This window comes from Astatotilapia calliptera, chromosome 20, assembly GCF_964374335.1.
Source record: "Astatotilapia calliptera chromosome 20, fAstCal68.1, whole genome shotgun sequence".
Taxonomy (NCBI): domain Eukaryota; kingdom Metazoa; phylum Chordata; class Actinopteri; order Cichliformes; family Cichlidae; genus Astatotilapia; species Astatotilapia calliptera.
Window position 1 is genome coordinate 16,999,346 of NC_137441.1, and position 144,179 is coordinate 17,143,524.

General features: G+C 40.4%; 3 protein-coding genes and 1 long non-coding RNA gene across 6 annotated transcripts; 2 read left to right on the forward strand and 2 right to left on the reverse strand.

Moving 5' to 3' along the window:
* Positions 1–11,310: 11,310 nt before the first annotated feature.
* LOC113013204 (glutamate receptor U1) lies at positions 11,311–37,622 on the reverse strand. 2 transcript variants are annotated; one of them, XM_026153926.2, is made up of 10 exons: positions 37,404–37,622; positions 37,168–37,240; positions 35,164–35,195; positions 28,074–28,253; positions 22,638–22,861; positions 17,147–17,244; positions 15,890–16,107; positions 15,565–15,784; positions 11,829–12,079; positions 11,311–11,753 (listed from the first exon to the last, which is right to left on the reverse strand). In XM_026153926.2, exons 2-10 carry the CDS (start codon positions 37,229–37,231, stop codon positions 11,655–11,657), a joined length of 1,386 nt encoding a protein of 461 aa, XP_026009711.2. In that variant the 5' UTR covers positions 37,232–37,240; positions 37,404–37,622; the 3' UTR covers positions 11,311–11,654. The 2 variants fall into 2 exon arrangements, with proteins under 2 accessions (XP_026009711.2, XP_026009713.2); XM_026153928.2 differs by having other exon boundaries at positions 37,416–37,567.
* A 4,065-nt stretch (positions 37,623–41,687) lies between these two features.
* On the reverse strand, positions 41,688–108,437 carry plch2a (phospholipase C, eta 2a). Its single transcript, XM_080295474.1, has 23 exons — positions 107,121–108,437; positions 102,043–102,189; positions 96,364–96,609; positions 96,020–96,147; positions 89,560–89,730; positions 87,823–87,916; positions 71,634–71,837; positions 70,875–70,995; positions 66,235–66,406; positions 63,720–63,827; positions 61,221–61,376; positions 59,129–59,227; positions 58,574–58,674; positions 56,465–56,553; positions 55,337–55,519; positions 55,034–55,141; positions 54,443–54,567; positions 53,186–53,270; positions 51,179–51,325; positions 50,795–50,874; positions 47,134–48,608; positions 44,918–44,946; positions 41,688–41,795 (listed from the first exon to the last, which is right to left on the reverse strand). Exons 1-21 carry the CDS (start codon positions 107,362–107,364, stop codon positions 47,382–47,384), a joined length of 4,035 nt encoding a protein of 1,344 aa, XP_080151600.1. The 5' UTR covers positions 107,365–108,437; the 3' UTR covers positions 41,688–41,795; positions 44,918–44,946; positions 47,134–47,381.
* Positions 108,438–122,104: 13,667 nt separating this feature from the next.
* On the forward strand, positions 122,105–127,860 carry LOC145423231 (uncharacterized). Its single transcript, XR_013904330.1, has 4 exons — positions 122,105–122,353; positions 123,297–123,328; positions 124,371–124,397; positions 127,125–127,860. It is a non-coding gene; the product is annotated as an uncharacterized LOC145423231 (long non-coding RNA).
* Positions 127,861–131,077: 3,217 nt separating this feature from the next.
* Positions 131,078–141,765, forward strand: LOC113024243 (uncharacterized). 2 transcript variants are annotated; one of them, XR_013904084.1, is made up of 6 exons: positions 131,078–136,980; positions 137,166–137,302; positions 137,392–137,614; positions 137,733–138,915; positions 139,105–139,241; positions 139,328–141,765. XR_013904084.1 is itself a non-coding variant. In XM_080294886.1 (2 exons), the coding sequence occupies exons 1-2, from the start codon at positions 131,124–131,126 to the stop codon at positions 135,301–135,303; spliced, it is 4,020 nt and encodes a 1,339-aa protein (XP_080151012.1). In that variant the 5' UTR covers positions 131,078–131,123; the 3' UTR covers positions 135,304–135,450. The 2 variants fall into 2 exon arrangements, 1 of the variants encoding a protein (XP_080151012.1); XM_080294886.1 differs by lacking the exons at positions 137,166–137,302; positions 137,392–137,614; positions 137,733–138,915; positions 139,105–139,241; positions 139,328–141,765 and having other exon boundaries at positions 131,078–135,032; positions 135,193–135,450.
* Positions 141,766–144,179: the final 2,414 nt, after the last annotated feature.

Here is a 144,179-nt window from a genome sequence, read left to right on the forward strand (position 1 = left end):
GCGCACCTCCTGCTCTTTGTGAGGGCAGGATGAGCGTTTATGGCCAACATCACCACACACAAAGCACTTCATGCTATCTGCACTGGCGTAAACAGTATATAAGCCGTTTTCATATCTTACTTTAAACGACACTTCCAGTGTCTGCGAAGGATCGTTCAGGTACATGAAGGCCTGCCTTCTTAGTGACTGAACGTGCTGCAGTCTGGCGTCTTTGCAGCCAAGACAAACAACCCTGAACCCACTAACAAACTTTCCAAAGCAGGTCAGTTCCTTTTCAAGTAGCTCATTTGGGATGAACGGCGGGACACCGGACATGGAACCTCTGGAACAAACGGAAACGCTTTTTCTTCTTTTTCAGGCTCTTTTCCATGAGTGCTTTTTACCCCAGGATGAGGGCTCTCAAATCATCGATTGTTTCTGCATTTTGTTTCTTGAGTTTCCGGCATATTTGCTCCACTTCTTTTAATGTTGCTTGTTTTTCTGCAAGCTTTTCTTTCAGTTCTTTGGATGTTGCCTCCTTGTGCATCTCTTTTAACTGCTCATTTCTTCTCTGGATTTCTTGAAGCGTACGCTGCAGGTCTTCATGCATTTTCTCTTGTTGTTGCTTTTGCACATGCATTTCAGTGTGTTCACACCTCAAGTTGTTGAAGTTCAACAACATCCCATTAATGAGCTCTTAGTTGTTTCTCGCCATTCCATTGATCCTACGCTGCATCTCTGAGCATCGTTTTTCCAGTTTTTCCTTCCCTCCTTCCAGTTCAGTTGTTTTGTCCTTCATTTCATTACAAAATTCTTGCAGTTTTACATTTTTCCTCTCAGAGTTCTGGAGAAGAAGTTTCTCTTCTTTCTGTCTTTCTTGCGGTTCTTTTTTTTCCTTGAAGAAACTCTTTATTTTGGTGCAGTGTTTCATTAAGCTTTACTTTCAGCGCTCTGTGGCTTTCCTCCATGACATTGAGTTTGCCCTGCCTCTCGGAGGATTTCTTTATTTTTTTCCTTGGAGCGCCTGATTTCTTTGATCCATGTATTGGAGATCACAATCTATCTTCTCAACAGTAGCTTTCCTGTCTTGAAGCTGGTTGGACATTTCTTGTAATTCAGCGCTCTTTTCCTTGTTCTCTTTAAACAGGAGCATAATCTGTTCTTGTGCTTGACCAAACATTATATCCCACCCCTCATTAATAACTTGAATTCCAGGCTGGCTTTGTTGTCTTTCTTCCAGGTGTTTATTTTGTGCTTCCATTTGTCTGTGCTTCTCCTCTAGTTTCTTGTCTTTACTTTGTATAATTTTGTTCTGTAGGTGGTAGTTTTCCATGCTACTTTCCTGTAATACACTTGAATAGATAAGACGCCATCTGGGGAAATTGTCCGGCCACACCAGGCAGGAGAGGTGGCGTAATCTTTTTGTCTTTGTTGGCGTTTTCTTGGATACATGTTGGAGTCTGTACACGGTGACTCTGAAAAGGTTTCAGAATGTTTCTCTCGTGAGCGTTTGAAGGCTTCGAACACAACTGCTGCGAACAAATCGACTAAAAACGTTGACATACTATAGAACTATAGAAAATAGAGACGCAGGCTGTCCAGGTGGAAGCCGTGGCCGAATATAGTACTGAAGCAACAGGAATGTAATCGCTAAAAGCTCTGTGCTCATCTGAGCCTCACAGCTAACTGAATTAAATGTACAGTGGAGGCATGCAGTGCTCACCACTTTTATGTATTCAGTATGAGGGTCGGGGTGAATGTGGAGAGACAAAACATACTATGACTTGTGATATATTTAAGTTAAGCACCAAAGACAAATGATCAGACATGACATTCTTTTAATAAATCAGATAAAACACTACAAATAATTACTTCAGCATTTTCCGCATTTGTGCCACTGAAATGAATTGAAAATGTATATGCAATTAAAGTGTTTTAAAGATGTGGCCTTTTGGACAGAATAATCCTAAACATGATGACCTAACTAGTGACACACACACACACGTATGAATTGCTGGTTTCAGCTGAAATCATTTCAAAAACCAAAACAAATGAAAACAACAAATGAAATAATCACACCATGTAATCACTTTAATCAGATTTATCTAATCAACCTACTCTATGCTAATGCTGATTTTGAGAGGAAAGGAGGGGAGTGGGCATGCCTTGGCCATGGCACATTTATCTCTGTTCTGTGCAGATATAGTCTAACAGGAAAGCAGCAAACCAGGAAAGCTCCAATCCCCCAGGAATACAGTTGAAATCAAAATCTTCTTAAAGATAAATAACAAATAACACAAGAAAAATGAGCAGAAAAAAGCAAAAAAAAAAAAAAAAGAAGAAGAAGAAGGCATATCTGCTGAAATTTCACAGAGTACAATAATCTCAGTTTGATCTGAATTAAGGAGCAGAAAGTTAGAGGCCATCCAGGTCTTTATGTCTTTAAGACAGGGGTCCCCAATCCCAGTCCACGAGGGCCGCTGTCCCTGCAGGTTTTAGATCTCACCCTGGGTCAACACACCTGAATCACATGATTAGTTCATTACCAGGACTCTGGCGAACTTCAAGACATGTTGAGGAGGTCATTTAGCCATTTAAATCAGCTGTGATGGATCAGGGACACATCTAAAACCTGCAGGGATACCGGCCTTTGTGGACTGGGATTGGGGACACCTGCTTTAAGACGTTCCTGCAGTTTAACTAATTAGTGTGTGTTATCTAACTCAATGGATGCTGAGATGCATAACACACAGAGATTGCCAACTTTCTGCAGAGACAGTCACTACACACCTCCAAACTTCAGGTGGCCTTCAGATTAGCTCAAGAACAGTGCACAGAGAGCTTCATGACATGGGTTTACTTTGCTGAGCAGCTGCATCTATGCCTCAATCTGGCACTAAAATGTTATCAACAAATCCTGTGTGTTGCAAGGTGGCGCCTTCATGGATTGGACATCCCACAAATGCTCGATTAGATTGAAATATGGAGGCCAAGTCAACAACTCAAACCATTCCTGAAACTTTTTGGCTTCGTGGCAAGGTACATTATTCCTGCTGAAAAAGGCAATAGCCATTAGAAGAAAGGGTGTATGTGGTCTGCAGCAATGCTTAGGTACGTGATACATGTCAAAGTAACATTCACATGGATGGCATGCCTCCCCATGTAAAATGTTGAGTCTTGGCTTCCCGTAGTTGGTTCACCATTGTTCCTACTTTGTAAAACTTTTGAAAGATACTGACCCCTGCAGACCGGAAGCACCCCACAAGAGCTGCAGTTTTGGAGATGCTCTGACCCAGTCACATCAATTTAGTCCCTACTGCACACATTTATTTTTCCTATTCATTCATGTTCATGGTACAGATATCAGTAAAGCTGCGCTCCAGACATGTCAGTATCTATCTGAAATGAAAAAGGGAGTAAGCATTGCATAAACAGGAAAACAATTACATCACAAGAGTGACATAATTCAAATACGTTTCATCAATATCCCAAACTATTTTTTATAGTTTGAATCGCAGCTCACCTTGCAAGCTAAACGTTGTAGTTATATTTAAATTCTGCTATGCCTGTGGTTACCATTATATATCACAACTAAATCACTGTGCAAGATATGTTTTAATGAAAAAGTGTTTTGAGATTTACAAAAGATTAAATCAGATATGACAGCTGTAATTAGGTAAAAACAGTTTATAATTTGGTAAACCAATGATTGAGTTTGAAGGATAGTGAATCAGTCAGAGACAATATAGAACCACTGTACTGTTGGTGCTCCCAGCCATGAAACAACATGTTCTTATATAGTGCTTTTCTACTCCACCTGAGCTCTCAGAGTGCTTTATACGTGTCTCATTCACACAAGTACTTTTTTTTCTATCCAATAGATTTATTGGAGAGCAATGTGGGCTTAGTCTCTTGCTGAAGGACATTGATTTGCATGCAGACTGGAGCAGCCAGGGATTGAACCTTATTAGATTTTGTCAGTCTATCTCATTAATACAAATAAAAAGAGGATATTTAGCTATGAACTCCTTTTAAATAATATGTCTACAGTATGCTTGAATTCGGGTCTCATTTAAAACAGTATAGTATGTAGACTTTTGAAGAAATAAAAAGAACATAAATCTATCTCTCTTGTTCTCTACTGTGGCCAACATTCCACTGAACTTGGTCTGTCAGCCGTAGACCTGTCGATGCAATCTAAATTAGAAATTCTAATGCACATATCACCTCTTTGAACTTCAAGCTTGAAGAAGTTTGAGTTTGGCACTCCCTTGGATATGCAGGCACAGTCTGTGCATTGATCCCTCTGAATTTGTTTGACTTTGACAGGCTAGTTCTTTTCACTTTCTTCCTTGCTCCCTTCATTTGCTCACTGACTGGCTCATTCTCTTTCTTCTCTTCTTTTTGCAGAACACTTGACTATTCCTGTTTAACATGAGCAGAAGTCAAAGATGTGAACACACACACACACACACACACACACACACACACACACACACACACACACACACACACACACACACACACACACACACACACACACACACAGAGCAAAAGATACAGACTTCAGTAGTTTTACTGAAGTTGATAATGGAAGGGTGTGCATGATAACACGTTTACGCCAACACAAGTCAACAAGGTGCGAAACAAATCTTTTCTACTGGTATTTCTAGATAATACGAAATAAGTCTCTAGTGCCAGGAGATGGCATGATACCAGAACTGGGTCATTAACAGGTAATTAGACTTGGATACATATTTGGATACATTTTTATAGTACCAGGTATACTGAGGTAAAATGCACATTTTTTTCTCAGTCATTACTTTGTTGTTTTGTGAAACAGTATGATGGTCAGAAAATAAAATGTGAACATCACACCACAGTGATTCTGTCATTTAGTACAACATTATCCAGTAGTGCAATACCATCCTGTCTCTAAGACTCTAGCACCTGCTGCTACACCCCACTTAGGTGTTTTTGTTTGATGACATCATCCAGGCAAGTAGCAGCATATGCAGCATTGGGATGCAGCACCTGATTCGTGAGGAGCTGAAAGGTGGTTGAGTTACCAAACAAGCTGTGTGGTGCTGTATGTGGCTAGTGCAGCCTGGCAGTCAAGAGAACACATCTTATGGGCAACCCTGCAATTTGGCAATATCTGCCCTGAGATGGACATCAAAAAAGAACATGGAATGACCAGCTGAACGATTGTTTCACCATGCTCACCAGAGAGAAAACCTCTGCCTCCTTCCACAGTTTTCAGAGGTTGAGGTTGGTAAATCTGTGTTGCCTCTGTCAGTCCACACAATTTCATAGATGACATACCTCGCTCTCCAACCTCTTGACCAGACAGGGATCACCAACCAAGTAGATGACCTGCTCTCCCACCTGAGCTACAGCCACTCCCAAATGGTTTACAGTCCTACAAAACTGAACTGAAAAACTTATTCTGAACAGAAACTTACACTGGGAAAAAAAACACAGGGAAACACAAGCCCTCAAACTTCAACAATGCAAGGCAATGGTGACACGCCAAGAACAGGAACACAACTGATGCTCTGATTATGAAAGAAAGGGAAGACAGCAACTATATATACACAGGAGGGTGATTGGGGGAGTGGAGACAGCTGGGGAGAACATGACACAGGAAGCAGATGACAGCAGACAGAACAAAGGAAGTAAAACTAAAAGCCAAGCACCAGAAACTCTCAAAGCAAAAGAGGAAGTGGTAACTAAATGAGAAGACACAGATGCAGGAATGAACTTATAGGATACTTGACACAGGAGTGGGGAGCACTAAGGCAGGAATGTAGAACGAGTCTACCAAGAGAATTAATACAAGAAATAATATAAACATGTCAACCCTCATATAATCAAATAAACCAAACTAGAAAGTCAAAAGTCAAACACTCAGATATAAAATGAAGATAAAGAAGAAAATATTAGACATTAATAGAAATAATATTAAAAGAATGTGGGCTTGGTAAACAGTGTTAGAGGAGCTGGGGCTAGAAAAAGAGCCTATCTCATCTTAACAGCTGTATTTTATTGAGAGTGACCTTGAGGAATATAATATTTAATAAATTATTTGTAACTGTTCAACCAGATTTAGCATGGAAAACTGATCCTGGGACAACAGGGAAAAATCCACTTTGATAGAGAGAAACCAATATTCACCAATATTCCTCACAGCTTTAGACAAAAAACTAGAATGTTTTTCAAATTGTTAAGATATGTCATAAGAAATCTTTGGACTGTAATATCAATAAGAAAGTGGTTGAAAATTGTTAAGGGTATTTTAAAACCCTTGTTGCACTTCTGCATAAATCAACAATAAAAACTCTTTAGAAAATGCAGACCTCTCTCTTTAGTACCTCAATTCTAAAAAATGAGGTACTAAAGGTACTAAAAACAGTTTTATAACCAACTGTAAAAATTCACAGAGATACATAAAACTACTTATAAACATTCAGTACAAGTTAAAGTACCCCAGCATCACTGCATTATTAAACTTAATAGAAAAAATCATAGCATCCACCGATGATAAGACAGATGGTGTATTAATAAAAAACTGGAATGTTATGGCATCAGTGGGTAACTGGGAGTTATTAAAGAAAAAGAAAGCAATAGTTTGTGAAGTTAAATGATTATTGTCCCTTATTTACAGCATGTCTTTATCCTGTCTTCCTTCTCTCACCCCAACCGGTCACAGCAGATGGCCCCCTCCCTGAGCCTGGTTCTGGTTCTGTCGGAGGTTTCTTCCTGTTAAAAGGGAGTTTTTCCTTCCCACTGTCATCAAAGTGATAGAGTGTTATTGTGATTTGACGCTGTACAAATAAAACTTAATTTAATTGAATCAAACATAATGAAATGGGGAGAAAGCAAAACTGAAAACACTAACATAGCACACAAGACTTTCAAAGTAGAACAGACATTCACAAAGATACAGACTAGACACTGAGACATAGAGACATGACTGACTGGGGAGACAGGGAGAACATGGAGACAAGAGTGACTAGACGTGGAAAGTGGGACACAGGAAAAGTACAGAGTAGACATGGGAACAGACAAAAAACAGAGGCTAACATAAATACTAAGGAACGAAGGACTCTAATTACTAAGAACATAAGAAATAAAGATAACCAAAACCAGGAATAACAGTAGTCATGGAATATTAAATCAGAATCTGAAACCCAAATACTGGCTCGCAGACCCAGTACAGTGACAGCAAGACACAGAATAGATTTGTTTGAGCCACGAAATACAGAAAATGGGCATTAGATGAGTCTAATCTGAGAATCCTAATTTGAGACCTTCGGTTCCACCCGCCGTGCATTTGTCCGTTGCAGAAAAAGTGAACTGATGGTCTCTACATGCATGGTTCCCACAGTGAAGATTGTGAGAGGAGGTGTGATGGTGTGGGGGTGCTTTGCTGATGACACTGTTGGGGATTTATTCAAAATTGTAGGCAAACTAAACCAGCATGGCTACCACAGTATCCTGCAGCTCACGCCACCCCATCGATCACTAATTTTGAAGCAGCTGGATAATGTAGTGGTAAAACTACACATCTTTGGATTGGGAATCATAAGTTCGATTCCTATCCAGTAAGGGTCCTGGCTAGACCCACCCATGCTAAAAACCTAGCCCTAGAATGGTGTGGCCAGATCTGCATCCTGTCTGCAGCTCAGACACAAAACATTTCAGTGCATGTTGTACTCTGTATGATTGTGCATGTGAGGACTAAAGCTTGATTCTTCTTCATCTGGTTTGTGTTTATTTGGACCATCACTTATTTTCCAACAGCACAATGACCCCAAACACACCTCCAGGTTGTGTCAGGGCTATCTGACCAAGAAGGAGAGGGATGGAGCGCTGCACCAGATAGCCTGGCCTCCACAGTCACCTGACCTAAACTGGAGATGGTTTTGGATGAGATGGAGCGCAGAGTGAAGGCAAAAGGACCAACAAGTGCTCAGCATCTCTGGGAACTCCCTCAAGACTGTTGGAAACCATTTCAGGAGATGACCTCATGAAGCTCATGGAGAGAATGCCAAGAGTGTGCAAAGCAGGAATCAAAGGAAAGGGGTATTCGGCAGAATCTGAAATATAAAACATATTTTGAGTTATATTACACTTTTTTTGTTTATTTACCTTGCAAAATGTAAAGAAATTAGGGGTCACTCAAGACATTTGTACCTGTCTACAATACCTGACAACTATTTGGCATTTTCGCTCCATTGCAGTCTTTTTATTGAGCTTGTTTGTTCACTTGTTTTACCACTGATCTAACAAGAGGATAACAAGAAGGAAAAAAATGTTACATGCAAGGATTCAATCTGATCAACTAGAGCAAAAGATCCAATCCATTTTCCTGTCTTTGATACTGTCTTTACATACTGAGTTGCAGTTCTTTACTCCACCTCACAAAAGCATTGGATTGCATGAGTCGAATCCTGCTGAGCTTCACAGCAAAAACAACCTTGTAGCACCTCCAAGTGGTCATATCAGCCCATATCAGTTTGTGTACAAAAGAGTGAGGTGTGGGGAAACCAATTTAAATTGTTTTACCTATGCTCAGTATGTGCAGACATTTCATAAAAGGTCAGGGATCCACAGGCTGCTCTATGTTTACAGCACTTCTGTTTAACATTTCGAAGTTTCAACCTGTCAGTGTCCAAGTAACAAAACCTTTATTTTTGTCTGCTTCTGCAAATTCCGTAATTCACATTTAACATAACTGGCAAATCTGAAAAAGTAAAAAGGTACTTAATTATACTATTAATACTTAACTTTCAGTGCTGAAAGTTAGTTTTGTAACTTTTTTCTACAGCAGTCTTTCACACACGTATGTACAGTCAGGCAAACTCAGTCCAGACTTTTCTTTTACAGATTTATGTTTAATGTGATGTTGATAGATTTTACTTCTTTTTTCTTTGCTTTTCCGGCTCCATCAGTAAACAAACAGGATCTTAATGTTCAATTAAAGTGTAATTTGGGTTCACAGACTTCCCTACTCAGTAAAAAAAATTAAAATAAAGATTAAAAAAATGTACATTAAAGTCAATGTCATTTCTTAATTAAGGGAGAATGTTTTTTGAAGAAATCTTTTTTTTGTCAGTTAATTTTTGTTAATTTTTGTTAATTTTGTTTAATAAGTTTATTATTTACTTCTTTTTCTTTTTTTAACTTTAAGCAGGTTCTGTAGCCGTTTAATGCTCACTATGACTTTTCTAATGATTGGTACTGAGCAGGTAGTATCCAGTGTATTTAGAATATATTAAAGGGGGAGCTTCCCCCTTGGATTATTAATTAGATAAAAGCCAGGACAGAATTTGGGCAAAGTTTTAAATAAATAGAAAATACTTTGTTATCTTACTTTAGGTTTTTTGTTTAACTATAACAACAAAAGCAGAGCAGTAGGTAGAATAACTGTTCAGATAATGCAATACAAATATAAAAAAAATGTTCTCCCTTTCACTAAGCTATTTGTTTTGGCTTTAAAAAAAATACTTCAAACAAAACACCAAATAGTGAAGAACAGAGGTTTTGTTTAGAGGATTTTGTTCAGGAACAGTATCATGTTCACATTTTTCCTTTTTATTGCACGTCAGCTATGACTTAGTAACTGTCCTGCTTCTGAGAAAAAAAATGTCTCAGTCAGTCAGTCAGTGTTGCTCAGAGAGGGAAGTGTTGCTGCGTTGTTTTTTCACCAAAGTAGTGCATCGTGATCCTGAGGAATTAGTTTCTCTTCTCAGAAGCTGTACGATTCAGTTAGGAAATAGAATTTATTCTGACGTGTCACTTCTCATTCTGGTCGGGAGCCCGCAGTGCCTCTGACTGGAAATCACTGCAGGCAGGGGTGAGGACAACAGCATAAATTATCGGTACTTCACTCTCTCCGATTAAGGACATTGCAATAAAGCACTACCTTACCAAGGCTCACAACATCATTAGGGTTAGATTTCTAACACTGCCACCCTTTGCTTTGTTGACAGCGATGCAAACCTTTGGCCACACAGTTCCAGTAGCAGACACATCTCTACATCAGCTGTTCAGACAAGACTGTGTGAATCAGGCCTTTATGGTCAAATAGCTGCTAAGAAACCACGACTAAGGAAAAGCAACAAGCAGAAGAGATTTGTTTCGGCCAAGAAACAAACACAAGAAATGGAGATTAGACCAGTGGAAATCTGTGCTTTGGTCTGATGAGTCCAAATCTCAGATGTTTGGTTCCACAAAGGTGAACTGATGGTCTCTACATGCATGGTTCCCACTGTGAAGCACGGAGGAGATGGTGTGTGTGTGTGTGTGTGTGTGTGTGTGGGGGGGGGGGGGGGGGGGGTTGCTGGTGAGACTGTTGGGGATTTATTCCAAACTGAAGGCACAATGAAACCAGCATGGCTACCGCAGCATCCTTCAGCGACATGCCATCCCATGATTGATTTTCCAACAATGACCCCAAACACACCTCCAGGTTGTGTCAGGGCTTTCTGACCAAGAAGGAGAGGGATGGAGTGCTGCACCAGATGGCCTGGCCTCCACAGTCACCTGACGTAAACCCAGTGGAGATGGTTTGGGATGAGATGGAGCGCGCAGAGTGAAGGCAAAAGGACCAACAAGTGCTCATCATCTCTGGGAACTCCTTCAAGACTGTTGGAAACCATTTCAGGTGATGATTATTTCACACTGCAATCTATTAGTATTTTATTATTTAATTTACTTTAGTAGTTGCTGATCTTACAGTCTTGGAGCAACTATGACCACATATCATCCTCTGGCAGTCAAGGTTACAAAGAAGTCTAAAATTTTACTTTTTGAGTAAGCTACAGTAACAAATGAGCCATTGTACTTATATGAACTAAAGTGAAAGACAAAATATCACTTTCACCACTCTTATCGTCTTGGATGTCATCTGCTGTACTCTAAGGCCTCTGCCAGTGACTTCTGCCTCTGGGTCAGGTGTCGGGGTCTGTGGGGGTTTCTCTCCTCCTCTCTCTCTGTTTTTGCAACTTGATGTTTTTGTGTTTGTACTAGTGGTGTGATGGTGTCCCAGGGTTTTATTTGTGGTGCCAGCCAACAGAAAAAATAAAATGCTCAGACTTTTTCCCCTTCTAGCTTCCCAAGCCTTATCATGGTGATCTGTTTGTATCATTTTCTTTCAGTATTGCCTCTCATGTGCTGGATGAAGATGAGGAAAGGCTGGATGTCCTGGGTATGTTGAACTTGGTTGTTAGTACAGGCCCTAGGTGGTGTTAATGTTTGCTCTAATAAATGAAACTCCTCTCTACAATGAACAATAAAGTTGTATACACTGAAAAACAGAGCAGGCAGGATATTGGAGTATTTATTTGGAATATACAAGCAAATAGTAAGACCAGGTTACAACTGTGACAGAAGAACTTCAGGTGTTAGAAGTGAGATGTAAATATGTGATAATAAAACAACGCTAAACAGCTAACAAGACAGACTGATTATAATATTAAGTCTGAAATATACCTGTGGGTTTGGTGCTTAATATACTGCTGCTGGTAGTTGTTCAAACTGGGCACCAAAGTATAAAACCCACTGAAATACAACACAATATGCGACTGTTACTACGGAAATACAGAAAGCTCTCAGCTTGTTCACTTCTCTAACACTATCTTATCGAATGACAACGTGGTGCTTCTTCTTTAGGCTTTGCTTTTGTCTGAGGTGTCGTGCTCTGTGCTCTCCCCTCCACTGCCAAACCTCCGGTTCAGCTCTGATGTCAACACCAAGCAGCAGGATTTCTGCCAAAGAACAGAAGAAATGTTACAGGATAAAAACATTCCATGCCATGATTACATTGTGATATTCTTTCCTACCTTGCCATCCTTAGCTTGGTTGTGGGCCCTTGATAAGAGCTCCAGCAGGGCTAGCAGGAGCCCGATGCCCAGACCCAGTCCCAGGAGGAGGAACAGGCCCCGTAAGTCATAGGGTTGCAGGGCCTCGGAGATGTGGGCTCCACCAGTGCCAACACAGCTGCTGGCCCACCACTTCTCACGCAGGTATGTTAGCTCACCAGACTCACTGAGCTGGAGGATGGCAACAGTTAGATTCTTCACCAGCGGGGATCCTAGCAGGAAATAAACATGCGATTTGAGTGAAGAAAGAGGTTTCTGAATGTCTCACCCCATTACCATAAGTGTTTACCATTTTCCACAGTGGCACAACTCACCACCTTTACAATTTAGTTTTTCTACTTATGACAGGAACTACTTTTTGGAGTGGCACAAATAATTTGGGTGGAATCTTATTGTGACACCTGATTGTTTTGTAAATAGTTATTTAAAAAATGCCATTGCCCAGTCTTTGTCTCTGCTGCAGGGGATAGGTGGTACAGCGGACTCGAGGTAATCAGGCAGATGAACTTTTTTCCCTTTTTTAGTGACGCCAGGGACGGGAGAGGAGCGTGGAGGCAGCTGGAAAGCTGATCACGGCAGAAACACTGGTGCCAAATCGAGCTGCATTGTACATGTGGATATATATGTATGTAAGTAAACGTGTCTCAACAGTTACCAGAGCACTGTGTCAGGTAACAATGCAATTATGGTATGAATTACAAAATCCTGTCCATTTAATGGCTGAAGGGAAAACTGATTTGTTAAACATGTTTGTGGTTTTCATAGTAAGAAATCTATCTTTTTCTTTCATTTTTGTGTGATTTTAGGGTAATACACTATGTCAAAACTAAAAAATACCTATAAAGTCAGTCAGTTTTTTAAGGTGAATTAATTTTAAAGGTATATCTATGACCGAGAGGGTTAAACTCTGTAAATGCTAATGGACTCAAGCATAGAAAAAGTGCTTGTATAAGTGCTTTCTAAGAATCCACACATTCACATTGATCTTACCTGAGGATATCTGGCCTGCAGACCTGAGCAGCCAGCAATCAAACCACCAACCTTCCGATTAGCAGATGACCTGATCTACCTCAGCCACCTCTTTGTCAATACTGATTTTATTCAATCAGATAAAATTGTCTCATTTTGTTTTTTGGGGGTTTTGTTTCAAAGTGAAAACAAAGTGAAACTTTCAAGCATACACACTGACAATAAAACCTGCCATAAATGTTGCCATAAGACAGATGCAAGTAGGTTGCTGTCCTATTTTTACTTGTGTGACTGAACCAGTAGCTCCGTCTGAACTAGGAGGTAGCTTTGTAACGCTAAGTGTGTCCAATGTTTTGTCAGTTCAGTCAATTTAATGTGAATCTGCTCTGCTAAGATTGTCTAAGGAGGGAAGTAGTGATATGAACTCTCTTGTTTGTAGTATTCCCAGAGTATTTTAATGTATTTCATAAAATATGAACTTTTGGTGTCCCTGTATTGATACAATATCACCAAGCCAAATATTGCACTATGCAATCTTACAGAGATTGTGATGATTTTGTGGATAATTAAAGTCAGTCATATATCCACAAACACAAGCTGAAAGTCAGTGATGCTGCTCGGTTTGCAATCCTGAATATCACGGCACAAGCAGGATTCACTGCACTGTTAATTTTAGCTATGTTATATTGCTGCCTCTGTTTGGTGGTGTCGAGCCAAATGGACTTTAATGTTTGTTTGAACGAGCTGACGGTTCACTCGTTAAGCTGAAAGAAAGATGCCTTAATCACAGGAATCACACATGTGTCCACTGTACCATCTGGGAACTCTTCTTGTTTCGTAATAACACAAACACTAAATCCTCCTTCTCTTGTGCTGTTTTGTAGCAGTGTATACACCTGAGACTGTCACCTGTCTATCTGTCCTGCACTCTCTCTCTTTGTCTTTCTCTCTGATTGTGTAATAAAAGTATGAACATGTGTTTATAAGTTACACTTGTGTTTGAATCCTGTAGCTTATCACACATTTGATTTCCATGTGTGACAACTGCAAGTGTCCAGAGTGAGGACAGACTGAGGGACCCACTGCTGCACATCATCTGTGAGGCTTTGCACCCCTGATGATCCACCGGGACAAACTCAACAGTGTGTGAGGAAGAGGAGGAGGAAGAGCCAGCAGCAGCTGACAGATGGAGAGAATAGACAGACTGTTCCCTGTTTGTGAAGGACTGCTAGAAAAGTTTAAAATAACTAATTGTCTGTCCTGAATCAGTCTTATTAGGTAATGTTCAAATAATTATATCATTCCAGTGTTTTCAGTGTGGGAGAAAGTACTCAGGGCCTTCAAGTTACACACTATGAAAGGCAGCAACAAGTGTAATATTCAGAAACCTAAAGTATGTATCAGCAGCAGAATGGACCTAAAATAAATGTTTGTTTCAGTTCTATGAAGCTTTGAGTATTTTGGATTAGTACTGCTGTGTTTGTTGCATCATAATCGTTTATATGCTTTATATATTCTCTGAGGTAAGTTGGTCTATAGTGTTACATCATATTCTATAAAGATGATATGATATATACTTTCGGTATACTTTCTGCCCAGTTTGACCCATTTAGCAGAAGTCAGCCTTTTTAAGGCTCTGATATCTATTCTGTATGACTTAAAGAAGCTATGACATGGTATGATTTTCTCACCCAATAAAGGAATATTCAATATATCAGTCTACTCTTCATTCTATCAGAAACAGTTATCACAGCTCGTACATTTTCTTTTTACACATATATGTAAGCATTGAGCCAAATTTAGTAATGCCATCTTAATAAAATAACAGCATTTGCCTATTATATTTAATATATCTATATACACACTGTCAAAGATGCTTGTCTTTGAGTGAAGATTTAAGGTGATAGGAAATATAAATAACTGCAACTTGAATCTTTACTGAAGCTCAGTATTTGACACAGAGTTTAAGTTCACTGCTGTAATAACTAATAATGGTTAATATAATAATAACTTTGATATTGGCCATATTACATTTACATTACCAAAGTAAGATGACTTTAGTCTCATGAACAACATTAGCTAATTGTTATTAACTAGCTAATCTTAAAATGAGTGTTCAGTACAGAAATGAAGCCCAACAATCATGTTTTTACAGTCCTGTGGTCTCAGCCTCAGATACTTATCAAATCAAAGTGATGTGATAAACAAAATGAACTAACAGAAAAACTTTTCTCCTTCATTTCTGTCAAACGATGCTGTATGAAACGTTTCCAGCTGTTAGTATCATAGTTGCTAGGCAACCTGGGCAGCGAGACAGGAGCTAGACCGTCCCATTTCACAAAACTCACACTTCCGGCCTTAGCAGTCTTTGAGTGTGCGGCCCTTGTGGACCGTTAAGGCTGTGTACTTTAAGGCTTGCAGAACCTGAATTGGGATACAGCCAGTGTGTCAATGTGGCATGTTGTATAGAGCACTCTGAGTAATCTGGGAGACTAGAAAAGGGCTATATAAGAATCAGTTGATTCAGTGTCTGAACAGAGTTTCATCATGTTAGTTTTGCACTATTATGTTCCGGCACATGTTGTTATTACATGGCTTGATTAAGGTACACATTAAGCTGACATCTGGGGCCAGAGCTGAAACTGTTCTGGGCCAGCACAGGGCCAGCAGTGTGTCTGCAACTGGAGAAAGCTAGAAAGCAGCATCCTGACAGATCCAAGCAACTCACCTAGAGGTGCTGCTATGGCGTAGGACCGCATAGAGATGACCTCTGGTGAACGGGTCAGTTTACAGTACCGAGCCACTGCCAAGTCCAAGGACACTGCTTCACCAATAAATGCAAAGTTTCCTTCCTGTGTGCGGCGTATACCTTCTTCTGCGTTGGACACATAGCTTTTTTTACGCTCCATGTGCTGGTAGATACGCCGGTACACAGGATTGTTGGAATTCTAGGAAAGTAAAGTAAAATATTTATCATGTTTATTGAACCTTTCCCATATGTTATGTAGCAGCAGTAATGACTATGAATGCTAACTAGGAGTAACTGATCATGCCTTAAAGAAGAGCATAGTAGATCCAGATTCAATTGTGCCGTAATTGATTACATCCTGGTTAGCCAGGTCTGCAAAGCTCTTAATGGAGATGTGTTTGCTGTTGGAGTTCAACGCAGACTTTAAGTTGCAGAGGTAGCAGGCAAGCAGCAATACAGAAAACAGCCACCAGATGGCACTGACTACACGTCCAGACAATGCCTTGGGGTGAGGACCGGCTCCTGAGAGGACAAAGAAAGTGGTCAAGCAGTCAGCAGGTGACAAACAATCAACCAAGAAACAGAGTTGCAGTTTCAACGGAAAATAATGTATTTATATTATTCAAACAGAGCCTACTCTTGATGTTCAGCTACTTGAAATATATATTTTCTACTGATATTTTTATGCTGTTTCACTCTGCACAATTCTCTCATATTTACAGCAGGGTTATTTTAAAAAGCATAGATTTTTCCTTTTGTCTTTACAGTAGTCAGTGTATATACACAGATTAGTCATTTGCACTCTTCACTATTCATTACATAGCCAATCAAATCATTACTGAGAGCAACATGAAGAGTGAGAAAAGAAGTGTTAAAGCTACTGTGAAGTTTTTACATGTCAAATAAACTTGAGGGAAAAAAAGAGGGAATCCTAACTACTCCTGTTAGTTATTAGTAAGCAGTTTATTTAAAAACAGCTTTATTTTTCAATGCAAACTTTATTTGCAGTTTCTTATTAATAAAATACCCCCAGCTCATTGTGAAAATGAAAAGTAGATGCTGAATTGACTGATTTTTAGAGAGCACTTTTATACTCAACTTATGCATCCAAAGCACTTCAAACAACTTGCGTCATTCACTCATTCATACAAGCACATTTTTCTATCTAACCTGCCCAAGGACACTTTGGCATTCTGACTGGAGTAGCCAGGAATTAAACCACCAACCTTCTGATTAGCTGATGAAGTGGTCTACCTCCTGCACTACAGCCATCACACGTTTACACATAATACTAGCGAATTGTAACTTCTTTATTTTACTTGACATTCAGTTGTTGACTATATGCAGACATTGATACAAGTCTCAATATACTACATTGAATTGTTATGCATGTGGAACTTGTCATTTTCATTTTCCTTATTTGATCTCTTTCTATAGGTATTACAAAATGATCCGTGTACCGTAAAACATGTTACTACATATTTGTCTTAAGGCATGTAGAAAGTGGCAAGCAGCAGAAGAGTGCATTTCTGTGCTTTAATTTAGTGGACTGCTGCAATACCTTGCAGGGTGAGAGCTCCTGTAATGTACCAGAAGCTGTGCAGCAAAGTGAAACTGTGTTCTTCTGTGTCTGGCTCAGCCCATTCACTGGGACTGATCCTGCAGGATAAAACAAATGAAAGCTTTCATAACATAATTCAAGATTCAATTGTATATACAACATTCAACCTCAACAACAAAATCATTGAGATGAACAAAATAACATGGATGATCCTGTTACAATGCAACATTGCAATGTTCTGCTAGGATGTTCTGCTGGTATTCATGTAGATCACTTTTTTTTTTTTTTTTTTACATATTTTACAGTTTGCTTTGCTGGTAACTGGATGTTTTTGGTTTTGTTCAATTCCTCATAGGGACAATAGTTGTCAAATTCAGGTTTGTAAAACAGGTACTTGTGAGTTGGCTATGTGGTAGCTCTCTTATAGGAGTGTAATCATCCATGCATATTTTTGCTTAACCAACCATCATCATGATAACAGCAACACCTGACAATGGTGGCCTTCCCCAGCACCCCCAAGCACTCTGCCATATTAAAAACTGCCCAGGAATGGCCTAAGACAGCAGTCCCCAACCTTTTTGCGCCATGGACCGGTTTATGCCCGACAATATTTTCATGGACCGGCCTTTAAGGTGTCGCGGATAAATACAACAAATTAAAACTAGTACCGGTACCGAAAAAAAGAAGATTTATTCATAACACAAGTGAAAAGACCCAGGAAAACCGAGTTAACGATAAAAACGATAACAAAATAACGCTGAAAACCGATAAAAACCCTGAAAATCATACATTTCACACCTGAGCCTCAACTATTGCGGCCCGGTACCAAACGACTCACGGACCGGTACTTGTCTGAGGTCCGGGGGTTGGGGACCGCTGGCCTAAGAAACATGATAAAGAGTCCAGGGCATTGTCAAGCTTCTAAATTTGGGTTCGCAATCATAGTGGGATGTATCAAGAGAAGCCTGATCCACAAAGGATGCCCTTTTAACCCACCACAGGATCTAAAGCTAATGTGCCAATGCAGAGTCAGAAGGTATCTATGCCCAAAGAGCAACATGAGCAAGACCTACACATTATCAGGAAGGTAATGTTGTGGCTGATCCATGTTGCCTTTAATTATAAGTCAGTCTACATGTGTTTTGTGGACTTGGAGAAGGCATTCAACCGTGTCCCTCAGAGTGTCCTGTGAGAGGTGCTCCGAGATTATGGGGTGTTTGGCCCATTGCTACGGGCCATTCGATTCTTATACAACCGTTACAAGAGCCTGGTCCGCACAGCCGACAATAAGTTGGACTCGTTCCTAGTGGGTGATGGGCTCCGCCAGGGCTGCCTCTGTCACAGATTCTGTTCATAATCTTTATGGCCAAGTGGAGAAAAGCTTTCACTTGGGTGGTCTCAGAATCTCTGCTTTTCGTGGATGATGTGGTTCTGTTGTACCGGTCTGTTGTGGTGAAGAGGACGCTCAAACTCCCAGGCCTCTGATAGAGGACCCGAGCTTGAATTTTTTTTTTATATAGATAAAAAAATATATATATATAAAAAAAATAAAAAATTCCCCACTCCTTCAAGCTCCTCTACCAGAGGCCTGGGAGCTTAAGGGTCCTGCGCAGTATCTTAGCTGTTCCTAGGACTGCACTCTTCTGGACAAAGATCTCAGCTGTTGTTCCCGGGATCTGCTGGAGCCACTCGCCTAGCTTGGGAGTCACTGCACCTAGTGCTCCGATTACCACTGGGACCACCATCACCTTCACCCTCCACATCTTCTCGAGCTCTTCTCTGAGCCCTTGGTATTTCTCCAGCTTCTCGTGTTCCTTCTTACTGATGTTGCTGTCATTCAGAACCGCTACATCGATCACTACGGCCGTCTTCTTCTGTTTGTCTACCACCACTATGCCCGGTTGGTTAGCCACCACCATTTTGTCCGTCTGTATCTGGAAGTCCCACAGGATCTTAGCTCGGTCATTCTCCATCACCCTTGGGGGCATCTCCCATTTTGACATCGGGACTTCCAGGTTATACTCGGCACAGATGTTCCTGTACACTATGCCCGCCACTTGATTATGGCGTTCCATGTATGCCTTGCCTGCTAGCATCTTGCACCCTGCTGTTATGTGCTGGATTGTCTCAGGGGCGTCTTGCCTGGTGTGATAGACCCCATCCTCTATGGATCTTGTGCTCAGAGCTTGTTCTTGTGCTGCCTTGATTAGTGCCTCTGTGCTGTCTTTCAGTCCAGCTTTGTCCAGCCACTGGTAGGATTTCTGGATATCAGCCACCTCCTCTATCTGCCGGTGGTACATACCGTGCAGGGGCTTGTCCTTCCATGATGGTTCCTCGCCTTGCTCCTCTTTCTTGGGTTTCTGCTGCCTGAGGTATTCACTCAGCACTCGGTCAGTTGGGGCCATCTTCCCAATGTATTCTTGGATGTTCCTTGTCTCATCCTGGACTGTGGTGCTGACACTCACCAGTCCCCGACCTCCTTCCTTCCACTTAGCGTACAGCCTCAGGATGCTGGACTTGGGGTGAAACCCTCCATGCATGGTAAGGAGTTTTCTTGTCTTTATGTCAGTGGCGTTTATCTCCTCCTTTGGCCAGCCTATTACCCCAGCAGGGTACCTGATCAAGGGCAGGGCGTAGGTGTTGATAGCCCGGATCTTGTTCTTACCATTCAGCTGACTCCTCAGGACTTGCCTGACCCTCTGCAGATACTTGGTGGTTGCAGCTTTCCTAGCGGCCTCTTCAGTGGTTCCCATTCGCCTGCGGGAACCCCAGGTACTTGTAACTGTCCTCTATGTCTGCAATGTTGCCTCCTGATAGTTCGATCCCCTCAGTTCTGACGACCTTCCCTCTCTTTGTTACCATCCGACTACACTTCTCCAGTCCGAACAACATTCCGATGTCATTGCTGTATATCCTGGTGGTGTGGATCAGTGAATCGATGTCTCGTTCACTCTTGGCATACAGCTTGATGTCATCCATGTACAGGAGGTGGCTGACAACTGCTCCATTCCGTAGTCGGTATCCGTAGCCAGTCTTGTCAATGATCACACTGAGGGGGTTAAGGCCTATGCAGAACAGCAGTGGGGACAGAGCATCTCCTTGGTAGATCACACACTTGATGGTGACTTGTGCTATGGGTTTGGAGTTGGCCTCTAGTGTTGTATGCCACATCCCCATTGAGTTCCTGATGAAGGCTCTTAGGGTCCCATTGATCTTGTACAATTCTAGGCATTCCAGTATCCAGCTGTGGGGCATTGAGTCATAGGCCTTCTTGTAATCAATCCAGGCAGTGCACAGGTTGGTCAGTCTGGTCTTGCAGTCTCGGCTGATTGTTCTGTCTACCAGTAGCTGGTGTTTTGCGCCTCTGGTATTCTTGCCAATTCCTTTCTGTGTCCCGCTCATGTATTGACCCATGTGCCTGTTCATCTTAGCTGATATGATGCCTGACAGGAGCTTCCATGTAGTACTGAGGCAGGTTATTGGTCGGTAGTTGGAGGGGACCGGTCCCTTCTTGGGGTCCTTGGGGATCAGGACCGTCCGGCCTTCAGTTAGCCATTCCGGGTGTCTCTCGTTAACTAGCAGCTGGTTCATTTGTGCTGCCAGACGCTCGTGGAGTGCAGTCAGCTTCTTCAGCCAGTAGGCGTGAACCATGTCGGGCCCTGGTGCTGTCCAACTCTTCATACTGGAGACCCTTTCTTGGATATCTGCCACTGTGATGGTTACTGGACCCTGTTCAGGGAGGTCGCTGTGGTCTGCCCTCAGATCCTCTAGCCACTGAGCATTGCCGTTATGGGTTGCGTCCTTCTCCCATATGCTCTTCCAGTATTGCTCCGTCTCCAGCCTTGGTGGTGCTGTTCTCTTATTGTTCCCTTGCCACTGAGAGTACACCTTTGCTGGTTCTGTGGAGAACAGCTGGTTTATTCTCCTGCCTTCTATCTCTCTGGTGTGCCTCCTCAAGCGGCTGGCCAAGGCTGTGAGTCTACACTGGAGAAGTGTAGTCGGATGGTAACAAAGAGAGGGAAGGTAGTCAGAACTGAGGGGATTGAACTACCAGAAGGCAACATTGCAGACATAGAGGACAGTTACAAGTACCTGGGGATCCCGCAGGCGAATGGGAAGCATGAAGAGGCCGCTAGAAAAGCTGCAACCACCAAGTACCTGCAGAGGGTCAGGCAAGTCCTGAGGAGTCAGCTGAATGGTAAGAACAAGATCCGGGCCATCAACACGTACGCCCTGCCCGTGATCAGGTACCCTGCTGGGGTAATAGGCTGGCCAAAGGAGGAGATAAACGCCACTGACATAAAGACAAGAAAGCTCCTTACCATGCATGCATGGAGGGTTTCACCCCAAGTCCAGCACCCTGAGGCTGTACGCTAAGAGGAAGGAAGAGGGCCGGGGACTGGTGAGTGTCAGCACCACAGTCCAGGATGAGACAACGAACATCCAAGAATACATTGGGAAGATGGCCCCAACTGACCGAGTGCTCAGTGAATACCTCAGGCAGCAGAAACCCAAGAAAGAGGAGGGAGACGAGGAACCATCATGGAAGGACAGGCCCCTGCACGGTATGTACCACCGGCAGATAGAGGAGGTGGCTGATATCCAGAAATCCTACCAGTGGCTGGACAAAGCTGGACTGAAAGACAGCACAGAGGCACCAATCGTGGCAGCACAAGAACAAGCTCTGAGCACAAGATCCATAGAGGCTGGGGTCTATCACACCAGGCAAGACCCAAGGTGCAGGCTGTGTAAAGATGCCCCAGAGACAATCCAGCACATAACAGCAGGGTGCAAGATGCTAGCAGGCAGGGCATACATGGAACGCCATAACCAAGTGGCCGGCATAGTGTACAGGAACATCTGTGCCGAGTATAACCTGGAAGTCCCGAGGTCAAAATGGGAGATGCCCCAAGGGTGGTGGAGAATGACCGAGCTAAGATCCTGTGGGACTTCCAGATACAGACGGACAAAATGGTGGTGGCTAACCAACCGGACATAGTGGTGGTAGACAAACAGAAGAAGACGGCCGTAGTGATCGATGTAGCGGTTCCGAATGACAGCAATATCAGGAAGAAGGAACACGAGAAGCTGGAGAAATACCAAGGGCTTAGAGAAGAGCTCGAGAGGATTTGGAGGGTGAAGGTAACGGTGGTCCCCGTGGTAATCGGAGCACTAGGTGCGGTGACTCCCAAGCTAGGCGAGTGGCTCCAGCAGATCCTGGGAACAACATCGGAGATCTTTGTCCAGAAGAGCGCAGTCCTGGGAACAGCTAAGATACTGCGCAGGACCCTCAAGCTCCCAGGCCTCTGGTAGAGGACCCGAGCTTGAAGGATAAACCGCCCGCAGGGGCGTGCTGGGTGTTTTTGTTATACATATATACATATACATATATATATTTTTTTATTTTATTTAATTTTATTTAATTCTATTTTTATTTATACACATATATGTATACATCCCTAGTGTTTTAGGGATGTTTTGTTGCACTGACCTGCCCACCAGGAATATGCAGAAACCTGTTAGCAGGAAGGCAATGATAATGCCAATCCACATGTCAGTGGAGAAGGGTGCCAGCAGGCTGAACGTGCTGTCTTCAGGGTCTGTTGCTTCGCGCAAAATGAAGCTGAGGCCAGTTTGAATGAAGGGGGTGGTCATGTCCACAAACCTCTCTCTGACGGCAGTGACAGTCAGCGGGGCCACAGCCAGGTCAGCCTCCTGAAGCAAGGTATAGCAACACATATGAAAAACCAGGGACACAATCAATGAAAAAAAGAAAAGAAAAGTTAAAACTCTGTACAATGTGAGTACAGATAGAAAGGAGTACAGATAGAAAGGAGTAACAATTTTAAATAATTTATGGTCAGCATTTGTTTTGTAAGTAGCACAAAACATCATAACAAATGTTGAAATATATATAACCCTATGCTCACTGCTACACAGATAGGGTAAGAGCTTATGCTATCAAAAATGTGTTTTTTGTTCATCAAATGGTCTGAAAATAACAGACGTTATGCATTACTATGCTATGCATGATTGGAATAAGTTTTAAGTAATTTGATTTATTTATGGGGTTTTTATTGGATTTTATAACACCTGTGGTCCTCGTGGACAAAAATGACCCCAAAGTAGAAAAGTGTTGCAAAGGGCCATATTTTCACACCATACTGCTTTCAAACATCTTTGATCTTGGATCACTGATTTGTGGGGTCAAGCAATGGTCATAACAACCACAACAACAACAACAACAACAACAACAACAACAGGCAGCACAATGAGGAGACAGGTGCTCTATATTCAATTCAATTTTATTTATACAGCGCCAAATCACAACAACAGTCACATCAAGGTGCTTCATATTGTAAGGTAGACTCTACAATAATACATACACAGAAAGTATGCTCACAAGCCTCCATTGCACTAGAGATTTGTGAGCATACTTTTTTTTTTTTTACCATGTTGTGCAAAGCAATGACCAGTAGAACAAAGCACATATTGTCCTCTAGTATAATGAGGAGGGAGAATCAATGTTCAGGAAGGTCCAGGGTTAGAAGATAAAGAAAATATTGTCAATATTTAGATCACATGCTACCCTTTCTCTGAAAAAGCACATCACCCACCTGCAGAAGTGGAAGAAGGCTATGAAGTGAAGGAAAATGATGAAGAATCTGAACTATGTTCAAGTAAGTTCTCAGGCATCCAGGACATGGTAGTCTGAGGAGCTTGGAAAGAAAGTGACTGGGCTTCTTGAAGTTTCTTGAATTTTCAGAATGTGAAACTGAAATAGAAGATGTGTCAGAGGACTACACATCTTCCATTTCAATTATGATGAAGACAAAGAATCAAACAAGAAAGAGGAGTCAGCTGAGACAGAGGAATATTTGCAGAAATGTGAGGAAACATTGATCTGGTCTTCTATCCTTCCCAGTGACAGACGATGCATGATTCTCTCATGTGCCACAGAGAAAGACAATCTACCACGGTCCAAGCACATATGCCAGGTCCCATACTCCTTCAGTTGCTTTTCTGCTCGAGTACTGAAAGCATTATACACAGTGTATTCTGCTTGTATTATGCTTTTTAACGTTCACATGCCAATGGATTCAATTCAATTTTATTTATATATCGCCAAATCACAACAAAAGTCGCCTCAAGGCGCTTCATAGAGACGGAGAAAAACCCAATAATCATATGACCCCCTATGAGCAAGCACTTTGGCGACAGTGGGAAGGAAAAACTCCCTTTTAACAGGAAGAAACCTCTGGCAGAACCAGGCTCAGGGAGGGGTGGGGCCATCTGCTGCGACCGGTTGGGGTGAGAGAAGGAAGACAGGATAAAGACATGCTGTGGAAAAGAGACTGAGGTTAATAACAGGTATGACTCAATGCATAGAGGTCTATTAACACATAGTGAGTGAGAAACGTGACTGGAAAGGAAAAACTCAATGCATCATGGGAATCCCCGGCAGCCTATGTCTATTGCAGCATAACTAAGGGAGGATCCAGGGTCACCTGGTCCAGCCCTAACTATATGCTTTAGCAAAAAGGAAAGTTTTAAGCCTAATCTTGAAAGTAGAGATAGTGTCTGTCTCCCGAATCCAAACTGGAAGCTGATTCCACAGAAGAGGGGCCTGAAAACTGAAGGCTCTCCCTCCCATTCTACTTTTAAATACTCTAGGAACAACAAGTAGGCCTGCAGTGCAAGAGCGAAGTACTCTAATAGGGTGATATGGTACTACAAGGTCATTAAGATAAGATGGGGCCTGATTATTTAAGACCTTGTATGTGAGGAGCAGGATTTTGAATTCAATTCTGGATTTAACAGGAAGCCAATGAAGGGAAGCCAAAACAGGAGAAATATGCTCTCTCTTTCTACTCTTGCTGCAGCATTTTGGATTAGCTGATGGCTTTTCAGCAAGTTTTTAGGACATCCTGATAATAATGAATTACAGTAGTCCAGCCTTGAAGTAATAAATGCATGAACTAGTTTTTCAGCGTCACTCTGAGACAAGATATTTCTAACTTTAGAGATGTTGCACAAATGGAAGAAAGCAGTCTTACATATTTGTTTAATATGTGCATTGAAGGACATGTCCTGGTCAAAAATGACTCCAAGGTTCCTCACAGTGTTACTGGAGGCCAAGGTAATGCCATCCAGAGTAAGAGTCTGGTTAGATACCATATTTCTAAGATTTTCAGGGCCGAGTACAATAACCTCGGTTTTATCTGAATTAAGAAGCAGAAAGTTAGCGGCCATCCAGGTCTTTATGTCTTTAAGACACTCCTGCAGTGTAACTAATTGATGTGTGTTATCTGGCTTCATGAACAGATAGAGCTGGGTGTCATCTGCATAGCAGTGAAAATTTATGCAATGTCTTCTAATGATGCTGCCTAGGGGAAGCATGTATAGTGTAAACAGAATTGGTCCTAGCACTGAACCCTGTGGAACTCCATAATTAACCTCAGTGTGTGAAGAGGACTCTCCATTTACATGTACAAATTGGAGTCTATTAGATAGATATGGTACAAACCACTGCAGTGCAGTACCTGTAATACCTACAGCAATATATGACACACTATGTGAGTTACGGCCGGCAATGATCATCAATGTTCAAAAATTTTGGTCTGTTAGAAGCATGTTCTAATTGCTCTAATAGGATATTATGGTCAACAGTATCGAATGCTGCACTAAGGTCTACCAGGCCGATTATTAGAGATAGGTAGATCATATTTAAGATCGAAGAATTAATTAATGGCAGGACTTCTTTGAGCAGTTTTGTCGGAATGGGGTTTAAAAGACACGTTGATGGTTTGGAGGAAGTAATTATTGAAGTTAACTCAGAAAGATCAATTGGAGAAAAAGAGTCTAACTTAACATCAATGGTACTAAAAGTAGCTTGGTCTCTGGATGCATCAGAGACCAAGTTGGGGTTCAGTAACTTGCCAAAGGACACCTTGGTAAGAATTCCAGATTAGAGCACACAGAGATTGAACCAACAACCATCCAATTAGCAGATGACCTGCTCTACAGCCAACTCAATGACAAAAGAGGAGGGACAACGAGAGAGGAAGAAAAATGGATCGAATGCAGCTGTAGACATATGTGGGCATATTGATTCTTACTGCCGTGCATCTAGTAAAGTCGCTACGGCCAGTTTATGACATCCTGAGTCTGGTAGAGAAGTTTTAAAGGTGACACAAGATTAATCATAGAAGCGCAAAAAGGTTATAATTTCTTGATAAAGACACAATAGATGATCGTTGTTCATGACACAAACGTGCTCCCATTTGAGGTGTATGGAACAAGTGGATGTTTCTCCTGCTGTTGATGTAAGATCCTGGTACTGATGTGACTGTGTATGAGCAGCAAGTCCCCTTCAGAGGACTCTGTCCATTCCAACAGAACATCCCAAGTAAACCGGGGAACTATGAGATAAAAACATGGGAAGTATGTGATGCCAGGTCCAGCTGTACATGGAACATGCTAGTGTACGATGGCAAACAGTCTATCCTGCAGTCAGGACACGCGAGTTGTCCCTAACATTGCAGAAGGTTTCCAAAAGAAAACAATCACCAGTAACAACTTGTTTACTGTATATGACCCTTGGCCTGCAACTGCAGAAAAGAAAGCTGTCCATGATGGGACCAGTGCAGAGGAATAAACCTGAGCTTCCTCCTGCACTTGTGTCAAATATGGACACGCCTTTGTCCTCATGAAAGTTTACCTTCACTCAGATCCATGCCCTGGTGTCCTACCATGCCAAAATATAGAAAAATGTCAGGTAATGAGTTGGAATAAAGATGAATAAAACCTTTAAACACAGAGATGGATGATATTTTATACTTATTGCTTTATAAACAGTCAAAGCAAGCGGGGTCATCTTTGAGCCCAGAGGACAACAGATGTGATGATTTGTTGCCATTAAAAAACTTGAATTAGTTTAAGAACCGCTTTCTAAATTAACTTTGACATATACCCGTCATATACCAATATATACGTATACGTCATATACCAATCACAATAACTGATGATTTAATTAATTTTTTTTACCCAAAAACAAAGAAAAAATTCATTTTTATGAGGTTTTTATCAGACTTAAATTTGAATTGGAATAAAAAAAATTGTGTCAAAATATTTGAATTAAGTTTTAATTAAAAGTGGGGGAAAATCCACTTCATATTAATTAAGTATCATTCAAACCAGATGGGGACATTTTTGACCTCTGTGGACCACAGGAGGTCAAAAATGGAGGTCACATGTGCTGCCATTTAAAAATTTTAAATGCTTCAAATGCTTCAAAAACTTTCTTACTGAAGTTCAACATACAGGACTCTGTAGTTAGACAAATAGTCAAAATTATCTAAACAATTAAATATTTTATTGTCTCGTTTTATTTTCGCTCAAAAACAGAGTGTACTTTATGTAAACAAGGTCTGGTGGCCCTAAAATGTATAATGTACGGTAAATTTTGTGTTGATGTATTGGTCTTAAGTAAAACTAAGGTGTAACACTGAATTGATTGACAACTTATATTTTATATTTTAAAAAACACTCAAATGAAGTGGGGACATTTATGACCCCTGAGGACCACAGGTGTATGGAAATCGGGAGGACATTATGAGGGATAAATTAAATTAATTTGACAATTTAAGAGTAATCTTGCCAATTAATGTAATTAATGTAAAATTGCAAAGAGCGTTGTGGCTCGGATAATCTATAATGCATAATATTAGGAGGGCTCAGACATTGGTGGCATTAAATTTAAAGTGTACATTCATCAAAGCAAGGTCTGAGGTTGAACAGGAGGGTATCAAACTTAATTTAACAAGAGCAACGAAACACATTACACTAAAGACACATACTACAGTGTTCACATACTGTAACACACTGAGGTAGAGTTGTTTCAGTGCTCTATTACTCTATGACTCACCCCTCTGATGACTTCACCAATCATGCCATTCCAGTTGCCGCTGGAGTCCATGGCGCCATAGCGGTTGTCTTTGACCAGATGCAAGTTGTACTTGAAGCCTAGCTTCTTGGAGAGCTCTGAGATCAGATCAATGCAGTAGCCTTCTAGCTCAGAGCCCTTGCTCATGGCATATGGTTCATCCTGACAAAACACAAGGCAGCAAGCAAGGCATACTTTAAATTTAAAGGAAATCAACATGCTCTTACAACTTGAAGTTTGTGTAAAGTTCCATCTATCCATTCACTTCCGCTCATCCTTTTTCAGGGTCGCAGGGGGTGCTGGAGCCTATCCCAGCTGTCATAGGGCGAGAGGCGGGGTACACCCTGGACAGGTCGCCAGTCTGTCGCATAGTTTTAAGTTCTGAATCCTAAAATTGTAGTATGTAAATGACTGTTTAAAGAAAAAAGTGCTATGTGTAAGGCAGTCTCACTTTTTGCACCGAAATACTTGAGGAACTTTTCACTCTGAGTTTTTAACAGTCAGGTTCAAGAAGGTCAATCTGACATGTTCCACTCCTTTATGAACTTTGTGGAGTCAAGCACATCCTCAGTTTCCCTTAACTTCACCCTTAACCTTTTCTTTGACTTTAAGTATTTTATCACAATTGACGTGATGCCTTTGTGCATTTAAAGTTTTTAAATAACTAGATTTAGGAACCAGAACTAAAAAAGCATCCATCCAAACAATAGATACATCCTGACAAGCTGACAAGCAATGACTCAGAGCTTTGGCCAGCCGCTTGAAGAGGTACACCAGGGAGATTGAAGGCAGGAGAATAAAGCAACTGTTCTCCATACAACCATCCAAGCGTCTGGGAGCACAAATGAACCAGCTGCTAGTCGATGGGAGACACCCGGAATAGCTAACACAAAGCCGGAAAGTTCTGATCCCCAAGGACCCCCAGAAGGGACCAGTCCCATCCAACTACTGGCCAATAACCTGCTGGAAGCTCCCGTCAGGCATCTGGTGGCTAAGATGAACAGGCACATGGCTCAATACATGAGCGGGGCACAGAAAGGAATTGGCAAGAATACCAGAGGAGCAAAAGACCAGCTACTGGTAGACCGAGCAGTCAGCCGAGACTGCAAGACCAGACTGACCAACCTGGTCTGTACCTGGATTGATTACAAGAAGGCATATGACTTGATGCCCCACACCTGGATCGTGGAATGCCCAGACAAGATCAACAGGACCCTAAGAGCCTTTATCAGGAACTAAATATGGATGTGGCAAACCACTCTAGAGGCCAACTTCAAGACCATAGCACAAGTCACCATCAAGTGCGGGATCTACCAAGGAGATGCCCTGTCCCCACTGCTGTTCTGCATAGGCCTTAACCCCCTCAGTGTGATCATTGACAAGACTGGCTACGGATACTGGCTACGGATACTGACTATGGAACGAAGCAATTGTCAGCCACCTCCTGTACATGGATGACATCAAGCTGTATGCCAAGAGTGAACGAGACATTGATCCATGTCACCAGGATATACAGCAATGACATAGGAATGCTGTTTAGACTGGAGAAATGTAGCTGGATGATATCAAAGAGAGGGAAGGTAGTCAGAACTGAGGTGATCGAACTACCAGAAGGTAACATTGTAGACATAGAAGACAGCTACAAGTACCTGGGGATTACACAGGCTAATGGGAACCATGATGAGGTTGGGCAAGTCATGAGGAGCCTGCTGAACAGTAAGAACAAGATCCGGGCTATCAACACCTGCACCTTGCCCTTGATCAGGTACCCTGCTGGGATAATAACCTGGCCAAAGGAGGAGATAGAAGCCACTGACATAAAGTCCAGGAAGCTCCTTACCATGCATGGAGAGTTTCACTCCAAGTCCAGCACCCTGAGGCTGTACGCCAAGCGGAATGAATACATCTGGATGCGACCGCATGCTCAGTGAATACCTCAGACAGCAGAAACCCAAGATAGAGGAGGGAGACGAGGAACCATCATGGAAGGACAGGCCCCTGCACGGTACGTACCACCGGAAGATAGCGGAGGTGGCTGATATCCAGAAATCCTACCAGTGGCTGGACAAAGCTAGACTGAAGACAGCAAAGAGGCACTAATCATGGCAGCACAGGAACAAGCTTTGAGCACAAGATCCATAGAGGTTGGGGTGTATCACACTAGGCAAGACTCAAGGTGAAGGCTATGTAAAAATGTCCCCGAGACAATCCAGCACATAACAACAGGGTGCAAGATGCTAGCAGGCAGGCATAGGATACAGGAACATCTGTGCCGATTATGGCCTGTTTGTGGTAGACAAACACAAACAGAAGGTAGACAAACAGAAGAAGACAGCTGTAGTGATAGATGTAGCGGTTCCCAATGACATCAGGAAGAAGGAACATGAGAAAGGGCTCAGAGAAGAGTTGGAGAAGATGTGAAGGGTGAAGGTAACAGTGGTAGATGCTAGGTGCAATGACTCCCAAGCTAGGCGAGTGGCTTCAACAGATCTCAGGAACAACATCTGAGATCTCTGTTATTACCAGGAAATCAGGCATTACCTACTAACAGTACCACTCATTCGACTGCTTTCCCTGTTCAACTCAGCTTGTCTGGAAATACTCATTACATTCCCATTACATCATAGCGCACTCGGTGCTTGCTTGGAAGTTTAGGGGTTTTTTTTCGCTGTAAAAAGAAGTTTTCCCACGCACAACGGACACTAATGTTTTTGTCACTTTTTATGGAATCAAACTTAAAGTAAGGTCAGTACTTCCATGCTTTAAACGCTGCACGCTCATACTCTCTCCCGCACTTGATATATTATCCACTGTTGATCTGCAGACAGCTGTTGTCAAGAACGTCGCACTTGCTTACGTCACTGTCATGATTGATTGATTGGTAATTTATTTCAACATGTGAACAATATACAAGTACATTTAGAAAAGAAATGAGAGAAAAAAAATATACTATACAAATTACATACAAAAAAACATTCTGATTAATTTACATGTTGAAAGGGAGTGGGAAGAAGTATACACTTATTTAATCCCACCCCTGTCCCATAAATTATCAGTGAATATTTAGTCAGCTTCCTTACTGATATAATTTGTAATAAAAATAGTGAACAGATTTCTGATATACTTTATACTATAATATCACATCATGAATTTTTTGTTTGTTTGTTTTTAAATAGAGACATTCACTTAATTTAAATATTTTCCTTTTCTTTATAGATCGAGAAGATCATATTTTTATAACTCTTTTTGAACAGTTTTATGTTTGGACATTGCTTTAATTCCATATTCAGTTTGTTCCATAGTTTCACTCCTTGAACAGAAACACAAAAGCCTTTTCTTGTAGTACGTACCTTCATTGTTTTGAAGTTACAAAAACCCCTTAAATTATAACTTCCTTCTTTCAAAAAAAACATACTCTGAATATTACCTGGCAGTTCTTTATTTTTTGCTTTGAATAGAATTTGTGCTGTTTGGAATTTCACTATATCGTCAATTTTCAATATTTCAGACTGCAAAAATAGTGAGTTTGTATGTTCCCTATAACCTGCATTGTGGATGATTCGAATTGCTTTCTTTTGAAGAGTAAAAAGTGAATGTAATGTGGTTTTATAGTTATTGCCCCAGACCTCTGCACAATAGCTTAAGTATGGTGAAACCAGTGAACAGTAGAGAATATGAAGTGATGTTCTGTCGAATACCTGTTTTGCCTTGTTTAGTACTGCAATGCTTCATGATACTTTGGAATGAATATATCTTACGTGAGCTCTCCAGTTAAGTTTTTCATCTATTATTACCCCCAGAAATTTATTTTCACTGACTCTTTCAATATCAACACCATTTATTTGAATCTTTGCATTTGTATTTAAACTACTATTTCCAAATAACATCAGTTTAGATTTATTCAAATTTAATGATAATTTGTTTTTATCAAGCCAGAACTTCACTTTACTTATTTCATTAGTCATATCCTCCAATAAATTCTGCAGATCATCACCAGAGCAAAAAATGTTTGTATCGTCAGCAAAGAGAACCATTTTTAATACTTTGGACACTTTACAGAAGTTCTGGAGAAAATTGTCCCTCCGCAGCTCCAGACCTTTTTAGACCAACACGACATTGGTGAACCACCACCGTTTTGACACAGTAGATCACAGGATTCTTATCTCTTGACTGAAACAATGTGCTGGAATTACAGGGCTTGCTTTGGAATGGTTTAAATCCTACTTATCTAATCGTATTTTCTCTGTTAGATTCAGAGACACATAGCCTCCAAAGATGACCCTTTTTTGCGGGGTCCCCCAGGGCTCTATCCTTGGTCCAGGCCTTTTTTCAATTTATATGCTCCCGTTGGGATCTATTTTTAAAAAATATGGAATTTTGTTTCACTGTTATGCAGATGATTCTAAGATTTACCTTCCACTAAAATGAAAATCTGTGAATCCTCTGAAGGGACCATTTGATTGTCTAGAACAGGGGTGTCAAACTCCCGGCCTCGAGGGCCAGTGTCCTGCAGGTTTTAGATATTACCCTGGGTCAACACACCAGAAACAAATGATTATTTCATTACCAGGCCTCAGGAGAACTTCAAAACATGTTGAGGAGGTAATTTAGCAATTTAAATCAGCTGTGTTGGATCAAGGACACATCTAAAACCTGCAGGACACCGGCCCTTGAGGCCTGGAGTTCGACACCTGTGGTCTAGAAGATGTCAAGGCATGGATGGCTCTAAATTTTCTAAATCTAAATGAACAGAAAACTGAGGTCATTGTCTTTGGTCCTTCTGACCATTACGACCTTGGCCCCTTAGAAAATTATATAAAAAAAAACCTTTTGCAAGAAATTTACGAGTGATTTTTGGCAGCACTTGACAGATAAATAATGTAGTCAAAACCAGTTTCTTTCATCTTCGCCTAATTACAAAAGTTAAGCCCTTTCTCCGTTTCAGAGATTTTGAGAAAGCGATCCATGCCTATATCTCATCTCGCCTCGACTTCTGTAATAGTCTCTACTCTGGCGTCACCTCTTCATCAATTGGCCAACTGCAGCTAGTTCAAAACGCTGCAGCACGGTTTCTAACTAGCACACGCAAGCGAGATCATACATCTCCAATGCTTGCATCACTACACTGGCTGCCAGTCAGCTTTCCAATTGACTTTAAGATCTTAACACTTGTTTTTAAGTCATTGCATGGACTAGCCCCTACATATCTTGCTGCTCTCCTAACCTGGTATTCTCCCCCAAGATCCTTGAGGTTTGCAGACCAAATGCTTTTGGTTGTCCCTAGGTCCAGATTAAAACACAGAGGAAACCGGGCATTTGCTGTGACTGCCCCCAAACCTTGGAATATATTGCTTTTGCATATCAGACCCTCCCCAACACTGGATACTTTTAAAAGTAATCTAAAGACCCATTTTTATTCTCTGGCTTTTGATTCATCATGAGTTTGTTACTATTATTCTTTTTTATGATTTTATTCTATTTTTTATGATTTTATTCTCTTTTTTATGATTTTATTCTCTTCTAAAACACTATTCTGTTTTTTTGTTATGTTTATTGCCTTGTCCATTTTATTGTACAGTACTTTGGTCAACACCTGTTGTTTTAGAAGTGCTATATAAATAAATTTGAACTTGAACTCTGTCCAGAAGAGCACAGCGCTAGCAATGGCTAAGATACTGCGCAGGACCCCCAAGCTCCCAGGCCTCTGGTAGAGGAGCTTGAAGGATAGATGGCAGGGGCGAGCGGGGAATTATATCCTCCATCTATTATATCACTCTCTTGTTGGGACCGTTGTCCCTCTTCCTGCACTTCTTGTTGGTGCTATTAACAGCAGCCTCCTGTGGCTGTGAGAGCTTGGAAAAGTTGTTGTTGGCAATACTGCTGATGGTGCAGCAGCAGCCCCAACAGCTAACATGTCGGTTAATTTGACACATTTTGCTGCATTTATTTTTAGTTTATTTTTATCTGTCTTAGCAGCTCCACAGCTTTTCTCCACTTCTTTCTCACTAAACTCTGTTCTACATGTTGTGTGAAGTACAGCAAAGGCAAGTGGAGCGCCTGGTTGTGTAGAGAGATTTGATTGGGCAATACAGTATCAGTAGTGAAAATTAATGAATGGGCTTATGTCAGTGCATGCAGCACTGGTGCACGGCCATCGGCCCAAAAGTGCATCAGCCCACTGGGCAAATGCCAGGTATGCCAGATTACCAGTCCAGCCCTGGCTAAAGAACATCCCAGAAACAACATCCAAGATCTCTGTCCAGAAAAGCGCAGTCCCAGGAACAGCAAAGCTACTGCGCAGGACCCTTGTTTGATGGATAAAGACTGCCTGCAAGGAATTGTTGAATTTTTTATTTTGTTTTAATTTTTTGAAAGGTGGCAGGCACTGTGCTATGTTGTTTTTTGTTTGTTTGTGTTTGCTTAATAAAAAAAAATCTGTTTACTCATATTTTAATCAGATAGACTGTACAATACCTTATGTTAAGAGTGTATATATATATATATATAATATATATATATAAGCTAACTTTGAAAATGTAAAGATAGACTTTAAAGCTTCCTTCGATATGAAAATGGTGAAGATGGCATATGGACTGTGTTTATTTGGTTTATTTTATACTTGACAGTGAAGTGTAAAGTGGGTCAGTAAGAATTATGGCGACTAGGACAGAAAACCCAACTTTGCCGATATAAAGGACAAGTGTTTATGTCTGTTTTTGAAACCAGAACACAATGTTTTAAACTATTAAAGAGACACTGTGCAACTAGTGATAATTAGCTTGCTTGTTCAAGTTCAACAAGGGTAAGATCAATTCCCAGTCTTCCAAAATAATGTATTACATGATTTAACGCATTCACTGCCAGCCATTGGCAGTGAATGAGTTAAACCCATTGACTCATTCACTGCAATTGACGGCTATAGACGTCAATGGCAGTGAATGAGTTAAGAGCTATTCTGAACATACAATGAAGTTGTATATAAGAGGCATAAATTCTTATATTGTTGACTTGACTTTGTATCACAGCTGGACTTTGGCATTCTAGTCAGGAACAAGAGACAAAGAAAGAATACCTTTATGGTTGTGATGAATAACTCCTTGGCATCTAGAACAGAAAAAAGAAAAAGAAAAACAGAATTGAACTTTTGGGAAAAAAGTAATTAAGCATCAGATCAAAATAATAGGATTCAGTCTGATTTGTGGTTTGGTTTCAAGTCTACAGGCTTATGGAAAGTATGGCTTCAAAAAGCCTAATGAAGCATATTGTTCTGCTGAGTTCCCTTCATGTGTTTTTTCTCTGAACCATAGCAAATAAATCAGCCAAACAGCCAGTGAAGGACAATGACAGTCTTGTTTTCGGTTGTTTTTTAGTAGAGCTGAGAAATTGGCTCCATGGTGAGGGGAGGTTGCGAGATACAATAGGTGGGGGGGACAAGGCTCATTTGATGGGATCAAAGTGAGGTCTTAAAGGATGTGTTTTCCTGTTCTAATCTAACCATCCCCTCCCACCACCACTGACCAACTCCTTTTCACCATGTAATCAGGGGATAAAACCCCCCAGCCAATCCCATCATTACTCATGACACTCACAGTTGTTTTCTTCTTGCTCTAACTGTGAGCAGTGGCATGCCAGGACTTAACATGCCCTGCCAAGGTCTGTCAGAGAAGAGAAAATGATGGGAGGGTAGGGGTCGGGGATGTGGGGCATGCAGAGGTGCTAGGGGTGCAAGTTTTTCATAATTGCGTACCACAACAAAAGCAGCTCTGGTTGGGTAATATAAAGCTGATGACACGATGCCAGTCTCCTCTAGTGATGATGGCAGGACCTACAATCTGCGGAGATGCTTGTCACTTCACTGCCTGCCTGCTGAGTCCTCCTCTCACACAGTTAATTGATTCATCACAGTGCTTTCTGGAGCACAGTAGGGCAGTAGCCCCTCCACTGGTGAGAAATAGGAGTCTGTCAGTGTGGACTGGACCCCTGTGTGAAGTTTGATAGGCCTCCAGCAGTCTAAATCTTGCCACAGAATTTTAGTTATAGCATACATTAAAGTTGTAATTTAATGCTAGTTAGAGTAAAATGCTAAGAGTCCAATCAGAAAATGTTTTACTTGAAGGCGTGGAGGTGTTTTCAATGCTTGTTTAAAATAAAACCTAATGGAGAAATGGATAATGGGGAACATCATGGTTAACAAAGTATCAAAAGTTGGCCCAGATCTTGATTTTTTTTTTTTTGAAATTGTAAATGTTTATACCCAGTATTCATTTGTGGGGTGGGGCTGCAATAATTAAGGGACAGTTGGATGGATTTAAAACTTTTATTCAATTCAGTTTTATTTATATAGTTGCCTCCAGGTACATTAAACGAATGAAAAACAATTGGAGACCTAAGACACAAACTCGTGCTGATTAATCAGCCCATCAGTACCTCACCATTATTTCAAGCTTGGCACAACAAAGACAATGTACTGACACTGATTATTAGCTCTGGAAGAAACTTCTTTTCACGCGACTCTAAGGGAAATATCTGTAAGTAATAGACCTCATCTTGTGTACCAGCTACTTTTTACAAAGCTGGGAAGAAAAATGTATAAATCTGACAAGAATGTGGTCAAGCACTTGAAAAAACCCCATGCACATGAAAATAACTTTGTAAGATTAGCAAACACAACTTGAGGAAGAGAGCAGAGATTGAGCAATAACAAGTGCCCATGTATAATTCCCTGATAGCTGAAGTGTTGTTTGTTCTTACTTAGAACATTTTGCCTCATCAGAAAACATCCCTACACATCAAACAAGGGTTTGTAAAAGATCACATTAGTCAGTTACTAGACCTTTAACCAGGAGACCTGGGTTTGTGTCCCATGTTAAACTGTCATTTTCAGACTTTGCTTTATTTTTGAGACTTTGTTTGGTGTGGTTCAGGTAACAAAACTTCTTTGTAAGAGTGAGGAAGAGATCATGGTTTCATGATCATAGGTAACATTATTAAAAACCTGCTTAGAAATCTAATGCAACTCATGAACTAATGGCAATTTCCTTGATTGCACATCTCTCAGATGTAGCATTATTCTTACCTGCAGTAAAGAACCATGCAGTCAGGACTGCCACACAAACGAATAAAGCCATGCAGAGTTTCATGTTTCCGTCCTGTAAATGACACAGACTACTTTAAACTTCTGTGAAAACATGACCATGTTTATGACGAGCGATGTCTTTGATTTAACATTGAAATTATCTGCAGACACAACACTTTTAAACAGGTTTTTTTGCAGTTGTTTTTACTTGGCACATGAAGGAAAAAAAACCTTACCTCTTTCCTTACCTCTGCTCTGTCAGGCACAGTATGCAGAAACAGATTGTGGACACAGGGCGAGTCCAAGAAAATGAGTAAGAAATTAAAAATATCTTGTGAGCAGGCCACTGAAAAGACTTAGTGCGGCTGAAAGTAGTGGAGGGTTTATATGGGAAACAGAGAGGGAGGAGATAAGGGCTCACAGGGAGATAAACCCACAACTGCTGGGCCAAAAAAACTACAAAGTCTTGAGAGGTATGCAATTTCCTAGAGCTGGGTGTGTTTTTCTGAGGCAGAATCACTTTATGTCTTAGATTTTCAGACTTTTAAACAGTTACCATGTGTTTTTGCACGGTTACACAACAAGATCTTTAACAACAAAGGAGGGCGGGGTATGGGTCAAGGGTTTTGGGAGCTTAACAGTGTGGTGGTGCAGTAAGCTTTACATATGGATGGACTGGAATGTCCCAGTGGCTCAGAGGAAGGGGGATTTTGTTTTGGAGCACATCACATTTTCTCTCACTCCTGACCAACCATGAGGGATTCGTCATCATAAATTCAATCTCTCCTGCAAAACAGCAACAGAGGTGACTGTGAAGCTATGTCCTTTGTTTAATTTGCTAGGACAAATGTTTTATTAATCTTCAGCAGTTTGTTAAAACTATCCAAACACCCACTCCCTACCACGTTTCTTTGTCTCAAAAATTTCTACGTATAAGCTGCAAACCAAACTGATTTATTTGTACAAAACAGGCAGTGATTTCATCTTGAAAGGAAAGACTTCATTCATTCTGTGAGACAAAAAACATTCTCTCAGGCCTTAAGTGCTAGACAGGGCCTGGAGGTTTCAGTTGAGAGGCCAAAACTTGCCAAATTGTCGAGATAAATACAGCTTTAAGAGGGACTCAGTAGATCTCTTGGAATCCTAATGAAGCTGTCTTTTGTATTTGTGTGCTGGCTGGAGCAGAGTCTGCAGCGCTAAAATGAGCATGTCGAGCTACACAAAGTCTTACAGAGCTGAGAAAGAGGCCTAGCAGTGTCTGACAGCTCGCCAGAGGTGGCTGTCAGCTTTGGAAATCACAGTCCTGACAATGGACAAACCTTTGACTGACATGCCAGTGTCCTGAGAAACCATGAAAACAGTGCATGGATTCTCAGCTCTGGAAAATGGTAAGCAGAGTTGGTGTTTTGTAGGGTCTTAACTCTAATATTGTAGGGTCTTAACCTTACTACAGAAAGCACGACCTTTTCCTAACTCACTGGCTAGGAACTTGTGACGAAAAAAGTTGTTTGAGTGTGAAAATGCTAGTCTCAAGGAAACAGGCACAAATCCAAATTTAGGAAGTGTTCCAAACAGAAACTTTATGATTGTGTGCAAATGTATATTTTAGCTACAAGTAAAATAACCCGAGTTAAACAACAACTCGATTCCAAAACCAGTCCAAAAGCACAGTATTGTCTCTTTTTAATATCTGATCTCTTAACAAGTTTGTCTCTCTTGTGAAGCTTCAAGGAACATTTTGTCTTCCTGCAGGGGGTCTAGTTCTTTTTTTCCCCTCCAAAGGTTGAAAGGGGTGATGGCTGGTAAACACAGACCCAAGCAGAGTCCATAATTAGAGAAGCCAGCACACTGCCAAAACCAAGGCCAAGGGCTTTTACATGTCACCTTGTGCAAGGCTGAATTAACCCAGCTAATGACTTTGTCAAAAAACTAAGACGGCTGCAGACAAGATTAAGTACAAATTAAATAAATGAGCTGTGAAATGTTCAGTATTATTAACTTAAGATTTATTCAGATCATTAATTCACAATGTCTAAATCAAACAAACAATACAGGATGCTGATGAATAAACGTGCTTTGAAATGCATAATTTTCATCTTATTTTAGTATCACAAACTACTGGAAACGCAGGGTTTCAAACATGATGCCATTTTGATCATCATTAGACGATAAAAACAGTGTTTAGAATATTAATTTTCATATAAAATATATTTGCAAAAAAAAGCACAAGATTCGGATAAAGGTTACAGTACATAAAAGACATGCAGTCAGCATAAAAGGGCTAAAACTTGGTAGTACAGCACTGCTTCAAAACACAGCATCTAAATGCTGCAGCATGCCACAGATGAGAATGTTAGCAAAACCTGGTCAAATTACACTGTAACTACTACACAAAGAGAAATGAAGAACTTTAAGAATCGTTCCTTTCTTCAGCAAAAACATGAGATGAACCTTGGCTTTTAGCATTGAACTACACATCTTCCACAATGATACCATGCCATCAATTTAAAAAATATTGCTAGTGGATTAACGGTCTTATAAAAATGCATATAGTATCTAACTTTTACCACAGCCAAAGTAAGTTATTCCACTTCAAGTAAATAAAAACAACACGTCTTTGAAAAACATATAAACGTGTATTGCTACTGTATTTGTAAAAAAAAAAGAAAAAAAAAAAGAAACAACGAATAAAACCCTTGAACATGAGAGCAAATGATAGCCAACGAAACCAACATAAAAAAAAAAATTCCTGGTATTTGTAACTAAACACATTCTGGAAAATATCTAACATTTTGTGCAAACAGATTTCAGTATTTGTTGAACATTTTCAAGACGTTTCCTGATTGCACAAAAAATGTACATCATTGGTTCAAAATATACAACATTTAAATGTCAAACAGATTGTTCATGGATTACTAATAAGTGGTAAAACACCTTTCTTTAGACCAGTATTTTGCAAGATTTGCAGCTTTTTCTACAAGAAAGAAAATATTAATAATATAAATAAAATAAAAAGTTTTCTGCTGGAGCAAATTTATTCCATACTAGTTTCAGGCTTTCTCTCTTACAATCAGTTTAAAGTCAGCCAGTTCTTAGAGATTGAGCAAAAAAGAAACTGTAATGTTTTCAGGGTCGGTGGAGGTTTGGGATTGTATAGGGGAGGCATGTGCAGGGCATCTGCAAGGACTCTGGGACATGAAACAAGCACCTTCGGGGATTCCAAGCTCCTCAATGGGGCTACTACCAGTGCTAAGAGCAAGCCTAAAGCTTGCACCTCTGTACTGGAACACTTTGAAGCTTCAGTCTTTCCTGGGCCTCCCTGGCCCGGTTTGTAATGTACCACACTCTGCTTTGGCTCCTGGAGGCAGTCCCTTGAACCAGGGTCTTATCACCTTGCTCTTCTGGGAATTCTTTAGACCCGTGAAGCGAAATCTCCAGCAGTCAGGGGCTCCACATCAGTCAGCTTCCGTAAGTGTTCTGTAAAGTGACTGGCTGAGTTCTGTGGGCTGCCATTTGGGAATTGGTCTTTGGTTTGCCTAACAGTGAAACTGCAGATGATGCTGTGGTACTTACTATCAAAGTTGCACCATATGTCATCAGAGGTCAGATCTCCAAGGCTTTTTGGACAAAGAAGCTGTAGCTGTTGTGGATGTAGCTGGAGGTGATGAAGATTGCTTCAGTTCCTCTATGAAGATCTGGCTCCAGGTGTGGCTCCTTTGACTCACTCTGCTGGCTCACTCTACCAGTGGTTCTGCAGAAGACAGAGATTAAGCTGATCTTTGGGGCACTCATTTTGCTAAAGATTGAGGTTTGACTTGCTCTTGCATCGTCGCAGACAAACGCTGGGTGACAGCAGCTGGCCCAGGAAGCGTCACAGGTATTGCTGGCTGTAGATAGACTGTTGAGACTCTTTCTGGCCAGGTTAGAGAGATTTCAATGGCAGTGTCACTTGAACAGATACTAGAGGAGGATGATATGCTGCCGTGGTGGTTGCCTGCCTCCAGTTTCCTCCAAAAACAATCATTCACGGTAGCATCTGCACAGATCTCTGGTACTGCTGACTGAGCCAACCTAGCTGAGGTTACATCTCCTCGAGCATGGCCCTCACTTTTTGTTCTTCTTATTGGAATGTGAGATGGCACTTGGCTAAAAGAAGCTCTCCTAATCTGAGCTGGAGGGACTGCAGGAGTTCTAGCCGACACGGTTGCATGAGGAGGTAGCTCTGCTTGGTCATCAGACTTTAACTCTTGAATCACTTTTTGTTTCTGCTGTAGTGTCCTGGTTTGGTTTGATTTGTGCTCCATGTAAAAATAAGTGTTTTTGTTGGTTTTGGGGTCTTTACTGTATCCTGATAGTAATATTTTCTCAACAGGGTTTGCCAGGAAGAGGGGTGTGGTTTTGGAAACTGTAGAAGGTTTCATAGCATCTCCATTCACCACAATAGGACTGTGTACCATCCCATTTGAAGGAATGGTGTGCTGTGTTGAATGTACCGATGTAAATGAGGAGCGATGTGAATATTCTTCCTGAGTGGAGGCAGGATGAACAGAACGAATGCTCTCGGTGTCTTCTGGGGTTTAGTGCAAGAAATGGAAGAGGGGCATCTGGTCTGTGTACTGTAGAACAATCTGTCGAAAAAAAGAAGGAACTCTATAAGCTTGATCACAATTCTGACCTAGTGGCGATAAAACCTAATCAATTTGAAAACTGGAGATCTTTTGATCTGATGTATTTGGTATCAGCTTGGATATTGACATGCTAATGATTTGTATATTGCATAATTTAATATTGGCTAAAATAAATGCTTTTGAAATCATACATAAGTCAGTACCATGAAGCTGATGAAATAATCTGGCATGCTACTCATTTCTGCTCAGAAATGAGTAGCATGCCCTAAAGCACTAAAGTTGTCAAACAACAATAACCAGGCAGTTGTATCTTAGCTGTGTGGCACAATGGCTTATTCTCAATGTTGCCAGTAAAATGACAGAAAGCTAAAGTTACAATCTCAGTATTAGCTAACACTAGCAAGAATAATGGCGTCCCAGTGTAAGACCTGAATTTTTGCACTGTTCTTTTGCCTGCTCCCTTTACGGTTCACCACAGTGGCTCCATCTCATTATGTCACTAGCATCATCTTCTGTCAAACAAACTCTCTGCATGACATTTGCCACTACACCCATGAACCTTGTCTGAGGTCTTCTTCTTTTCCTCCCCCCTGGCAGCCTGATATACAACATAATTTGGCCAAAGTATCTGCTATCCTTCTGCTGCACATGTCCAAACCATCTCAACCTGTCCTCTCCAACTTGGTCAACCTAAGCTATCCCTTTGATGTACTCATTCTTATTCCTGATCATTCTGCTTCCTCTAGCTCTGCCTCCTGTCTTGTTGTTAGTGCTATTGCTGTGGTGGCAGGATTGGTGTATGGCTTAACTGCAGGGGAGGGGCAGTGAGGTGGGTTCAGGGGCATTGCCAGGGAAGGCTGGGAGACGCTTCTGTCAGTAGTTGCCAAACCATGTCTCTCATATTTATACAATAGTAGGGACGATGTGTGGGACTACTATGCAGTAGAAGAAATGGAACTGGCAGAAGAGGAGAGTGACCACAGCTGGCGGGCAGTGATGTAAAGCAAACAGTACAAAATAAATTGTGTGAAAATAAAAGAGAAAACACTGAACAAAGACACAGTGTGTGATGGTGCAGCTCCTGTAGCAGCAATTTGCTAAATTGGCACCCAACTTTCCCCCACGTGAAGATGTTGGACCGACAGCCCGTGCAGCTGGTGCACACATTGGTTCAGGTGGTGGTAGAACTGGCTTCAATACACCGACAGTAGGAGGCAGTGCAGCTTAAGCAGCTGGAGAACCTGCAGGTCCAGGCCAAGTGTGAAACTCAGGTTCTGGACAACCTGGTGGCTTGATATGGGTCCACCCTCACAGCTCCCCACAGCACAAGCTATCATGCTGGACAAGATGGGAGACAGATTATCTGCATTCCTGGACATCTTCAATGCCACAGCAGAATCATGTAGGTGTCTGGAGACTGATTGGCCAGTGCGGCAAACACTGGTGCGCTGAATTATTGGGCATTAAGTCTATTCAGACAAGCATCTATCATCCCAGGACTCCACAAGATGTTATTCCTTTAAACTATTTGGCAGGGAGCCAGGGGGAGTGTTGGACCTAATTAAGAAAGGGTGAGTTTCTCATTCTGAAACTCACCCTGGCATGACGATGTGTTCACTGCCCTACAAATTACCTACAAACAAAGGCAAATACTTCAGAAGGAATTGGCTGATATGCTGGAGATGGGAGTAATATAAGAGCCATACAGTGGATGGTATGACCTCTTGGTTCTTGTGGTGAAAAGAGGATTCTGTAGAGTTCTGTGTAGACTAGCACAAGGTAAATGTGGTGTCACAGTTTGATGCGTATCCCATACTCCAGGTTGACAAACTGCTCAATTTTCCACAATACTTGATTTGACCAAGCACCACTGGCAGATTCCCTTGTCTCCAGAGTCTAAGGAAAAAACAGCCTTCTCTACTCCATATGGTATGGAGCCATGGCCACATTCCAGTTCTTCTTGGCCCAGGTGATGCAGCAACACACTGCATAAGCTGCCGCCTACCTGGATGATGTTATCATTCACAGTAACATCTGTGCAGAGCATGTGCAGCAGGTGGCTGCAGTCATGTAGTCTCTGCTGAGGTGGGGGTTCGGGGTTCATGGCCAACCTGAAAATGTTTGCAGTTGTATGAGGGTTACCACCTGAGAGGCAGACAGGTGCGCCCTCAGATGGCGAGGCCAGCAGTCATTGCATCCTGTCTGTAACAAAACCAAAACGGAGGTGAGGCAGTTTTGGGGCTGGCTGGTTCGTCCCGAACTTTGGGGAGCAGACCAGTCCCTTAACAGACCTCACCCAGAAAGTTGCCCCCGATTTGGTCCTGTGGATGCAGCAATGCCAGGTGGTGTTTCATGTGAAACCCTGCTCCAGACCTAACTTCTTCCCTCCCGTTTATTCTGAGGACTGACACTTTGCACACAGGGCTGGGGGTAGTTTTGTCGCAGCAGGAAAAAAGGCTGATCACCCTGTGGTGTATTTCAGCTGAAAACTGTGAGTGTTAGACTTACTGTAGCACACCTGAAAAAGAGCGCTTGGCTCTGGGGTGGTGGTCTCTCTTTATTCCTACGTCCTGGGGTGCTCATGGACCCTTTGCTCAAATCACGCCCCAATGCAGTGACTCTATTGCATTAAATATTCCAATCCCAGACCACCATTGGTATCTAGGTCTTACAGCCATATAAGTTCAACGTGATCCATAGGAGAGATATGATGATCACCTCTCCTCTTAACCTAGCTTCAATAGCACTTTCCCATAGCTTGATGTTAATGCTCATCAACTTCACTATAACCTTAAAAGCTCCAGGAAATATATAAGGACTTTCAAATATTTTAGCCACTTTTTTTTTTAAATGATAATTACAGACCAACTTAAATTTTAAATTTTTTAAGGGTTTTTTGTACTACATCATGCAGGTCCTGTGACATTAGTTTAATGAATTGTCTTTTCCACTTGTCCACACCAAGTCTCTATTTAAACCCCTAAACACAGATGAAGCTGAATTGGTGCATTGGTGAGGTACAGTATTTTTGAGAACAGGATGAGAACAAACAACTATGGTGGGAAAGAGAAAAGTTGGTGATGGATGAATTTAAGAGGCTGCATGCATTTAACAAAGTTTACCTGACTTTGGTCATCCTCTCAATTCTGCACTAGGATGGAAAGAGAGCATGCAAAAAGGGACACAGAGGGAAAAGGGTAATTTAGACAAACTGAGAAGAGAAAGACTGTAAGCAAGGACAGAAGAAAAAACATCCTCACAAAAACTGGTCTCCATATCAGAACAAATCTCTCTCCATGTTAGACTGAAAAGAAAGATAATAGATAACGCTGCTAGAAAGGATTTATCTGCCAGCATCATATGACTTAACAGATGTCAGCTTGTAATCAGGCCAGCAAACTTGTAATACAGCTCCCTACACAAACTTGCTTCCCCCATAAGGTTCATCAAACAGCAATGGCAATCACATGATGAACTGCAAAGGGCTCAAGGGGAGTCAGTTTAGGTAGAACAGCTGGTGTTTATAAGGAAGTCAACTCCTCTAAAAAATGTAATGTGTGGCTCAAAGGGGGATTGTGTGGACATAACTCAGACACCAGTACCTCGTGACTCGCAGGACTCAGCGGTTGTCAATTAAGTACCTAAAATATTCTCGGTTTCAGGACTCAAGCTGAATATATGTTGATTGCTATTAAATGCAATGGTGAAGTAAAGTAAAGGGTTTTATAAGATTCAATGCAAAATCCAGAATCCGAAACAAATACCCATGAAACATTCCATGGATAGTTGTTCTGGTGGCAAATTCTTTGTATTTCTATATTTTAAATAGAAGAACACATCTCTGAAGCACCAGATGTCCTTGAACAACATTTTCTAAGATGGATGTGGGCAATCCTTGCCCGATCAAAAAATAATTTCTTTCGCATCCACACAAACCATATTTTTCAGACCATAACGTGCACTGGATTATAAGGTGCATTAAATGAAACAAAACAGTCAGTTAAGTCAAACTTTACTCATCTCATTCTTCTTGCTTCCTTCACTTCCGTATCATTGATTCATTAATGTTGAATTCTATCACAGCTGCTCTATTCCCATGTTGTTGCAGTATATTAATCACCAACCTCGTATTGTGGATGGATTATCTCAGTTGTTCTCCTGACTGAAGTTTGATTTATTTGGTTTATTTACAGCATCCTGCCATGCGATTGCATTTGTCCCTAATCAGGAACCCTCACGTTAACTTTCACCGATTGGAAAAAAGTTCACGTTCATCCTCCAGCTTCACTGTCTTTATGTTATGCTAACATAGCTGTGTCGCTAGCGATCACGTAGCACATCATTATATACCACCTAGCCCAACTTCAGTAACTCTACAAACGTCACTGCTGTTTAGTTTTCTGTCTTCATTTATGTTGGAAGTGATAACAGAGCTGTACGTTTTAATTTGTTTCAGAAATCTCTCAGTCAGAACATGCTATATCATGTTTAGGTGGAGGCTAGCGAGCTAACTTCCTGCTAACTTCTAACTCTGTTAAATTTCATAAATGTAATAAATTCTGTTTTCATGGATGCCTGGATGTTAAACTTAATTGTTACACCTGGTAAAGCAGCAACGCTGATCATTTTATCAAAGATGAAAGATTTTAGACAGTTTTTAACTATCAGTGATTGACTTTGGGACTTTGGGACTTTTAGGACCCAGATTACTCCGCGAGGCTGAACGACCCATTGACCCACCCATTGAACAGAATTTGGTGGTGAAAAATGTTTCTTATGTTAACCCAAGAGCTGTTAAAACTGACCGGGAACACTAAAGTAAGGGGTGGGGGTGAACGTAACCGGAGGGTTAAGCGGTGCGGCTTCGTAGCTTACCAAAGTCGAGTTTTGAGCACCGTGTAGCACATAAAATCGGTTCTAGGTCAGTAAGCACAACCAGAATTCATACATAAGGTGCACCGGATTATAAGGAGCACTGTCAATTTTTGTGAAAATTAAAGGCTTTAAAGTGCGCCTTTTAGTGCAAAAAATACAGTAGTTGAAAATCATGAAAAGTGATCTTTTTAAACTTTTATGAAGACTTTGCTAAAGCTAACCTTTCAAACATTAACCAAAGCATCCTACAGAGCAATTTTATGTAATTAATAGATCTACTACCACATTTTGCCTTATCTTTAGAAATGTTTTGAACTGAACTAAATGCTTTAATACCCCTGAATTATTCTCTAAAAACAGTTTAGGACAAGCACCTGCTTGACAAATTAAAAGAGTCTAGTTTGAGTTTTTTTGTACGTTGTTCAAATTGAATGATTACTATTGTTTCTAGACAAAAACTTACCATTTTTCTCATCTGTCAAGCATGTGGGTAAAGTAAGAGGATTTTAACGACATAAGCAAATTTGAAACAATTTCAATCATGAGGCTTTGATGAAAGCTACTGAACTCTAAGAAACGATTGATAGGGTTGGATTTGACTTCATTTTATCAGAGGCATGTTGCACAACACAGATCTAACTAACGGCAAAAGGGAAAGCTGACAGCACGTGCTACTAATACTGCTACAGCACACCATCTACCTGGTGAGTTCTACATCTGCCTCAGATACATCTTACCAGCAAAGAACATTGGAGACTTATGGCGCAACTCTTCCATTTTCTGAGCAAACAGGGCATTCATCTCTCTTTGAAGGGTACCCACAGCCCTCTTCCGGGTGTCAAGAATAGAACAAGGGGGCAGCGTAGGAAGAGACTCCAAACTGCTCAGACTGCCAAAGCTCTGGCAGCTACTACTGTCACTGAGCAAGAGACCTGAATTCATGTCACTGTATGTCAGTTTAGTGAGTACAGAGCCATAAACAGCACCATAGTTGGGTGGTGTCGCCTGCTGCCAACAGTGAGTGCTCCTGCAGTCTGGTGCGAGGCTTGGTGCTGGTGTAACAGCATTGGAGGATCGTCTGCGGGGAATGCTGCAGGAACGGGTGTACCTCTGTGACGTACCAGGTCGATTGTGGATATACTGGGCACCAAGTGTTTGTCTGAACTTAGATCTGGGGAATGGCATGGGCGAGTACTGAAATTGGGCCTCCATACAAGTCTTGGGTGTGGGAGGAACCTGCTGTACGTTGGGCTGGGCACCTAGGGACCGGGGCATGGCATCAGGTTCTGACTGGACTTGTCTCTTTGATGAGGAAGAGTGGTTACTTTTCTTTGGTCTCTCCCCATCTGTCACCTTGGACTTTTGCTCAACCTGACCCTCTCTTTCAGCCTCTGGGCTCCCCCTTGAGCCAGTCACACATGTGATGCAGTTGGAGGACATCCCCACACTGCCCGAGCTGCTAACAGCGAAACGTGCAAACACATTTGGCTTCGTGTCCAGCGGATCATGAATGCGGAGCCGAATGGCGCGCTTGAGAGGTTCACTCATTGGTCGTCGCTGAGTGTAGAACGAGCGCTTACCTTTACCTTCCTCGGGATGAAAATTTGTGTCGGAATGGTTCCACGGTCCCTTGGTTTGTTGGGGTGCCAGTGAATCCCCATTGTGGTGCTGAGAGGTAGCAGCAGAAGCCTTTTCTCCCTCCCCGGACTCTCGTTCCTCACTAGCTCCCTCTGAGCTGTAGTCTTTGGTGTCAATTGCAATGTCTGGTAAACCTTTCTTGATTTTGGGTTGACCTTTGGTAGGTGCACTGGCCGTGCGGCGCAGGAGGTGGGCCCCAAACGGGTTCTTACGGCTGTGCTGTACAGCAGTGTGACTGTCCAGGGAAGCCTGCTTTGGGTTTCTGTGAAACAACCCTTTTATGCCGCTGGCTGCTCTTGCCTGACAAAAACACAACAGGACATCATTGCCAAACACAATTCCCAAATAAGTTGAAGATATTGAAAACAATCTGCCATATTACACTAAATTCATTGCACCCAATGAATTTACTGCAGTAGTACATACATAGGATTAGTATAATGAGCATGCTTAAAATAAGGAAAGTAAATTAAATCCACATTTCCTACAGAAACGCACGTGTGACTGATCTCTCATAGATCACACTGACATGATCATCCAGCTGCAACCATGCTGACTAGCTTTGAAATCCACTTGGATTCAAAGTGTTAGACATTTTAAGCAACCAGCTGAAGATCCTGTAGCAAAATATCAGTTACATGTACACATGCTTGAAGGTAACTGGCAAAGTTGAACAAAAACCTTCTCAACACTGCATGGATGTTTTCACTAAAACAGAAGGTCAAAGGTTACAATGACTGGAACAAAAGAAGGACACTGTGGCCGTGATGATTGTGAAACTCAGTGTCTTGGGGTCTTAACTGACTAAACTAACTAAAATTAACTTCCATCAAGATGGCTGTAAATTCAAAAACAGTCCCAGCCTAGAGATCATAATTTGTGAAGATCATTTGTAGACCACGGATTTGCTGACTAGTCAAATTACTAGGACAGTACTGTATAACCAAAGGAACAAAGACCATGTCAGCAGGCTAACTCACCTCATCTTTTCGGGATCTTGACTATTGTAGAAAGAGTTCTTGGCAAAGCAATTCATTCTTAGAGAACTTGGAAAGAAAGCAACTGGGCTTCTTTAAGTTTCTGGAACGTTTAGTACATAGACACCTATACTGAAAGAATTTCACTGCCTAGACCAAAAACTGCAGAGGCTGGGGAAAAAAAAGTGGGACCAGAACAATCGCATTCTACCACCTTACAATTTTCAGTACTTTAATTTAATGGACAGTTGAACAATTTGAGGGGGTGTGCACTGAGGAGAATGATGCAGGGTATGTGGCTCATGCAAGATTCTGACTGGATCTCACTACACCCAAGTTTTGAGTGGCAGCTTCAGGACTCCTAAACATTGTCTGCTTCTATGTTGAGCATTTCATAAAAGAGAGGTCCACTGCAATCACAAACAGACATGGGGAGAGAGTGGAAATGAAAAAGGAGAATGATAAAAGGAGAAAAAAATAGGTGGGCTGTGGCTTCAAACAGGAGTCACACAGCAACTCGAAGAAAGGCAACTTCAAAACAAGGACAATGTGGACAACAAAGTGGTCATTTACTAAATAGCTACTGATAGCTGAGGGCATCGAAAATATGGGCTGAATGAGGAATAACACTGAAGCTAGTGTGATCTGCAAAAACAGGTGCAGTCAGTATATTCTTATGAACAGAAAACTGAAATTTACACTGAAGTTTAAAAGCATAACAATAATAATAATAACAATAATAATGTATATATTTTACATGTCTGAATATGGTCTAGGTTACATAGTTCATAGTTCAGTTTTTGCTGAAATAACCACAAAGCAATAAACAAAAGGAGGCAAGGACGAGTGGCTAAGATTGGAGTGGATATTCTGCTATTAGAAAGTCTCCTAATCATAAGTACTGACAAGTTTTGTTTTGTTTCTAGGATTTTTGTATTTTCAAACAATATTTCAAAAAGAAAATGAAAAGAAGTTTTTGTAGAAAAACAGTTTAATAACAATTTAAATTATTATTATTATTATTATTATTAGTAGTAGTAGTAGTAGTAGTAGTAGTAGTAGTAGTAGTAGTAGTAGTAGTAGTAGTAGTAGTAGTAATAATAATAATAATACCAAAACACAGATTTTGGTATTATTATTTGGTTTTTGGTGAAATAACCTAAGGTAAAGTTTATTGTATATTCATTACTGAATACTGTACTGTATATTCATTATTGTATATTCATTTTATTCATTCATTATTCATATATATTCATTCATTTTATTCTATTCTGTACAGTTGTGTACTGTATTTATTCTTATTGTATTCTAATTTTTGCTTCATAACTTTTGCACTGTCCACTTCCTGCTGTGACAAAACAAATTTCCCACGTGTGGGACTAATAAACGTTATCTTATCTTATTACAAGAACATCTGTAAAAGCTGTCAGTGCACAACGCTTTCATGAACATTTCTGTTTGAGAGCAAAGTGAGCAAGACTTTAAGCTGGTTTCTGCAGTAATACCCACCTTACCAGTGACGTCATTAACAGCTACATGAACAAAGATGGAAGCTTCCTCCATTCCTTCCAAGTACACATGGCGATAGCCTGCATACAAAAATGTCAGAGACAGCTGCCTTATCAGGGACTCAAATATAACAGCCACAAAGGAATAGCTGTAGCCAAATACCCAATAAATACCAGCTCAACCAGCAGCAAAACTATCAATTGACATGATGTTAGCAGAGACTCGGAATCAAGAGCACCAAATTAGTTATATATAGTAGATGTATAGTGAGTTTGTACAGTGAGTTTCCGGTTTGAGTTCCTTAAGTAAGTATATAATCACTAAAACACAGCAGAAAACCTTGAACGAGTGTTAGTGCCATCCAAAAGCAGCACCATGTCTTACCTGGCATCATGCTGTTAAAGGCAATGGTACGCTGGCCAATGAAGTCCTGGCCAATTGGGTCATGATCCCACACAAGGAAACGAATCAGGGCCAGCTCGGGCATGTGAACCATGAACACCAAAGTCTCCTCCCACATCGGGTTGAAACCTACAGAACCATCCCAAATAGGGATGCAGAAGGGATGGGATAGGGGAGATATGTGTGGGAGGTGAGTGCAAAGGAAGAGCAGATAGGAGAAATAATATGATAGATAGCACAATAAGAGTAAGGCAGATAAGAGGACAGCATTTTGGCAAACGGGCATATAAAAGAGTAATAGAGACAGGGCAGCAAATTATCTTTGCACTCATCAATTATTCAGGGTGTGTTTGAGAGTTTTTGGTGCTGCCTGTGCATGTCTCGTCTTGCTGGGCTCCTCAAGTATATATCAGAAAGCTGTCAAACTATATACACAGATTCACCATATTATATTATATTATATATGTACAAAGCACAACAACAAACCACAGATGTCTACATGCAAACACCTGGACATTGACGTGACTGCGAGTGTCCACAGAAAACTCTCGACTACTTTTAGAAGCTGCAAGAAGCGTCTGCTTCACAGGAATTGCAAGGTTGAACTTGCAGTAAGCTTCATTTGCACGGTGCTTTCAGCTGACATGTTTAGTTGAATTTCCTGACATTACTCCTACAAGTTCACCCTGACATGGCTTTGCACACCACTAGAGGTCAGCAAAAACTAGTTAGCTGTTCCAAAAGAACAAACAAAAAAAACCAGCATCTATTAGCAAGAAACTACATCACTGATAGCAAAGCTCCTCTGTTGTTTTTTATATATATAATTTTTGCCTGTGTGCGTCACAAAAGCAATCTTGAGCACCATTAACTGTCTAATGAGATCCCCATTCAGCTTTCTGAACGTGTTCCTGTAATTATTTCAGGTGGTGATATTGTATTTTCAAACTGCTGTATGAATGAGTTCATTCAGTTTAATATGTCTGAACTGCAGTTACCTTTACACCCACGGTGATGTCTTTCAAAGCACATAAACCTTTCAATACTGAGGCTAAGGTCACTCTTTCAAAATGAATTCAATCCCATCTTTAAAACACAGGTAACTGTTAAAGAGCTGGGCCCCAAATGTTAACATTTCTGTTTAGCAATGCTGGGACACAGGTCTGACCTTTATCAGATTTAAACCAAACACTTAACTATGTACTGCATTTATGGCATCAAAGGCTCAGGAAGCAGAAAATTCTGCAGAGTGAAAATAAAATAAACAATAAAAGGTGAATCAAATGGACCATTATGGCAAGGCTGGGATGGTCAATTTGGTAAAGTAAATCCGTTGGATTCATCTTTCTTTGCCTTTAGACAACAATTCTGATGGCAAAAGAGCCAAACGGGACAGGCAAACAAAAAAAAAATCCTGCAGAGTTTAAAAGGTAAAAACAGTTGGAGTCCATAAACAGCTTCATGTTGGGATGTCATGTGGAAACTTGTTTTTATCTAAAATCCAACAGATGGAAACAGCTGTGGTTGCAAAAAGACTTCCAGTCATGACCTAACCTCTTTAAACACTTCTTCTTGGCTGAGTTTATAGGCTGAGCCACTCGTTCTGACTCATACTAAATGAGAAAACACTGGTTTTTTACCATGTTTAAGATGGATGATTACCTGTAGTATGAAACCACACACTCATTGGCTAACGACTTGTCAATCATCAGTCATCAGCTAATAAGCTTGCAGTCTGTTTCTCAGTCAGATCCGCCCCTTGGCAGAAGTGCTGAAGTCAAGACTTCAGAAATCAATGGACGGCATCAATCTAGCTGTATATATTTATATGTATTTTATCTCTTTGTAAAGTTTATTTTATCTGTTTTCATTGTAAACCTACATCGGTTTTTATGTCGTTTTCTTCTGTGTGTCAAGCACATTGAGTTTGAGAAATTGAAATGCACCATTTAAATACAATTGACATTTCATGACTAAATGGAGACCCACCATTATCATCCACCACTCTAGTCTGTTCCTTGCAGCAATCCACTGGGAGGCCAATGATCTCCACTTCCACAAAGGGATCAATGATCTGTCAGAAAGACATTGCACAGTTTTAAGACATCTACAATTTTGACCATTCTTTCAGCAGTCAGAGGTCAGGCCTAACTTGCAGTCTCTGCTTTAATTAAAGGTTTTTATCAGGTTGAGGTCAAGACTGTGCAGGTCCACGAAGTTCTTCGACCCCAAACTCTCTCATACATATCTTTGTGCAGTCATGTTGGAACAGGAGGGAGCCATCCCCAAATTGCTACCACAAAGTTGGGACCATGAAATCTCATTTCTGCTGTTCAATACCTAAGAAACTTTAACTTTTACAAATGATTGCTCAGCTGTGTCTGTAATCAAACATCTCTAACTTTGCTCTGCTTCACTTCAGCAGCTTCAGGTAATGTTCAGATGCTGATTCATGGTTTTCTTCAGTTTTGATCTACTGCAGAATAATTTAGGTTATCTGCTATAAAATGTCAGGCCAGGAAAATCTCCTTCATGCTTTTCTGTTTTTATCCACAGTTACTTTGACACAAAGGCATCTGCTGTGATCCTCACACCTCTGATGAAGTCTCACAGTGTCAGCTTTGTTTTTATACATTGATAGTTTACACTGAGTTTGTAATTGCAGAAAAAACAGTCAAATTGTTTAAAATTTAACATTTTTAATTGTTACGACCCGTCTCAAAAGCCGCAACATAAATAAGGAGACAAACACCAGATTGTAGGTGAGAAGAGGTTTTAATCCTAAAATGCATAGCAGGTTGGCTAACATGGCTGGTACCACCAAGGCAAGGCTAGTGAGGCTTCCTGAAAGCCTGCCTCAGGTATCCTTTTGTCCACACCTGGTCAGGTGTGGTCAATTAGCAACAGCTCAACCCACTGAAGAGATTAGGGGCTGCAGAGGGACGTAACATTAATTTAGAAGTACATATAAAAGATAAATGATCAGGATTATAAATCGAATCGAAACCTTGTGAATTTGAATCAGTTGTAGAAATCAGTGGTGATACCCAGCCCTACAAATACCCATAGAACAGCAAATAGCTTACATTGGCCTGCCCATAAATCATTCAGACTAAAAGTAAGGCGCCTTCTCTGCAAAAAGACATTTTGAGGAGGTGCTGCTTGTAAGGATGATTACAGATTTATCCCATATTCATTCAGTTCAACGTGGAACTTCAATCCTATAAATCTAGTCTGTGGTCCTACCTCTCCTCGGTCTCCCAGCATTGAGTCTTTGGGTTTGGGCAGCTGTTGTCCACTAATGACCTTTAACACCAGCTGTTTCTTCATCTGACCAGGAATGGGGTCTTCCACGTTGGGGTTAAAGGCATCTGCAGTGGGTAAAATGATTACACTCTACTTGTGATTTTTCACTTATTGTAATAAAATGACAAATGTCAACCACTTCAACTATGAATTTTTTAAACTTTATTTTGTGATATTATAAAAAGCAGGACACACACATCCAGTCTGAGCCTACCTGGTTCTCTACACAAAACACTGGAAAACTCAAGTGAACTAAAGAACAGTAGAGGAGAGGGAGAGCATTAAATAAACTAAATACTGAAAAATTAGAAGCAGTTAGGGACCTGCTCAGTTAAAAACAAACAAACAAACAAACATGGAAAGATGCACAGCCTCCTTAATTCTTCTTCTTGCTACATGTCCTGTACAGTTATGGATGATATCTCTTTCTCCATCTTCCTCCACTCTCACATTAACCAAAAATAAGCATCAAAACTAATGAAAGGCAATGAAACTGATAACACACTGAAAAATGACAAACTAGTGAAATACCTTCGCTCATGAAGGCCGGTTTGAGGATGTAGCCACAGTTGCCATTGCTATAGAATTTGGCTCTGTTGAGTTGGAGGACCCGGCCTTCAGACTGGTAGTTGAGTGCAACTGAAATCAAAGCATTTCACTTCATTGTTCATAGATTGGAAACCTTTAATATGCTAGGTAACAACCACTGAGGGAAAACCAATTGGCATGAGCACCACCTACATTAGTTTAGTCATGACAAACTGAAAGCATCCCTCATAATCTGCTATTACACTAAATGTTTGGCCATACTGAATATAGTTTCAACATTCATACCAAGCTGGCACCCAGCATTCCAGAAGGGCTGAGGGTTGAAGTTGGAGGAGTCCACACGGTACGAGGAAGGATAGATGCGGGACAGCTGCCGCTGGTTGAACTGAATGAAGGACGATGCTTTTTGCTGCATCACCTGGTGGGCTTTAGTCTCACTCAGAGATGACACCTGCCAGCCACAGTTAGCTGCCAAGGATGGCACAGTTTTAAAGAAAATGCAGTAGTAGGTACATTGCACTTATAGTTAGGGATGGGAAACTGAGAACTGGTTTTTGTAGAGAACCAGTGGTTCAGTTCCTTGGAATTGTTAGACTGCTTGCCTTTTGATCTCAGTTCCACTTACACTTCAGTTCATGTGCAGGAAGAGGAAAATCACAACATGGTGCACCGAGTGCATACGGACATTTATTTTATTTTTACTGCGCAAAGGATGCGAGTGCATAGAGCACAGAAGAAACTGCATTATGCTGCTAATATAACTTTGGCTAAGCTAGCCAAGAACCAAGAGTGATGTTAAAGCTGCCGATCACAGCCCAGCAGCCAGACCTTCAACTTCAACTGGTAAAACCAGCAGTGATGAGCAGTTAGGCTGCAGCCTCAGTTGCTACCTGTTCATGTTTCTACTGTAGAATCACTTTGCCCTGGTTTTCATTTCTGCATCATGCTATCAACAAAATAGCATTAGGATAGAGATTTGTGTCGGTGTGTGGGACTGTAGCGTATAGCTTTATACTGTTAAATAGTAATGAAGAGTTTCACAGGAAAGTAATGTATTGAGTAGTGTAATAAGTTACTTTTCTCTGGGAGCAATTAAGTAACATGCTGCATTACTTTTAAGAAAGGTGTTCTGTGTAATGCATTCATTTTTTGAGTAAGGACCAACAACAGAGTGGAACTACCTCCAACATGCACAGATATTTGACCTCACAGCAAGCAATGAATTTATACAAATGTAATCCCTTTGACATGCTGCTTAGCAATGGTTGACTCTCAAAGCAGAGCCAACAAGAATCGATAAGAGAACTGATAAATAATAAAATCGATAGCTGATAATGATCAATTCCCCATCCCTACTTATAGGGCACTGTCACCATAAACTAAGCTTTGTGCAGTGAAAATACATTTGCTAACCTTGTGCTTCGATGTCATAGAGACCCACAGACCGCGTGTATTTGACTAGATCTGACAGAGCTCTGGACAGCTTCATGGTTTTCTTCTTTCTGTAGAATAGACAAAAGACAAAAGGTGACACATGTGTGGAAACAGCTGGCAAGATAAGGAAAAAACATCACACAGAGTTGATTTTGAGTCTCCAAGTCTCAGGGGATGTGGCTGATTCAAGTGTTGGTGAACGTGTCAGCAAAACACAGTTGTTCATTTGAGCTGAAACCTTTTAGTGGGCGCTCAGGTCCTCCAGGCGATGCACTGCCACCCTGACCACTCCCATCAGGATAGAAATGTTTCATCATAGGATAGAGCTGAACAGGGTTCAAACCTAAAGTGTGTTTCTGTAGTTTCATTCATTTATTTTTTGGACCTCTGTCCATGTGTGTAAATAATGACTGTTCTTGCTTACGGTCTGTTTAGATCCACACAAAGATGTAATATCCCAAAAGGCTAGTATTAGGCATTGTATTGAAAAAGTAGAAAGTGTGGTGTACACCCCTCTCTACACCCTTTCTTATGATATTTTACTCGATATAGTTTCTTTTTTTGAGTTAAACTTTGAACACGGGCACCAGCCATGACAGTCAGAGTCAAACGCTTAGCCAACCAAGGTGTTCGTGTCCCTCGAGGCCTGGTATATGTTTTGAACAATCCATAAAAAATTGTCAGTAACGTAAAGTTCTTTTTACATTGGGTATGACCTTGACCTGATTTTCAACAAAATTACATCAGCTCAAGCTGTTTTTGATCTAACATCACACAAAATGTGAAAATTCTATCTAGAAAATTGTGGATATTGGACCACTAAAAAGAAAGACAAAGGGAACCAGTTAGACACACCTCACACAGACTGAGTGGCTTTTGCTTCTGCACACTTACACTACAATCAGCTGATTTCAGCTCATATGCAGGAGCAGGAAAATGGTGGTACAGCATTACAGATTTTCAGGACTTTTCCTTATAAAGTGTTTGATCTTCTCAACAAAATAACCTCTCGTCTACATAATCAGACGATTCAATAATTTTTTTTAACTGGAAGCAAACACGCAGAGACCAGTACCTAACTCTTTGACTCCCACCAACCTCTGGAACACAAAATCATCAGAACCCTGAACATAGGGGAAAAACTGTTCCCTCAGTCAGAAAGAGCTAGAAGGGAAATAAAAGGAACACACACATGTAAAGAAAGCTCTTAAAACATTGGGCTTAATTGGGTTTTCATCAAATTAGTACAGTGGTGGGAAAGAAGCAACTAGGGAGAAACAGTACGACACACAGAACAATGACAAACAGCCACACACTCAGACACAAACTGGTTCATCCCAAAGACAAAACTCCCAAACACAAAGTAAACAACACAGTGTGTGCTGTGCAGCGAGGAGTGCTCAGACCTCTACACTGGAGAAACCAAACAGCTACTCTATAAACACATAGCACAACACAGAAGAGCCACCTCAACAGGACAAAACTCAGCTGTCCATCTGCATCTAAAGGTCAAAGGAATCCAATGTTCACATTTTGGACAGAGAAGACTGAAAGAGGAGTGAAAGAAGCATCTATGTCCACTGTGGATGACCATCCTTGAACAGCTTATGACACCAACTGTCTGCCATCTATAATCCAGTTTTGAAATCCTTCCCAGACGCCTTAACGCCCACTCACACCTTGCGTCAGGTGATCTCAATAGGTCACATGACAGGGTGAGGCAAAGTCTCACAATGGTTTCACATGAAGCTTATATTTCTGGTGATTTAGCATTCGTCAAAATAACCTGATGAGACTAGAGACTGGCGGCACTGCTGTGTTGCAGTGGGTATGCCTGTATGTGATCAGCACAGTGAAGCATTCTGAAAATGTTCAGACCCTTTGAAAGCTGCCACATTTGGTAAGTTTCAGATTTGTCTGATAATCAGATTTTTCCACAATACCCACAGTTACAAAATAAATATGATCTGAATATATAACAGACTCAAAAGTTCCGTCTGAACTTTTTACTGACAGCACTTCTTTGTTAACCTTTCTGCATGGAGACTGTGTGTCTGAATGAAACACTGGTGCATTGGTGTGTCATACTTGTTGTGATGCAGCGGGGCACGTGAAGCACTACTTGTGCTTTCTTGGTCTGTGTCTGTGTCTTCAAAGCTTGAGACCTTCTTCAGCTTGGATGCCTTTTTCTGTGAGGAGTGAGGAAGCACACGAGACTGTTCAAAGTTTTTCTTTCATTTTGAAAAGACAAGAAGATGACATTTTAAACCATCATGGACGCTTTTGATTAAATGTATAATAACAGACATAAACTTAATTTTAAAGAAGTCTTTTAGTCATCACAACAAAGGATGCAAATAAATGAATGCAGGTTAACCATCTTTTGTAAGAGTGGCAGTCTAGTCAATATCAAATACATAAAGATGACATTAATAGATTAATTGAATCCTACCTTAATTAACAAAAAGCAACTCTCTTAATTAGTGTGCTTATATTTAAATATGCTTAAATATGCTGTCTTCACCTGAACCAAGCAATAACTCATAATAATGCAAACTCTGTGTCAACAGGTCAGTTCTACAGTGTCAGTGTTTGTCGTCCTCACAGAAGCAGAAAACTGAATGAGACAACAGGAGAGTTTACCTTGCGTTTAGAGAAGCTCTCTATGAAGGAGCGGCCTGAGCGCTTGTTGCTGCTTGGAAAAGCCTCATCTGCTGTGTCCATCGCATCCTTACGTTTACCCTGACAAGAGAGGAGTAATGTATGTTTTAAAGAAATAAAGAAAATAAAGGTATCACTTGCTACATTTCCACCTCATACTGGAAGGCAAATACTTAAATGTGGAACACAATCTCAACTTTAAAGAGATGAAAAAAATCCATCAAAACTGTGGCTCACGATAGATATGGAGAGATAATTTAGGTGCATCTCAAAGATTCTAAAGGAAGAAAACATGAATTATTACATATATGCCAGTGAAGTCGGAGAGCACTGATTTCTCCCACAGTGGTGCCCAACCTCACACGCAAACTACAGGAAACGCAGAAAAATAAAAGCTATGTGTAATCAAACTTAATGTCAATCATGACTTTATACTTGGAGATCATTTTGATTTAGTCTTCTTATTTTAACAAACATGAAATTATTGTTCTCTTGCCTCGGAATTTGTTTCCCACAAAGTTTCAACCCTATTGGAAGGTGTTACACGGTTCGACGTTGTACTCTTCCTACTCGTCTCATTTGGACTTCCAGATCAGCAGAAAACATGAGACAGTGAAATTATTAGTTGTTTGGTGTATCCACTTTTTTGTTGTACTCACTGGTCTGTGGGTCCATAAATTCAATAGATTTTTAAAATTTGAGTGCAATTCATACACAGATTATTGTCCCATATGCACTAAATAACTTGTTTTTAGTGCATATGAGTCACATGATCGTTGGTGTTTTCTCTGTATTATTGTAAGGGGTTTACCTTACAGTATAAAGAGTCTTGAGGTGACTCCTGTTGTAATTTGGAGCTGTATAAATAAAATTGCATTGAATATAATCTTTCCAGTGTGTCTTGGGTCTGCCCCGGGCTTCTCCTGGTGGGATGGTGCCCAGCACGCATCCTTGTCAGATGCCCAAACCACCTCAACTGGCTCCTTTCGTTGTGGAGCGGCTCTAGTCTGAGCCCCTCCCGGACAGCATACCTCCTCACCCTCTCTCTAAGGGAGGGGCCAGTCACCCTTTGGATTGACCAGTAAATCGAGAGCTTTGCTTTTACACTCAGCTCTCTTTTCACCAGAACAGACGAGTGCAACGACTACATCACTGCCACTGCAGCCCCAATCTGTCTGTCAATGTCCCACTCACCCTCACTCACAAGACCCCAAGATACTTAAACCACCCTTTTCTGGTTTAGGACCATGGCCTGCGACTTGGAGGTGATGATTCTCTTCCCATCGCTTCACACTCAGCTGTGAACCACACCAGTGAAAACTGGAGGCCACCTGATGAAGTTGTTCAACTGCCTCAGTGACTTCGCCCCCAGTGATGGATGAGTCTGTTTCTCTAAAGAAGACATGTCAATGGGATTAAGGAGGTCCTGTGGTCCTGTGACCTAAGGTGTCCTGGTGCCACGAGGACTTATGTACACTCTTATGTTCGAGCATGGTGTTCGTTATGAACAGTTTGGATTGCCAAGAAGGGCGTTCCCCCAATTGTGCCCCACTCATGTGAGAGCTAAAATATTTGAGTAGGACAACAGAGTCTTCATGTGGAGCACCCTCGAGCACCCCCACCCAGGGACTCCAAGAAAGCCGGTTATTCTGCACATAAGTACAGAGAACAGTCAGTACCCGTTCCCTGACCCAAAAGCGCAGTGAGCGAACCTTATTGGACACTGGCAAAAACTCCAATCTTGGTATCCCACCCCAGTCGCTGCCTCTCATTGAGGGCAAACCCAGACTGGGACAGAGTCCAGCCCCTCTCCACAATGCTGGTTCCAGAACCCAAGCCAATATCTAGGCGTTACGTCTCAACCTCACAAACAGCTCGGTTCAGGCTCAGTCTCTTTCCCCACCAGAGAGGTGACGTTCCATGTCCCAGTCGCTAGACTTGGAAGCTAGTAATCAGTCTGCCGGGGCCTCTGCCTTTGGCCGCCACCAAGCACAAACTTCACCCGACCCCTATGGCGCCCTCTGTGGGTGGTTGAAATGGATACTGAGACAAAATATTTGCTCTCTGTGTTTACCTTACTGCCAGTTTTATCCATGGTCTTCCCAGCAGGAGGGAGGGCTGTGATGGTAAAGCTGTCTGGATCCTCTCTGTCTCGGATCTTGGATTCCTTCATCAAGTTGTCAAGCTTCTTCTTGGCCATGTTCTCTATTTGGTTTCTGTCAGCTGACATCTGGAGGAGGAGTTAAACAGATTCATTTCAGCTGTGACACAACAGGTGAAAAAGTCAGCAACTCTAAAACTGTCTTATTGAGATAGATTTATATCATCTGTAATGAATTACAGGATATGTAATGTGGACATTAATTTATTTTGTGACACTTTCCCAGAGGACCTCAAAGTACACAGGTCTGGGATGATATTTTTAAGGTCACTCTTTTTGTTGCTGTTTGCGCTCTTGTTTTTATGTATCATTTTCTTCCCTGTCACAACCTTTAAGCATCATGGTATCAGTAATATTGGTAACACAGTAACACATCAGTATCATTAACACTGCTCACTTTGAAAACAGTTCTGGTGTTCTACTGAATTTAGGTCAGCCGAACATGCTGGCTGTTAAACGCCCATTCAATTCCTTCGTCCACCAGGAACTGTCTGCATACTCTCAACACACGAGGATGTTCATGCACCTGGGGCCACTGCACCAATGTAGGGTCTAACAGGTCCCAGGATTTCATCTTAGTGACAAGCAGGGTGTCGTTGCCCAGCCTATACAGGTCTGTGGGCCCCTCCATTGGATATGCCTCCCCAGACCACCACTGACCCACTATCAAACTGATCATGCTGAATGATGTCACAGGCAGCATAATGTTCTCCACAGCTTCTCCAGACCCTTTCATATCTGTCACATGTACAAAGCACAGGACACCAGCAGTGGACCTGCCACCACAAGACAATGCCAATCATTTTCCACAGTGCCGAGCAGTGAGCACAGGGCGCACTAGAGGACGGTGTGTTGTCAGAGACATTCCCACCAGCAGCTTGCTGGAGTCAGTTTGTAGCTCTTGGAGTGCTGATCCTGTGACTCCTTGCATAAAGGAGCAGATTCTGTTCCTGCTGAGGGTTAAGGACCCTGTCCAAGTGCCTCGAGTAGCTGCCTGTCTCCTGGAATCTCCTCCATGGTCTTGAGACTGTGCTGGCAGATAAAGGAAAACTTCTGGGAATGGCACATGCTGAAGTTCTATCTTGGAGGAGTCGGACTACCTGTGCTACCTCTGTACGGTCCAGGTACTGCCTCATGTTACCAGTATTGATACTGACCCTAGCCAAATGCAAAGGTAGTGAAAAACGTTCAGAACAGACGAAGAGAATGAATGTGAGTGGCCTCCACCTGTGCATCCATTCCTGTTTAGAGGGTGGTCTCATTGTTGCTCCTCTAATGAAACTAACCTGCTGTTAATTCCATCAGCACATGCTGAAACTTGTTAACAACCCAGGCTGCTACTTAACTGATTAAATCAACATCCTAGAGTTGTGAGATTATTATACTATCTTATGCCACCTTATACTTCTAATCATATAGACCACATTATGCCTTGGATTAAAGATTGTGAAATCATTACACTGTTTTATGATGCATTATACTGCTGATTTATAAGAAATACTGTTTTCAGAGAATCATGGCCTTATTTGTCTGATTAGAAAGAACAGGAAGCGAAAGCACAGCAGCATTCCTCCAGAGGCCGTCCAAAGGTCAGGTTTCATCATGTTACATAACACAGAGCACAACTGTGTCAGTGATATAACCCATTCCAGATGTGGTGTAAAATGTCATTCTTATATACTGTCTTTAACCTCCTAGGACCTGGCGTCCACATATGTGGACATCACATTTTGGGTTATTTAGACCAAAATACTAAATTTTGCTCTACAAGGGCCTGATAGCCACTTTCGAGGACATTATACTGCTACTGTTCTATCGAAATTTTAAACAAATATCCTCATATGTGGCTCTCATTGTTCTTAGAAACAAAAATCAGGTAAAAAAAAAAGAAAAAGAAAAATCTGGTAATTCTTTGTTTTTCCATTCATCAGGTCCCAATCAGCTCAAATATCAAAGATAAATTAAAAATGCATGCCATGAAAGAGTTCAGGTCTTAGGAGGTAACGACAGGATTATATTATGAGTGTTCATTGAGGTTGACAGGCATTATGTCATTTGTAAGAATACTTTGATAACGATAACCAGGTCTGAGCAGACGGGGGGAAAAAACCCATCATGCAGAAACCCATATTTCAAACAAGGAGCAAAGATGCAGCGACACATAACATTACATAATTCATGTTAGTGATGTAACACATTTCAGATGTGGGAGTAAGACTCTGCATAATAATATGAATTATACATATAGTCAGATCAGAATCTGGATATCATTAAGGAACCAGTGCAAAATGGGAGAGGAACATGAAGCATTAGCAACAAGAAATTCAAGCATACCTCACATTTCATCAGCTGGACAAAAGGACGCAAATTGTTTTGCTAGACTGAACAAATAGATACCAGATAGGTACATACATCCCCATTGATCAGCTTACAGTCATCCTCCATTTCATCAGCACTGTCCTCGTCAGACACATCTCCCTCCTCTGCATTCTCGTCTATGTTGGGAGGAAGTTTCTTTCCCTGTCAGAGTGGACAAAATAAATCACACGAGATTCTTATATTCTAACACAGAAGAGATATTCACCATATAGTATGATCACAATGTGCATGTCAATGTAGTATACACATCGATGGTGGTTTTAATGTAGAGCACTGGGTTGGAGGTTAATTGGATATTGTGGCTAAAACGTGCCTAATTCAAAGTAAGTTAAAGTAACATTAAATTAACCTAGTTAATTAATTAATTAACCTAAATAACTTCAGTACTGCCTCATGTTACCAGACAGAGCAGCACGGTGGCACGGTGGTTAGCACTGTTGCCGCACAGCAAGAAGGTCCTGAGTTCAATTCCACCATCAGGCCGGGGTCTTTCTGTGTGGAGTTTGCATGTTCTCCCCATGTTTGCGTGGGTTCCCTCCGGGTACTCCGGCTTCCTCCCACCGTCCAAAGACATGCAGCTTGTGGGGATAGGTTAATTGGATAATCCAAATTGCCACTAGGTGTGAATGTGCGAGTGAATGTGAGTGTGAATGGTTGTCTGTCCCTGTGTGTTGGCCCTGCGACAGACTGGCGACCTGTCCAGGGTGTACCCCGCCTTTCGCCCTATGACAGCTGGGATAGGCTCCAGCGCCCCCCGCAACCCTGAAAAGGATAAGCGGAAGCGGATGGATGGATGGAACTTCAGACAGGTGGAGTACGTGTTCTGAAAAGGACTGCCCCAAAATTTGGTTTTTGTCTGAAAAGCAGAAAAATTGGTTTTCAGCTGCGTCAGTGTAGAGCGCTCTCCGGGACATGACCATCCCACCACAGTGGGACGACCTCAGTGAGTTTCACTGCAGGTTTACCAATCCGCCCCAGGGGTGTGTCCTCTCTCCTCTGCTCTTCTCCCTGTACACAGTACAGTTTGCAGATCACATGACAGCATTTAGACTCATCTAGGACGGCAGTGAGTGTGGCTCTGTGGTGCAGTCAGAGTAACCTCGAGGTGAATACGCTCAGAACTGTAGGAATGACCGTGGCCTTCAGGAGGAACCCCTCTCCATGCACAGCAGCACAGTGTCTGCTATGGAAACCTCCAGGTGTCTGGGATCCACGGTCTCCCAGGATCTGAAGTGGTCCCCCAATAGAGACACAATCATCAGAAAAGGCCTGGCAGAGCATCCACTTCCTCTGCCAGCTCAGGAAGTTCAACCAGTCTTAGAAGCTGTTGAAACATTTGTGCTCTGCAATAACACAGTCAGTTCTTTGCTCATCCATCACTGTATGGTTTGGATCAGCCACCAAACAGGACAAGGACAGACTATAGAGGACAGTGAGGACAGCAGAAAAAAAAAATCACTGCTGCCAAATTCATTCAGTACAAATCAAGAGTCGAGAAACGAACAGACATCAGCTCTGCAAACCATCACACCATGGTCACAACCTGTTCCTGCCGCTCCCTCTGATACATGCTCCAGATCAAAGCATGCAGTATATACTGTATACTGTTTTGTTTTGGTGTATATATGAAATAAGTATTGAACTATTTCTAAAGGGGCTCATTAACTAGGTGTCTAACAAGAAACATCTCATGATGGGTAAAACCAGTGAGCTCTCTCAAGATCTTTACAACCTTATTTTTGCAAAACATACTGATAATAATTTCTAAACTGTTCCAGGTTCCAGTGAAAACTGTTGGGGCAATAATCCAGAAGAAGAGGAAAAAACATAATTTCACTATAAACCCGCCACGACCACATGCCCCCTGCAAGATTCAGACAGAGGAGTGAATAATCAGAGGAGCACTTGTGGACAGCTACAGAAAGACCTGGAATCAGCAGGTACATTTGTCTCAAAGAAAACAATAAGTATGGCCTGTATGCATCACACAAGACTCCACTGCTGAAGAAAAAGCTGGCTCTGAAGGCTACTGCAGTTTCTGTGTATCTACTCTATTAAGGGTTGTAAGGGCGCTGCAATCCATCTCAGCTGTCATAAATTACATTTAATCTGATAATAAATGAGGGAAACACATCTCTATCAACATTTCATCCCTCAGAGCTTTCAGAGATCTGAATGTAGCTCATGACCCAGAAGTGCACCTGCAACCAGTTATCTGCAGAGTCTGCACTTAAGATATTTTTGTACAATAACAAAAACACCCAGATAATAATCCAGCTACCATCTAGTGTTCACACACACACACACACACACACACACACACACAAATAGTCCAAAGTGATTTTTGTTTTCTTTCTATTGGCTTCATATGTCACTCTCTGCTTCTGTCTCACTACTTTGATCACCCCATTATATCATATACCTTTGAAGTTACTCTGTGAGTTTCAGACTGGATAATAAAAGCAGTAAGATGAGATAATTGCCGGAGGACTGCTTCCTCACACCAAAGAAAATCTGTCACTTTCAAACATCCATATTGGGATTTTACCTTCACAAGGATCTTGCCCCTGAGTGCTTCTGGGGATGGCAGCTGCCCAGATTCATCAGCTTTGATGTTGGAGACATCCAGCTTGTCCCCCAGGATCTCAATCAGGTACTGAGCCATCTTCTTTTGCTGGGGAACACTGCAGTGGTTCTCTATAGACAGGATCACTGGGTAGCTAGCAGACAATCACACAGGTTGGAGAAAGAGGGCTGTGTCAGCTGGTTGTTACAGCACAGCTTAATTATTTCACACTTTTCACACTTTGAGTTTTCTTGATTTTACCGTCAGTACAGGTGGAAGAATACTGTAAATTACAGTAATGGCAAAGCATTGGCACATACATGGCTGTGTAACAGTGTTGTTCACTGTTTGACGATGCCTGTTTGTTTTTGTTTACACTACTCTCTGTATCCGGTTTGGAGTATTTGTTGTGTTACTGAGGTTTAATTTTGGATTACAGCTGGTGGACTAATACCAACCCCATTTTAACACTACTTAGTTTAAATTATTAGTCCTTGCAATATTTTGTAAGCAGGATACTAGTTGGCAAACTAGCTGGCAGGTTTCCAGGGTAACACTACAAGAGCGCAGTAAGGTGATGGTATTAAAAAGCCACAGAGCTGACAGAGGAGATCACTACGGTCACACTGCAGCAGAAAGCCACTCTGGGCCTGGTGGAGGAACTGAGAACATTTTTATACATGGACCATAACATTCTTTATGGGAGGATACAGGCCCAGAGAAGAATTTCTTCAACATCAGCAACAACTGGTGCTACTACAGTGATGAACAGTAATCACACCACAAAAATGTACAACAAATTATTCATCAATTTTAACAGCAGAAGTCTGTATGCTAATTGATAGGAGATAAACTGGAAGTCTAATACATTATAGTTCAATACTGAGAGTAAAGCAAAAAACATTCTGGACAACAATGTGATTTCACATTGTTTCTTGATTTCACAATTTGTGTTTCTTAGTTATAACAGTTCTTGTTGGCAATAAACCTTACACCACTGGAAAGCCTGTTTATTTCCCCTTCATTGGTGCTACATTTGCAAGGAAAGTGGATTTAGCAGTGGGTGGGTTGAGCAGCAAAGTTGAGTATGTGGGTTGCGCCCATGAAAAACTTGCCAAATCTTCTCCATCAGTGCCAGACAGCTTCTTCTGCTATTGACTTGTTTGGTGTCGTTTCCTGGATTGGATGACTGAAGTCTGAAGAAACAAAACATATTGGTAGCATGTGGAAGAACCATAGACAACCATAAGAGCCTGGCAGTTTCTCCTCATACTGGTCACCAGCTGGGTCACCCACTGCCATGGGATGGCATCACTTTATTCAACCAGCATTTGTTGTGAGTTAGCCAGTATGGTTCTGTTATGTATTAGCAGAACTGGAGGCAGGCCATTCCATCCTCTCCACTTCCAAACTCTGAAGGTAGTGTCTAATAAACCCCGCTCTGCGGAGCCAAACATTGTCATCTTGGAGAGTAACATTTGGTCCCGGACTGTGGAAATATGGGCCACTGTTTGCAGAGTCTCATCTCCATATCTCCATTTGAAACATTTTTTCCAGCCAGGACTGAAATCGGATGTTGTTCAATACTGCCATGTATGCCAAATAACTGCCAAGCCAACTGAAATAATTCCTCCAGCTCCCCTTTGTCCTATCCCAGTAGTAGAGGAGCCATTTCAAAAAGTGATTGTTGACTGTGTGGGGCCTTTACCTAAATCTAAAACTGGAAACCAGTTTCTGTTGACGGTTATGTGTGTTTCAACTAGGTTTCTGAGGCAATCCCACTACAGAGGATTACAGCTCAGATTGTTGCCAAACCTCTGGCAGACCAAATGTTGAAAAGAATCTCACCAATGGTTGTGCAAACAGACCAAGGCACCAACTTTAAGTCGAGAGTATTCGACCAAGCCCTTGAAACATTAGGCATCGAACACATAACCTCTAGTCCTTACCATCCTGAGAGTCAGGGGGCACCAGAGAGGTTTCATTAGACTTTGAATAATGATAATAATAATGGATTGCATTAACATAGCGCTTTTCTAGGCACCAAAGTCCTGGTGAACTGGGGTTTGGGCGTAAGATGAGGGGTCCTTTAAAGGTTTTTAAAGAGAGGCTGGCTAATCCGGTTGACAACACCAAGAGCCTTCTGGAGTATGTCAGAACACTAAATGACAGGGAATAAGCCCTCTTTAACCTAACAAGGAATGCACTAGCCGCTTCACAAGCAAAGATGAAGAGACACTTTGAGCAGAGGGCAGTCGACCGTTTATTCCAGCCAGGTGACAAAGTGCTCCTTCTCCTGCCTTATCCTGGCTCAGCTCGTTCTGTTAAATTGTCTGGTCCTTATGTTGTAGAGAAAAACCTCAGCAAGACCAACGACATTATTCAGACCCCAAACCTAGACGTCCTACTAGAATGTGTCACGTCAACATGATGAAGCTGTACAGCTCTTGTGAACCTTCACAAAAAGGTGGCCCAAGAACAAGTGGCTACATTCCCAATGGCTTCTGTTTCCAAGGTGGACGCTACGCAAGATGAAGAAGGGTTGGTGTTACGGGGTGCTGAGCCTCAAAGTGCTCGACTAGGCAATTCCCTGATATTGTCAACACTATCACAATACCTGTCCCACCTTCCTGATGAACAGAGCAATGATATCATAACACTCATGTTGGGATTCCCATCTCTGTTCAATGACGTCCCATCTCAAACCACTGTTATAAAACACGTTGCTGACTAAACCTACACCAATCAAACAGCGCGCTTATTGGGTTAGCCCAGCAAAGAGGGAAATCATAAAACAGGAAGTTGAGTATATTCTTCAGAATGGCTTTGCAGTGCCAAGCTCCAGCTCTTGGAGTTCACCATGTCTCTTAGACACAAAGTCAGATGGAACTCCAAGATTCTGCACTGACTTTCGAAAGGTAAACTCCTCCAGCTTTTGTAACTCCTGACCACTTCCTGCAGTACACAGTTATGCCTTTTGTAATGCTCCTGCAACCTTTCAGAGACTGGTCAACAAAGTTTTGGGAAACATCCCCAATTGTAGAGCATACCTAGATGATATAGTTGTGTATAGTAGTGACTGGGCAACCCCCACGGCTACGTTGAAAGAAGTCTTCACTAGCCTAGAAAATGCATCCCTCGCTTTGAACCTTGCCAAGTGCAACTTAGCTAGAGGCAGTGTCCTCTACCTTGGCCAGCAGGTTGGTCTACAAAATGTGTGCCCTGCAGATGCCAAAGTCTCTGCAATTAAGGAGTTCCCCAACCAACCACTAGGAGGGAACTGCGCTGTTTCGTTGGGATAACAGGATATTACTGGCGATTTTGTAAAAATCTTTCCTCTGTTGTTGCCCCTCTCACTGACTTAATCAGTCCCTCAGAGCCTTTTGTTTGATCTGAGGGTTGCCAACAAGCTTTTGAAAGCCTTAAAGGCCTACTTTGTTGCACTCCTGTCTTGTCTACTCCTAACTTCTCTTTACCATTCAAACTGGAAATAGATGCCAGCGCAGTTGGGGCAGGAGAAGTGCTTCTCCAGGAGGATACCCAGGGCATTGACCATCCTGCGAGTTACTTCTCTCGCAAGTTTGATGAACATCAGCTCAGGTATTCTACCATTTAAAAGGAGACACTTGCTTTGTTGTGGGCGTTGCAACATTTTGAAGTTTATATAGAGTCAAGTCAGAGTTCACAGATCACCACCCTTTGGTTTTCCTCTCAAGGATATATAATCACAACCAGCGTCCTATGCGTTGGTCACTGATTATTCAGAACTATGTTCTCGTCACAAAAAAGGTTCGGAAAACTTTGAAGCACACTCTGCCGTGCTATTTACATATGTCACCAAACCCCAAGTTTGGTTCTTAATGGGTGGGGGTGTTACATGCCAAGAGGTGTGGCTTTGTTTTTATGTTGCAAAAGCTGTTACACTATCAGTGCAGCAATCAGCATAGCAGTCTCCACGTCTTCTACTTAACTCTACAGTCCAACTGCCATAGCCAGAATCTGGACTCATTGCTGAGCATAAGGTTCCTCCACATCTCCAGGTTCAAATGTACACATTGCCAGCACCAGTGCAATCAGGCCCCGATGGAGAAGGGCAGTCATGGCAGGCCTCTCTATCGGACTGAAAAGGCTTTGTGCAGTCTGTTCCAGATTGTCAGGGTAGAGAGCACGAGTACTGATGAGGAAACTCTTTTTGTGCTGTCGTCCTCTTGCGTTGCCAACTTCATGGTCTGTGTTTGAAATCCATCATTGTATGGAACTTAGCCTTCAATGTGGAGATGGTAATAGGGGTCGCTCCACATCATGTTGCAAGTTGGTTTTGCAGAACACCAGTTTGAAGTTGCTGTATAGCACAGGCCCTATCCAGATCAATAGAACATGACATGCACCATCTGACTGCTTTAGCAGGGTCCATGCTAACAGGTGCTGCTAATAAGGTACCAAACAGTCTCCAGATAATCAGAACCTGAGGTACCAGACTCTCAAAACAAGAGTCAATAGCAGCAGAAGGTGTTTGGCATTAGCAGAGAAGATTTGGCAATTTTTTCACTGGCACAACCCGGTCGTCAGTGCAAGTCAGTTAAAAAGGATAACTATGGAAGCATGAATGAGAGCAAACATACTCATTCTTGACAAAGGCGTACTTGTTGATTGTCTCAATGACATCTCTGAAGAGGATCTTGGAGGTTAGGGTGTAGCCATGATGGACAATGGGCTCACCGTCCTGACCGTCCCAACAATCAACTGTGGACAGCAAAGAAGAGACAAAGCTGGCACTGAAATGTGCAAAACTTACAAAAGCAAGACAATGATGGGATAGAGTTTAAAAGACAACGTGTTCCCTAATTACCATTTATTCGTTTATATGACAAAACTAAGATAAGTGAAGCCTGCAGGCAAGTTCACACACAGCACCCTGAATGTGAGTTTACACTACACACTAATATAATCTTATATAACTAAGAAGACTGTATCAGTAACCTTTTATTAACAGAGCTGACCCAGATGACTAATGACTAACTAAAAAATAAAAAATAAAAAAATACTACAAAAACCCAAAGTCTCTGACACGTAATACACAGCAAGTGTAACCACTCCAATAAAAGCATTAGTTTTGGTAGTTTGCTGGTCTGGAGCTTTGAGGGGTGTGTCAACACAATGCCCCAGCCGTAAAGGTCAAGACAGTGCAATACTCAGGCTAAATTAAGAACACAGCTTGTTACATTATTGGTGTTACAGTGTTGTCTGAGTCAGATTCTGTAAACTGTTGAATTAAACAAACAAGGCAATGCAAAAATTGGGACCACTGCCTGCCTTTAAGAGTATGACACTATTTAAGTTGTACCTGTGTACTGTGAGTGTATGTATGAGTCCATGCTAACCTTCCACACAGCGACAGCCAGACTGCAGCACCCAGGCATACATATCCACCCTGGACTGTGACATTAACTGATCACCCATCAGGTAAGTGTTGTGTGATGAGGCGATGAAGTAGTTGCACAGGGGCTGGGTCATGTCCTGGTTCACGCTGTAGTGATCTGGGTTGAAGATGTCCCCTGCTGGGCTGCGCATATAATTTGTAAAACCTGGAACGAAGTTGGACAAAGAATTTTCCTACAGGGTTCGTCTAACCATTTATCCAATCATTTGGTCTCAGGTCTAGTCTGAAGTGTAGGTTCAACTATATTGGAAGTTGTTAAATCTTAGTACTTTAATGTAGTAGTATGTTCTGAACAGGTACAGCTCTGAGTTTGGAAACATGGAAATATGTTAACTTTAAAGACTCAGATTCTATATGTCATTCACAATGCTTAATTAAAACATAAAATATAGAAATTAGTAAATGCAATATTTTATCAAGACATATAATACAGATAAATATTATAAAACTTTCGTTCCTTTATTTAAAAGAAAATGAGAACAAAAGTGAAAAAAATCACAACATTAAGAGAACAAAAATACTTTTCAGTATTAGACAAAAGATGCTGACATAGCTGGATTATACTGCGTGTAGTTTTACAATATATTAGCAAAACATTGGGGCATTTCCTTCATATTACTATGATGATAAAAAAAAATATGGTTTTACACTAAAGTTTTAAACTAAATATTTCTATTGCAAAAAATCACTTCTATTGTTCGCCCATGCTTGCTGCTTCTTAGTGTTTCATCTTTAACTTTATGCTTCTTGGAGATCAGCTGGTCTTTTGCTGATGTAGACCTTTAGCTGACACATGATTGGGCAAAATGGCAAAATGACCAAAATCAAATTTCAGAAGCATTTCCTAAAACCAGTGTTGGGCAAGTTACGTTTAAAAAGTAATTCATTATAGTTACTAGTTACTTCTTCAAAAAAAGTAACTGAGTTACAAGATTCTAAAAGTAATTAATTACTTGAAAAGAAACTATTTTGTTACTTTAGTTTAATTGGCCATTTTTAACTACTTTTGATGTTTCCTCTACATTTCACATTAAAAACTATTTACTTTGCCTTGTTTGGTAACATTCTTTTCAGCACAACCTCACGTGTCTGAATTTGCAGTTATGTTTTCATTTTGACATACTGTATTAACACAATTGATCTAAAATCAGACAAAAAACATAACATCCGAGAAGAAAAAGTTATATTTTTTACTGTAACAACCACAAACATGTTTAATGAATCATATTTCATAACTTTAAATGTAAATATAAATTGTCAATTTTAAAATCCTATGCACAGGTTTTGCAAACAAAGTTATTTGCAGCCATTTACCTTTTACCTTGATTTTTTAAAATAACCATTTCAAACTATTTACATAACAATCAGCTGTTCTGCATTCAATAAGATGCCACACAAATTATTTGTGCCACTCCAAATATTCCTGTCCACTATAAAGGAGAACATCACAGCCTGATACCTGCAGGTCTGACAGCAGCAGGTGTATCACTCATCCTGTTTTCATTCAGCAGTCACCTCATTGTTCTGACACACAACACAAAACTATCCACAACACTACACACTAACTACACAAGACAACACATTAACTACACACTCCAAACACGCTAAACGTCACAAATCTCTCACATTTCAAAACTCTCTCTCTCTCTCTCGCGGTCACTCCTAAACTTCCCCCTCTTCCTAAACAACCAAATGTAATATTACCATATCAGTTTTGATTGGTCGACATGGTGCATTTTTCCACCAACACCAATGGGCTGTTTCTGTTTAGTTTTTTTTTTATTTTTTGGTCATAAGCAGAGAGTGCTTGCTAAGCGCTGTCCTTAGACAGTAAACGTGACGAAACTATTCAGGAAAAAACACAGCGTATATATTGTTTATCATGAAGTGTCATCTTGGCTTACCACGACTACTTTATTGTTCCTCAGTCAAACAGCAGCACTCATGCGATTGTTTTGCCCCCTTAGCTCCAGGTGTTGTGTCAAAAAGTGATCATCAGCCAGAAAGTGAGCAGAGTGAAGCTGACCCCCCCCACCCACTTGAAACATAAAGGCAAATAGGCGGAGTGGTTAGTGCTACGTTTGTGTAGATTTGTGCAGGTAAAATTAGTGTTTGTGCTGCTACGGTTTCTGAGATATAACGATTTTAATTCTTACAGCCTATGCTGTTTAACAACAGTGTCTGTGGCAGTGAGTTTCAGCAGCTGTGGAGTGGACCACTTTTATAGAAGACTGTCCACTTCTTTTAGGCTTGCTGCATATTAAGTTTTATTATTATTTTTTTTAGTAAACCAATTTAGTCAGTGGAAAGGTTGATATTTCTTTTGTTACCAGTGCAGAAACGTACACATGGTAGGCTAAAGTTTTTATTTTTTTCTGTGGAAAACTGTGCGTTACATGTGAAGTGATTCATGTATACCTAAATTATTATTTTTTCACGTACCCAGTTTGTCTCTATGATTCTATTTTGAATTATATATGTTCATTATTATTATTGTAGCTGTCTCAGAAAAAATTAAGTGCTTGGTTTCATAGGTTGTCACCTACATGTAGAAAATTGAATATTCCACAGCACCTCGGCCAGGGATCTTCAACCTGCGGCTCTAAAGCCACATGTGGCTCTCTGGCCCCTCCACTAAGACCAAGTAAGTTCTGTTTTATTATAAAGACAACAAGAAAGGGTTCTGTTAGCAGTTTGTTTTTTATGAAATATCTGCATTGACTATTCACAGAATGTACAAGGCTTTTAAAAGTGATTTAATGTTTCTTAGCTTCAAAACTATTTACTGTAAATCTCAGGTTGGTTCCCCATCTTTCCTAATTTTCAATTTTTATGGAAAGGACTCACTTAGCTGGCTTCATTTTAACAAATACTTTTCCCGTTGTAAAGGTTAGATGACTCATTTTCTTCTAAAATCTAAAGATAAACATTTTCATTTACATTTCCATAGCTTTCACTAGGGCTGTTCGATATAACCATATATATCGGATGACGATATAAAAACGTCTATCGTTTCATTTTACGCTATCGTTTGTTTCGTGGTGTCGCAAAATAAACTCTTTACGGCAATATTTTTTCATCGTTTTGATGGTCACTGTATTAATTTCTTAAAGTTCTCTCTTTCTCTTATATTTAATATAACCACACTACGGACGGACAAGCGCCTGTTTTTATGCGTTGTTGTTAGCAACAACGACGGTAAAACCATCGCATGTCCGCTTGTTTATATTCCACATAAACCTTTCACAATAAAGCTCAAGATCCTGTTGAGACTTTTCAAAATAAACTGAATCACGTGAAAGAGCAGATTATTTACGGATGAGAAGTAAAAAAGAGCCGCCAGATGCTAAAAAATAAACCTTAGACTCAAACGTTAGAACAGGCTTTTCCCTGCAGCACGCCGTGTAATAAATACTCACAAAGAAAACAACTTATGTCTAAAAATTTATCGTTTCATGCATCGGCTAAAACGTTATCGGAACGATGAGATTTTGGTCATATCGCACAGCCCTAGCTTTCACGATACAACAACTAATTTTCTAGATATTTATAAGCGCTTTCTTTTTTTTAGGCTCTAGACATGTTTTGTAGCAGCAGGGAAAAAACTGAACTGAAAAGAATGCTGACCCCTGACCTAAGCCATGAGGTCAACACAAAACAAATACAGAAAAATTGACAGAAAAATGGAACGGTTACTTTCAAGAGGCTACAGGTGAAGATGAATGGGTGTGTAAAAGCAAATATACATCAGACTGACAAAGAAAAGAGCGTTAAAAGATTTTTACTTTTGAACTTTAACTTTATATGCAAAACTGAACTTACAGATAACACACACACTAGCCATATTGAACACATGCAACTGTAATGAACCAAATAAAACAGAAAAATGCAGGCAACACTCATTATACTGTGTATAACAGTATAACTGTGAGTAACTGTCCCTGCACAGAGCTCATTTGCTGTGGTGCTGTCTTCTGTTTTGAATTCTGATGGACACAGAGATGGATTGGAGAGTGGCCTGAGGCAGGTAGACTCAGGTAGGCCACGCTCCTGCTTCCACAGCAGTGCCAAGATGAACTATAGCAGACTCTTTGAGGACAGAGATGGCAGGAGAAACAAATGGCACTTCCCTTGTCATTCCTTTGCTGAGGTAGCAGTGCTGTGAAGAGCAGCGTTTTGTAAAATAAACACTTAATATGTTCCTCACTGTCTTAGTAATTACAGCGGAGATATTGCACTGAGCATCGATTTGGATCGCACCAGACCTCAACTGGTCAGCTTCGAACATTGCACTAAGCAGCTCTGCCCTCCTGTATGTTTGATGGGTCACACCATCTGTGGCAATGGCTTTCACCAGCTGCAAGACTGGGTTTTCACTGTCTTTCAGAACAGCATTTTAAAATGTGGAGCTGTCACAGAAGGCACAACATAAGCACTGAAAAAAATGCATCAAATGCACAGGTACTGAGCACAGAGATTGTTGATTCCTCTAATCTAATAGGCTGATGAAGGTTTCCATTTTTTAATAATCCCACCTTCACTCTTTTGGCCCAAAAAGATTCATCTGCATGGAGCCATTTGGTACATGGAGAGAGGTAGGAAGTCCTCTTCCTTTTTTTGGGTGGAACAGCTAGGCCCCTCCAGTTCTCAGCTGCATCTTCATCAGCTGGAGGAATGTTTGTGGCAGCATCAGATCCCACAAACAGGTGAGCATCCATTTTTTATTTTGTCTTCTGCACTGTGAGTTGTCATGGATCCAGAATTGGCATCTGTGACTTCCAGTGATCCCACTGTTGCCTCATCTTTGGTCTTTTCTTTTGCAGAACAAATCCGCATATTTCCCTTGATGAAGGAAAGATGACGAGCAATAAAGCGATCGACTCGAACAGGCAAGTTTTCATGTCTGAAAAGGCCATGTTTTATCTTTTTGAACTCAGCTTCAACAGTGGCTGACCTTGCTGTGATGCTGGTGCTTTGGAAGAGAGGGACCATTATTCCTGTCCAGAGTGGCAAGTAACTTGCCACTCTTATTATATGAGGAATAATCTCAAGGAGAAAGTGAATATTATCTCTATCTCCGTTTGCTGCAGCAAGTGACCTGCTCTCCTCACATATTTCTGTTACCCATTGTCGTAGGTCAGTCTGGATCTCATCCACCGAATCCACTCTCTCACTTTCCTCGGTCTGTTCATCTGGAATGATGATGGAGTCTTGAGCAATTTGGGCTTTCAGGGCGCAACATCAACCCTGATAAAACAAGGGAGGAGTTTGGCAGACTGGGTTCCAAGAAGGACATGAAAACCTTGACCAGAGCTCCCAGAATTGCCAGATGAAAGTCACTCACAGCTTCCTTTGGTACAGGTACACCTACATGAATCCATTCTGTCAACCAGTTTGCGATGGCATTAACATCATGTTTCTCTTCATGTTTCCTTTTTTCTTTCTCAGCAGGTGATCCAGGTGATTGATATATGCATTTTTTATTTCTTTTTTTTTTCTGCTCATTCTGTTGGTTTTTGTTTTTTGCCCTTCTCCCCCGTCCCTCTTCTCAGCTGTTTCTCTTTCCCTCTTTCTTTCTCCCCTTCTTTCCCCCAGTCAAGTCTGTCCCGTATTCAGTAAGTGAAAATAAAATAAACAATAAAAGGTGAATCAAATGGACCATTACGGCAAGGCTGGGATGGTCAATTTGGTAAAGTAAATCCGTTGGGCATCTTTCTTTGCCTTTAGACAACAATTCTGATGGCAAAAGAGCCAAACGGGACAGGCAAAAAAACCCCAAAAAACATCATGTTTCTCTGATAGCATTTGCACCACTGGGACACCGGGGCAATTGTTTTCTGTCAGGATACCTTGATAAAGGAAGATAAGGCCAGATTTGCCATTTGGTCTCAGCAGTTTTTTCACAACTAAACCGGTTGCATCAAAACACACAGTTGGGGAAGATTTTTTTGACAATGTCTTGTACACATGGATCTGAGTTTGACTCTAGTAGTTACAGAAAAACCTGTCCAGTCCAATATCTCGGATGCTACCACTGTGAGGAACACTATATTTTAATAATTGCAGAGATGCAATGGGGTCCTTATCTCCTAATTCCAAGTCTTTTCTCTCTTGTTTGACCTTTCGCAGAGTGGCCAAATTTGGAAGGTGGCTTGGCTCAGGATCTCCAACAGCCATCAAATCTGCTGCCTTCGCTGAACTCCATACAGCTGGTTCCATTCTGCCCTCACACAGCTCTTTAGCGATCTGTTCACGCAGGTTTCCAGACATGAACCGCTTGGAGTGGCCAGTGTGCAGGGAGAGATCTGTATTTCTCATGAAACCATTGGACTATTAATTGCTGGCTGTCTGTCACATGACATTTCTAACTGGCCATGACACTCCTTACAGTTGCCTCTAATGTCCAGATAATTATTGGTGACAGCTGGATGGACCTTTGCTCTTCGGAACACAAGTGTATATGTATTTTAGATTTTCTTCCATACAAGGTCATTGATGATATGAGTCCAAGTGCCAGGCTTCAAAATTGTGTATTCCCTTTTTTGAGAAGGAGAAAACTTGTCATTGTATTTAACCTTTTCAGGAATAAATTTAACCCAGTCCTGAAAAGGTACTTCAAGTTCAAAAGCTTGACAGTTTTCTTGTCCAGGAGAAATGCAACGTGAATCTAACTCTCCTTCACTATTACTTTCCAGATTACTTTCCTGATCAGTGATTTCCAAAGCTGACCAGATGTGTCTATTTAGCTTCACAAAAGTGTACAGGGCCTTTGCTGACATCTTGTTTTCTAGCTGCTGACTCAGCTCTTTCCAGACTGGGGCAGCTGGAGTGGCTATTTTGCCATTTTGGACTATGGCCTCTTTTGAATTGCAAAGAATTGGAAAAATGGAAACCTTGTCTACAGATGGCTTTCGAACCATCTAAATAAATTTTAAAAAAACCACAAAAAAAAACCACACTATGTTTAGGATGGAGCAAAAGATGACTTCTGACCTATATATTAAGCAAGGAGAAACCCCTCCCCCAAGTTCTCCACGAATCTACACTTTCATATTTTGTCGAATTCTTGTTTTTAAGATGGAGCTATTTAATTTGTGAGTTTTATTGACTTGAGTCTGAGTGTTTAACCCATTAACATGTACTGTACAGCACTTAGGTCTAGTGTACCAGATGTTTTTAAAGTGCTTTAGAAACATAATTTCTTTTTTAAAAGTTTTCTTGGATTTGCACATTTGTAATTGCTGTATTTTTGAAAATGTTTAACATTGAAAAAAAATCACTTTGATCCAGCCATATCATGTATTAACTCCGTAACTAAAACCTTTAAATGTAAGCTTACCTTGTTCAGAAATCAGATTTAACACGCTGTTGTAAGAATCCTTCAGAAATAGTCATGCCAAATAATACTTTTTTCTGCCAAATATAGGGTTTTTTTTAATCCACTCTAAAAACAATAAATCCTCAAGCATTTGCATCATAGTTTTAGGAATGAAAAGTGATTGAAGTAAAGAAATTGAAGTAAAAAAACAAAAAAAACAAACAAACTACATTCTACAAATTTAGCTGATTAAATACATTAAGAAAAGTTTCTTTTAACAGAAATTTATTGAACAAATGAACATACAAAGCGAAAAGTCATTTGAAAAAAACATTTTCATACCATAACAGCACATCTCAGAAATCGTGGCAGCACAAATGATAATTTTACCTGCACAAATCAGCACAAACGTAGCACTAAAAAAGTAGACCATTTTGGTCCTTTTCGAGGCAGTCTTGAGGGATGATGACCTTTGAGAGTGACCTATAAAATAAAGTTTAATATCTCAAGGAACCGTAGCAGCACAAACGCTAATTTTACTTGCACAAATCTGCACAAACGTAGCACTACAAAAGGAGACCATTTTGGTCCGATTTGGAAGAGTCTGGGGGGATGGTGACGTCATCAGCCAAAAATATAACTTAATATTTCAGAAACCGTGGCAGCACAAACAATAATTTTACTTGCACAAATCTGCACAAACGTAGCACTAAAAAAGTAGACCACTTTGGTCTGCTTTGGAGCAGTCTGGGGGGATGGTGACCTTTGAATGACCTATAAAATAAAGTTTAATATCTGAAAAACCATAGCAGCACAAACGATAATTTTACCTGCACAAATTTGCACAAACGTAGCACTAACCGCTCCGCCTATTTGCCTTTACGTTTCAAGTGGGTGAGGGGTCAGCTTCACTCTGCTCAGAAAGTGATTGCTGTCCGCGGGAGCGCGCGCGCAGCTGCTTAAAGCTGTAGCGCCCAGATTACTTACAGCTACTTCCGTCCAACTGATATAAGGTGCGGTAAACTAAACACAGCTTCAACCATCTATTTGTTGAAAAATAGTAACGCGACCGCATCGCATTTTCTTGTTAGTAATGGTAACGGCTAGACCTCTTCGTGGGGACGTAACAATGTGGGGGCTCGTCCAGGATATGAATGGAAGGTACAGCGATTAGTAAGTTTAATAAGTTTTGGTGTGTTGTTTGCCAGTCGTTTGATTAGTTGTATTGTATCTGCTACGCTCTCTCCAGTTAGCATAGGGGAGTGTGTGTAGCTGAGCATAAGCTCCTTCTTCAGGCACCCATTTTTTATTTTGCCTTTTTTGTTTTTGGAGTAATCCTGGGTGGGGATTTGTCCAGTTGGAAAGGAAGGATCAGGAGAGGGAGGTCCAGCTGAAGAAGGAGTTGGAACTTAAGCGTTTAGAGGCAGGGCTTGCCAGAGCCAGGGAGGTTGAATTGAAAAAGGTGGAGGCGGAGACAACTGTCAAGTTGCGACATTTGGTACTCCAGCAGGCTTCCCTTCCTGCGACTGCCTCCATTCGGCAGGCAGACGCACCGTTTGACGTGGGGAAAAACAGTCGTCTGGTTCCGGTGTTCCGCGACACTGAGGTTGACAGTTACTTCGAGTCATTTGAGTGAATAGCCACAGCCTTGCACTGGCCAAGGGATTCGTGGGCCATTTTGCTACAATGTAGGCTGGCAGGTAAGGCTCATGAAGTTTGTTCCTCGTTGTCAGCTGAGGACAGCCTGGACTATGACAAGCTGAAAAGGGCTATCCTGCTGGCTTATGAGCTGGTCCCAGAAGCTTATAGGCAGTGTTTCTGGAGGTTGAAAAGGGGACAGGGTCAGTCCTATCTGGATTTTGCCAGGGAAAAAAGTGTCCTTTTCGATCGGTGGTGTGTGGCCTGCAAAGCTACTGACCTGGCTTCGATATGTGAACTAATGCTCATAGAGGAATTTAAGAACTGCATTGCTGAGCGCATTGCAATATATATTAATGAACATAAGGTTTCCTCGCCAAAGGAGGATGCAACGCTGGCTGATGAGTTCGTGCTTGTCCATAAAACCAGTGTCAGTAGGTATGACCGATGCGATGCCCCAGTGAAGGCTAGCGAGGTGCCAGATGTGCAGTACCCGAAGAGTGAGGTACTTGTGTCTCGTCCCAAGGCAGACCGAAAGTGTTTTTTCTGTTTTAAGTCTGGCCACTTGATCGCAGATTGTGAAGCTTATAAACGGAAACAATCAGTCTCAACTTCACGTGGGGCTGATTAAAACCATGCCTCCTGTCAGTAGGCCCCCCTCCCCTGACACCCCAGATTAAGCCTTTCATTTTTAAGGGGACAGTTTCGCTGTCTGGTAAGCCCGGGGATGAGCGTGAAGTGCTCATTCTGCGTGATACTGGTGGGTTCACAGTCCCTCATACTAGCTAGTGTGCTTGAATTTGATGAGAAGTCTGACTGTGATGCTAGCATCATCGTAAGAGGTGTTGGGATGAGTTTTGTGCCTGCTCCCCTTCATTGTATTTGGGTACAAAGTGAGCTGGCGGGTTTTTTTCAGTGGCTGTGCAGCCTTGTTTTCCAATTAATGGGCTGGATTTTAAAATGGTAAATGACATAGCGGGTGGGAAAGTTTATCCTACCCCTGAGGTGACCAACAATCCTGTTGTAGAGCCTGTTTTAGATGCCCTGAGCCAGCAGCACCCAGATGTGTTCCCTGTGAATGTTCTTACTTGTTCTCGTGCCCAGCAACAAGGTGGGGGGGTTGATTTGTCAGGATCAGTGATTGCCTCTATTCTAGAGAAGGATGTGATGCCCTGTACTGATGAAAGAGATAATGGAGCCTTAGAGTCGGCTCAAAGTGTGGTTGAGCCAGCTCCTGAGTCTGAAGCTCCTTTTCTGCTCACTTGGGAAGCACTTGTGGAGGCTAGTAAAGAGGACCCTTCATTAGTCAAGTGCAGCTCAGGATGATGGGGGTGAGGGGATCAAGAAGCAGACATTTTTCATTTGGGAAGGTTTATTGATGCGCAAATGGACCCAAAGGCCTGGAGAAGACTGGAGTACAGTGTGGCAGATAGCGGTTCCGACAAGTCTGCGGCAGCATGTGCTACAGTTAGACCATGGTCAGGTCATTTGGGTGTCACTAAAACATATGACCGTATACTGCAGCATTTCTTTTGGCCGGCAATGAAAGCAAATGTAGTGCAGTTTTGTAACACCTGTCACATTTGCCAGCTTGTGGGTAAACCGAAGAAGGTGGTGCCCCCCGCCCCTCAACGTCTTATCCCTGCTGTCGGTGAACCATTTGAGCATGTCCAGGTAGACTGTGTTGGCCCCTTACCAAAGACGCGGGCAGGGATTCAGTTCTTGTTGGGCAATCATGGCTCAAGAGTTGGCAGTTTGTCTTGTAATCGGAAGGTTGTCGGTTCGAGCCCGGCTCTGACAGTCTCGGACGTTGTGTCCTTGGGCAAGACACTTCACCCGTTGCTTACTGGTGGTGGTCAGAGGGCCCAGTGGCACCAGTGTCCGGCAGCCTCGCCTCTGTCATTGTGCCCCAGGGCGGCTGTGGCTACAATGTAGCTTGCCATCACCAGTGTGTGAATGGGTGGATGACTGAATGTGTAAAGCATTTTGGGGTCCTTAGGGACTAGTAAAGCACTATACAAATACAGGCCATTTATCATTTATTTACCATTTAACCATAATGTGTAACCAAAAAGCTGTGATGAAGGTGTCACTTTTGTATTGTTCGCTATACGTGATGTAAAGCAGGAGTCTTTGGGGTTCAGCCCAGCTACCCTGTTGTTTGGCCATGATGTGCGGGGTCCACTAAAAGTGCTGAAGGAGAGTTTTCTCAGCGGTTGCATGCCTAAAACTAATGTGGTGGAGTTTGTGAAAACATGCAAGGACAGGTGGCAATGGGCTGCTTTGTTAGCAAAAGAGGCTCTCTGTGTATCCCAGGCCAATATGAAGAGACGGTTTGATCAGAAGGCAGTGGAAAGACAATTTCAGCCTGTTGCTTGTGTTGCTGCGCGCGCCTAATTCTGCCCTCATGGCTCATTTATCAGGCCCCTATGTAATAGTGAAGAAAGTGTCTGACACCAACTATTTTTCTCAACACCCCAGAACGCAGGAGGAAGACTCGCCTATGCCATGTTAACATGCTGAAATCATACCGCACCACAGAAACCAGCATGACAGAACAGGCGGACACCGCTGGGATCGCTGTCCCTGGTTCAGTCCCTGCTTCCCTGCTAAGTGTAGAAGTCAAGGGCGTTGATGATCTGGGTACCCTTTCCGAGGGACAGCAATGTGGGCGGTTGTCAAATTCTTTTTTTTTTTTTAGCCAAGGACGAGACCCACCTGTCTCATCTTCCTCCGTCTCAGTGTAGGGATGTACTTGACTTGTTGCACTCCTATCAGTCTCTCTTTAGTGATGTGCCCTCCCGCACCAATGTTTGTGAGCATGACATTGACGTTGGCGACGCAGCCCCAATCAAGCAGCATGCATACCGCTGCCCCGTCGCCAAACATGAGGTGATGAAAAAGGAAGTTGAGTACCTAGTAGAAAACGGCTTGGCACAACCTAGTTGTAGCCCCTAGGAAGGAAGCTTTAGCTCTTCACCGGTGACCGTGTTCACAGATCACAATCCCCTCGTTTTTCTGAACCGGATGTGCAACCACACACCACTGACAATATCGTAGCTGATGCACTCTCATGCAGCTCACAATGAAGTGTTTTTGTTGTTTTGGTAGAGCTTGAATATAAGGGGGGAATGTTACATCCTGTGAGGCTTTGGGAGTGTGTGGGTAGGGTGTTTGCCCGCTCTCTCCACCTCCTCCTCTCTTGCCACTCCTACCCCCTCTGTCTCTCTCACTCTTCTCTCTCCTCAGGACACAGCTGTTTTTGATTAGCCTCGTTTGCCACCAGGGCCAAGTTAGCAATCACCTCTGAGCAGTGTTGGGCAAGTTACTTTGAAAAAGTAATTATAGTTACTAGAGATGGCACGATACCACTTTTTTATGTCCGATACCGATATCATAAATTTGGATATCTGCCGATACCGATATGAATCCGATATAGTGTTTTTTAATCAACAAAACTGTTTTTTAAATATCTTGCTGCATTTTGTATAAGTTCATACTCAAGTTTAAAACAACAACTACACTAAAGCTATTCTGTTATACCCCTATGCAAAAAAAAATATTTCATAGTTCAGCAATACTGATCAATCTAATAAACTTAAACCTACACCATCCTCCCTATTCTGGTATTTTAAAGAGTACTTAGCATAAATATTAAGCAACCTAACTAATAGGGTTCCAACTCCCAGCAACAACAAAAATAAATAAATAAAAAATAGGGAACCACCCCTCACGCTCCACCTCATGATGCTTAATCGACGTAATCAACCTTAATTTGATGAAGTGTGAAAAAAAAATGCACAGAAATCAATTATTTTTCAAGAAATATTAAATAGATTCAACATCTTTCTTCAACAAAATTGCAGACTGCACAGATGGTACCTTCCCAAAGGAAAAAGTACTATAGCTTACTAGGGTGTATATATATTAGACTTAATAGTTACTATATACAGTAATTGACTTCTATTCATTTTACATCAAATTAAAACTTTGGGTGTCAGATAATTATTTATTAAAAGCTAGACATTTTAAATGAGAATAAGAAAGAAAAGTATGTCTTTGTGCCCCCTTTTCCCTGTTAATGCCCTATCGGCCCCCCCTGGCTAAACTTTGCTAGATCCGCCCCTGCACAGTTACAGCCGTCAGCTGTGTAGAAAAAGATCCTGGTGTAGAAAGTAATATTAAATAAATTCTAACAACAGCTGATCAAGCTTAAACGTGCTGCTGTTGTTCAGCCGCTGGTTTCCTCTTTCTGGTGCAAAGTGGGCCAAAAGAAAACTAGAGACACGGACTCGCGACAGAAAAGCCGATCAGCTGATCGTTAAGCAGTTTCATGATTGAAGTAGCAGCAGGAGAGGCAGTCGCTTGTTAAGCTTAACGCAGGAATGCTTTACAAACATTCAGAGATGGACTTACACACTTGCTTTACTTCTCTCGGGATAACTTTGTTGGAGATGAAATGCCGGGTTGCTAGCGAAGCTCCAAATGCTATCCAGACCACCGACATGCCACAGCCGCTCTATCACGTGATGCATACTGCTCCGACGTGCTAACGTTCTGAGGTGAGTTACGGCGTGTTGCAAGTTTTGTGAGGTGCTTTCGTGATATTTAATGGATCGGATTACATTTTTTTATTTTTCTCCGATATCCGATCCAGTAATTTAGGTCAGTATCGGACCGATACCGATACGTAATATCGGATCGGTCCATCTCTAATAGTTACTAGTTACTTCTTCAAAAAAGTAACTGAGTTAGTAACCGAGTTAGTAACTAAGTTACAAGATTCTAAAAGTAATTAATTACTTGAAAAGTAACTATTGCGTTACTTTAAAAAAAAAAATAGTTTAACCCTCTGGGGTCCAGGGTATAATTGGCCATTTTTAACTACTTTTGATTTTCTCTCTACATTTCACCTTAAAAACTATTTATTTTGGCTTGTTTGGTATCATTCTTTTCAGCACAACCTCACGTGTCTGAATTTACAGTTATGTTTTCATTTTGACATACTGTATTAACACAATTGATCTAAGAAAAAAAAAAGGGGGTTCCTTTGAGGGGTCCTGAAAAAGCGCTATATAAATGCAATCCATTATTATTATTATTAATAATAATAAAAAACATAAAATCCGAGTAGAAAGTTATTTTTTACTGTAACAACTAAACATGTTTAATGAATCATATTTCATAACTTTAAATGCAAATATAAATTGTCAATTTTTTAAATCTTATGCACAAGTTTTGCAAACAAAGTTTTCAGAGAGGTAGTGTTCAGTTAATGTTTGAAGAGATTTTACAAAAGAGTATGGGTGAGACAATGATGTTCAGATTTTTAAATGTCACGGGGATTTTCTTAAGAAAATATCCAGGCCTTAAAACCGTCATCGTCCACATGGGGGACTGTAGCTCAGGTGGTAGAGCAGGTCATCTACTGATCGGAAGGTTGGTGTTTCGATTCCTGGCTTCCCCTAGTACTAACCCCAAATTGCTCTCCGATGCATCCATCGGAGTATGAATGTGTGGGTCTTAGAAAGATGTGCTTGTGCGAATGGGTGAATGTGAATGTGAATGCACAAGTTGTGTAAAGCGCTTTGAGTGCTCAGATGAGTAGAAAAGCGCTATATAAGAATCAGTCCATTTACCATTTACCACTCCAGCCCAGCAGGTGGCCTTTAAATTAGCGGCAGAAGAAGAAGCAGCACCTAAACACGGGATGTCAACAAACGTCTAGAAACTAACTCCTCACAGCGCTTCGTTACATGTATTACCCTGACAGTGCTCGCTGGACTATATGAGTGACCTTCGTTGAAATATTGAATGCAGTACTGTAGGGTGTCTCTCTCTCTCTCTCTCTCTACCAACAACCAAATGTCATGTTACCATATCATTTTTGATTGGTCAACATGGGGCATTTTTCCACCAACACGAAAGGGCTGTTTTTTGGTTTGTTTTTTTAATTTTTTGGTCATAAGCAGAGAGTGCTTGCTAGCGCTGTCCTTAGACAGTAAACGTGATGAAACTATTGAGGAAAAACACACGTATATTGTTTTACGTAGCCTATCGACACAACTTAAAAACTGGTATATATCACCTTGTTGCTTTGTCATCTTGAAATGGTCGTGTGATTGGCTTACCACGACTACTTTATTGTTCCTCAGTCAAACAGCAACACCCATGCGATTGTTTTGCCCCCTTAGCTCCAGGTGTTGTGTCAAAAAGTGATCGTCGGCCAGAAAGTGATTACCGCCCGCGGGAGCGCGCGCAGCTACTTAAAGCTGTAGTGCCCAGATTACTTACATAGACAGCTACTTCCGTGCAACTGATATAAGATGCGGTAAGCTGAAGACAGCTTCGATGTCTGCTTGTTAAAAAATAGTAACGCGACCGCACCGCATTTTCTTGTTAGTAATGGTAACGGCATTGTAACGATAGAAATAGTAACAGTTAGATTACTCGTTACTGAAAAAAGGAACGGCGTTACAAGGGGCGTTACAAGAAACGGCGTTATTTCCATCACTGCCTCTGAGGTTATATAAGCTGGGGATGAACTGTGAGTGAGGTGGTTTTTTCCCTCTGTGGCTCTACACGTTTTTCCGCTAGGTTTTGGACAGACAGCCTCCTTGCGAGTAGTGAGTAGGCGGGCTTGTGGGCCCCAGAAGTGTCTCCCCTTGGTGAAGAGTTAAGGAAGAAGTGTGGGAAGTGCCTCCCTTATTTGTTAAAGCCGGTGTTGCCGGCTCTTTAAGTTAAGGTTATTTGTAATAAAGCCATATTGTTTGTAATAAAACGATATTATTATAGAACACCTCTGTCTGTTTTCCTTTTCATTCTATTTCTAGACCCATTTGTTACTGGTCCCCACACTCACACCCCTAGACCCCTTCATGGGGACGTAACAGGCATTGTAACGATAGAAATAGTAATTAGTTAGATTACTCGTTACTGAAAAAAGTAATGCCGTTACTTGTAACGCCATTATTCCCATCACTGCCTAAAACCAGAAGCGATGTAAGCACGAATGAAAAGAAGCTGCTAGAATCTGAAGATGAAAGTCTTTAACACATCAACCACAGCCTGGTTCTTCACTATAAGACTGCACTTCAAAAAGCAGTATAATGCAACAGGGAAGCCATTTACTAGAAGAAAACTAAGAGTATTCAAAAATTCAAGAGGAACTTACCATCAATTCCCAAAACATCGTGCTTTTGGTTCTCAGAGCACGGCTCAAATTTGCGGATGATGTCCAGGCAGTGGTCTTTACTCACCTTGGCCATCTATAAAATGTAAAAAATTCATGTCACAAATACCTCTTTGATCCAATTGGTGATCTGGCTGCACGTTTTTATTTTCATCTTGGCTTCAGGAATCAGCTGTTTGGCACCTGTCCTCATTGGTCAATCAGATTTCGACCTGACATTTTTACAATGTCTTGACACTGTTAGCTTGTTAAAGGTGTCTTTAAACAAAAGTCCAAAAATAAGACAAAGTTGAACTGAAAAATTGGAAATTGGAAACAACAACAAGTAAAGAAAAATCTTACATTAAACAGGACATCAAGCATTTTTGTGTGTATATATGTTCATAGAGGGACTAATAATTCTGTTTTCCTCTGTATGTTGTCCTGTAATCACAGCTCAGAAACACTAGCTGTGGTATTGCTGTGTTCAGCTTTTTTATGTCATTTCATATAAAAATAAAAATGTCAACAGAAAAAGAGTTAGAACAAATGCAGAATGTACTTACTTTCATTTCAGTTTATTCCACTCCAATCAAATGTTATCTATATAGCCCCAAATCAGGTCACAGCTGGCTCAAGTTGATGTGTAATAAAATAAAAAAATAAAAAAGAACTCTCTCAGACTATCAGGCAGCTGCACTGAAAGATAACTGACTCCATGTTGTTAGATCAGGGGTCTCAAACTCCAGTCCTCGAGGGCTGCTGTCCTGAAACCTTTCCATGTGTCCCTGTTGCACACACCTGAATACAATTAGTAGCTCATTAGCAAGAGTATAGAACTGGAACTATAGAACTTGGTTCAACCCCTAACATTCATTCCCTCATGAGCTGCTGTAACATGAATCAAATGGCTGAATTGCCTCCTCAGCATCCAGTCAAGTTCTAAAGTCTTGCTAATGACATACTAATTGTAGGTGTGTTGCAACAGGGACACATGGAAAAGTTTCAGGACAGCGGCTCTCGAGGACTGAAGTACAAGACTCCTGTTGTACATGGTGTAACAGTGGTAAGCAATGTTGCCTCACAGCAAGGAAGTCTTGAATTCGACTCCACCATCTGGCCGGGACCTTTACGTTTGGAGTCTGCATCGACGGAAATTCTATGCACAACAACCCATAACGTCAAAGCTAAGAAAAACAGCTCCATCAGGTTTGAGGTGTGGGCCTTTTCCAAATCGTGTTCGATTAACTGAAATTACTACAGCTGGACTCCAATCACGTTCTAGAAACATCCGACTGATGATCAGTGGAAACAGGATGAACCTGAGCTCAGTCTTGACTGTTATGGCAAAGGCTGTGAATACTTATGTACACACTTTACTGTTGCTTTTTATTTTAATACATCTTCAATAATTTCAAGCAAACTTTTCTTACTTTGTCATTAATGTGTATTGTGTGTAGACGTTTGAGGTGATAATTTGTAGCTAGACTCACAGAGATGTGCCCACCTGCTGTAGTGCAGGATATGGGATTTAAAGCACAATCAGCAACATCTTAGTTTGGCTCTGATCAGCAGTAAACTGACTGGTGCAACTCTATTTTCTAAGTCTGCAGATCAGTAGCATTGTGGGTTTTCACAGTAAAGAACACCACGAGAAATAATTTAAAACAAAACAAATTTAAAAAAAGAGCCGCTTCAATAAGCAAAGTAACTTTGAGTCCCATTAGAACCAGTTTGTACCTTTTGCTCAGTCTCCAGGAAGCGGGCCAGGTCATCAGTGTTGAGATGGTCCTTGTGGTTGCTGTAGCTAAGCATGAGGAGGTACAGATCCCTGCGGGTCGACATCATCTTGTAGAAGGAACAAAACTCCTCAAAGCCCAGAGTTCCCTGGGTGTCATCTGTGTCTGCCTCCTACACATCAGGTACGAGACAAATTTCCAGTGTTAGAAAACTGTCTTAATACTGTAATACTGCAATACTTAATACTCTTTATAGTGCTTCAAGCAGGACTACAGAGTTTCCTTGTTTGCCTACTAGATAATAATAAAAGATCAGAATTGATTATTGTGATATTTACAGCTGATTTTGTCTTTTGTCTGCAGAGCAGCTTCATGCACACTGGGCTCACAACATTAGAGACTTATACACATGCTTCTATGGCAGGGGTGGGCAACTCCAGGCCTCGAGGACCAGTGTCCTGCAGGTTTTAGATGTGTCCTTGAGCCAACACAGCTGATTTAAATGGCTAAATGACCTCTTCAACGTGTCTTGAAGTTCTCCAGAGGCCTGGTAATGAACTAATACTTTGATTCAGGTGTGTAGACCAAGGGTGAGATCTAAAACCTGCAGGACACCGGGCCTCAAGGCCTGGGTTGTTGCTGCCACATTTTTCAAATCAGTTTGTACCAAATATCTTAAGTGATGTAAATTCAAGACTTTTATCCAAATAATATGTTCAGACTCAATGTACCGAGCCTCCGTTAGAGTCCCATCCAAGTTGTGCTGGCAGTGGGAGCTAAACATCTTATGGACTGGGGCCTCTGCCAAGCCAGCTCTGCATCTTTAATCTCCAAATGATCCAACTCACCACCGATGATACAATTATTAAAACCTGTAATAATGATAATAATATTACTATCATCATTATTATCATTATTATTATTATTATTATTATTATTATTATTTTAAAAATAACACCTTCCCTGACCCAAAGGCGCTATAGATCAGCGGTCCCCAACCCCCGGGCCTCGGACCGGTACCGGTTCGTGAGTCGTTTGGTACCGGGCCGCGAGAGTTGAGGCTCAGGTGTGAAATGTATGGTTTTCAGGGTTTTTATCGGTTTTCAGCGTTATTTTGTTGTCGTTTACTCGGTTTTCCTTGGTCTTTTCACGTGTTTTATGAATAAATTTTCTTTTTTTCGGTACCGGTACTAGTTTTATTTTGTTGTATTTATCCGCGACACCTTAAAGGCCGGTCCATGAAAATATTGTCGGGCTTAAACCGGTCCGTGGCGAAAAAAAGGTTGGGGACCGCTGCTGTAGATGATATAAAACAAAACTGAATTATGTTGAAATTGAATTTTTTTAGGATACAGTGGTGTGAAAAAGTCTTTGCATGTTTCCTGATTTCCTATTTTTTTATATGTTTGTCACACTTGAATGTTTCAGATCATGACACACATTTAAATATTAAAAAGAAATATTACGACTGTGGTTTGCTGGAGTCCCACAGCTTTATAACCTCAATTAGTTTCTCACTTGTTCCTGAATATTCCACTTGATCAGGCAAGCCCTATTTGGGTAACTGAGAGCAAGTGTGACAGTAACCAGGCCTGGGTGTGGCTTTCCAAAGATGTGACACAACACAGTTCATTTATGTTATAACTAAGGGCAATCACTTTTCCCACACTGGGCCACGTAGGGTTTTATTCTAATTCACCTTTCCTTCAGTCTGTTGTACTGCTGTAACAAGTTAATTTATGGGATTATATAAAATCTGTCTAATAAATGAATTTAGGTCCAGCATTTAAAGTAAGTCTGTCACGTGTGATGCAGTAAATTAAATAATATTTGTGTTGTTCTTTGTAAACAGTGAAAACAGCACGTAAGGGAAATGCAGCTTAAAGGCATCATCATCATTCTAGCCTTACTGACTCCCATTTCTTATTTATGAACCAATATACTCGACAGCTAATATCCACTAATTCACCAATCAGTCCAGCCGCTTCTTGTTCCTACAAAACTTGCACCCCACATGCACATGTGCAAGACTCCACTGTGATTAATCAGTGAGCAAATCCCCTGCTGAAGAGCCGTGCTTCTTTACATTTTATTTAGTACAATAACATCTCCAGCTGTTACATCCAACCTGTGTCAATAACGATGTAGCTCTGCTTTGTCACTACAAATGTATACAGGTCTCCATTTCCTGGAACAAATACACAACAAGGCTAGATCAGATGGTACCATGCGAGGGACGCCTGTTGCAGCAGCTTTTTGTATGGTTGTCAATGAATCTTGTATTTTTCAGGCTTGCTGACTGTGGCTCAGCTACATAAACCATGTGTGTTCAATTTTATTTATATAACGTCAAATCACAACTGCTCACTGCCCGTTATATTGTAAGGTTAAGACCCTACAGCAATACAGAGAAAATCCTCTGGCAATCACTTGGTGACAGCAGGAACGAGAAGATTCCCCCTTTAAACAGCGAGAAACGTCCAGCAGAACCAGGCTCGGGGAGGAGCAGCTATCTGCCACAACTGGTTGGGGTGAAAAGAAGAAGACAGGACAAAAGACACATCAGGGCTTTATGAGAATGATGTTTTTGGATTTTTCCGGTGCCATTAATCCTTTGGGGTCCAGGATGAATTTGGCAGTTTTTCACTAATTTAACTTCACATTTATTTTTCGGTTTTAAAAACAGTTTACCTTCTTTGGCATCATTTTTTTCAGCACAACCTCATATCTGGCTGTACAGTTAGTTTTCATGTTATTGATCCATGAAACCGGATAAAACAAACCAATTAGTTAAACTGTGGGAATGTTTTTAAAGACAAAGGCCTGGATGACCTCTAATTTTCTGCTTTGAAATTCAGATAAAACCCAGCCCGAAAAATCGTAGGTAATGCTATCCAGAAAAAACAAAAACAACTTACTCTGGATGGCATTACCTTGGCCTCCAGTAACACTGTGAGGAACCTTGGAGTCATTTTGACCAGGACATGTCCTTCAATGCACATATTAAACAAATATGTAAGACTGCTTTCTTCCATTTGTGCAACATCTCTAAAATTAGAAATATCCTGTCTCAGAGTGATGCTGAAAAACTAGTTCATGCATTTATTACCAGCACAGAGAATGTGCTGGTATTGTCTTACCAGGTCCGTGAGATCTTCGACTCCCACCTCCAGCAAAACATCAACAGCATTCTGAAATGGCTGGGGACATTAAGTCCAAATGGACCACATTCTGCACCTCTATTGTTGAGGCTGCTACAAGGAGCCCAAAAAGGTGAAGGGAGAAGGGAGCCATCAAACTGAAGGAGGAGTCCTACTGGGCTTGGTTACCTAGTGGGACTTTGGACACAGCAGATCAGCAGACCAAGCTGAATGCTTGAAGAGAAGAACGTTTTAGGAGTGACAATGGTGAGAGAGCAAGTGATAACGAGTTTTGAGATGTGAGGCCGGCAGGTTTCAGCCCTGCGATGTGTTCCTCTGTCTTGTGGTGGACAGAAACTATTTTTAGAGTGGCACAAATAAATTGCGTCGCATCTTAATTGTTCTGTAATTTTAGCGGTAGGAATATTTTTAAATGGTTGTCCAAAAAAAAAAAAAAAAGAAAAAAGAAAAAAAAAAAAAAGACTTGAGGTATTGGCTTACTTTATGCAGAAGTTTTTTAATTTACAAATTACAGTTGCATTTCAAGTTATGAAGATGATTCAATAAACATCTTTGTGGTTTTTACAGTAAAAGAAAAATCTAACCATTTCCTACTCAGGTTTTTTGTTTTTTATGTGGTTTAGATCAGTTCTCTACAGTATGTATATGTAACTATAAATTTAGACATGTGAGGATGTGGTGAAAAGAATGATATCAAATAAGGCAAGCTAAATAGTTTTTAAAGGTAAAATCAAAAGTAGTGAAAAAATTGCCCCACTGGGTAAATAAACGCTGTCTTTAAGGACAAGAGCTTATTCATTTGTAACCCGGGCATCCATGGTGTTCGTATGGAAAAAGTTAATTGGATGCACACCCACCTGCCCTGTTCCACAGTGGTTCACTGCAACTTTTTCCCTCTAACAAGTTTTACTGAAAATTCACTTGCTAGTTTCCCAAGTAGAGAAAAGTAATGTTGTCGGATACAATACTACTAATACATCCATGGAAATGTTTAGTTATTTATGGTTAGATTTGATGATGAAGTCTGTGGTGCACTGGTCTACCCTCATTTACATGACTGCACTGCTTTATCTGTTCTCTCTGTGTGCCTTTTACTGTTCATTCTTGGTGTGGTAAAGTATATTCACTAACGTGTGGAATGTGATCATATGTAGTATCGCTACACACTGAGAAAGAGGTAAGGACACTATTATTTATCTTCATTGTAAGTAGATTAAACCAAAGAATGAGTTTAGAGATCATTAACACACAAATCCTCATCAGTGTCAGAACACACCTGCAATACGCCAGAGGCCATCTGTGTCCCAGCAGCACCATATGGCTGACTGTCAATAGATCGTTTGACTTAGTGACAGGAATCCGGCTAAAAGGGCCAAATCAACCTTCAGCACACTAATCCTTTAGCCAACATCTATATTAGTCACAGTCTGTTCCCTGCTCACTCACACACTGCTGTCTCATGTGACCTAGTAACACCTTTCTTGACCTGGATTGACAGTGGATCATATTTTACACATTTTACAAGCTGCATTAGCCTTTGCACTAGCAAGCTTAGTAAGTCATGGATCACATCCACTTGTAGATGCTGTTGCATTGCTGTAAGTAAATTAACCAACAGCCTCTGGAGTGAGGTTTCTTTAAAGGAATACTACAACCATTCACTTTATACATGGGAATTAATTTGTACCAAATAATATCAAATATGGACATTTTAATTTAAAAGCATAATCTCCCCCCTAGCTCTCAGCCTCATATCCAATGCATTGAATAATTTACCTAATCCTATAAAGCTGGCCAGTGCAGGGAGATCGAGGTTGGATATGGATACAAGTGGAATATTTTTGCATCAGAAGACGCGAAAGCAGGCATGAGTGCAGCAGAAGATGATGGTGGTGCTTGTTAGCAATTTCAAGCTGTTAGCTGCACCTTGACCCTGCCCTCGGGGTGGCTGTAGCTCAGGAGGTAAAGCAGGTCAACTGCTAATCGCAAGGTTGGTGGTTCGACCCCTGGCCTCTCCAGTCTGCATGCCAAATATCCAAATATATGCAGGTTGTTCCCCGATGCATTAGACATGTGAATGCCAGAAAGCATAGGTGGGGAATAAACAGTCCATTTAGAATTTTTTACTTGAATTTTCCCCACAGGCAGAACTATGAGTCTCTGTATTTTAAATTGTGACAAAACACAGGCCAAAGCTCAGATGGGTTTTACAGACCGTCACTCACAGGACAGATCTGGTGTAGTAGTAGCTCCACTACACCAGTGCTGGGCTTGATAGGTTCAGGGTAATTGTAAACAGGTGACCATTTAAAACAATGAAATGTAGAGTTTCCAAACTTTCTTAGCAGTGTTAACAACATCTTTGACCAAAAAACACTATCTGTCTGATGACTGTGCAAATGCAAAGAAAGAACACATTGCAGTATCAGATGGTTTATAACAGTCATAGTCACCGCAATTAGTGTCCATAGATGTCAATATGATGTCACTCCCTGCCATACATACCTGCTCATTATTACTTAATACTCAGCAGTAATGGAGCACAGATATCTTGGGCCACATAGGAAGCCATATTATTTGTCAGTTACTTGCATTAAAATGCTCCAACAGGAACCAGCAGCACAAAGAGATTTGGAGAAGTGCCTCAAAAGAGTTATATATGATCCACAGGCGTAAACCAAGATGTAGAACCCCAAACTAAGATGCAGTGGAAGCTCAGATGTCCCAGTTTTACACTGGAAATTGAATGTATCTTACATTTGTGGATCGGTGAGAAGATGGCAGCATTAAATTTGTCTCAAAACAGATGGTGGACACTGTGCGTATCAGGCGATTCGTCCACACATATTTAAGGTTTTGTAAGTGACCGAGAGAGAGCTGCATGTAGTTTTACACATTTGTACAGTTTTCAGAAGGTAAAATGATCAGATTTATGAGCTGAACTAATAAATCGTACGTACACGATCAGTATTTATTGTTTGGCTGTACACATTTTTAAAATTGCTTTTGCAATTTTGCGTAAAGATTTGTGTAAAGATTTCTTTCCATGAGTCCAGTTCAGTGACTGAGGGAGGTGAGGCCCAGCCACAGGGTTAGCACATGACGACTGTAGCTCTGACTGTGAGAAAGATTGATTTCAGCAGCTGCTGACAGAAGACACGTTTTCCATTCACAGTGCTACGATAAATCAAAGTGCTATTGGTCTTTAAACACCTCACTAAACCATGTGCCCACACATGCCTTTGTGTCCCGTACGGTCCTCCTGAGTCTGGAGGTCACTCAGGTTAATTTGCTCTGTACCTTGAACATCTGTTTGACCTTCTGTCGGGGCAGGTTGACATTGAGTTTGTGCAGGAGCTGGAGAACTTCGCTGATGCTTAAGCTGCCATCGCCATTCTTATCAGCCTCTGTGAAGGTCTGCTTTAGCCATGTGGTGACACTCTGGTTAAGGAAAGTCACCACAACAGTTCAGCACATTTATCGTTTATAACCAGAGCAGTGTAACGTCAGTGCAATGGGTCAGTTCAGCCTGTCAATGCTTTAAATTGCCCTCTATTAATGTTTTGAAATTCTATAGTATGTAACATATGCAGTTACACGATACAGGTGAAGAGGCTGAAAGTAAACAGTACAATGAAAAGGATATTGGTCACGGGTGCGCTGCCTCTTAGCAAGGCTGTCCTCATCACTGATCCCAGCCACCAGGTACTTGAGGCCTGTGATCCAAGTGCGTGCCTCCTCACCAGTCGTGGACACCAGGTCCAGGGACTCCATGTGTTCTCCATAGTAGAGGCTGAAGCAACAGTTTGGGTCAAAGCTGCCCTCTGCATAGCGCTGGAAGATCTCAGACTGCTTACCCTCACACACCTCCCGGATGGAGTCGATGGAAACTGTTGGAGGACACAACAAGTCGGTGAGTTAGCGGTATAAGGTAACTTTAACACAGTATGGGAGTAAACAGACCATGAGGTATAATAATAATATTCATAATAATAATAATAATTTGATGTACTCTGGCTGTTGAGTCATTTGTTCTTGTGTATCGTTTTTCTAACTTTATTTTGAGCCTTACTCTTGCTGGGTTGTATATGCTGCCATCTGGTTGTTAGTGTTCTTTGCATACCTCGCAGGGGGAGTTACTATAATAAATTCAAGTTCTTCTTATTGCTATAATTTTATAAATTATGCACAAGCGTAAACTGTGTTCAGAGTGTTGAGCATTAGGAGAACGTCTGGAATCACTGTCTGTTGCTGATGATGGCGATGATAACGTCAGTTGTCCTCCTCCTCCAAGGACCGGACAAGTCACAACTTTTCCATTTATACGCTTGTACAGCAGGCTGTATTTCACCTACAGTTCAGCATTTTAACAGCTCAGGATTGGTTTAAACTCCAAAACAAATAAAGTTCAGTTAAGTGCCTGCGCTCTCTGATAGAACAGGCACTTAATTACTGATAACATTCAAGTTTTAAACAAATGATGCTTAGTTCTGACCACATCACAGACAGAATCTCTGTCCTCAGGTCGTCACACTGCTGCTTCGTAAAACAACAACAATCTGTAGTAGATGCTCTGATGCAGAAATAGGAGCATCAGGGCATCACATGACTTCAGTTTCCTGATGGAAGGAACCACTTATTTTCTCTTCTCCTGTAATTTTGTCTGCTGCATTTCTTTGTTTTCTTAATTCTGGTTTGTTCTGAGGTTAACTGCTAACTTAATTGTAAGCATATTCTCATGTTTTTGCCACTCAGACACTGAATTTGTGTGGCTTGTTCACTTTTTGCAAGAGAAACGTCTTTGCTGGGAACATCCATTGGGGCTAATGACATCTTCTTTGTCCACTATTGTGCAACTTTAGTGACACAGTATAAAGTAAGTATAGGAAATGTAAGCAGAAATGTAGCCTTAGTAGTGTTTACCTTGGAAATGTGAAGTACAACACGACTGCTTAAATGTTTAGTTTATAAATAACAGCAAGTTAACCTCGTACGTTGTTAGGAGCCTGCACAGTATCCTCACATAAATAAAACTTTTCTACGTGGGGTGGGGCTTTTTTTTACCACTTACTTCAACCCATCTCTTCTGCCATGCAGCCACATCAGTAACTTCTATGAAGCATTTGCACTTCCTGTAATATGGAGTGCAGCAATCCTCAGCTGAGTGTTGAGTGGCTGCACTTGTAATTGTTTATGCCACTAGTGTTGAAACAAGTCTGGTGTTTTTACTCTCAGCAGGAACAGCTTCCTGGCATATTTTAAGCAGTATTGTGCTTTGGTGGAGGCCCGATCTCTTGTAGCTCTGGTCATCACAGGCTGACAGGTGGCTCTTGCTCTGAGCCATGTTTGGGCTAATGACACGCTGACACCATGTAATCGACTGATTTTTCAGTAAAAATGAATACAAGGACAGTATGATACAGCATGACACATCCCCATAATCAGTTACAGAAGATGCTTAAAGTTAGTGGTACTTTACATGTTGCTGCTACTCCTGTTAGCCTAACAGTCTGCTGATTGGCTTCAGCATGTGACACTGAACCAGTGGGTGTGTCTGTGGGCAAGTCACTGCTGTAGACCACAGCAAGGCTCGCAAAATTTCAAAATCTCTGGTAGCCCGTCGGGCAGGCATTCTTCAGTTTTTGGTAGCCCACAATAAATTTAAGGAGCCCGAATAAAAAAGAAAGCAATTTTTTAATGTTTTGTTTCCATTACAATATTATACATTAAAGTATAATATTGTAATGGAAACAAAAATTCATCAAAAAAATTGTTCAAATAAAAATCACAACAACTGTATACAAATTACAATCATCAACTCAAATACTTGGTTCAAATTGAACAGAAATTTCTATGAACTTGTAAGAACTGTGTAAAAAAAATTTGCTTTTTGAAGTTTGCAAAGACTGCTAAATTTTGCCAATGGTAGTTCACTTTTTGCAATATAGCACACTGTTCTAAACAGCTTTTTCAGGAGTTCTTGTTGTGCTTGGTTTATTTTTAGTATGTTTTTTGCAATTGCTGTTTGTTCCTGGAAAGATACTGCAGACTGGGCAATAATGCATTTCTTGCATTTCTCATGGGTTCTGATGCGGTCTTTCTTAAAACTACTAGTCCCAGTAACAAAGGCGCTTGTCGACTCAGAAATCAAATGAAACTCACAACACACCTGGCAGAACATCATGTTATTTAGCTTGTCATATTCCAGCCACAGAAATTCTTTTGTCCATGAAACCAAAAAAGCTGCACTTTCTTTTTGCCTCATAGTCTGATTTGTCATAACTTTTCCGTTTTGTGGTAAGCTTTTCTTTGGCTGTCACTTCTTCACCCTGACCTGTCTTATTTGGCTGAGCAGAACTAAAATACCAGCGTAAATCCTGCTGCTTTTACACACGCACACACATAACGGTCAGCGATTCTTTGCGCACTCAACCTCTCACATGTTTAAGCTTGCTGCGAGAGATTTCACTTGTCGCGTTTGAACAGTAAGCTAATGAGTGATAAGACGAAGTCAGAGGAAATGGTGCGCAATTAGTCGTCACTCACCAATCAGTGCTGCTGCTCTCTACAAACCATTCACGCGATTGCAAAATGAAAGTGAAAGCAAAAAAACAAGCGCAAATTCAAACGCGATTTCAATATGTCACATATTGACAGTGGCTCATCGATGCCAATGACATAATTACTCAGCTACATTGGCGAAAGAATGCAAAAGCATAGACATATTTTCCTTCCTATGATAGCCTGACGGGCAGGGCTGAGTTAGATTTTGGTAGCCCACTGGAAAAATCGCTAGCCCCGGGACGTCGGGCTAGCGATTTTGCGAGCCCTGCACAGAGCAGAGCTCTGCACCCGAGCTGAATCAATGAAAAACTGCCTAATTTAATTTGAAAACGTTTTTTTTTTTTTTTTTAGAAAGGATGTTCTCCCACCACCACAACCCCCTCCAAAAAAAAAACCTAATAAATAAATAAAGCTCTAATTGTTTTTAACTTTCAAGGGAGCATGTGTGTTATTTTGTGTGTAGGACACTGCGGGCAGATTAAAGCTGATGAATAATTAAGTTGACTTAAGAAGCTCATTAAATCCAGGGATGGAGCAGGCAGAGCAACAGGGAACCGAGTCCCTAAGCTGCTATGAGACCTCATTTCTACTGAGAGCTACTGCTGAAAATCCCCTTTGATTCTTTTCTAAAACACTCAAATCTTTTTTGTCGTTGTTGTTTTCTTTTGGATTGGAAGTGTTTCAGGCCATTGGGGAAATTTATTGGAGCAAGAGTTAAACCTATAAGACCTTTAAAGCCTGAAACAGTGAAAGGTAAACAGGGGAACAATGTGCACTTAACCATGAATCTGTCAAAGATCTTTGGAGATGATCTGCTGTTTCTAGCTGAGCAGTTAAACTGAAGCAGATCTGAGATGCTGAGCATGTATAAAAGGTAACCTCATATATTACTATTGTGACTCGTACCTTTCTGACCCCAACTGGTCATGGAGGAAGCAAAACAATTACCAAAAGGTCTCAGAAGCACATGATAATACTATTGTGCCAAAAATTAAAAGAAACATATGGAACAATAGTCCATAACTGGCTTCTTATTAACAGGCAAAGCTTTTTTAATGGGCCGATCCATTATGCTGTTCGACCAGCTTTGCAAAGCTTGCCCATCCTCCTCCTTAGTCTTCAGTCTCAAAGGCTGTCATTCTCCACTTTTCATGTAACTTATATAGAAGCTTTACTGAGGGGACTGTGCACTTCTCAAGCATAAGTAGTCAATGCTTTACAAGCTGCTGACTCAATCTGAGGCCATTTGAATGCTTTATACTCTTCAAACACTTTATCCTTGCACTGGATTCTGCAATGACAAGCTACTCTGTTTTAGCTTTCAGCTGTTTAGCATGTAATATCTTCCTCCTTGTTTACTTCAGACTTAGCTAAGAAATAATATTATGAATCTTATTCACTTTTTTATACTTAATACTCATTGATTGTGCTGTTGACATCCACTTTTCTGTATTTTCTATAAACTCTGGTATTGCTGCTAATTTGGGCCTCCTCCAGTTACATTGATCTGCTTATCCTTAGGTCTCTTTTGTTATCCACCTGAAATCAGTTCTTATTTCTTCTTTCAACTTAGTTTGTGTCTATTGTGCTAGCAGTATTGTTGCTACTACTAAGCCGGTCTGTGTTCAGCTTTCAGAATGACATGCAGGAATAAATCTTCTCATATATTCTTTTAACATATTTGCTTAAAGTTACATTTGGTCAAAGTGCTGGTATTGTATAAAAGACTGTACGCTGCCACTCAGACTATAAATATATGATCTTTCAGAATATAATTCTTTGTCTGTATTGCCCGGCCTTATGTTGTATCCTTCACTGAAGATGTAGCTCACACTCAGGACGATCGAGCTGAGATATCTTTGCAAGGACAACATGTAGAAATAGCTCTGAAATTTCAATAAAGCCTCACCTCTCACTAAAAATATGGTTCCGGTAGCTTCAGGCACAACATTAAGGCCACCTGCCAATATTATGTTGGTCCATAGTTTGCTGTCACTACACCCCTAAAGGTGTGCTCAAACATACCTTTGTGGGCCCTCCACAGATTGTTCAGGACATCCTACAGATGCTCAGCTGGACTGAGATGATGGAATTTGATTTGAAGGCCAAGTCAGCACCTTGAACTTCTCGTTGTTCTCCTCAAACCATTCTGAGAACGTGGACAGCACAACCCAAGGTTCCCCAGCAGAACATTGCCCAAAGCATCACGATGTACGCCCTCTTTACTGTAATACTTCCTGGTCCCATGTGTTCCCAGGTAATACACACATGACGTTAAGTCAAGTCCTGATAATCACATGCCCATTGCAGGCGTTTCCTGTCTGCAGCTATGCAACCCCACGTGCAAACCACGATGGACTGTGTATTCTGACAGCTTTCTATCAGAACCAGCAGTGAGCCTTGGCCACCCATGACTCTGTCAACTATGGTTGCTCTATTGGACCATTTTTGATACTGACAATGGCAGAATGTGAATACCCCACAACAGCTTCAGAGATGTTCACACCCTGTCATCTAGCCATCACTATTTAGCTTGTGCCAAACTCATCCAAATCCTTATGCCTCCCCATTTTTCCTGCTTCTAACATGAACTTTGATAATTTATTCAGTTTCTTGCTGGTGCCGTGATGAAAAGATGATCAGTGTTATTCACCTTACCTGTCAGTGATCATAATGTTACGCTTGATCAGTGTATATTTAAAGTCCCAGAGTAGCGACACACAGCTTTCTTACTGTGCCTTTAAGAAGACAACACTCACTCTTGGCCTTTTCATTCTTGCGTGACGGCCTCCAGCGGATGCAGGACTTGTGTTCGTCCAAATAGAAGAACCGCACGAGTCCCTTGGAGCTGCCGCGGAGCTTCAACATCTGGGTCCCCATCTGCATGGAGCTCATGCATTTCTCCACTGCAGGCAAGAAAACACAAAACAAAACAGACAGACGAAAACACGGAATATTGTCAAAAGGGAAACTGCTGGAATGTGCACTGAAATTCACAGGAAAGCATGAAACAGAAATGTACATACAGTGCATGTTTTCATTCAAGAAGTATGTATGTGCACATGAATATATATATGTGTAGTTCATCAAAATCCATCAGAATTGTAAAGCAAAGCAATTGCTCCCTCCAAAGCAAGTGAATGGTGTGGTAATCACAGTAGAGCCACACTAGATGGTGTGGGAACCACATGTCCCTGTGCCGTGGTTACACCCCGCCTGACCACATCAGTTTCATTTTTCTGTAGCATCCACTGTTTTCACAGCAGCATGCAGGAAACTAGGCCACATCCGCATTCACACATCCACACCATGTTAGGACACCTAACATGCCTGTTGCATTAGTAATGCTGCATTGAAGGTAATGTGAGGCAGGCAAACTGTTTTTATTAAGAAAGTGGGAATCTGTCCTTAAAAGTGTTCGTGCTATAAATTCTCACCAAAAATATGCAGATAGTGTTTGTACAGCAGAAACGGAGCTGTGGACATACAGACGACCCGCTGTGATCATGGAAACTAATGCACTGGATAATCTTGTGTGGCAGAGAAGAAGTGAGCGGCCTCTTGGCTTTAAGCGAACACAAGTTTTATTTTTTTGAAGAATCAATAGTGAAGCCACAACAATGTCCACAGACCAATGCTTCATCACAGCATGCCTATTGAGCTGCACCACTCACACATTTTTTACACCGTACACCAGAAACAGCATTGATTTCTGTTTTTCTGATGAAAGATTTTTGTTACAATTTAGATACAAATTTTGAATGTCTGTTTTACAGTAACAGTCAAGTCATTCTAATGCTCTGTGTTGTCAATAAGTCTAAGTGTCAAGTGTAAAACATTTTCAATTGTTCAAAAAAAACAAAAAAAAAAACCCCAAAAAACCCCCACCTGACTCGAGCCATATCAAGCTAGCAAATTGCTCCCGTAACATAATCAAGCTGTGAGATTTTTACTGTACTCCACATGGCAGAGCTACATAAAACCCTTACAGTAGTACTTACAGTAACACTAGCACAGTTGTGTGCTATGTGTGCTGTGTGTAAGCCCGCTGGTATGCTGCAGCAGTATGCTGCAGTATGCTGTGATGTGTTTTTTCTTTCCCCCTATGACATATTGCAACATATTGAGCAGACGTCACAGATTTGGGATGAATGCATGAATTAAAGAAATGTTACAGCAAATCAAAGCATGTGCATATAGTGTTTCAGGACAACGTTAACTACTCAAAGAAAGTGTACACATTTTGCATGTTGTTGAAATTTTAAAATAATGTTTTATGGCTCTGAGTTGGCCTGAATGTGTGCACTGTGCTTTCATGAGCTTGAGGCATCACAGCAGGATAAAATCATATAAGGTAGGTCATATTTTAGTCCATTCTTATAATGCCCATCTTAGACTTCTGTAGAGAACCTTTGGAGAGCTTAGGACATAACATGCATTACATGTTAATTGTCGTGTGGCCGTGTCATGAAGTTTCATATGCAATGGCAGCTGGTAGAGAAATATAAAATCCAGGTGCTGAACCTGCCAATCACAGCAGTTGTGGGCTGCATCGACCAAGCATAAATTGGGTATAAGTGACTAAAGGCAGCCAAACTCCAGTACAAATTTCTTAGTGCCTAGTAGCTGTAACAGAGCTGGGGATCTTCACTCTTCTAGCCAAACAGAGGGCAGTTATCCATGAAATGATCTGTTGTCACAGCATCCAGACTCTCACGGCAGACTGTCACACTGCTGAAAACAATGCCTTGAAACCCATCGAAAGCCTCATCTTCAACCCTTTGTCAAGTCTGAAATAAATCCACTCTAGCAGTCATCGCTGCATACATCGAGAGTTCTACAGTCAGCTCTTCACTGATTTTAGAGGGAAACTGTCAGGATGTCTATAAGGTGAAGAGCAAGCAGACTGTCCATTTTGTGAGCATGTTTCATTTCAACACATCTAATCAAACTGTTTTCAAAGAGACCCATTTCAAGATGGAACACACTCAGCTTTATGGTTGGCTTAAACACAATTAAATCACATATGAGGGCGCAGCAAAGGAAAGCATGCTCTGCTCACCCTCCCCTGCAGGTCAGCTAAAAGAACAATATGTTTGCTGACATCCTGTAGCTGGCCAATGTTGGAAAATCCCTTGGGAAGTTTAGTATTTGAAATTTCTTCCTGGTGTAGTTAGCTAAAGAGTGCTCACAGACAAGTAGCATAGCTTGGAAAGTTACAGGTTTCCAAATTAAATGTTACTTTTCAACACTGTAGCCTGTGGCTACAGCCTGCTAGTAAAATCATGAATCAACCAGTTTGAATCATGCATTTAAATAATGTACAAATGTAGCATGACACCAATAAATCCTCAAATCATGTAAGAAAATAATAACAGAGACCTCACAGGACAGAGATGAAGGAATACATCTGTCTGTTGGTAACACAGCCTGTGGGAGGCTGACTGAGCCCGGGTAACACAAGCTGCTGTAATCAACACAGCATCAGTCTGTTGGCTTAGTTTGAACAGTTCACAATTGGAGTCTAAGCTCCAGTAAGTCCACAGATCAGATGACAGGGAAACTGTGCCTACATGAAGGTACACAGCTGTTCTTGTTGGTTGTTTTTATGCATTAAAACTCAAAATACCACAAAGAGCTCAGTGCTTTCACACCAGTAGAAATCGAGGTTTTCTTCGTGCAGTTGAAAAACTCAACCCCACTCGTCTATCATTCTGTATGCAGATGGACAATGGTCCATTAGAATTTGAGAAAATGATCCTGCCACCGATCCTGGCACGTTATCAATCCCATTATCAGCTGATCAAAAACACCATCATTATTAAAAATGCCCTTTATGCTCCGCTCTGTTGTTTTCTCACTCCAACCAGGTGGTGTTACTGATCTGCCCTCAACTACAGCTCAACATGTAACTGCTCTAACAGTAACGACATGTTTACAGAGCTGCCTGATCCTGCTCAGAACCACGACAATCGCATCCTAAACATGAACAACAGCTTTTAGACACAAAACTAGAGCATGAGTCACACAGAAAAGCTGTACAGTCGACACCACTGGGTGTCTGGGCTTGTTGCCATGGTTACAACCTCACACTTAAAGTGCTGGAATTTCAAATGGATAAAAAAAAAAAAAAGAAAAAAAAAGAAACAGGCTCAGACTCTGAATGTATGATTAATGACACTACAGAAGTCCTAAGAAGAGAACTTTTCTTTATCCAGCTATAATGGTGAAAAGAAAAAGAGCATCACTGAGATGCAGCACAATAATCGTTTTACCTGATTACCTTAAAAAAAAAAACAAAACAAAAAAAACAGCAATCTCAGCTGAAGATTATTAAAACGTTAAATGCACAAATGTTACCATTATGAAGAATAAATAGAAAAAGCAAACACAGCAGCTTTTTTTCCTTCCTTCCTTGGTCCACATTTTATATTGTTTTACGTTATGGTGACACCCGGTGAGATCGTGTAGATCAGCCATTATTTTTGGTTTAATTTTATTATCTTTATTAAGTTTTTATCTTTATGTAATGTTCACATATATTGTTAATTAAACATACAATTGTTAAAAACTGCATCTTTTTGCAGGCATTTTACTTTAATTAAATTTTAGCTTATGAGAAGCAAAAACAAATGGCTGTCCAGTCGGGAGTTTGACCAACATGGACTTAATCTGGAGAGGGGACCTGCTTGTCCCTGCTGTCCTGCAGCCTGAACAGTGGGATACAGAAGAAACTCGGGTGGCATTCCAATATGTGCATCAGTAAAACCACACAACAGCCATGGAGGTGCTGTTAATCTCTGTCTCTCTTCCACAGCGTGTTTGCTGTCCTGCCATCCTTGCCTCATCCCCAACCAGTCGCAGCAGATGGCCCCGCCCCTCCCTGAGCCTGGTTCTGCCGGAGGTTTCTTCCTGTTAAAAGGGAGTTTTTCCTTCCAATTGTCACCAAGTGGTTGCTCATAGGGGGTCATATGCTTGTTGGGGGTTTTGTCTTTATCTTATAATATAAAGCAGCTTGAGGCCACTGTTGTTGCAGTTTGCTGCTATATAAATAAAACTGAACTGAACAGGCATTAGTGGTCCTTGTGAGTTAAATCAGTAACCAGACAACAGGTGGCAATGGAAGTAAAGTTGAGGCCTGGATCTCAGTGACGTGGCAGGATGACCTGAATGTGGCCACTGACCTGCTGCAACAGTCACAATGTGGGCCGAGGAGATGGACTTGGCTATTCTCCTCAGTCAGGTCACTGGGTTAAGCCCAGAGCGAACCATCTGTAGATGGGCCAACTGAGGCAACAGACATAATGAAGACTGACAAAGTCACTGTGTCAGTGAATTAGAGACTACAGTAAACCTATGATTAGCAAAGGGATCTCGTTTGAACAGCACCTACATGTTAAATATTGGGAACCAGTTTTCTTATAAAGAATGTTGCTGCAGCATCATCTGTTGTTAGAGTTGGGGTTATTTCCACTCTACAGTTTAAACTTCCTGTTGGTACAAAGTTTAAGATGCATTTTATAGCAGTTAATAAACAGCACATTACTCTTCACTGGTTATGAGAATATGAAGGACGACTGTAGGAGAGAGTGGTTAATTTAGCTTTTGAATTGCCAAACCCACTAACCAAATCCTACAGTTCTGTGATTGGTCTTGTTTGCTTCCACAACATATTCTGTAGATGAAGCTCTTCTTCAGCCTGGTCATTGGTCCACACCAAAGTTTGACTCTGAACTTTCCCACAATAAAAGAATCAGCCTGGGTTCATTAAAACAGACCCAACCCACTCAGCTGTGGAAACACTACCTCTGTGCAACATACATGTGATTAAGCTTACCCATGTAGCCCAGTCTCCACTTGGAAAAGGCCACAATGCTGCTGCCTATCCAGAAGAATTCCTCCACCACATGTGTCAGAAAGACCTGCTGCTGGCTGTTATTGGGAACAACATCTTTGTTTTTGTCCTCTTCTGTGATAAAAGCCCCTTTAGCCAAAAGTCCAGGCTTGTCCCCAGTCGCTGCAGCAGCGGTGGTACACACAAGGGCTGAAGACAGCGGGCTGACGCTGAAGATGCTGTTCATCTCGGATTTGCTCACTTATAACAGAGATTGGTTTTGATGCTGCCTCGAAGTTGCAGAAATGTTCCCACAGACAGTTAATCTGAATCAATGTGGATAATCTTTGGGTCAATTAAGTTTGCAAAAAAAAGAAGTCACAACTTCTTTAAAGTGAACGTTCTTTACGGGTAAACCATCCAACTCCACTAACCACAAGAACAAAAGGATTATTATCAGTAATATCAGGGGCTGCTTTCATGTTTAGCTTCAAAACAGATGCAAAGAAAAAAGCACACGTAAAAAAAAAAAAAAAAAAAAAAAAAAAAAAAAAAAAAATCACTCTCTGAACACTTAAAACAGTTTATCAATAATCTTCAAATGTTATTGCATCAGCAAACCTGCTCATCTCAAAACCATCTCAATATTGTTCCATTTCAGAGCAAAAAGATGCAGCTTTGGTGCCGTGTCGTTGTTTCCTTAGTCCCCAGGATACACTCAGCCAAAACGGCTGGCTTCTCATGAAAGACAGAGAGAATGCAGCAATGGACAGCAGAACAGACATGAAAGCACAACTCACAAAGGTAACTGTGCAACATGTGTTGGGCAGGCAGAAATCCTAAATCCCTAGCAAGCTGTAATCCCAGTCCAGGAGATTTGCTAAATGTGTGAACTGAAATGCAACAACCAACAGGAAGAGAGTGAGAAAAGTCAGCAAGGCTTAACAAGGTCATAATAAAAATGTTCCAAAACCAATTAAAAAGTCTGTTTAATATGAGTCGTGTCAACGGACATTTCTTCTGAAAGAGAGGTGTCAGGTACCCCCACCCATCTGCAGATATCGCATAGTCCCAGCTAAATCAAAGCACCTAGCTGCCGTCTTACTGGGGCTCAGATATCGGTACATATGAGGAGTTTACCATTATCTTGCACCAGATTAATAAATTCATCATAAAACAGGTCAAATTCCAGGCTCGTGACTGTGTGATGCAGCAGTGTGAGCATACTGAGTCAAAATAATGTCAGAGGCTTGGATTGAAATCCCTGAGCTTGACAAACAGATACCAGATACTGAAGACAGAACAGCTTAATGTAGAAAAATGACAAAACCATATGAAACTACAACCAAGATTACATTGATAATATTTGGAATTTTTATTTCTATGTTCAGATTGCATAAAAACTAAACGTATGATGCAGTTTGACTTTTCCTCTTTTTCTGGTACCACAGGTAATGTAGGCAGCACATGTACCACAGCTGCAACTCTTATGGAGGTGATGGTGGCAGCACACGCCTTATACCACATGAAAAAATAAGGATGCCCACAAGCACAGGAAATGCTACACATGGTGATGCCATAACAGCTCTGCTCTCTAAAAGGCACCAGGTATCAGGTAACATGCAGATATCACGTGTTCCCATTCACCATTCAAGAGAACTGGACCCAGTTGATTTACATGCGAAATGACTGTACAATTGTGTTTGCGTATTTTAGGAATTTAAAGGCAGAATGAGCTGAGGCCACAGCAGATGGCCCCGCCTCCCTGAGCCTGATTCTGCCAGAGGTTTCTTCCTGTTAAAAGGGAGTTTTTCCTTCCCACTGTCGCCAAAGTGCTTGCTCATAGGGGGTCATATGATTGTTGGGTTTTCTCTGTATGTATTATTGTAGGGTCTACCTTACAATATAAAGCGCCTTGAGGCGACTGTTGTTGTTGTGATTTGGTGCTGTGTAAATAAAATTGAGTTGAATTGAATTGAAAATTTCCAGCATGAAATCCTATGTTCTATTTAGCTAAACAAACAGGTGGCCACTCCATCTCTGATAAACCCCACTGTTTGGTCTCAGACTGTTGAGACATGGGATTGTCACTGTTTGCACAGTCTTAGCTCAATATCTCTCTGCACTGAGCCCACGTTGATAACAAGCCTCGTCATTATGACACAAGATATGCACTGACCAGCCACTTTATTAGGTACAACTTGGTACCAGGATGGACCCCCCTATTGCCTTCAGAACTTTCAGAACTCTAAATTTTTTGCAGCATAGTTTTACCAAGGTGCAGGAAACATCTAAGATTTGTCATCATGTCATTGCTTCAAATTTGTCAGCTGCACATCAACCATGCAAATCTCTTATTCTCATCCCAAATGTCCTCTAGTAGATTGAGACTTGCTGGAAGCCATTTGAGTACAAGAAACTAGTACAACAGATGTCAAACTCATTTTACACGGTGTCCTACATATGGACCGGGAAAATTCCCCTGTAAGTGTAAAGATGTAAACTGCATATTTAATCCGTGCGATATCTTCAGCTCAATACATGTCTCAGTTTTTCTACACGATAAAGAAAAGCTGCTGGAATAAATGACAGAAATCTGTCAGCGCTTTTAGTCTGTACTGGGGGTTTAATCTTGTCCCATCTTTCCAATATGCCAGTATATTTGTCCATGTTTGAAATTGGTCTGATGTTTTCAACATCGCCTCTTTCAAGTGAACAAGTTCAAAACCAGATTGGAAAACTCTGGGTCGACTTGAAGTTAGAAAACACTCTTTGGCAACAGCCTAGCCTGATCGCTGACCTAGTTAGCTGACCTAACGAACAAATACAGGCGGAGCTTCTACAACCAACCCTTCTTTGAACACCGTTAACTTCATTCCATACACATATTAATATTATTATTACTACTACATGGCAAAATGTTACCCAAGAACTCAAAACCTGCCCTGATGTCTTATTATTATTAACATATAATACAATCCTGCCAAGTGAGTAATTTACTAATAACAACAGACATAAAAATTTACATAATTAGTGATGGAGTGTGGTATGTAGTCTGAGCAGATTAAGAAAACTGGAGTACAAATAACGGTCGATCACTCACCATGACCTCGGCGTTTGGCCTTGACGATTCTGCCAGGCAGACATTTTGAAACACTGTTTTCAGACAGCAAATTGGGTTTATAATATACTCGTTTGCGCACGTTGGCCCGAGTGGCATAAACATGAAACTTAGGGAACTCATCCCTGAGATACCAAAGACATGCCGAATGGTGGAAGGACGCAATTTGTGGCATAACAGCTTTTGGATATTATTAAATAAGACTAAAAAGAGACCGTCCACTTCCGGGCTTGCCGGTCTTTTTCACTTTCAATATTATGAAAGCCTTAAAAACAGAAAGAAGATGCGACGAAAGCGGCTTAATAATTTGTCGTATTCATATCCACAGATGGTCAAATCGCAGAACAACATTATGCCGGATGTCATTTTGCAGCCGGGTCCTGCACGTGTATGCGCATGTCGCATTGAGGCACACTTTAGAATATCGGAAATATAAACTCTATAACACAACATTTGTGTACAATGTGAATATTAAATGTTAAAGCATGTGTTTAGAGTATTTCCTATTAAAAAAAAATACAAAATACACACTCTTGTCCCAGTTTTACAAACGTTTATTAGTCTAATCCTTTCATTTTACTAAAGGGATGTTTGATTTCATATATCACACCTTGACACACTGACATCACTTTAATGGAATTATTAGTGTAAAGGATGGTATTCCTCTTTGGAATTCTGAGTTGTGGATATATTTTCTAATCTGTCAGATGCAGAAAGTCTCTGATGAATAGTGAAAAGTACATTTCCAGCTTTCAGTTTAGTTTTCTAAAGTGTTTCTCTCTAAAAACACCACTTTATGCTGGTATTAGACCTTAAAAAATAAGTCAACTAGATGTAATGTTGATGTTTTATAGGTAGTCCAGAGAAAAGTAGGACAAAACCCAGGTGACTAATTTTACCAGGTGAAACGTCTCCTTCGACTGTGTTGTTTAATCGTGCTAGAATCTGATTTTAGAGACTCTGAGAGGGTGCAGACTCTTGTCTATTGCAGCGGACACATTAGTGGCCCTCTGAGTCTGATGATTGATGACAAGCAGTGGGAAAGCTCCCTGTGGGCAGAGTGGGGGAGTGGAAAATCAGTAGTTTGTCATTTAAATACTATCACCTCACAGAAATATGTTTGCTGTGTGTGAGCCTGTGCACTAGGTGTGGAGTTCACTGACTGTGGTGCTAAAAACCTCCAGCAGCACTAAACCTGTACTATGGGACAGAAAAACTGAAAAAAATACCATCCAAGATTTTGCATCAGCTGCTGTTTCATGTACTTGTTGCTTGGCCTGCTGGTGCCCATCCATAGGATAACCAAGCTGTAGAGGAAACCTTCTTCAGCTTGATGGCTCCAAGGGCTGGGCCATACCCTACCGTTCACTTTTTTTTTTTTTTTTTATTGAAAGAAATTTTCATATACAAAACAAGTCAAGGAAACAGACCAGAATTGTAACAATTTACATTATAAAGATGGTGCAGCAAGTCATCATAACTTTACAGGGAGAAAATAAAAGTTTCTAGGGTCGAGTAATAAGGAACATAGACCTTTTGACATAGGAAGGAAAATTAGAATAGCAAGTATTTTGTGATTTTACAGTATAGTACAGCAGTTTTTTTTTGTTCATATTTGAAATAAGCTTAAGTCACTTAAAATATTGACAAAAGTAATTCAAGGAGACAGTAAACATAGGAGAGGCATTCTTCCACTTACATAAATGAATAAAAAACTTACATAGTACTATTACAAAATTGACAACATCTGAGATTTCAGAATCCAGATTGTCCATAAAGTAAAGAATATCCTTAGATGTGAAGGCAGGTATATTGGAAATTCTGAGTGAAACCCAACAGTGTATTTCAAACCAAAAAGCATTAACATACTGACAAGTAAAAAATAGATGCTCTAGTGTTTCTGGATCGGAAGAACAGAAAGAACAAGAGTCGGCCTCAAAATTAAACCTTTTATACAGGAATTCTCCAACTGGATAAATGCCGGATATAATTCTGAAGTGTGTTTCTTTCATTTTGGGCTCAAGTGGGTATTTTAGGTAAAAAGAAAATGACTTTTCTTTCAACATGCTATCAAGGTCATGTCTGACATTGACATTGTAGTTGCAGAATACCATTTGCTTAAAGGTATTAGAGATTAACTTATTATTAAATTGTTTGTCCTTTATTGAGGTATTACCTATCGTCAGTGAAGGTAAGCATGTTCTTATTAGTGAATACTTTAAAGTATTTACGATAAGATTTAACAACGGTGTGGGTAGTGCTTTACAAATCTTATTATAATTATTAAATGAAATGTCTATTTTATACTTATCAATAAATTCTTCATAAGATAGCAAGTTTCCATTTTTATCAAGCAGATCAACAACAAAACATACACCGCTATCATACCAGTCTGATTTAAATAAGGACTTCTTATTGATGACTATAACCCTATTATTCCACAACACAGAATTGTGAGGTGAAAAATTGTGGGTGAAAATTAGTTTCCCAAAATTCAAAGCTTGCTTATAGAAACTAGACAACTTAAGAGGAATCTTAGACATTTCTTAATCACATCTGAGCAGAAAATCCAACCCCCCGACCTTATTAAAGAGTTTGTTTGGAATATAGTACCACATAGATTGAGGATAGGAAATGCAGTCTTTTATCCATCTGAGCCTGAATGCAGCAATAATGGATTCAAAGTCTAAAGCTTTCAAGCCCCCATTTTCATAGTCTTTAACTAATTGTGATTTGCGTATATAATGTGTTTTATTCTTCCAGATAAAGCTGAATATAATAGAATTGGACAGCTTAACCATTTTAGGAGATGTAAAAATTGAATAACAGGGGTATATGAGTCTTGCTTTAGACAGTAAGATACGACCTAATATGGATAAATCACGTGTTAACCAATGATTAAATATTTTTTTAACTACATTTAATCTAGGAGTTATGTTATTATTCTCTCGATCATTAGTATTTTTACTGATTATTAAACCAAGGTATTTTACCTCCTCTTTACTGGAATATTGTTAATAGTACTGTGATTACAGCTGTGTACAGCTAAGATTTCACATTTTTTAAGGTTTAGTGTTAAGCCGGATGCTTTTGAGAATGAAAGAATTTTATTAATTGCAGTAGAGACCATATTTACATTCCTCAGAAATAAGGCAGTGTCATCAGCAAATTGACTAATTTTAAATTCTTTATCAAGAATGTTTATGCCTTCCAGATCTGAAGAGAGTTTGATATAAATGGCAAGCATTTCTGCTGCAACAATAAACAATAACGGGCTAATAGGGCATCCCTGCCGAATGCCACGATTAATTTTAAAACTATTAGAAAACCCTTGATTGAGTGCAATACTACTTGTCATATCTCTGTACAACATTTTCACTACACTAACAAATCTGGGACCAAAATCCACAGCCTCCAGAGCTTTAAATAAAAAATTATGCTCCAAAGAATCAAAAGCTTTAAAGAAATCAAGAAATAAAATAAGGCTATCATGAGGAATTAAATGATTGTAATCCAACATATCTAATACTAAACGGGTATGATGATGGATATGACGTCCTTTTATAAAGGCTGACTGTGTCTCATCTATTATTTGAGTTATTCCTGTTTTTAATCTGTTGGCATAGACATGAGCTAACAATTTGTAATCACAGCAAAGAAGTGTGATAGGTCTCCAGTTATCTAAAAGAATAGAGTCCTTGTTTGGTTTAGGAAGTAAAGAAATTATTCCTCGTTTCAGTTGGAGATAGCATCTGATTATTTACACATTCATTAAACACCTCTAGTAATAGATCTTTAATGTCACTCCAGAAATATCTGTAAAATTCAATCGTGATTCCGTCGGGACCTGGTGATTTACCACTCGCCATTTGGGAAACAGCAGTATCCAATTCAGTTAAAGTGATTTCAGACTCATTGAGATTTTTAAAGTGTGTGTCAATTTGAGGAATTTTTCCATGGATAGAGCTAAAAAAAGAATAAGTCTCCGAACTGGAATAATTTGTAGTGTAGAGGGCTGAATAGAACTCTGTAATATAGTTGTTTAGAGTCTGTTGGTCTTCAGTCAGGGTATTATTAATTTGTAACTTCATTATAGTTTTTTTTTGTTTGTCTAGTTTTCTCCAGGTTAAAGAAATAAGAAGAATTATTTTCCCCCTCCTCAATCTATTTAGCCCTTGAACGAATGAAGGCACCTTTTGCTTTGTCTGTATAAAGTTCATCTAGTTTGTACTGCAACTGGTTTAGTTCTATAGAGTTTTCCTCTGTCAGATGTGATAAATTGCACAATGAACTTATTTTTGCGGTGATTTCAGCCTGTTTCTGTCTCCTTTTATTAGTGTGAATGCTTGAAAAGCATTCACAGTATTGTTATTCGAATCTTTATTATTATATTTTATTGTGTGGATGCTTAAGCATCCACACTATTGAGTTCCTGTTTCTCTTTATTCTTTATTATTGTGTGGATGCTTTAAGCATCCACACTATTGAGTTCCTGTTTCTCTTTATTCTTTATTATTGTGTGGATGCTTTAAGCATCCACACTATTGAGTTCCTGTTTCTCTTTATTCTTTATTGTGTGGATGCTTTAAGCATCCACACTATTGAGTTCCTGTTTCTCTTTATTCTTTATTGTGTGGATGCTTTAAGCATCCACACTATTGAGTTCCTGTTTCTCTTTATTCTTTATTATTGTGTGGATGCTTTAAGCATCCACACTATTGAGTTCCTGTTTCTCTTTATTCTTTATTATTGTGTGGATGCTTTAAGCATCCACACTATTGAGTTCCTGTTTCTCTTTATTCTTTATTATTGTGTGGATGCTTTAAGCATCCACACTATTGAGTTCCTGTTTCTCTTTATTCTTTATACTTTATTCTAGTTGCTTCCGTACACTTTTCGCCGTTAAACTACTTCCACAATTTTCAGCCGATTTTCACCGTTCAAATTTTAAACTATTCTGCTATTTTTGCTAATTCCTGCTATGACTTTTGCTATTTTTAACTATTATACTTTTTAAAATATTAAGCTTTTTTCCTTTAATTTGTCCCATTGAAATGAATGGGAAACTTCTGCAATTCTGCTAAATTTTGCTTGTTTTTGAAACTTAACTACTTCCTCATACTTTCACCTAGAACAACCATTCAAATTTTAAAATGTTCACAAATTATTGGGCTATTCAGGTATGATTCAGCTTTTTCAAATGTTTTACTGTTTTACTTTTATGCCTCTTAAAGTTTTGAGTTGCAAAATTGTGATTTTTCACAAAATACATGCGTTGTTATGGTTGCTATGCTCTTGGCTTCCAGTGTGCCACTGAAGCTTTTGCAGTCTTCTCTTCATGTCCGAACAACTGTTTGCTACTTGCTCAATTTTCACTCAACTTCCACAAATTATACATCAAAACGTAGGTATTTTTGCTGGCTTTCAGAAAATGTCACCATCATTGTTGTGGGATTTATAGAATTTTTGCAAATCTCCTCAGACTAACACAAGGTCAGAAAACTCTCCATATAAAGTGAATGGAGAGCTTGTTCAAAATCACCACTGGATTTCTGTAATGAGAGGCATATTCGAATCGTCATATCTCCTTAACGAAGCAAAGTTAAGACATGAGGCTTGTCCCCGAATATCTTCAGACACCCCTGACGCTCACAATTCAAGAATTTCTTTCTCACCTATTACCGTTCTGAAATGAGTTGGACTTGTTTGAGGGTAGGAAATTCGTCCTTCGCTCAGATTTCTTCAGATTTCAAACTGTGGAAATGAACCACTTTTTTCTCTCGTCATAACTTTTTGTTGGATTTCCACAGAGACCTGAAAATTTCCATGATTGTTCACCAAAGCCTGCTGTCTCTTACGGTGAAAGAATGATATCGATACTCCAAATAGATTTCGAGTTACAAAGCGTTGTTTGAGGGCAAGTCAAGGCAGTTTTTGCTTCGCTCTGATCAGTTATGGTGCATTAGAAGTCAAATATCTTTAATAATTCATATTTTAATGATAAATTGTAAACACTGGAAGATTCCCCCATCTCTTCTGAACAAAACGGTGTAAGAATGACCGCTCTAGCCCCTACGGTTTGGAAATTATGGTCATTTGTTTGAGGGGAGTCCTCACTATGAGAAATAGGCTGCAATAATCCTGTGCCTCTCTGTGCTGCGTGTGTAAAAAGAGGCACATGTTTTGGCGGGAAAAAGTACACAGGCTCTCTGATTGGTGGATTCAAATTCAGCAGCTCCCAGGCTGACCTAGAAACTTACTTCTCTCTCCCTGTGCATTTTTTTGCTGATTTTTTCATTTAACAAGTATATTTGAGGGACCCTCAGCATGTTCAGCATTTTTTCAGCTGTCCATTTTGCTTTTCCAATTTTTCTGTTTAACTTATTACTATTGTGCTAAATCATACTATTTCTGCTATTTTATAAGATTTGTGCCTAATATAGTATTTCTGCTAAATTACAGTATTTCTGCTTTTTATACTATTTGTGCTAAAACATAGTATTTCTACTAAATGTAGTATTTATGCTTAATCATACTATTTCTGCTTTTTATGGGATTTGTGCCTAATATAGTATTTCTGCTTTTTATAGGATTTTTGCTCAAACATAGTATTTCTACTAAATGTAGTGTTTATGCTTAATCATCCTATTTCTGCTTTTTATAGGATTTGTGCTTAATATAGTATTTCTGCTAAATTATAGTATTTCTGCTTTTTATAGTATTTGTGCTAAAACATAGTATTTCTACTAAATGTAGTATTTATGCTTAATCATAGTATTTCTATATATTTCTGCCAGGTCCCCAGGCAGCCAATCCTCTGTGAGGACTGAGACATTCAAATTTTCAAATCAGGGCCTGCACGGTTTCCCAGCCAATCATATATGTGTCCTGAGGCATTCAAATTTGCATATTGGGGCCTTCATGGCTTCTAAGCCAGCCAATCATATCTGAGGGCTGAGGAATTCAAATCCACAAATCAGGGCCTGCACAGCTTCCCAGCCAGCCAATCATGTATGTGGGCTCCAGGTATTCAAATTTGCATATTGGGGAATTCGTGGCTTCTAAGTCAACAAGTCATCCATGTCATATATCTCTAAAAATTCATATTTTAATGATAAATTGTCAACACTTGAAGATTCCCCCATCTCTTCTGAACAAAACGGTGTAAGAATGACCGCTCTAGCCCCTACGGTTCGGAAATTATGGTCATTTGTTTGAGGGGAGTCGTCACTATGAGAAATAGGCTGCAATAATCCTGTGCCTCTCTCTGCTGCGTGTGTAAAAAGATGCACCTGTTTTGGAGGGAAAGAGTTCACAGGCTCTCTGATTGGTGGATTCAAATTCAGCAGCTCCCAGGCTGACCTAGAAACTTACTTCTCTCTCCCTGTGTGTCTGTGTGTGTGTGTGTGTGTGTGACAGAGAGAGAGAGAGAGAGAGAGAGAGAGAGAGAAAGCCTTTTAATGGGATGATCTCATTCTAAGATTCAAATTCAATATATTTAGACTGGGTGACTGAATTTGATCTTGTGTGTGTGTCTCTCTGTGCATGTGTGTTTCCTTATGTGTACATATTTGTGATTGTGTGGCTGTTATAGATTTTTTTGCTGATTTTTTTCATTTAACAAGTATAGTTGAGTGACCTTCAGCATGTTCAGCATTTTTTCAGCTATCCATTTTGCTTTTCCAATTTTTCTGTTTAAGTTATTACTATTGTGCTAAATCATAGTATTTCTGGTACTTTTCGGTACTTGTGCTAAATATAGTATTTCTGCTAAATCATACTATTTCTGCTTTTCATAAGATTTGTGCCTAATATAGTATTTCTGCTAAATTATAGTATTTATTCTTTTTATAGGATTTGTGCCTAACATAGTATTTCTGCTAAATTATAGTATTTCTGCTTTTTATACTATTTGTGCCTAATATAGTATTTCTGCTTTTTATAGGATTTGTGCCTAACATAGTATTTCTGCTTTTTATAGGATTTGTGCCTAATATAGTATTTCTGCTTTTTATAGGATTTGTGCTTAATATAGTATTTCTGCTAAATTATAGTATTTCTGTTTTTTATAGGATTTGTGCTAAAACATAGTATTTCTACTAAATGTAGTATTTATGCTTAATCATAGTATTTCTATATATTTCTGCCAGGTCCCCAGGCAGCCAATCCTCTGTGAGGACTCAGACATTCAAATACACAGATCAGGGCCTGCATGGCCTCCCAGCCAGCCAATCATATCTGAGGTCTTCCGTTTCCTCTCTCGTCATATCTCAGTGACAGATGTACATAGAGCAATGTAAATAGCAGTCAAAGTACACCAAAGTCCGCTGATTCAGCCAGTAGAAGAATTATGCTTCTAGTCCACCTAGTTTTTGAGTTACACAACGTTTTGTAACTCCAAAAAACGGCATTTTTCGCCTCTCACCGCGATCTAATTCTGACTCCTTATGAGCCTGTTTTTCAAATCGGCTCCTCCCTTTCCCAGTGGCGCAGTTGGTAATGACACGGGTCTGCAAGTCAAAGATCGTGGGTTCGATTCCACCTTGGTCAACATGTTTTTTTTCCCTACAAATTAATACACTGTCACAGACCAGTAATTCATATTCATCATTTATTACAATTCTGCAAACTTTTATGATTTTACCAGCTTTTCTAATATGGACCTCACATTCTTGTTAACACTCCATGGCACAAATACTCTTCCCTTTAAGCTCTGTGTGTGTGTGTGTGTGTGTGTGTGTGTGTGTGTGTGTGTGTATCAATATTTCTCCCATTTTAAAGTATTACTCCTCCATAATTGTATTTCTGTTAAATCAAAGTACTTTTACTACATCTTAGTAGTTCTGCTCAATCATAGTATTTGTTCTAAATCATTTTTATTATGCTATATTGTAGTATTTCTGCTAAATCATACTATTTCTACTATATTATATTTTTCTTTATAAATATAGCATTTCTGCTATAGAATTGTATTTCTGCTATGTTATAATATTTGTGCAAAACCAGAGTATTTGTGCTAAAACATAGTATTTCATCTAAATGTAGTATTTCTGGGTAATCATAGTATTTCTATATATTTGTGGCAGGTCCCCAGGGAGTCAATCCTCTGTGAGAACTGTAATATTCAAATTTACATATCAGAGACATACAAATTGCATATTGAGGCCTCCATGGCTTCCCAGCCAGCTGAGGACAAGTCAAAGCAGTTTTTGCTTCACTTCTATTCAGTTATGGTCTATTACAAGTCAAATATCTTCAATAATTCATATTTTAATGATAAATTGTCAACACTGGAAGATTCCCCCATCTTTTCTGAACAAAACGGTGTAAGAATGACCGCTCTAGCCCTTACGGTTAGGAAACTATGGTCATTTGTTTGAGGGGAGTCCTCATTATGAGAAATAGACTGCAAAGATCCTGTGCCTCTCTGTGTCTGTGCTGCAGGCACCAGTTTTGCTGGGAAAAAGTACACAGCCTCTCTGATTGGTGGATTCAAATTCAGCAGCTCACAGGCTGCTTGACTGAAAACTTGCTTCTCTCTCCCTGTGTGTGTGTGTGTGTGTGTGTGTGTGTGTGTGTGTGTGTGTGTGTGTGTGTGACAGAGAGAGAGAGAAAGCCTTTTAATGGGATGATCTCATTGATCTCATATTCAATATATTTAGACTGGTTGACTGAATTGGATCTTGTGTGTGTGTCTCTCTGTGCATGTGTGTTTCCTTATGTGTACATATTTGTGATTGTGTGGCTATTATATTTTTTTTTGCTGATTTTTGTCATTTAACAAGTATATTTGACGGACCCTCAGCATGTTCAGCATTTTTTAGCTGTCCATTTTGCTTTTCCATTTTGTCTGTTTAAGTTATTACTATTGTGCTAAATCATACTATTTCTGCTATTTTATAAGATTTGTGCTTAATATAGTATTTCTGCTTTTTATAGGATTTCTGCTTAATGTAGTATTTCTGCTAAATGTAGTATTTATGCTTAATCATACTATTTCTATACATTTCTTCTCTTCTGAACAAAATGGTGTAAGAATTAAGAATGACTGTTCAAGCCCTTACAGTTAGGAAATTATGGTCATTTGTTTGAGGGGAATCCTTACTGGATAAGGTTTATATATATATATAAATATATTGTCTTTAAAACATCTTTGCAGACTGTCCTGGACTGGTTGTCTTTTTTGTTTGTTTTTTTAGGTCTGGTGAACTCTATCACCAGCTATTTGGTGTTGGTGTTCAGGAGAAGAGCCTTCTAATAATATTTATTTAACTTATAGAATTAAAGTTCTGCTAGTTTTTTTCTGTAGCAAATAGATATTGTATAAAATATTTAAAATTACCTACATTTTTTATGTTTACAATGCCCATTGTGTGTAATACTGGAATTTCCTACGACCCGTGAACGCCTCATCTTTTACCTGACTGCCGGACATCCGCCTTTCTGAACACTTCGTTGAGTCCGCTCTGGGTGAGTGCTGCGCCTCTGCTTCTCCTCTCCTCTCCTAAATGTCTATACTCTGTTTGCGCGATGTAACAAGTTCTTGTTAGTGATTTATAAAGCCAGCCGAGGTATAACTCATGTTAAAGTAACACAATGGTTGCTTTTTAGTGAAAAGTTGTCATTTTTGTATGTAAAAGCAGTGTTTGATGAGCTAAAGCTAACAACCCAATGCTAACGACTAGCCTTCTTATGAGCCCAGTGTGAAATGAAGATTTGACGGTAAACCACGGTTATTGTGTTGTTTTATTAATTACATTTGGTGTGTTCGTGTTTCTCAGTCTGTTAAATAAGGTGCAGTTAGTTCTCTTCACAAATCAGTTGGTTAAAACAGCCTCATTCTTTATGCTGTAAAGTTTTAAACAAACCGCCATCTTAGATTCAGTGTCAGCTGTCGGCAAGATCAAAGGAGCCATTTTACCGCCTCTGACCGAACACGGGAGAAAAAGAGTCACGTTTGTCCAGGTCTTGTGGATTAATTAAGAGAAAGGAGGGGGGGAGAAACTGGGGATTAAACATAGGCTATGTCCCCACATACACGGGTATTTTTGAAAACTTGGACTTTACGTTTTCGTTTTAAAAAACAATCCCGTCCACACGTAAATGCAGAAATGAAGGAGAACTCTGCTAGGAACATACCAAAGCAACAGGTGGCGATATATTCCTAACCGTGTAGAAATGTTGACCAATCAGAAAAGTCTAGAAGCCTCGGTGGGAAATAGCAAACAAAGATGGGGCATAAAAGCAGAACCGAGTCATATGTGTCGGGGGACAGTAACTGTGTGTGTATATGTAAGCATTTAAACACTGCAGAGAGAACAATTAACAGTAACCGTATTGTAGAAATGCATTTCACTGAAACAATAACGTGGCGCACAGTGTGACGTCAAAAAAGGCGCTGCGTTTTCTCAGTTTCCCTGTCCACACATAAATGCAAAAACAAAGTTTTCAAAAATATCCTGGCAAGCGTTTTTAGTTTTTCAGTGACCGAAAACGCCGTTTAAGTGTGGACGAAAGGTGCAAACGGATAGAAAAATCTCCATTTTCAAAAGTACCTGTGTACATGTGGACATAGCCCAAGAATAATAAGAACTCCTAATTTGTAGACTTTAATTTTTAAGAACTGTTTAACAAGGCTTGTTTGTGCCAACCTAAATCTGCAGCACAGTTTAAATTCTGACTTTGTGGAAAATTTATGAAATAAACAACAGCCCACCTTCACATAAATAAAATATGGCAGTATATTATTATTAGTATGGTACATAGATATTTATTTTAAAACTACAGCATATTTAATGATACTATGTGCAGTTGATAATATTTTAGGAAGTAGAATTTGAATGCAGACCACCTCAAATATTAAAGCCTTAAAAATATACATCGTGCAGTTTTTCATGTATGAGTGTTTTGCAATCTTAAATGAGAGGTAGACCAAAGAAAACAGAGGAGAGTTGTTGTTTGTATTCCAGCTGTAGTAAACAAAGAAGTTTAGTGAATCTTTTTGACAACAGAGAGTGATGCAGTATTGATGCTGATTTGAGTTTTCTGATCCTGTATTTTTGCTCTTTGTCTTTTGTTACACAGAGTGAAATAAAGCTTGGTTTTGCCTTTGCTGGTAAGTAAACGGTGATTGTAACTGAAGCAATATGAAATTGGGATTGTGTAACATGTTTAGCAATTTATATACCATAGTTTGGCTTTCTGTGATATCTTGCCATTTGCTCATGGGCAAAAACACATTTAGGATTTATAAGCAGTAAAGCCCCCCCAATAGATCTCTGAGTGTCCCTAAAAATGTCCCTGAAGTTTAATAGGCCATTTATGTCTAATTTTAATTTTAAAGGCTTATCAAAGCATTTCTGTAGTAATTATTGTTTTTATTACACATGTTAAGGCCATTTGAGACTCTGCAATTAAATTTTGCCCTCTTTAGACTAAAGTGAGTTCATTTTGTCTGAGGTACAGTGCTGGGAAAAGTCTTTTTTTTCCTTGCAGATTTATTTTGTTCATGCTTTTTTGTCACATGTTTCAAATCATCTAACAGGGATGATATGAATAAATACAAAAAAGCATTTTAAAGGGATGATTTCACATATGAAGCAGAGAAAACCAAACCAGAGCTATCTGTTCTAATGTGAGAAGATGCTGGTCTCTAATACCCAGCTGTGGAAGCCCTGATACGAAGAACTACCATCAAGCATTTATAGTATCAAGTATCATTTGTGATTGTTGCATGCTTTGAAACTGTGATGTTATCATTTGATCAAGTGTGCAGTGCGAGCAAATCATTGCTTGTGGTATCTGCTGTGTTATGTAATAGCACCAAAGTATTAGAGCTTTACGTTAATGAGGAATTTCTGTGGCTTATTGCAGATCGATAAAACGACACATCACCTTAATAAAGACAGAAATCTTTAATAAGGTGCAGAAAGAGAAGATCGGGTGTTTATAGTAAACAAAGAATTTAACTTTTTTTTTTCACTACAGATTGTGATGCAGTATTGACTCTGATGCTGATTTCAGTTGTCTCATTCTGTATTTTTGTTCTTTTGTTACAGAGTGAAACAGAACTTCGGTTTTGCCTTTGCTGGTAAGTAAGCAGCAATTGTAACTGCAGTAATATGACATTGTCACTGTGTAACATGTTTAGCAACTTACCTAACGTAGTTTGGTTTTTGTGACATTACCATTTATTGATGGGCAAAAACAAATGGTCAGAATGTATACCTTGTAGCAGCAAAGGCCCCACACATGACCTCTGACTGTCCCTGAAGTTTAACAGGCCATTTGTGTCTGATTTTTATGTTTGAACACAAACAACTGTTTTTATACAGTTGTTTGTGTTCTCCGTTTGTTTGTGGATTTACGTAGCAGAGCACCACAGTTGTTGCTTTATATCTTCATTCATATTCTGCTTATGTATTACATTAAAGTCAGACCACTATAGAAGTATTTTTGCCTGAGTGAACAGAAGTGGTAGGTTAAACATTTAAGCAATAATAAAAAACTGAGAGAACCAGAGTTGTGAGTAGGCAATGTTGTGTATGTTAAAGCCTGTGTGTAGTTTATATACAATAAGTTTAAATCAGTTTCTTAATAATTTGCTTGATACAATGTGTTTAAAATTTTATATAAAAGGGAAATATTGCAAAATACAAAAAGATTCCTGCCAACAGGTACAATGGAAGGACTTTTTATTATAATTTTTGTAATTGCAAAATGGTGTGTCACTGTTGTTACTATAACATGTCAGAATTTACATGTATTTTAGGATTTACATATTCAGATCAGAACTAAAACCTAATGAGGTTTTCCGTTGATTCTAACAGTTGTGGTTTTTCCACACTTTATTAAACACTGACTTGTGATAGAAAATGATGGAGCTAAAAAGCCATAATCTGTACCAACAAATATTGGTGCCTCTTCTTTGCACTTCTGTAGTATGCATGCCTTTATTACACATGTTATCACCATGTTTGTCCTCTTCAGACTACAGTGAATTCATAAAGGCTTGGAGAAACTGAGGATTTTACTAGTTATTTCATGTCACAGTAAATTGGATTGTGTGTGTGAAGAGGTTCAACAGTGTAAGTCATTAAACAGTGATCTGATGTGTTGTTTCCTTTCTCTAGGATACTGATCTGATCGTCACAAGTCTGGTAAGTAAAGGTTTTGTCTGCGGTACAGTGCTGAGAAAGGTCTTTCTTCTTTGCAGATTTATTTTGTTTATGCTTTTTTCACATGTTTCAAATCATCTAACAAGGATGACCTGGATAAATACAAAAAGCAGTTTTAAAGTGATGATTTCATTTTTGAACCAGAACAACCTGGTCTAATGTAAAAACATGTTGGTCTCTAATACCCAGCTGTGGATGCCCTGATAGCAACAATTACCATCAAGCATTTACAGTAACTGGTAATGACTGGTTTACATCACTGGTTGATTTTGGTCCACTATAATTTCAGAATTGTCATAATTAGATCCAAACAGGACAGGCAAAAAAAGAAAAGAAAAAAGTCTTAATTAAGGCCCAATATAGGGTTTTCAAGTTATGCCAAGTATCTTAATTTCATTAAAGTCCAGACTGATTCGTTTACACCATGTGTTTTGTTTCATTCATTCAATTGGACTTGCTTGTGTGCTTCAGATCCTAAGTGTGATTAAACTTAAGCCTAGGACCTGATGAGTTGATGGTCCTGAAGTAGTAAAGGAACTCTGGGACATCACAGTAACAGCACCATGTTTGACTTTAATGCTGGTGTTTTTCTCTCACTATAGATGATTCAGTTTAGTGCAGTTAGTCAGCACAGCTCTTGGTTATCATCGAGATATTATTATTCTTGTATTTTGCTCGTTTGTGTTGTTGTGTTGCACATCTCTGTTGCTTGTGGGGCTCGCACACAAGAATTTCACTCGCATGTGCTGTGCCAGTGTGCCTGCACATGTGATGTGACAATAAAAGTGATTTGATTTGATTTGATTAGGCAACTTGTTTTTGCCTGTTCAGCTACAACATCTGGGAGGGTTTCTGTTTTCTGAGGTCTCCAGATCCTTAGAAATCTCTTTGTAAACCTTTACAGAACTATATGTGTTTGTTTCACATTAGATCAGCTCACGACTAGCAGTTTAGGGACAATTAAATATTCACATAGGGCAGGGGTCTCAAACTCCACTCTTCAAGGGCCGGTGTCCTGAAGCTTTTCCATGCGTCCCTGTTACAAAACACCTGAATAACATTTGTAGGTCATTAGTGAGAGTATAGAATTTGACTGTGTGCTGAAGTGGCATCCCCTAAGACTACTCAAATTTAAGTAATTTAAGTGTTTGGAAAAATGTACTTCTAAAAGTACTTTCATTGCATCATGTTCATTCACTCATGAGCTGCTATAACATGAATCAAATGGCTGAATTACCACCTCAGCATGCAGTCACGTTCTGTAGAGTTTTGCTAATGACCTACTAATGTTATTCAGGTGTGTTGCAACAGGGACACATAGAAAAGTTTCTGGACACCAGGCCTTAACGACCAGAGTTTGAGACCACTGGTGGTAGGGCATGGTGGATTTCAAAAGCTTCTTCCCTTAAATCACTGCCTAAAAACTGCTTTTTGTAATTTGTCATAATGACTTGCAAAGTATAGGTGGGATGAAAACATAAACATAAGAGATTTTATAGTGGCCTGATATTTTTATCAAGGCTGTTTTTTGAAAATAATCCTGGCCTAATTTACAAAAGATGAACTGTCTGAAAGTTATGTTTGTTTGTTTGTTTAAGAAATGTGGGAATGTCCAGCAAAGATCTTACATGCAACAGCTCAGATACAGCACTCACTTCTGTTCTTTTTATCATGAAATGATCTACAAAGAAATTATCATCATACTAAATTTTGCTAATTAGGCCTTTATATCAGCTATGATAAGTTTATTATAGATTTAGTGTAGTGCTTATTGCTGTGTATCAAACATGCCCCAAATGTGACTGAAATATGTAGAAACTGCTGTGTAGAAACTAGCTGTCTCCAAATTTCTCATTTTGCCAAAATTCATACAGAGTGGCCTGAAACTGTCTGCTGTAACCTCAGTGTGTTGGTTTTGTTGGACCATATAATATTTACAGTAAGTTACTGTAGCAGCACGTCTTGGTTTGAGTTTATAGACTTAGTTTATTGTTTTAATAGAATGTAAAAATGTCCTTATAACAGTTCCACCATCATTTGTTAAACATTGTCATTCTGTTCACTCGAATAATTTACTGTAGACATCTTTAGTATTTAAAGCCCTACATGTACTGTATTTTTGAGATTATAAGGCATAATGTCAATAAACAAGCCTGTTTTTAAGGCAGATTAAGCCAAACAAAACAGTCAGATAAGTCAAACTTTATTCAAGTCATTCACAAACAACTCTCAACACTGTTCAGTTGTAACACATAAAATACAGAACAATACACTCACTTTTTCAGTTCATTCCTCATCTACAAATCCATCAAACTCTTCATGGGTTGATCAGTTTGAAATCTGCTTCTTAAGCATGTCTCTTAACACGTGCCAGGTCCTTGTACACACACCATAATGTTATGTTGAAGCACCGTACGAATTACTCTGCGAGGTGCTGACTATGGTAGCCATAATGCTCTGACAATACATCAAGCAGCGCAGCTTTGTAGCTTACCGAAGTATTACTAAAATATTTGACAGAATTTTGAGCGCCGTGTACCACAGAAATCCCGTTCTAGGTCAGTAAGCATAACCAGAATCGATACGCTAGGCACATTGTATGTTTTTGAGATAATGACAGGATTTTAGGTGTGCCATATAGTCTGAAGAATATGGTAAATCCAAGCATGTTGGAAATATGACTAATTCCATGCCTTTTGTGTCTTACAGGTGACCTGCTGCAGAAGATCCTCTCTCTCTCTATCATTATAAGCAATTCTGTCTATCCTATCACTCTCCCAACTCTATCTAATTTGAAAGCCATTCTATCTTGTATCCCTCTATCCCTACTGCTCTATCTAATTTGAAAGCCATTCTATCTTGTATCCCTCTATCCCTACTGCTCTATCTAATTTGAAAGCCATTCTATCTTGTATCCCTCTATCCCTACTGCTCTATCTAATTTGAAAGCCATTCTATCTTGTATCCCTCTATCTCTACCGCTCTATCTAATTTGAAAGCCATTCCATCTTGTATCCCTCTATCTCTACTGCTCTATCTAATTTGAGAATCCAAGTTTTGAGAATCCTTTCAGAATCCAATTTTCAGAAATCCAAGTTACCAGAACTTGATCTATCTGTTACAGAATTCTGAGAGATCTCTGCTCTCACTGCTCTTTCTTTCCTGTCATTAAGCTCTCTCACATTCAGTCATTTTGCTGGAAATTACAAGTTGAATATACAGTAGCAGAATTACAGTACAGTAGAACTTATAGTAGAAACTACTTACACAGCCCTACATTTGTCATTTTAATTTTGCATTAGACTTTAGTTTGGACTGCTAGTTTGGCTTACTTTGATCAATTGTATAAAATATCACCTTTTTATAAGTTTATTTGTAATAAGATAATCTGGTTATTTTGTAATACATACATTCAGATAAATAATAAATTAGATCCAGTCTGTTAGTCTGTTTCATTGGCTATAAGATTTGACTGCAAGTTTATAGTATTATTATTTAAGGACAAACCCATTTTGTCACTCAGTGTAAGTATTCAGTCAGTATTGTCATCGAGAAGCACCTGAGGACTTCCTGTTTCCTGACTGCTGCAGAACATCCAGCTGAAGAAACCCCGTTTCTAAAAGAGGTACAATAAAACGCACCAAATTGTTTCCAGAGAACTTTGAATTTCCTTTGTTTTGAGTTTGGAGTACAAATCAGCTTTTTAACATCTATTCATATATTCATAAAAACATTTTATAGTATAATAGTACATTTCTCAGATTTAACAGTAACTTAAGGAGTTATAAGTTTTTCTGTGTTTCAAGGTTCAGTTTTGTTTATATTTGTGTATAACCACATATAAGCTCCAGATTGTACTTCAGCAAAATGCCAAGAAAAAGTCAAAGGTCGCAGTCCCAGAAGCTTAGATGGCAAAAGCAGAAAGAACAGGTGAATGTTTCTCAGAGCAGTGAGCAGGTAAAGGTGTGTGTTTCAGCTTTTCCCAGCACAGAAGTGCAGAGCAGTGTTCAGACAGCCACAGTGTCTTATGCAGATGTGGTAAAGAGAAGTGTTCCCTCAGTGTCTGTCCCAGAGCCTGGAGTTATGCAGGTAATCCAGACTAAACCCCAGCTAACTGTACAAACACAGCATGATGGAGAGATAGCCACAGTGTCTTATGCAGATGTGGTAAAAAGAAGTGTTCCCTCAGTGTCTGTCCCAGAGCCTGAAGTTATGCAGGTAATCCAGACTGAACCCCAGCTAACTGTACAAACACAGCATGATGGACAAGCTCCAGTACAGTCTCATGTACAGGTTACAAACAGTGAAAGTCCACGAGTGAGTAGCGTCTGTGCTTCCCGAAGCCAGGCTTCTCCTAGGTATGGAAAGTACCGGAATCAGCAATGCATGGCTAACAGTTTGGTTTTCCTGTCATTCTTACACGAGGATGAATTTATTACCAGAGCAGATCTAAACCGTGTGTTGGACAAAGGCCATGCCGTCTATTCAGATGCCAGACTGAGGTTTGTGAACAGTGTGTTTCTAGCCTGCGATGAACTTCCTTCAGTTGTTACCAGCCGCAGACACGAGTATCAAGTCGACATGTCTCAGTTTGCTCATTACGGCACATTTGATGGTACAGATCACTTTCCGAGCCTTGAACAGGGACTACAGTGTTTGGCTTCAGACGTTCGCTATGCTTTGCTAGTCATGGGAGGAACAGTCATCGCTGTTAGCAGGCTGACTTCAGGTGAATATGCATATTTTGACCCTCACCCACGTAAGTCTACTGGTATGCCATTGTCGCTAAGTGTAAGTGGTGGAACTGCAGTTATGTTGAAGTTCACACGTCTTAATGACATGATTGACAGGATCAAACGTTTGTACCGAATGTTTAGCATCGCACCAAGCTGCACTTATGAGCTACAGCCCATTGAGTTTCACAGTGAAAACGCTGCTGACCAAAGAGATGCTGATGAAAACAGACAAACGGCTACAACTGTCCCAGCACCAGCTTTAAATGAACCTGAATTTGAAACCCCAAAGTCCACTGAGCAGACACCGAACACTGTGGCCGACACTTTAGCTACTGAAGTGATGTCATCCAGAGTGGATTATTCAAATGAGCCAGCTGCTGAGCTGAACAATCGTCCTTCTGATTATTTAGAAATAGAAACCTCTGCATCTTCTGTAAGAGACACTCAGGTAACATCAGATTCTGTTCCTCAGAATGATTCAAACAGTGCCTCCAGTTCAACTAAGATAACACAGGAACTCTCAGATAAACTGCTGAAATATAGTAAACATGAAAGGCAAAAAATGAGGAGAAGATTATTGACCCAACAAAAGCTACCACAGAGAAAGGAAAATCAGAAGACGAAAGAAAGGCAGATGTACAGGTTTGATGAAAGCTTCAAGACAAAGAAAAAAAACTCAACTAAGAAGTGTAATGATCCTGATCACAGACAGAAAAAGAGCATGTACAAAAATGAACTGTATAAATTAAATGCTACCTATAAGGAGAAACAGAGAGAACATTTCAGAAGAACCTATAGAGAAAGTGCTAAAATAAGAGAGAAAAAAAGAGAATGTGTCATAAGGATGTATAAAGACGATTCTTTATTCCGAGAAAAGCAGAAGGAACGTATGAGAAAAACATATAAAGAATCTTATAGACAATTTCCTATGTTTAGAGAACAGCAGAAGGAACGTATAAGAAGAAATTACAGAACTTGTGCTGAATTCAGAGAAAAACATAAAGCTTACATGAGGTCATATGTATATAACCTATATAAAAAAAGCGAAGATTTTAAACAGAAAAAACGATCTTATCTGACTAAGCGTTATGGAGAAGAAAAACAATTTCAGCAACAACACAAGGACAATATGAGAGAACGAATGAGAGTAAAATATTGGAATGGTTTTTCTTTCAGACAGATGCATAATATCAGATGTGCAATGAATATAAAACGGAAATATCGCCAGATGCATCGACCAGCTGAGACTTTACAGTGTCATCCAGAGAACACTTTAATGAATGAGGCCATATCTCGTTTCAGATCAAACATTAAGTCAGCACCATCTTATGTTTGTACTGTTTGTCTAAAAGCTTCTTTTCCTAATCAGGTAAAAATCTGCAAAAGAGAAAATTACTCAAAACACCAGACTGTAGCTCATCAGTGCCTAACTGGTAAATTTGTTCATGTGTGTGATGAAGCATGTCATGATCACTGCAGCTTTCCTGTTGAGAGAAAAAAAGAGTATATCTGTCACACATGTCACAGTTCCCTCAAAAGTGGATGCATGCCCAGGCTTGCTGCTGTTAATGGTTTAGAACTGCAGGATATTCCAGCTGAACTTTGTGATCTCAACATTCTGGAGAGACATCTGATTGCCAAATGCATACCATTTGCTAAGATTATTCCTCTTCCAAAGGGGAGACAGAGACTCATACGTGGTAATGTGGTGTGTGTACCATCTGAGGTCCAACAAACAGTTGACAGTTTACCGAGGATCAGAAGCCAATCACAGATCATGAGGATAAAGCTGAAAAGACGACTGTGCTACAAAGGCCATCAGCTGTTCCAGACTGTCACCTGGTCTAAACTCATTCAAGCTCTGCGTAAACTGAAACAAATTCATCCACAGTACACAGATATTATTATCAGAGATGATGCATTGCTTTGTGATCCAACGTTACCTGATGATGACAGCAGTGATGAAGCCAGCATGGCAAGTGATGATTATAATGAAGCAGATTTAATGGAAATTGACAACTATGAAAAAGATGCCCTTTTGTGTGAAAGTGAGTCTCAAAGTGACCAAGATATTAATATGCAATCCTGTGATGAACAACCAGAGGAACAAAATCCAGATGAACCAGAAAGTGATTTGAACAATGGAGGTTTTGCTCTAGAAAGTTGTCTGCAGCCTGTAGACATTTCAGAAGAGATTCTCTGTTTCACTGATAACACATATTGTGTGGCTCCTGCAGAAAGAAACAATCCTGTTAGCTTCTTCAGAACTCCTCATTTGGAAGCCATGGCATTTCCTGTGCAGTTTCCTACTGGTCAGAATACACTGGATGAAAAGAGACGTCTTAAACTCACACCAAGTGCTTACTTCAAGTCAAGGCTTTTCAACATTGATGCAAGATTTGCTAAAGACACAAATTACCTGTTTTTCTCACAGTTTGTCACTGAAATACACTTGGCTAATTCCAGCATGACAATACAGCTAAGGAAAGGTAAAACTATGACCAAAGATGGACGCAAAATCACATCAGGAATGTTACAAAGTAAGACAGAAGTAGAGAAGCTGGTAAGAAATAAAGATGCAATCAGATTTATGCAGCCACTCAGAGGAACTCCAGCTTACTGGCAGAAAACTACCAGAGATCTATTCAGCATGGTTCGCCAAATAGGAACACCTCAGTTCTTTGTCACTTTCTCTGCTGCTGAGATGAGATGGCCTGAAGTGATTCAAGCAATAAAGAGACAGCAAGGTGAAGAGGTTGATTTTGAAGCCCTGGACTGGTCAGAAAAGTGTGAAATTCTAAGATCAAATCCAGTAACCACCATGCGAATGTTTGATAAACGTGTTGAGGCTTTGTTCAGAGATTTGCTTTTTTCTCCTGCACAGCCCCTTGGTGAGATCATTGATTACTTTTACAGAGTTGAGTTCCAGCACAGAGGTAGTCCACATATACACATGTTGCTGTGGATTCGAGAAAAGGTAGAAGCAGATGTGGATGACGACCAAACTGTCTGTGACTTTGTTGACAGATACATCTCAGCTCAACTCCCTGATCCAGAAAAACAACCTGAACTGCACAAAAAAGTCACTGAGCTACAAAAGCACAGCAAAAACCACACAAAGACATGCTTTAAGAGTGTGAACTCTGGTTGTAGATTTGGGTTTCCCAAACCACCAGCCACAAGAACAATGATTGTGAGACAGGATGAGGATTCAGACACTGAAGCTGCAAAAGCCAAACTCAGACCTTTGTTGAACCTGCTGAAGGAACCTGAAGCTGCTTCCCTCACCATAGAGCAGATTCTGTCACGATGCAACTTGACAATGAATGAGTATGAACAATGCCTCCAAGACATAAACAAGAAAACAGCTCTGATTCTGAAACGTGACCCAAATGAGTGTTGGATCAACAATTACAACCCAGACCTGCTTGAAGCCTGGAACTCTAATTTAGATGTCTCATTCATTTTGAATGCCTATTCATGTATAGAATACCTCTGTAAATATATAACAAAGAAAGAATCTGGCCTCTCTGAATACCTGAAGACAGTTATTGACAACTCTGATAAGAACACCGTCAATGAGTGTGATGAAATGAGAGCTGTGATGCAGGCTTACTCAAAAAAGAGAGAAATCAGCGCACAGGAGTGTGTGACTCGAGTCTGTGGCCTAAAAATGAAAAAATGTTCCCGCAGTGTTGTATTTGTACCAACAGATGATAACCCAGTAAAAATGAGTCGGCCCATGAGCTTCCTGGAAAGCACAACACACGACAGTTGTAATATTTGGATGACAAGTTTGAGTGATAAATACAAATGCAGACCTGAGACCCCAGAATATGAGGAAATGTCACTGGCTGATTTTGCTGCCTTGTGCAGGTTGGTGAGTGGTCCAAATGAAGGAAAAGATGTGCTTCCTCTTCTAAACCAGCTTGGATTTGTACAAAGGCGAAAGAATGATAAACCAGCTATAATCAGATATTACCACTGTTCACAGGAAAAAGATCCTGAGCAATATTATGGTCGACTGTTGAGACTTTACCTTCCACACAGATCAGAGCAGGAACTGAAACCACAAGGGTTCCAAACCTATCAGTCCTTCTACAACTCAGGTTTTGTACGACTTCCATGTTCAGACCACAGTGAGTCTGTGAAAAGGGTTGTGAAAAGAAATAAAGACAAGTATGAGAAGAACTCTGAGGATATTGAGAGTGCACTGGAAGAGTTTGAACAAAATAGGGATGTTGTGATTGATGAATGGTGTAATCTTGCTCCTGAATCTGAAGTTGTGAGGCTGCAATGTGATGAGAATCTTCCTGAGAGACATTCTGATGATGAGAACGAACAGGAGAATGTCCCCGACTACAGTCGTCAGTCTGATGCTGTAACAGAGATCAGAGCCATCAGAGAACAACCTGCAGTAGATCCAGCCGTGGTACGTGTAATGTATCAGAATCTGAACCAGAAGCAGGCCTGCGTGTTCTATGCCATAAGAGACTGGTGTATTCAGCGAGTTTGTGGTTTGAACCCAGATCCATTTTTCTTCTATATCAATGGTGGTGCAGGAACTGGAAAGTCACATCTGATTAAGTGTATTCACTCTGAAGCATCAAAGATCCTGAGCAGACTGCCTGCTAATGCAGAAGAAGCTGACATATCAAATCCAACTGTTTTACTGACTTCATTTACCGGTACAGCAGCTTTTTCTATCAATGGCTCTACATTACATTCTCTACTGAAACTACCCAGGAGTCTGAAACCACCCATTCAAGGACTTGGTAACCAACTGGATGAAGTCAGATCTGAGCTGATGAATGCTGAAATTATTGTTATTGATGAGATTTCAATGGTTTCAAAACCCCTTTTTGCTTATGTGGATGCAAGACTGAAACAAATCAAAGGCACTCAGAGACCTTTTGGTGGAATGTCAGTTTTAGCTGTTGGAGATTTTTACCAGCTGCCACCAGTGCGACAGTCTAAACCTCTCTGTGTTTACGATCCAGAACAGATTGACCTATGGCAGGAACATTTTCAGATGATCACTCTAACCGAGATCATGCGTCAGAAAGATGATGTGGCCTTTGCAGAGATGCTGAACAGGATTAGAGTCAAAGAAAAGACAGATGAGCTTTCTCAGTGCGACAGAGATTTGTTGTCACAGGCTGTGACTGCACCAGAAGAATGTCCAACTGAGGTCTTACACATTTATGCCACCAACAAGAATGTGGAATCCCACAACACAGATACCCTGAAGAAGCTTCATTCAAACATCATAATCATCAATGCAGACGATTTCCAGAAGGATAAATGTACAGGCAGAATGGAACGAAGAGACAAACCATTTACAGGTGGGAGAAATGATTTACCTGACACTCTGAATGTTGCTGAAGGAGCTCGAGTCATGCTGACCAGAAACTTGGACACACTAAACGGTTTGGTCAACGGTGCTTTTGGTATACTGGTAAAGGTGGTGAGATCTGAAAATGATGGACACATAATTAAACTGGGGCTCAGGATGGACAACCGGCAGCCTATGAGACACAACCGCAGTGCTAATGCAGCTTCTGATGATCTGGTTTACATTGAGAGAGCAGAGGAGAGTCTGAAGTTTAAAGGAGCAGTACGCAGACAGTTTCCTGTAAAGCTAGCATTCGCTTGCACAATTCACAAAACTCAGGGTCTTACAACACAGACAGCTGTAGTTTCAATGAAGAACATTTTTGAACCAGGTATGGCTTACGTTGCTCTCAGCAGGGTGACGTCTCTCAGTGGACTCTATTTGCAGGACTTGGATGAGAAAAAGATTTACGCCAATCCCGAGGTAACTGCAGCGCTCCAAACCATGAGACAAGCCAGTGTTGAGGAAATGATGCCTCTTCTTCAGGTCAGAGAAACAGCCAGCAGACTTGACACTCTTACACTGATCCATCACAATACAGAGGGTTTGCCATCTCACATCAGTGACATCAAGAGTCATCATGAAATGTGTTTAGCAGATGTTTTGTGTCTCACTGAGTCTCACCTTCAAGGCTCCTTTGTTGCAGACAGTCTTCATTTGGACGGCTACACCATGTTCAAACGCAACAGACATGTGTCCTACACAAACTTTCCTCACATGGCCAGCAGAAGTGGTGGGGGAGTTGTTGTGTATTTGAGGAATCATTTTCAGGTTCAGGTAAAACAGTATCTGCATAATGTCACTGATCTTGAGTTTTTAGTGTTGAAGGTTCAGGCTCCATTCCCTGCACTCATTGCTGTTGTGTACAGACCCCCTGACTACAGTTTGACACCATTCATGCAAAACCTGGTAAGTCTTTTAGATTCACTTGAAATAATGGACTGTCACCCAATCATTGTGTGTGGAGATTTTAATGAGAACCAGTTGCAGAGTGGAAGAAAACAGATTCTGGAGCAGTTTCAGTCGAGAGGGTATTCACAGCTGATCACTTCTGGCACTACAGACAAGAACACCCTGCTTGACCTCATTTTTATTTCTCAGCCACAGAAATGTCTATATTCAGGTGTTCTGAGATCATATTACAGTTACCACAACCCTGTGTTTTGTGTCCTGTCCTCGAGCCAATCATGAAGTCGTCTGGTGAGTTTTGAAACAATTACAGATCATGTTTGTTACAGAGTTTACTGATTGTAGAGCATGAAAAAGATTTTTCATTGAAAAAATTGTCTTCCCTACTCTGTCTGTAAGAAGACCCTTTCTTATTGCAATGTTATTAATCATTTCACCAAATCATTGCTGAACTTCATGCAGAGCAGAGAACATCTGCTATCATGCACCTCTGATCTGAAATGTGCTGCAACATTTATTAAACCAACATCATTTCTTTTATTCTCATGTTTTAAATGACTAAATCTTTTTACTGTGACGTATGTAGCTCAACAAACGAGATCTTCCCCTCCAAGGGCTTGAAAATATGAAATAGTAAATAAATAAATCCCACATAAATGCAGGTATTTATTATGGCTCACATGAATAAATACAGACAATTATATTTTCTTGATTATAGTAGCTTTTGTAGAATCAAAAGTTTTTGTGATGAATGAGGTTTTGCTTATCATGTTTTACAGGTAAAAAATGTCAAAAGTTATAAACTATCTTTACGCTACCAGAGATGTCTATAATGATACATTATGTAGAGAAAAACATTAGTACAGCTTACAGAATATGTATAAAAACTGATTTAGAAGTAAATGGATAGTTTTCTGAAAGTTCCCGACTACAGTTTAACACCACCCACCCAGATCAGCCCCCAAGTGTCTATGTAATGCTGGTATGGTGTGTGAGTTTGACTTGGCCTTTATCCGGGTGGGTTTGGGTTTGGGTGGATAAAGGCCAAGTCAGAATTCTCTGAGCAGCTGGAAAAAGCTGCTAATAAACAAAGACATCAAAAAGTGTGGGCTTTAGGTGTAGCCCCCGCTTTCTGATGCACTAATTAGACTTAGTAACCGACACCCCATACCAGCATTACATAGACACTTGGGGGCTGAGCTGGGTGGGTGGTGTTATAAGCACGTGTTTTGTTAGATATATTTTTTCAGACACCATCTTCATGAACTGCTGAGCCAAACCTGATCCATCAGTGCTGGACTGCACAGATAACTACATGCCACAAGGAGACTGCTGTGTTATGAATTGCCATACCAGTGTTTCTTCAATGGAGAAGATGACACACCCATCACCTGACCTCCTGCCTGATCTGGAGACCATCATCATGCTACCACACTACACACCTCTGAGACCATCAATGATGACTCATACTGAGGAAACTGTATTTCCTGTCAGAGATGCTCAGTGATCCTCAGAGCAGAGAGAGGTATCATTCTTTATCTTTGATAAAAAAAAAATGTCAGTGTTTTTAATTCAATTAATTAATTAAAATCCTGTTTATTGCATAAATAATTCCACACTCAAATGATTATACTTGTTGACACTTTTTGAGTTTTAATTCACATTATGGATTACAAATCTATGCTTTTTCTACTCTGTCTCTCTGTGCAGGTATTGCTGTCTTCTGAGTTCTTCCGTGTCCCAACTGAGGCCTTCAAACCTCATTGCAGAGCTCATGTCTTTCCTCACCATCATGTGAGTGTGAGATTGCTCTGGATTCTGGTTATGTGGCCCGCAGCACCTATAAGGTATTTCAACATTGTTCATTGTATAACTTATTTGTAGTTTTTAGGGTTTCTACAGACAAAAAAAATGTTCCTTTTTCTGTATTTTTTAGAACAAGCTCGTCCAGTGTGCCTGCATTCCAGCTTCTTAGACTCTACGCAAGTGGACAGAGTATCAGTGTTTGGCCACTCTTACAGACACTGACTTCTGTCAATTCACTTCTACTGATCGGGCACCTCACTCCAGGAAGACAGAGGGCTGCAAGCCTGTCATCATTTCCAGTGTGGCTTTGTATTCTTGGGGTAGCATCAGATTTTTCCCACAAATATTCAAAGGTAACACTTGTTTTAAGCTTAGTTATTAAATCAAAAGTCTTCCCTTGTGTCATGTCTGTGAAGGTTCTCATGATGTCCTTTGATGTAGTCTCTCTCTTCACTTGCATACCCACTACAGAGGCAGTGGAGACTGTCAGAAAACGACTGCAAGAAGACAGCTCCTTGGAAGACAGGACCAACTTCACACCCGATCAGATCTGCACACTGTTAGACCTCTGCCTCACCACTACATATTTCAAATACAACGAGGGTTTCTACAGACAAAAACATGGCTGTGCCATGGGTTCCCCTGTGTCACCTGTTGTAGCCAACCTTTACATGGAGGAAGTGGAAAGGAAGGCTCTTGGCTCTTTCAAAGGAAGAGTACCCAGCCACTGGTAGAGATATGTAGACGACACCTGGGTCAAAATCAAAAGGCAAGAAGTGGAATCCTTCACTGCGCACATTAACGCCGTGGATAAAAACATCAAGTTCACCAGGGAAGACACAAAGGACGACTGTTTGCTTTTCCTGGACTGCGCTGTGCACATTGAAGAGAACGGCAAACTCAACATCGAAGTTTACTGGAAGCCCACACACACGGACCAGTACCTCCTCTTTGACTTCCATCACCCTCTGGAACACAAACTTGGAGTAATTAGGACACATCCCCCCCCGGGCAGAACATGTTCCCTCTAAGCCTGAAGGGAAAAAGAAGGAACACACACATGTAAAGGAAGCACTCAAAACGTGTGGCTATCCTAATTGGGCGTTTATAAAGTCAGCAAAGATGCACAGAAAAGAACATCAGATACCAGCGAGGGAGGATAAGAAAGACAGATGCAACAACATTGTCATCCCCTATGTACTAATTAGACTTAGTAACCGACACCCCATACCAGCATTACATAGACACTTGGGGGCTGAGCTGGGTGGGTGGTGTTAAAAGCACTTGTTTTGTAGATATATTTTTTCAGACACGGCACAGTCTCCTTTGTGGCAAAACCTTCAAACTTCACCATCCTCAGCTGAAACAACAACATCTTAACACCATCTTCATGAACTGCTGAGCCAAACTTGATCCATCAGTGCTGGACTGCACAGATAACTACATGCCACAAGGAGACTGCTGTGTTATGAACTGCCATACCAGTGTGTCTTCAATGGAGAAGATGACACACCCATCACCTGACCTCCTGCCTGATCTGGAGACCATCATCATGCTACCACACTACACACCTCTGAGACCATCAATGATGACTCATACTGAGGAAACTGTATTTCCTGTCAGAGATGCTCAGTGATCCTCAGAGCAGAGAGCGGTATGATTCTTTATCTTTGATTTAAAAAAACAAATGTCAGTGTTTTTTAATTCAATTAATTAATTTAAATCCTGTTTATTGCATAAATAATTCCACACTCAAATGATTATACTTGTTGACACTTTTTGAGTTTTAATTCACATTATGGATTACAAATCTATGCTTTTTCTACTCTGTCTCTCTGTGCAGGTATTGCTGTCTTCTGAGTTCTTCAGTGTTCCAACTGAGACATTCAAACCTCACTGCAGAGCTCATGTCTTTCCTCACCATCATGTGAGTGTGAGATTGCTCTGGATTCTGGTTATATGGCCTGCAGCACCTATAAGGTATTTCAATATTGTTCATTGTATAACTTATTTGTAGTTTTTAGGCCTTAACACAAATAAAATGTTCCTTTTTCTGTATTTTTTAGAATAAGCTCGTCCAGTGTGCCTGCATTCCAGCTTCACAGAAAAGAACATCAGACACCAGCGAGGGAGGATAAGAAAGACAGACACAACAACATTGTCATCCCCTATGTAGCCGGTGTATCAGAAAAACTCAGGAGAGTTTTCTCCAAATACGACATCCTAGTGTACTTCAGACCCAGTAACACACTCAGACAGAAACTGGTTCACCCGAAAGACAAAACTCCTAAACACAAACTTAACAATGTGGTGTACGCTGTACAGTGCAGCGAGGAATGCCCAGACTTCTACATCGGAGAGACCAAACAGCCACTTCACAAGCACATGGCACAACATAGAAGAGCCACCTCCACGGGACAAGACTCAGCAGTTCATCTGCATCTAAAGGACAAAGGTCAGTCTTTGAGGATGCCAATGTTCACATTTTGGACAGATGGAGGAGTGAAAGAAGCCATTTACGTCCACTGTGAGCGACCATCTTTAAACAGAGGCGGTGGTTTATGACACCAACTGTCTGCCATCTATAATCCAGTTTTGAGTTCCCTCCCCAGACACCGTAACGTCCACTCACATCCTGGGAGTGGGCGTGGGTGATTTCCTGACCTCGGGAAATCACATGATAGGGTGGGGCCAGGTTTCACAATGAGCTCACCCGAAACCCTGGCTGATTGGGACCCACACCCACTTTCACACCTTGGCTCATGTGATTAGGTAGAGGATCATCAGGGGGTTCTTTGTCCCTCTTTGGGGGGAAACTCCCACTGGGTTTAAATCTGGGACTCTCCACCATTGACCCTTAGAACTGAAGAAGCTTCTCGGATGAGAGGTGAAACGTCTTCAAGGAACTCAAAGAAGTCCAGACGCTTTTCTTTCCAAGCTCCTTAGACTTCACTTGTGTTAATTACATTTTATTTGTTGTTGTTTTCTTTTAGATTTATATGCAGTGATTGGATGTGGTGGAGCTTTGTTAACCGTGTGGAAAACATCTGTTTGTGATGATATTTACAATGAGGCTTTAAGGTGACAGTTTCCATGTAATTTCAATCCTCTTACTAAGCAAAAACATGTTTGCAATTAACATATTTTTTCAGTTTTGTCTTTTGGATTTATGGTTAACATTCCTCTGTGACAGCAAATACTAAACTGGTCCAAGTAACCAGCATATCATTGGTCAAAGGCAAAAAGGACCACATGTCACACTAGCAATGAATTTTTGACTGTGTTTGTGTTAGTATAGAGTAGGTCTAACAGTGGTTTTCCACATCTGCTCTAATATATATAGATAATGGGTTAGACATATAAAGTCATTTTGAAAAGTTCATAAAGGTCATTTATATGTGTTCCTCTTTATCATTTTATATCAGGTCAAACAGCAGACTTGAGTTTTGATCAGGGTAGAACCATAACATTCATGCTAATGGTTCTACTGTTTACAGTTACTTTATGATGGATTTCACCCTGGTCACAGCACTATCTGAAAAGCTGTTAGAGGTAAAGTTAAGCCAATTAATACCTCATCATAAGTCACTCTCTAACGCAGGGCAGTGATTATTATTCACTGTAATTTATTCCACAACAATGTTCTTTATTTGATTCTTTAAATATGCACATCGATTGTTTAGCTGTGTGACTCTCCACACCTGAAATATATCACAATGTGGACTTCATTTCGACAGTATTTTGTAGATTGGTACCATATTTATCATCGAATCATCTTGTGCATTTATTAACTAAATGTTGTTTGGTTTTTTTTTGTTTGTTTGTTTGGGGTTTTTATGTTGCCATTTTTACATTTCACCAACTGTGTAAATTCTGCAATTTTACCTTGGTTTTGTTTCACATCAGTTTATCTGCTGGCTGGTATTCCTGTCTTCCTTCTCTCACCCCAACCGGTCGCAGCAGATGGCCGCCCCTCCCTGAGCCTGGTTCTGCTGGAGGTTTCTTCCTGTTAAAAGGGAGTTTTTCCTTCCCACTGTCGCCAAAGTGCTTGCTCATAGGGGTCATATGTCATATGATTGTTGGGTTTTTCTCTGTATCTATGAAGCGCCTTAAGGTGACTTTTGTTGTGATTTATTGCTATATAAATTGAATTGAATTGGTTTTCTTTCTTTTCTAATGTTTCTGGTCATTTTTCACAGTTAAACAAGTAACTTTGAGGTTACTTCATCGTTTTCAGCTGTTATCTGTATAAATTTTTTTCCTAATAATTACATTTCTGCAAAATTATAGCAGTTCTGGTAAGTTGTAATATTTCTGCCAAGTTATTAATTTTTTAATCAATTATTACATTTCTGCTAAGTTGTAGCTTCTGGTAAACTACAACATTTCTGCTGAATTGTTATGTTTCTTCTAAGTTATTGCATTTCTGCTAAGTTATTACATTTTTGCTAACTTGATGTTCTTCTGCAAAGTTATTAAAATTTCAACAACTTTTTAAACACTGACTTTGATTTCTTCAGCTTCTTCAGCTATTTTCAACTATTTTCAGCAGACAGCTTCAGCTTTACAGTTTCCTCTAAGTGATTGCAGTTCTGCTAAGTTATTCCATTTTAGCAAAGTTCCTTTGCTTCTGCAAAGTTTTTACAATTTCTGCAACTTTTCAGCTTTTTCAGCTACTTTTTGCATACAGCTTCAGCTTTAAGCATCCACACTGCATTTTCGCAGGAAATGCAAATTTTTCTAGTTATTATTCTAGTTGCTTCCGTACACTTTTCGCCGTTAAACTACTTCCACAATTTTCAGCCGATTTTCACCGTTCAAATTTTAAACTATTCAGCTATTTTTGCTAATTCCTGCTATGATTTTTGCTATTTTTAACTATTATACTTTTTAAAATATTCCACTTTTTTCCTTTAATTTGTCCCATTGAAATGAATGGGAAACTTCAGCAATTCTGCTAAAATTTGCTTGTTTTTGAAACTTAACTACTTCCTCATATTTTCACCTAGAACAACCATTCAAACTTTAAAATGTTCACAAATTATTGGGCTATTCAGGTATGATTCAGCTTTTTCAAATCTTTTACTGTTTTACTTTTATGCCTCTTAAAGTTTTGAGTTGCAAAATTGTGATTTTTCACAAAATACATGCGTTGTTATGGTTGCTATGCTCTTGGCTTCCAGTGTGCCACTGAAGGTTTTGCAATTTTCACTTCATGTCCGAACAACTTCCTGCTACTTGCTCAATTTTCACTCAACTTCCACAAATTATACATCAAAACGTAGGTATTTTTGCTGGCTTTCAGAAAATGTCACCATCATTGTTGTGGGATTTATAGAATTTTTGCAAATCTCCTCAGACTAACACAAGGTCAGAAAACTCTCCATATAAAGTGAATGGAGAGCTTGTTCAAAATCACCGCTGGATTTCTGTAATGAGAGGCATATTCGAATCGTCATATCTCCTTAACGAAGCAAAGTTAAGACATGAGGCTTGTCCCCGAATATCTTCAGACACCCCTGACGCTCACAATTCAAGAATTTCTTTCTCACCTATTACCGTTCTGAAATGAGTTGGACTTGTTTGAGGGTAGGAAATTCGTCCTTCGCTCAGATTTCTTCAGATTTCAAACTGTGGAAATGAACCACTTTTTTCTCTCGTCATAACTTTTTGTTGGATTTCCACAGAGACCTGAAAATTTCCATGATTGTTCACCAAAGCCTGCTGTCTCTTACGGTGAAAGAATGATATCGATACTCCAAATAGATTTCGAGTTAGAAAGCGTTGTTTGAGGGCAAGTCAAGGCAGTTTTTGCTTCGCTCTACTCAGTTATGGTGCATTACAAGTCAAATATCTTTAATAATTCATATTTTAATGATAAATTGTAAACACTGGAAGATTCCCCCATCTCTTCTGAACAAAACGGTGTAAGAATGACCGCTCTAGCCCCTACGGTTAGGAAATTATGGTCATTTGTTTGAGGGGAGTCCTCACTATGAGAAATAGGCTGCAATAATCCTGTGCCTCTCTGTGCTGCGTGTGTAAAAAGAGGCACATGTTTTGGCGGGAAAACGTACACAGGCTCTCTGATTGGTGGATTCAAATTCAGCAGCTCCCAGGCTGACCTAGAAACTTACTTCTCTCTCCCTGTGCATTTTTTTGCAGATTTTTGTCATTTAACAAGTATATTTGAGGGACCCTCAGCATGTTCAGCATTTTTTCAGCTGTCCATTTTGCTTTTCCAATTTTTCTGTTTGTGCTAAATCATACTATTTCTGCTATTTTATAAGATTTGTGCTTAATATACTATTTCTGCTTTTATAGGATTTGTGCTTAATATAGTATTTCTGCTAAATGTAGTATTTATGCTTAATCATACTATTTCTGCTTTTCATAGTATTTGTGCTTAATATAGTATTTCTGCTAAATTTAGTATTTCTGATTAATTATAGTTTTTCTACTAAATCATAGTACAGTATTTCTGCTTTTTATGGGATTTGTGCTAAAACAAAGTATTTCTACTAAATGTAGTATTTGTGCTTAATCATACCATTTCTGCTTTTTATAGGATTTGTGCTTAATATAGTATTTCTGCTAAATTATAGTATTTCTGCCAAATTATAATATTTGTGCTAAAACATAGTCTCAATTTAAAATTACAATATTCATAGTTCATCACAGTGTCTCTGGTAAATCACAATATTTCTGCTCTGTTGTACTATTTTTCTAAATCATAGTGTTTCTGTAATGTTTAAGTATTTTTGGCTAAATATATTCTTTCTGTTATCTTATACTATTTCTCCTAAATTCTTGTATTTTTGAGAAGTTATCATGTTTCTGGTAAGTTACAATATTTCTGCTAAATTCTGCTATGCTATTGTATTTCTGCCAAGTATTATGTTTCCTCTAAGATATTGC

Coding starts and splice junctions, on each gene's coding strand:
- LOC113024243 (XM_080294886.1), top strand. CDS start 131,124: ATGGCAAGTGATGATTATAATGAAGCAGATTTAATGGAAATTGACAAC. Junction 135,033..135,192: donor AAATGATGCCTCTTCTTCAG/GTCAGAGAAACA, acceptor CCTTTGTTGCAG/ACAGTCTTCATTTGGACGGC.
- plch2a (XM_080295474.1), bottom strand. CDS start 107,364: ATGAACAGCATCTTCAGCGTCAGCCCGCTGTCTTCAGCCCTTGTGTGT. Junction 55,142..55,336: donor GAATGCTGGGTGCCAGCTTG/GTATGAATGTTG, acceptor CTTTGATTTCAG/TTGCACTCAACTACCAGTCT. Junction 48,609..50,794: donor TTAATGACGTCACTGGTAAG/GTGGGTATTACT, acceptor TGTTTTTGTCAG/GCAAGAGCAGCCAGCGGCAT.
- LOC113013204 (XM_026153926.2), bottom strand. CDS start 37,231: ATGAAACTCTGCATGGCTTTATTCGTTTGTGTGGCAGTCCTGACTGCA. Junction 16,108..17,146: donor AGGAGCTCTCACCCTGCAAG/GTATTGCAGCAG, acceptor TTGTCCTCTCAG/GAGCCGGTCCTCACCCCAAG. Junction 11,754..11,828: donor ACCAAGCTAAGGATGGCAAG/GTAGGAAAGAAT, acceptor GTTCTTTGGCAG/AAATCCTGCTGCTTGGTGTT.